The following is a 137,535-nucleotide window of genomic DNA, read 5'->3' as shown; positions in this document are numbered from 1 at the left end:
ACGTCAGCTCTCACTGCCCCCCTGCTCAGGTGGGCGAATGGTCTCCATGACGAGAAGCCATTGTCCGTGCCTCGAGATGCCCATCTCCAGCTGGAGACCTGTCCCCTCACCGCTGTGGATGCCCTAGGTAACACCCAGCCCAGTCCCCGCCCCAGCTGCTGGAGTCCCTATGCCCAGGGGAGGCTTGGGTGGGGCGAGCCTGGAGCAGGCGGCTGAGGCCCCTGCGCCTGCAGTGCTGCGCTTCTTCCTGGACTACCAGTGGTTCGTCGACTTCGCCGTCTACTCCGTGGGCGTGTACCTCTTCACAGAGGCCTACTATGTTGTGCTGGGCCCAGTCCAGGAGACCAACATCGCCGTGTTCTGGTGCCTGCTCACGCTGGCCTTCTCTCTGTATCCTTCCTCTGGCATTCTGCTTGCGGGCAGGTGGGACTCGGCCCCGCTTCCCTGTCCCTCTGACGTGCTGTCTACGGGATCACCCACTGCCATAGACCTGTCCCGGAGTCAGAGGACGCAGGCCATCCTGGTTCGGGACTCCTGGCTTACCCTCCAGCTCTTGGGTGACACATGCTCATTGCTATACTGTACACACAGTCTGGCTTTCTGGTAATTGCCCCACTGCATGGGTCCCTGTCCCCGGAGGTCTATAGACTCAGGAAACCAGGGACAGCTTCCTGGGGCTGCCTCATCTTTTGTTTGGTTTGTTTTTTCAAGACAGGCTTTCTTGCCAGGCGGTGGTGGCGCACACCTTTAATCCCAGCACTTGGGAGACAGAGGCGGGCGGATTTCTGAGTTCGAGGCCAGCCTGCTCTACAACGTGAGTTCCAGGACAGCCAGGGCTACACAGAGAAAGCCTGTCTCGAAAAAAACAAAAACAAAACAAAACAAAAGACAGGCTTTCTTTATGTAGCTGGCCTGGAACTCACTCTGTAGACCAGGCTGACCTTAAACTCAGAGATGTTCCTGCCTCTGCCTGCTGGGGTTAAAACTGCGAGCCACCATGTCTTTTTGCCCAAACCTTCTGGTATATACTTTGAATCAAAAAGCATGTCACCAGGCTAGCTTGGAGTTTGGAAAAACGGCCCTTCTCCATTGAGGGCACAGGCCCGGATATGGGGGGGGGACGACCCTAGTGTGAAAGCACAGACCCTTAGGGGATCACCCGGCCATCAAGTATCTGGGTATGAGTGTGGGGAACATGTCATAGTTGAACCTTAACCAGGCTAACTGCATCTTAGGAGTTTTGAGGTTAGTTGATGGACGCACTTGTGTGTCTTTGGCGCTTAAGTAGTTAACCCTAAAGCCACACACAGAGCTCTGTGCAGGTGAACTGGTGTGTGTGCCTGAACATGCGGGAAGAGGCCCCTGGATTCACAAGCCGAGGCTGGGGGTTCTACCTCAGTGTTGCCCCCTAAGGGGCAAGCCCTGGCGTCTGACTTCCCCGTAGCATCCCAGGGCGCCGTCTGATTGGGCTTTTCACTGCTGCACGTTGTGATTGCTGACTGGCCACAGGTCATTAGGCCTCTTCCAACCAAACACATCCCAGCTTTAAACTGCAGGCCCCCAAGGCCAGTCCCTGCAGTTGTCTGTGCCCTGGAGAGGGGGCTCTGAAGAGGCCCCAGCCTGTCCTTGGCTTTCTTAACCCCACCCTCAGGAAGATGTTCCTCATGGTGACCCGGCTGTACTTCAGCACCAAGGAGGGCGGCGAGCGCTCAGTGTGCCTCTCCTCTGCCTTCCTGTTCCTCCTCCTGGCCATGCTGGTGCAGGTGGTGCGTGAGGAGACCCTGGAGCTGGGCCTGGAGCCAGGTAGGTTGGCATCTCTGTGGAGACTCAGGTCATTTTCTGTTTCTTTTTCTCCTCCCCACCCCCGTTTGAGACTGTGGCTCTAGCTGATCTCAAACTCAGAGAGATCCTCCTTCCTCTGCCACCCGAGTACTGGGGTTAAGATTTATCTGTTGTTACTGTTTTTAAAGACTTATTTTTATTTCACGTGTATGGGCATCATGTGTGTCTGTGCACCACGATTGTGCAGTACCCATAAAGGCCAGCAGAGGGCACTAGAGTCACAGCGGCTTGTCAGCCCTAGTGTGGGTGGGGGCTGGGAATGTGGGCCCCTATGAAAGAGAGCTGAGCACAGGGTCCCCAATGGGGCAGCTAGAGAAAGGACCCAAGGAGCTGAAGGGCTTGGCAGCACCACAGAAGGAACAACAGTATGAGCCACCCAGGACTCCCTGAGCTCCCAGGGACAAAGCCATCAACCAAAGAGTACACATGGAGTTACCCATGGCCCCAGACACATAGGCAGCAGAGGATGGCCTTGTTAGACACCAAAGGGAGGAGAGGCACTTGGTCCTGGAAAGACTTGATGTCATAGTGTAGAGGAATACCAGGACAGGGAAGCGGGGGAGGGCTGATTGGGGAAGAGGAGATGGCTTATGGGATTTTCGGGGGAGGGAGGAACTAGGAAAGGGACAACATTTGAAGTATAAATAAAGAATCTATCTTAAAAAAAAAAAAAAGAGCAAGTCTCCTTACTGCGGAACCATCTCTGTAGCCTTGCTTTTGTTTGTTACTTTTAAGATTTAGTTATTTTCTGTGAGTGCTATAGCTTCATGCATACCACACGAGGGCATTGGATCCTACAGACGGTTGTGAGCCGCCATGTGGGTGCTGGGAATTGAACTCGGGTCCTCTGGAAGAGCAGCTAGTGTTCTTAATCGTTGAGCAATCTCTCCAGCACCCTCATATATTTTTTTTCAAGATTTATTTAAACTTTGTATTATGTGTATGTGTGTGTACATGAGTGCAGGTGCTGTTGGAGACTAAAAGAGGGTGTTGGGTACCCCAGAGCTAGAGTCGCACGTGGCTGTGAACAACCCTACACAGGGCTTGGGAACCGAGCTCGGGTCGTCTGGAAGAACGTCCAGTGCCTTCTCTGAGCTGTCTCCTCAGCCCTAGGCTGTCTGTTGAGCAGCCCTGCACAGTCCAGTCCTGGCGGGGCTCAGTATGGCTCAGAGACAGGCGGCTGCGCAGCGCATGTGGAAGCCCCAGGTTGTAGCCCAGCACAGGAAAATACAGGTACAGTTAGAATAGGCTGTCCGGCCTGGGGCTTGGGCCAGTGTGGCAGCCTCGGAAGCCTGAGGTCCTCAGGTTGGACCCATGTAAAAAGTAGAGATTGGCGGCCCGCACCTGTGAGCCCCGGCAGCGGGGAGGCAGACAGTGCATCTGGAAGCGGGAAGGCCGCCGGCCTGGCTGTGGAAACCTGAACGATCCGCAGCGCTTGCTCCTCTCCCCAGGCCTGGCCAGCATGACGCAGCACCTGGAGCCTGTTCTGAAGAAGCAGGATTGGGACTGGATGTAAGGCCTGGCACTGGATCGTGCGGGTGGGTGCAGGTAGGGGGAGATCCCGAGGCTGAGTTCTGACCAGTGTGGCTTTCCTGAGACCGTCCCTTCTCTCCAGACTCCCTGCCATCAAGCTGGCCGTCCGCCTCGGGCTGGCAGTGCTAGGGTCCCTGCTGGGCGCCTTCCTCGTTTTCCCGGGCCTGAGGCTGGCGCAGACCCACCAGGACGCGCTGATCCTGTCTGCGGACCGACCGCTGCTACAGTTAGGCGGGTCTCCCGGGGTGGGGTGGGAGTTGTGCCAGAGGCTGGGGGTCAGGAGCCTCATCCCATCGAGACGCTCGCCCCCAGGCTGCTCCTGCACGCCAGCTTCCTGTCGCCCCTGTGCATCTTGTGGCTCTGGACAAAGCCTGTCGCTCGGGACTTCCTGTACCAGGCACCCACGAGGAACATGACCTTCTCTGTGTGCGTTGAGGGGCCTGGGGTGTCTGAGGCCATGGGCTGAAAGATGTAGCCCGGGAAGGAGGGCTCACCCAGATTCCCTGCTTGCTTCACCTTGTTGCAGACCGGCAGAAGGGGCTTTCGACTCTCTGCGCCTCTGGGTGCTGGTGGCGCTGTGCCTGTTGCGGCTGGCAGTGACCCGGCCACACCTGCAGGCCTACCTGTGCCTGGCCAAGACTCGAGTGGAGCAGCTGCGCAAGGAGGCTGGCCGCATCGAGGCCCGCGAGATCCAGCAGCGGGTATGCACCCCGGGTGGGATGGTCCGCGCGCTGAGGGGCCTGGTCTCGGGATCTCTGCCCTGGGAAGGCACCCCCTCTCCAGCCCCCTGGCTCCCCCGTCAGGTGGTCCGGGTCTACTGCTACGTGACGGTGGTGAGCCTGCAGTACCTGACGCCGCTTATCCTCACCCTGCACTGCACACTGCTGCTCAAGACCCTGGGTGAGGCGGGGCCAGAGGGTGGGGACGGCTCTGATAAGGGTGGGATCTTCAGATAAAAACGGGGGTGTGGTGGTGGGGTCTCCGTGGAGGACAGGTTGTCAAGTAGAGGTGGGGACATGGCCTGGTAAAGGTGAGGGCAGGGTTTGGGAAAAGCTATAGCTAGGACCCCGGATGCAGGGAGGCTGGAGGCAGGGCCGACAGGGGAGGATGGAGCCCCGCCCCCTAAGGCCCTGGGGAATAACCTAGGTGTGGGCGGGGTGTGGGAGCATCTAGTCTCCACCTGTCCCTCACTCCTTCCCTCCGGCAGGCGGCTACTCTTGGACCCCGAGCGCTACTCCTCCCCCACTGGCCGCATCCCAGCCTTCAGAGGCCTTGATCCCCGGAGACCCTGCAGGAGATGAGGCCCAGCAGACTGCGGCCCAGGTGGCAGGGATCCTGGGTGGCCTGCTCACGCCCCTCTTCCTCCGCGGCCTGCTGGCCTACATCATCTGGTGGACCGCTGCCTGCCAGCTGCTCGCCAGCCTCTCCGGCCTCTATTTCCACCAGCACCTGGCAGCCTCTTAGCACGAAGGCACTGGGCATCTGGTTCCTGCCCACAAGGCCTGGCACTGCCCCCGCTGTGTGCCTCGGTGCCCCAGATGACCTAAGGGTTGGTGTGGGGAACTCTACCATGTCTCTCACCTCAGTGCCTAGATCATGAACCCCTTGAGGCAGTCTCCCCTGGGCCATGGCCCCCAAGTATGTGTGTGGGGGGCACTTTTTATCCCTTTTATATCCCAGACACTGGGGACTGAGCAGGGGAGACCTGGATAGTGAGGGTTCTAGGGAGTGGGAACCTGGAGGTCAGAGGTGGTTAGGCGAGAGAAAGCTAGGGGTGGGACTCTGGCCCAGCATCCACATAGCCCTGGTCTGTCACTGTCACCAGGAGGGAGACAACTCTCCATGCCTGTCTCCCCAGCACACTTGGGACGCTGAGGCAGGAGGGTTAGCCTAGACTAGTAAAAGACTGTGTCTGTAGAATGAGAAAAAGAAAAAAAGGGGAAGGTGTGAAAGGGGAGCGTGGGGGGAGCTTGTCACCCTCCAAAGCTGTGAGGGTGACTGCTGTCATGTCTTTTGAGGCCTTGGTGACTAAGGGACACCTCCAACTCCGAAGTTGTCCTTTCGCTATGACTTAGTGTATGTGCATGTGTATTTATGAGGTGTGGCGCCCCTGTACATATGAGCGCATACTGAGAATAAAAAGGGCTCCTGCGATTCTGCTGTGCCACGTCACCACTGTGGCCTGACCCAGTCCTGCTCAAGAGCTGGCGCCAGTCACAGCCTTGAGCCTCTGGGTCTCATTCTGTGGAGAAGACACCTGGTCTGTCCAAGAGGACGTAGGAGCGTGACTGCCTGTGAGCTGTAATGCAGCAGGTCCCGGTGTGAGAGCAGGGTCAGGACAGCGCAGCATGCAGACCCTCATCTTCTACCCTGAGACAGGCTCTCTTGTTTACCCCTGAATCCCGCAGGTTGGCCATCCAACAGGCTGCGGGGAGTCTCTGGTTCCCACTTCCCACCGTGCAGTAGGAGTGCTAGGATTATAGACTTGTGTTGTTGTCCCACTTTATCTGGGCTCTGGAGACTTGAACTCAGGTCTTCATGACTGCAGCAAGTATGGCTGACTTGTATGTGGTATGAATCAACGGGATTTCCTTGAAGGTCTATCTGGAGTTTCTCTGCCTCCCAAACTGACCCTGAGGAGCTGTAGGAGCTTGTGGGAGTCCCATGGGAGTCAGGGATGGGCAAGGATGGATGTGAGGCTCTGCAGTTGTAGGGCACACCCTCACAGGGCCGCCAGACACTTGGCTGAGGGCTGACAGATTGGGGCCTGGGCTTCTGGCCGATGCCGCTCGCAGAGCATGATGGAGCATAGCTGGTGAGGTATCCAGACGTAGGTGGGCCAGTCAGCGCTGTGCAGGAACTAGCGGCCAGCCTGGGTTATAGATCTCAGATATGTAAATAAACCTGAGGCTTGCTGGCAGATTTAGTTACATGATTACTGTATTCCTGGATCGTTGTCTTTTTTGTACTGGTAAAAGGACCCAGGGCCTTTTGTATAGTAAGTGCTCCACCCCTGAGCCCCAGCAGCAGCCCCAGCCCCTCACCGGGGGATTCTAGGCTGGGGCTCTACTGCCCCAGTCTAATTCTCCATCTCTGGCCTTCAGTTTCATCCCCAATAGCCTGTGCCACATTTACATCTATGAACAGAAAGATGCACAGAGCGCTGGGACCACACCTGCAATACTCTGCTCTCACAAGGATAGCCAGGGGCTGGAGAGATGGCCCAGCATTAAGTACCACAGAGTGGCCATGTGGGGTGGTGTACACCTGTAATCCCAGCACCCAGAGGGGCCAGCCTGTCTACAGAGCGAGTTCCAGGACAGCCAGGGCTACACTGAGAAACCCTGTCTAGAAAACTTAAAAGCAGAAGTGCTCAGTGGCTCAGTGGCTTCACCGTTTCGGGCTAACGTTCACAGATGCAGAGAGCCAGAGCTGAAGAAGTGAGAAGCAGGAGTTATTTAAATTTTTATTAAATATATTCTGTTGGCACAAATCTTCAAAATATATAAACATTATATATAAACAAAGTGTCTTCATGGCATCAAAATAGAACTCCAGACTGGACAATAGCCATGGAGGAGGGCAGCCACAGAGGCAGGAAGGCCCCGAGCCAGAGCTACAGGGGGGACATAGGGAAGATAAGGGACCCATGACACCTCACTTCTGCCCATCCGGCTGCCGGATGCAGGGCTCAAGCCAGCCGGCTGCATGGTGCAACCTGCTGGGCTGACCCAGGCGCCTCAGGCACCCGCAGCCTCCTGGTGTGGGATGCCCAGCCTCTCCATCCCAATGTGGGGCCACGTCAGGAAGAGTGGGCAGTACACAAGAGGACAGCCCCGCCCAGCCACCAGAGGCTGCCGGGACACGGTGGGACGAGCCATCATCCGCAGACAGAGATGGCCGAGCATCACAGGCACACAGTAAGAAGCACAGAGCACACAAAGGTGGCATCAACAACTGCAAATGCCCGGGGCCGAGCCGCCATGCTCAGGTCGGCGTGTGAGGTGGCTGCCATCCAGCTGTGGGATCCACACCCACATCACCTCTGAGCCAGAGCCGCATTGCACAGGGAGGGTAGGGGTTTTATGTGCAGACTTGGGACAGGATAAGTTGAAACTAGAAACCAGAGGCAGGAGGATTGCTGAAAGTTGAAGCTAGCCCAAATAACACTGAAGAGCAGGAGAGCCAGGGCTTCTGGCTGGGCCTGTCTCAAAGACCGTGAACCAAGAACCACAGACACCAGGAAAGGCAATAGTTTCCTGTGACAGCTGGGGAACCCCAGGGGTTCTCCTTGAGTTAGCTGGCTGGTGGTCCCTGAATACCTGGCCTTTCCCTACTCCCCAGGCCATGAATACATCTGTACTCATTCACACAGGAAAAGTCACCCATCTTGGGCTTCATGTGGCCTGGCTGACGGCTCCCATGGGTACTAGGACCCCTCAGAAGGCAGTTTCAAGAGCTTGAGCCCCACTTCCATGGGTGCTGTGCATATGAGAGGCTTTGGGCCTGCGTTCAGCCTGACTGGTGTGCTGTGGGAGACACCCCAGGACAATGACACCCACACGGGCGTTTCCAGTGGGGTCTGAACTTTACCCCCCTGCCTGGTGGCCATGGGCTCTCCTGGAAAGGTTTCAAGCCAGGTAGTTGGCAACGGTCAGGTGCAGCCCTCGGGAATGAGATGGGCACAGTGTTCTGGGGAGAAAGCTACGTGGGAAAGAGCAGCCATTTGTCACCTGGGAGAAGATGGGCAGGTGTGGTGGAGGACTGAGGAACACAGGTACAGCCATCACTGAGCAAGCAGTGACCCTCCAGTGTGTGGCTTTAAAGGCACAGCCATCACATCTGCAGGCCAGGCACAGTCAGCAAGAAGGGATGGGCTCTGAGCCCGGTGTGCCAATGGGCACTAGAATCAGCAGCAGGTCAGAGGACACAGGGCCAGGAAGTGCAATTGACCCACTAGGGGCCTTTGGGTAACTCCTCAGGAGACTCACCAGTCTAGCAAGGGACTGAAGGGCGGGGACACCAAGCTCCATCATCACAATGTCACACCCTGAGGCCCATCACTTCTGCCATGGACCCCACGGCCCCAAGCCAGGTCCCGCCCTCCTGCCCGGCTTCAAGGTACCACAGGGCTGCCAGCACACAGCTGCACACCCTTGTCTGACAGCTCACCATCCACTGTTGTGTTAGCCTAGCTCTGCAGCCGGCGCAGCAGGATCTGCATGAGGTCGAAAGTGGTGAAGCTGATTCCCACAGCAATGGGGCCCTTCAGCCAGTTCATGCTCAGGCCCTTGTAGAGGCCCCGCACTGCGCCCTCCTCACGTACAATGGAGCGTAGCGTGCTCAGGATGGAGCCGTGCTGGTGGCCTGTGACACCTGCTGTCTGCATGCGCCGCCGCACCACGTCCAGAGGGTAGGAAGCCGACTGCCCGATAAGGCCAGCACAGGCCCCGAAGACCATGCGCTCAAAGGGGTAGGGCTGCGGGCGGCCACTGTACTCTGCAGGGCAGAGGGCACGTGAGTGCCACACTTGGAGAAACCGAGGCCCCGCTTCCTGGCCACCCTGGCTTAGCTTTATGCTGGGAACGGGACCCAGGGGCTCGTGCATGTGAGATCAATGCTTTGACCATTGACCACACCCTAGGCTAACGTAACACACACTTTGTAACAGCGAGACTTATAAGGAGGCCCAGGCTACATGTGCAGTAGTTCCCCCTCACCTATGGGGGTACAGGTTCCCATCCTGCCCCATCATTTGTAGGGGTGAATCCCAAGATTCTCCATGGATGCCTGAACCCTTAGAGTATGTCCTCAATGGAGGGCACGCCTGCCTGACTTTGGTAAGCTAACGAGACTGTAGCGGTGTGCAGGGCATCTACCATGCCATCCAGAGCCCCCAGCCCAGCCCAGCCCACAGGGAAAGAGCGGACAAGCTGTTGCTCTCATTCATTCTCAGATCATGGCGGCCAGGGATCAACCACCACCTGGTGCAGGTACAGCACAGGCTCAAGGAACCTCGATGACAGGTTCAATTGTCAGTTGGTGTTCTGTGGCAAGAGCGTCACTGGCTAGCCCAGGCTGGCCTCTACCTCCTGCCCATCCTCCTGCCCTAGCCTCCTGAGGGGACGGCAGGCACGAGCCAGCAGCCCAGAGACTGGAAGGGTGTCAGCGTCCTGCACCCGTGCTGTGTGCACTCTTCTTGTCACTGTTACCAGCTGAACGCAGTGTGACAACTGTGTGCCCAGCATCCCCGCATCCAGGCGGCCTGCCTTCCTGCCGAGGGTGAGCTGTGGCAAGAGGTCAGGCTCTACGCCTGACTTGAGGCAAGCACTGTGCCAGCGCACAGAAGAACTGCAGCACCATGGACTAGGGATCCTTGAGGGTCCGAGACACGTCCACACAGATAGGCCACCATCTTTCCAGCCATTCGAGTGTTTGATACACGGTCTTGTTAGGTAGCATGGCTGGCCTTGAGCCTACAGCAGTCCTCCTGCCTCATTCTCCCTGAATGCTCAGATCACAGGTGCACCCACCACTCCTGGCTTTCAAAGCCACCTCTGGAGTGCTGCCCACAGTCCCAGTGAGAGGCCTCAACTTTTCTAGATCATTACTGTTAATAAAACACTGGGGGGCTGGGGCCCGGTTTCATCCCTAGCACCTAATGCATGTGAGAGGCAAGCCTGTGACCCCAGTGCTGGAGGTAGGAGAGTGAGGCAGTTTAAGGTCTTGCTTGGCTACAAGGCAAACCTGAGTCCTGCCCGTGTTCCAGTGCGACCCTGGCTAGCTAACTGAATGAAGGGGAGCGCACACCTCAGAGCTTACAGTCCATGCTCCTGGGTGGGTTCCACTGGACAGAGGGTGTCTTTGAATTGGGCTCTGGAGGGTGTAGGGTCCCATTTCTTCTCTCCACCCCTCCTTACCTCTGTGCAGGCTCTTCAGTGACTCGTACGTGAAGAAGCTAAGTCCCGCATAGGGAATGACGCCCAGTACGGTGGGCGTGAACCCGAAATAGAGGGTCTTCAGGCCTTCCTCCCTCGAGATGCGGATGAAGACATGAAAGATATTGCTGTACCTGCGAAGACCGTGTGACAGGGCTCGGTGCCTGTGCCCCATCACTCCTCCTGCCTAGGACACAGCGGGGGGATGGGGGGCGGGGGAGGGGGCTCCATGGATATAGTATGGATATAGTACCACCTGCCTGGCTTCCCACACTGCAGCCACTCGGCTCTCCCCAGTTGCCTGTGCATGTGCCAAGCAGATGTCCTACCCCTGAACTAAGTGCCCCAAACTCTTAAGAGATCCAACTGCCTCTGTCGCCTGAGTGCTGGATTAAAATCACACACCACTATGGCCTGGCTACCCTGACGTATTTTGTCTAGAACAAATGATGCTTTCTGGAACACACAGGACGAACCCCCAGCAAGCACCCCCACAGCAGCACGGCACGGACCCTGTGTAGACTCACATCTCCTTGGGCGTCACGGCCATCCTTGCTCTGACCAGGTCCAGAGGGTATGTGAGGGAAGCCGCAGTGGTCCCTGCCAAGGCGCCAGCCAAGAGGCGTGGCCATGGGGGCAGGGCTCTGTGGACAGGCAGAATAAGTTAGGACCTAGGTAGGGACAGTGGGTGCCCACACCTCAGGCTGGGGGACACATGGAGCAACAACTTATGGGGTCTCTTAGGATAATGCCAAATGTCACTTCATCTCCCTCCCCGTCTGCAACAGAGAGGTATCTTCCCTGAGACTGGGGCTACATGGTGCCCCGCACCCTTGGCAATCAGATCTTGGCAGAGGGATAAGTGAATGAGAGGAGGAGACAGCACAGGACAGTGACTGGGGGAAGGCACAGAGGAGGAGACAGCACAGGACAGTGACTGGGGGAAGGAACAGAGGAGGAGACAGCACAGGACAGTGACTGGGGGAAGGAACAGAGGAGGAGACAGCACAGGACAGTGACTGGGGGAAGGCACAGAGGAGGAGACAGCACAGGACAGTGACTGGGGGAAGGAACAGAGGAGGAGACAGCACAGGACAGTGACTGGGGGAAGGAACAGAGGAGGAGACAGCACAGGACAGTGACTGGGGGAAGGAACAGAGGAGGAGACAGCACAGGACAGTGACTGGGGGAAGGCACAGAGGAGGAGACAGCACAGGACAGTGACTGGGGGAAGGAACAGAGGAGGAGACAGCACAGGACAGTGACTGGGGGAAGGAACAGAGGAGGAGACAGCACAGGACAGTGACTGGGGGAAGGAACAGAGGAGGAGACAGCACAGGACAGTGACTGGGGGAAGGCACAGAGGAGGAGACAGCACAGGACAGTGACTGGGGGAAGGAACAGAGGAGGAGACAGCACAGGACAGTGACTGGGGGAAGGAACAGAGGAGGAGACAGCACAGGACAGTGACTGGGGGAAGGCACAGAGGAGGAGACCGCACAGGACAGTGACTGGGGGAAGGCACAGAGGAGGAGACCGCACAGGACAGTGACTGGGGGAAGGCACAGAGGAGGAGACAGCACAGGACAGTGACTGGGGGAAGGCACAGAGGAGGAGACAGCACAGGACAGTGACTGGGGGAAGGCACAGAGGAGGAGACAGCACAGGACAGTGACTGGGGGAAGGCACAGAGGAGGAGACAGCACAGGACAGTGACTGGGGGAAGGCACAGAGGAGGAGACAGCACAGGACAGTGACTGGGGGAAGGCACAGAGGAGGAGACAGCACAGGACAGTGACTGGGGGAAGGCACAGAGGGCGGGGTGAAGGAGTGGGTAACAGGGTGTGGTCCCTCCTGGAGGAAGGGTGAGTGAGGGCTGGAGCCTGGGTGAGGAGCCTGGGTGTGTAGGATGGGTGGGGCCCTGTGGGGAGGGGCAGGACCAGGTGGACAGGGAACCAGCAAGCCTCACTCTCCACGAAAGCCATAGTAGTGGCCCAGGATGCGCTTGTATTCCTCGTGTGCGCTGAACTGGATGGCTGCGTAAGGAATCACTCGCACCATGGTGGCCGAATTCCCGCGCCATAGGCTGAGGAAGCCCTCATTGAGGTAGGTGAAGTAGAGGAGCCGGAAGGCCTCCTGGGGAAGACAGCGAGTCAGCACTTCTTTACCTGCCCTGAGCACCATGCAGGCAGTGCCCTCAGCTCAGAGAGGGCGGGTAGTGGAGCACCTGCACCAGGCCTGCCCAGCTAGGAGCAGCCCTAGGCTGTGATGCGTCCTGCAGCCTGGATGCTGGGGATTGACAGGAATGGGGACGGGGCTGTAAGGCTGATACACACAGCACATGGCTGTTAGTCTAAGGATTCTAGTTTAAAGCACACAGAAAGGCAGACTGTGAAGGGCCACCCGACAGGTGTGTTAGGGTGGCAGGATTCAACTACCCCCGGGAAACCTGTGCACAAAGGGCTCCTTGGACGCCTGCTCCCCACGACCACCCGCTCCACTGCCCCCCCCCCCCCCGCCCCAGCAGCTCACCTTGGCGGAAAATCTTTTTGAAGACACTAGAACAAACAAAAGCAAAGCGAGCATGAGAAGTGGCTGTCAAGCCCCCGGTCTGCAACCCCAATACCCAGGGCTCTGGGGCCTGCCCTGTGCTAGGGGCTGGGTGTGAACAGTGGTCAGGGACGCACTACCGAGGCCTGCCCGTGTCCTTTCTATCCTGGGAAAAGCAGTGGGGCCAGCACCTGCCACCTTAGGACAGCCAGGGGCTTGGGCTGCGGGACTGCGGGGCTGAGTATTGCGGCCATCTGGCAGGGGCTCCAGTTCACTGACCCTGCATCTGGTGTGGCCAGTGGATAGCACCACCCCAACCCCGGCACGAAGCCTGAGTACTTCTCTAGCCCTCAGCAGGAAATCGCCACCCAGGGCCTGGCTCCACAACTGCGCTCGGTCAGCAGGCAACATGAGCTGTGGTTGCACACCAAGGCGCAGTAGCAGTGGATAGCCCCCTCTCCCAACAGCTGAAGAGGCTGCCACCAGTTGACCATCAACAGAAGGTCTAGCCTTCCTCCGCTTAGCTGGCCAGACACAGTTTAGCACCCAGGGAGGGACATGGGCTCTAGGCTCTGTCCCCCAAATACATCCGCCTCCTCAGGGGGTCTCCCGGAAGGTGACTGGGTTTGGGAATAAAGGCTTTGTGGGTGTAACAGACTCAAGGGGCTGGAAGTGCCCTACAGCAGTGACTAGTGTCTCTGAAGATCACAGGGTGTGGTAGCAGACACAAGTGACCCCGTGAAGAGACAGGAGGTATCCTGCCCACTTCTGCAGTAATCCTTGGCCTGCACTCCCTTGTCCCTGCTCCCAAGGCCGCAGATGTGGGCCTTGGGAGCAGAGGAAAGGCAGTCTACTCTAACCTCCGAGTCACCAAAACACCCTCCCTCCCCTGATTAACAACCAGCATTTCTCTGGTGCAGATGGTTCCGATCCCTTGAAGGAGGCAAGAACCAACATCCTTGAAGTGACAAAAGTCCACTCTTGGACTATGGGAAAGAGGCAATTAAGTGTTCCCAGACAGCTGTGACCATTTTGTAAAATACACTGGCTTCTGATAAGGGGGTGAGTTACCTCTGTCAGGTCAGGTTCCTTTCAAGCTGCACAGTTCTGCCCCACATCTAAACAAACCTTATCAGGTCAGCAGTACAGCACTCCTTTACCCTCTCCCCAGTCATGACTGGCAAAGCTCAAGAGTCCCAGCTTCTGCACACTCCTGAACTCAAGCAAGCATCGCATCCTAACCTGGAGCAGGGAAGGCTTTCGGTCTGGGTCAGATTTGTATAATAAAGACTTTCTTTGTTCTTGCATTGAACTCGTAATTCCTGGCAGTCTTCTGGGGTTCCTGAAAACTGGGCATAACACCCAGTACTTAAGAGGCTGAGGCAGGAGAATTGCTATAGAGTTAAGGCTGACCTAGACTACAAAGTGAATGTGAATTCTGTCTGGGCTACAACCTGCCTGGGCTACAGCCTGTCTGGGCTACATCCTGTCTGGGCTACAGTCTGCCTGGGCTATAGCCTGTCTGGGCTACAGTCTGCCTGGGGTACAGCCTGCCTGGGCTACAGCCTGTCTGGGCTACAGTCTGTCTGGGCTACAGCCTGCCTGGGCTACAGCCTGTCTGGGCTACAGCCTGTCTAGGCTACAGCCTGTCTGGGCTACAGTCTGCCTGGGGTACAGCCTACCTGGGCTACAGCCTGCCTGGGCTACAGCCTGCCTGGGCTACAGCCTGTCTGGGCTACAGTCTGTCTGGGCTACAGCCTGTCTGGGCTACAGCCTGTCTGGGCTACAGCCTGTCTAGGCTACAGCCTGTCTGGGCTACAGCCTGCCTGGGCTACAGCCTGCCTGGGGTACAGCCTGCCTGGGCTACAGCCTGCCTGGGCTACAGCCTGCCTGGGCTACAGCCTGTCTGGGCTACAGCCTGTCTGGGCTACAGTCTGTCTGGGCTACAGCCTGTCTGGGCTACAGCCTGTCTGGGCTACAGCCTGCCTGGGCTACAGCCTGTCTGGGCTACAGCCTGTCTGGGCTACAGCCTGTCTGGGCTACAGTCTGAGACTCTATTTGGGATTGAGGGACAAGGGGGAGGTGCTTCCTGGTCACCCCCACACTACACAAGGGCGGGCACACAGCTGTTACCTTGGAAGATGATCTTGGTCCGGTCCAGGGGGGCTACTGCGGTCTTGGCGAGTGCACCGGCCAGGGCTCCGGACAACAGGGAGCTGAGCACTTGCCTGTGGTCTCTCTGCAACAGAACTCCAGGTTAAGGTCTCAAAAAAAAGAGGGGTCAAGGCGTCACAGAGGCTGGAGGGGCTGCTCATCAGGGGGCCAAGACGAGAGATGCATCAAGTGCCTTTAATGTTTGTGTTCTCGTGTGCACCTGTGTGTGTGTGTGTGTGTGTGTGTGTGTGTGTGTGTAGGCCAGAGGCCAGTATCAAGTGTTCTCCTCCCCATTTTCGTCTCTCAGTGCACTCACTGATTGGGCTAGCCTGATGGTAAACAAACCCCAGGCTCCTCCCTTCTCTGCCTTCCTGCCCTAGCGTGGCTCACAGACACAGGCTATCACAGTTCTATTAGGTCCTGGGGCTCTGAACCCAGGTCTTCACACTTGACAAACACTGTTTTACTGACTGACCCATCTCCCGGCCCTTTTTCTCTTGATTTTGCGTGTTGGTTTGTTTGTTTGCTTGTTTTGAGACAGGGTCCCTCTATGCAGTCATGGCTGGTCTGGAATTTGTTTATTTAGAGCAGGCTGGCTTCATCTCAGAGATTCTCCTGCTTCTGCCTCATGAGCACTAAAGGCGTGTGCCACGTAACTGTCATGTGTGCCACTCCACGAACATAACCGTCATTTTCCCTGATTTGAGACAGGGTCTCATTCCATAGTCCAGACTGTCTTTAATCTTGCAATCCTCCTGCCTCAGCCACCCAAGTGCCAAGACAGTGAGTGAGCACTACTCTCCCTGACCCACCCACCTCTCTTACAGTCCTCAGCCTCAGTGTTGTTTGAAACAGTGCTTAGCCTCGTGCAGTCAGCTGGGGCGAGGGGACAGATACCCTGCAAGGTGTCCAAGCTGTCCTTGCAGTGTCCCGGTCTCCGTGCCTCCTATGCAATCTCTGGGTCCTCATCCCACCTTGTTTGCATGATTGTACTGTGGCATTTCAGAGCCATCGTAGGGGTGAGGGGACAGGGTTTCTCTGTGTGGCCCTGGCTGTCCCGGAACTCGCTCTGTAGACCAGGCTGGCCTCGAACTCAGAAAACTGCCTGCCTCTGCCTCCCAGAGTGCTAGGATTATAGGCGTGCGCCACCACCGCCCGGCCAGAGTGTTGGTTTTAAAGGCATGTGCCACCACTGTCCAGGTGAGATTTTGGAACTGGGTTAATAGGTGTGTGCACCGTGCCCAGCTGGTAGTTACCCCTGCATGGGGCCATAATGGCAGAACAGCGGGTCAGCAGGCAATACTGGGGCTCCTGTGGTCAGCAGGGGGTAATGTTAGGAAGTGGTGGAAGGTGATGGAGGGTGTTCATGGTAGTGGTGCCTTCAGTGGGTCCCTGGAGGAGCATTTGTCCTGGGGAATGCAGATGGTTGCATTCGAATTCTGTCACGCAGTCAGCTAGCCTCTGAAGGACTATGCCTAAGTACTCCATTAGTGGCCTCTAAGCTGGAACTGGTGAGTGCATCCTATCCCCTCCCACAGCCCGGCAGTCCCAGGTGCCTCCTGTAACTCAGGGAAAGGTCAGGATGATTGTAGGGTGCTGCCTGCTCCCTGACAGCATGGACTTTGAGACTGTTGGTGCAGCACCTGCCAGGACCTGGAGAGGCCCGTGGGCCATGCCAGCCTGTTTGGGTCCAGCAGGACATCCATTGGTGGCACAAGTCCACAGCGTGGGCTGAGCTGACTGCTGTGCTGTTGTTGAGGTTTTGGGGATGGGTTTGCTTACAGTGCAGGCTGACTTGGAACTTGGGATTCTCGGGCCTTAGACTCCTGAGTGCTAGGGTGGCAGTCTAGGGTGCCCAGCCCCGCTCTCCATTTCCAAGGGCCTTGGGAGGAGCCTGGCACCCACAGCTATGGGTAAGGTCTGGGCTGCTGCCAGACGCTGGGCCTGGCTGGATTTGGGTGACACCTCCCACAGTAGGCACACACCTGTGCCCCTTGCTCACAGTGAGCTCAGACAGCAATGGTACCTGCTGTGCATCAGGGAGAGGACGGCAGGACCTCTGACCTGGTGGGGGAGCCCAGAGATCCACCGTCCTACAGCAGTGGTTCCCAACCTGGGGTTGGAACGACCCTTCCACACGGGGTCCCATATCAGATCTCCTGCACGTCAGGTGTTTACATTATGATCCATAACAGCAGCAAAGCTACAGCTATCAAACAGCAACAACAAACTTTATGGCTGGGAGTCACAACATGAGAAACTGTACTAAAGGCCATGGCATTAGGAAGGGAGAGAGCCGCTGTCCCCAGGGAGATGACACTACTTACCTTTGAGGAGACGGCCCCGGCCAGCACGGCTTCGGCATCCTCTCGCAGGCGCACCGAGCCTTCCTGCACACCATTACCCATCCCAGGGGTGCTGGACAGCGGGAGGCTCAGTCCTGAGGAACAAGAAGGGCTGGGTGAGATGAGCTAGATTCAGCAAAATGGAGACTATCCAGCCAAGGGTAGATTGGACTTGTGAGGAATGAGGGCGCGTGAGTGCTGACCCAGCGTGTGTCTCCAGGACCCCAATCTGATCTGAACAGCTGAGGGGAGATGCTGGGAGAGGAGAGGACTCTCCTGGACACGGAGCCCTGAGAACACAGGCAACTCCATGGATCTTATATGGTGGATGGAAAGAGCGGCCTCTACAGATTGTCCCCGACCGCCACTGTGACGCATGTATTCCCTACAAGTAGATGTAGTAAAAATCTTAAAATAAAAAATAAAAATAAAAATAAATAAAAATAAAGGGCTAGAGAGATGGCTCAGCGGTTAAGAGCACTGACTGCTCTTCTGAAGGTCCTGAGTTCAAACCCCAGCAACCACATGGTGGCTTACAACCATCTGTAATGAGCTCTAATGTCTCTTCTGGGGTATCTGAAGACAGCTACAGTGTACTTATATATAAAAATAAATAAGTCTTTTTAAAAAAATCTTAAAATAAGCCGGGCAGTTGTGTCGCACGCCTTTAATCCCAGCACTTGGGAGGCAGAGGCAGGTGGATTTCTGAGTTCAAGACCAGTCTGGTCTACAGAGTGAGTTCCAGGACAGCCAGGCTGCACAGAGAAGCCCTGTCTTGAAAAAGACAAAACAAAACAACTATCTAACTAAATAAACAAATAAATGTCCCCAGGACGTGCAGGCTCTGAGCAGAAACTACATTTCTCAAAGGTGCTTGTGCATATGTGGATTTTTGGGGACTCTGGGGCATGGCTGCACTCCACTGTGTGCACCACCTCTAGTGTGGTATAACCAGAAGAGTCTTCCCCTTCTTCTGTGTCATACTGCCCAATGGACCTGTGAGAAACAGGACACACATGTTGGACACAAACACAAACATGTATCCTTGCCTAGTACACAAGACTGATCAATAGCACTTCTAGGAAAAAAAGAGTTATTTTAAAGTTCAAACATGAGCTTACATGAGACGGGTCTGGAGCCAGGCATGATCATGCACACCTCACCTGAGCACTCAGGAGGGGTTCGAGGCCAGCCTGACAGACAGTGTTTCCTGAAACAAGGGGAGGGAGGAGTTTGGGCAGAGATTCTCATTGGTGAGGAGCCAAGATGGGCGCCAAGGATGTGATGGAGTTCTGTGAGGATGGGGGAGGGGAGGGAGTCTGCAGCCAGTCTCCACCTACAGCACCAAGGGGCTGGAGATGCTGAAGCCTGCTGGCCGCCCGTGCAGAGGACCCAGGCTTGATTTCCAAGCAGCTACACGCTGGCTCACAAACATCTGTAACTCCAGTTCCAGCGGACTGGATACCCGTTTCTGGCCTCAGTGGGCACTGCACACATGTGATGCACAGACACCCATGCAGGCAAAACACCTACAGCATAAAAATAAGAATAAATAAAATTGGGGCTGGAGAGATGGCTCAGCGGTTAAGAGCACTGACTGCTCTTCCAAAGGTCCTGAGTTCAAATCCCAGCAACCACATGGTGGTTCACAACCATCCATAATGAGATCTGATGCCCTCTTCTGGGGTGTCTGAAGACAGCTACAGTGTACTTACATATAACAATAAATAAATCTTTAAAAAAAAAAAAAGAATAAATAAAATTGCCGGGTGTGGTGGCACATGCCTGTAATCCCAGCACTTGGGAGGCAGAGGCAGGCAGATTTCTGAGTTCAAGGCCAGCCTGGTCTACAGAGTGAGTTCCAGGATAGCCAGGGCTACACAGAGAAACCCTGTCTCGAAAAACAAAACAAAGCCAGGTGGTGGTGGCGCACGCCTGTAATCCCAGCACTCTGGGAGGCAGAGGCAGGCGGATTTCTGAGTTCGAGGCCAGCCTGGTCTACAGAGTGAGTTCCAGGACAGCCAGGACTATACAGAGAAACCCTGTCTCAAAAAAACCAAATCCAAAAAAAAAAAAAAAAAAAAAAAAACCAAAAAACCAAAAAACCAAAAAACAAACAAAACAAAACAAAACAAAAAAAGAATAAATAAAATAACTAGGATACTTCGGCAGCAGACAGTGCTGTAGCGAGGCCTGGGCTGCAGTTTTGCTGGAACGTGCTGGGCTGGCGGCAGGGAAGCTGTGGGCTCTGATGTCAGCACTACACAAGGACAGGAGCAGCCGGGCACCTGCCACCCCGACACTCACGAGGCTCACACATGGTCACCACGGTTCAGGGGCAACCTGGGCAGCAGAGTGGGAACTGCTTCACATGAATGAAGAAATGAAATGAACAAGTGGGTGAAGTAGAGCCTAAAAAAGTAAGTGAAGAGGGAGGTGGGGAGCACGCCAGAGACACTCGGGCTGAGTTTCAGATGTCTGTGGCTGTTGAGTGACCGGCCTGGTGACCCAGCTCCACCTGCCGCATCTTGCCAGCCTACCTTTGGGGCAGTAGGAGCCCACCAGGGCACATACAGAAGGCTAGAGGACTTCTCTGCAGGGCTTTGTGCTGGCTGGTTTTGGCAAGGCATGCACTTCCCCTCACCACGCCCTCTCCTCTAACTAGGCCTCTGAGGCCTTAGGTGAAAGGGCGCCCTCGGCGTCTATGCTGAGGATGAGGATGGGATCGGAACACACACACAGACGCTGAAAGAGCAGCTACTGTCTGTCAAACGCCAGACCCGCCCTTCCTCAGCTGAAGACTGTAGGTCTGTTTTACAGATGGAGAGTTGGGAATACAACTGATGAACATGAGCCTAAAATCTTTCAGTGGGGCTGTGAGCCTGGCTCAGGGGTGGAGTTCCTGTCTAAGATCTTCCAGTGTGGGGACATAGCTCAATTCTCCAGTCAAGGACTAGGGTGTGGGGCGGGATAACATCCTAGGCCGTGGATGGCTGACCTCCCCATCCCTAAAACCTACAAAAAAACAAAGGACGAAAAGCCCAAGCCTTCTGAATATGAGGAAACTTTGGCCTGTTGGGAGGAGGGCAACAGTGACGGAGACTCGGGTGGTTACTGGGGTCCGTGAGTGCCCACCTGCCTGCTACTGAGGTATCTTCCTCTCTTTCTAAGAAGCTCAGCCAAGCCTAGTCCTGGACTCCAAGGCAGCAGGAGATCTCTTACCTAGGGAGTCCAGCCCTGTCCTAGAAAACCACATGTTCCTTAATTAAGCCTTCCCTTGTCCCAGAGGAACAGCCACAGGGTGGGAGTTGGGGGTGCAAGACACGGACATCAATTCCCAAACAGCCAGCCAGAACATAACCCTGTCACAGGCAGTGTCTTGAGCAGGTCAGTGCCCCGGATGCAGGCCCTCCAGCGCGCCAGAAGCCCCTCCCCCAGCCCAGGTGGGGATGAGGACAGAAGTTAGTGTCTGGACCACCAGGCTGGGGACTGGATAAGCTGGCCCTGCTGTGGGCTCATGCCACTGACTGCCAGGCAGAGGAAAGAGGATGGGGAAACCACAGCTGAGGGAGTGTAGCCAGGATCCCTATCCTTGGCACGAGGGTACCAGAGCCTGTTGGCTTTCCCAAGCCTGGAGAAAGCCAGAGGAAGCCACCTCTGAGAGAGGATAAAGGACAAAGCTTGCAAGATTTTTAGAATCTTGGGGCAGACGATGGCACTTAGTGGGGAGCTAATTTCCTGGCCTATGTAATGTGCTGGCCCCCATCTCCTGGGGGGCAAATAAAAGGAGGGGCAAGTTCAAGGCTTGGGCTCTGTATAGCAAGACTTCTCAAGTAATAATAATCACTCTGCCCCCAGTGAGGCACAGACCAGGCCTTGCAGGCAAGGAAGAGAAACAGATGAGCCAGCTGCTGTTTCAGAGCTCTTGTCCCCAGACAAAGCTGGGCGGGGTTTGGCTAGACACCCAGGCCGGGACACGATGTGATTCCTTCACCCACACTGGGATGAGAGGACTCTGTAGAATGAGCCTCACCATCTGTGAGGCTCTGCTTCCCAGCACCAGTCACTTTATGTCAAGTAGACAGTGACCCATGGTGACTAGAAAAGCAAACATGGAAATTGTCTACAAGAGCTAAGGGTGTAGGCAGCTTGCTAGCAGGCACCAGGCCAAACACAAAGAGCACCCGCACTGAGCATGCTCACAATCTCCTAAACAACACCGGGCTTATTTCTGCACTGTCCCGTTTCCTGTCACTCAGGGAGGACACACTCAGGTTGTAAGCAAACAACGCTCCACTGTACAGAAGGGGCCTGAGCTGAGGGTTTGGTGACTGGGGGAGGGAAAAAGGGCAGATGACAGTGGCAGATGACCAAGGCTCACATATAACAGCAGATGGCAGTGTTGTCAGTCTGTCACTGTAGTCCAGCTGACAGGCTTTGTTGGGGATCCACTAGTCATTCCTTACGTTCCCCCCCCCCCCCTTAGTGAGCATTTAGCAGTTACACACGGCCACAAACCATTCCCATCCTGTCTTCCTGGATCTATGTTGCCTCCTGTCTCCTCAGCCTCTGTTGCTCAAGACCTGATGGCCATGGGGACACGGGCTGTGTCTGCCCTTCTCCCAGTGCTGGACAGGTCAGCTGGACTCTCACAGTGAGCTGGAGAGGACACAGCACAGGGTTTCTGTCAGTGCTTGGGCCTGGACCTCCCAGCTACGGTCAGGTCAGGTCAGCCCAGCGTCTCCTGGTCACGTGGCCCCTTCGCCACCTTTGTGCTCTGCTCTCGGGGTCACTGTGTTCTGGTAAGGCCAGATGGCCTACATGACCCACGCTGGTTTATAGGAAGACATAGATCTTCTATCCTGTTTTGTTTGTTTGTTTGTTTGCTTTTTGGTGTTTTGAGACAGGGTTTCTCTGTGTAGCCCTGGCTGTCCTGGAACTCACTCTGTAGACCAGGCTGGCCTCGAACTCAGAAATCCGCCTGCCTCCGCCTCCCAAGTGCTGGGATTACAGGCCTGCGCCACCATGCCCAGTTTCTACCCCGTTTTTTGTTTATTGGTTGGTTCCCCCCTCAACCCCCATGAGACAGGGTTTCTCTGTGTAGCCTGGTTGGCCTGGAACTCACTCTGTAGATCAGGCTGGCCTCGAACTCAGAGACCCTCCTGCCTCGTGGGTGCTCACAAACAGTCCAGCACTGAGCAACTGCATTCCCCCGCACTGCTCCATTCTGTAGGTGAAGGGTGGGGGACAACAATGTCGGGGTTCAGGTGAGGCGCACACGCTTACCACGTGGGAGGCCTTGGGCTCCATCCTCAGCACCCTTTACTGTCAGACCCTGGCTACTTACCTGCCAGGGTAGTGGAGGGCAGCCTGGCCTCAGCCACTGCTGAGGGCTGCAGACAGCCAACCTGGATGTGAAGAGGCACCTTCTCAGCGACAGTTCCCAAGCCTACCGTGCGTCCTACAGCCACAGCCATCAGAAGCCAATTACCATCTGCCTGCCAATGATAAGGGCTGTTTTCTTTTCTAGATCAGAGTTTGGTGCGTCTGGCGTGGTGGCTGTTGCTTGCCAGCCTCAAAGATACACAGGGGCTCCTCACTCCACGCTCTGAGGACTGTGACTGTCACCCTGGCTAGGAACTCTAAGTATGCCACTTAGTCACGCAGATTTCAAACGACTGAGAGGACCCTGGTCACAGCACACCTGCCAACACAGCACTTGCAATCCCAGGTGCAAGTTCAAGGACAGCCTGGGTGGGATGCATGGCAGGTCCCAGGCCAGCTTGGGCAACGTAGCAAGACACTGTGTCAGCGATGAAAAGTACAGAGAGGGGCGGGGAGACATATAGCTGTGGGGGATGGCGTGTCTCTGGGTTCCAGCTTTACTACTGAAAAGAAAGAAAGAGAGAGAGAAAGGAAGGAAGGAAGGGAAAAAAAGGAAAAGAGTAGTCCGTGAGAGACTTGCTGCCAAGCCTGATGCAGTCTCTGGGACCCACTGGAGGACGGAGAACTGACTCCTGCCAGTTGACCTCTGACCTTCAGAGGTATGCTGCAGCATATGCACACCTCCCCCACCCCAAGACAAATAAATAATTGTCCAAAGAGTCACTGTCCTCTGCTCTTGCCCACCCACAGTCACCAGGGACCCTTGGATATGCTATGATACAAGCCAGGGCACTCAAGCCCCCATGCTGGGTCCCCTTCAGGTACTGTTCCTCACCTCCAAAAGCCCACGTCCTCACCACACAGGGTGCAGGACAGTACTGCGCCTGCCCCTCAACAGCTACTCAACGGCCAGGCAGTTACGTTACCTGGACACACTCAGCTCCACACTTTCATGCTCTGCTCTGCTAGGAAAATTTTCTGTATCCTCTGAAGCTCATCCTAAAAATCCCATCCTCACTGCCCCCAGCATTACCTGTGCCCTGAGTGGTCAGCTGACTCCCCTACTCCTTTCTGCTTGATCCCCATGTAGGTGGGGGGTTCCTGGGAGGCCCCGGGCCCTGCAAGGGCCTAGCCTGCAACACCTGCATGGTACTTTAGCCTTCCCCGGCCCTGTTCCTTCCCTGTGCATGTCTCCAAGCTGTCCAATGCAGCTCTTCATCATGCCAACCCTTCCCCAAATGGGGGCAGATGTGCTGCTGCTGTGACAAAACAGAGGCCACATGTGACCCCTCTATTCTTGCTTCCCCATCTGTCACGATATTTCTCGGCAAGTGATGTGTGCTGCAACGATGTTCCCTAACAAGGAGGCGGGCAGGGCTCAGACACTTTCACAACCAATGGGCCTAATGGGCCATGCCCTCCCCAGCACAGTGCTCCCCAACCATCTTCCTCCTGCTTGTTTGTTTGTGAGACAGGTCATACTGTGTAGCCCTGGATAGTCTTGAACTGCAAGACCCTCCTGCCTCTGCCTCCCGAAGCACTGGGCCTGAGGGAATGTGCCTCTGGCCAACCTTGAGAAAGGGTCTTAGGTATGGCCTTCAATGTGACTATCTAATTGAGGATGACTGTGAACTCCTGATTCTCCTGCTTCACATCCTAAGTGCTGGGAGGACACTTTTAACTATTTAAGTGGTGTCTGCTCTGGAGAAAGGCCCAGGAGGCAGCAGATTGGGAGCTGGGAACTGGGACAGTTTCCCCAGGGTGAGATGAGGGGACCAGGAGTTGCAGAGGAGGATTCCGTGGCTAAGGGCCAGGGCCTTTATGGTCCATCCCTGCACGGAACCGCTGGGCATTTCCAAGGCCAATGGTCACAGGATCCAGGAACGCTCTGGGCAGGCTTCCTAACTCCAGCCTAGACTTCTGCTGAGAGCTTCGAGTCCGCTACACCCACCAACTCTGCAGAAAGGAAAGCGTGCCTGAGCAGACTGTGAGCGGTCATCTGCACTGTTTTTCTTGTCCTAGGTCCCAAAACAATACTATGTCCCACTGTGCACAGCACTTACACTGTTTCAGCTTCTAAATGACCTAAGAGACCTGTAGTCTCTGGACCTTGTGAGCCCGGCCTGACGCTACAGCTACTCAGAGGGCTACAGCAGGAGGATCAGGAACAACGCCAGGGGCTGGGCAGACCGCTCTAAGGTCAAGAGCACTAGCTGTCCTTGACATCTGGGGTGTGACTCCTAACACCCACACGGCCCCTCACAGCCATCTGCAGTTCCAGGATATCTGACACCAGGTTCCATGCTGGTGCCGTGTATTGTGGGAGCCGCACAAACATACATGTAAACAAAGGTCTGTACCCAGAAGAGAAGGAGCTCAAGGTCAGCCTGGGCTACAGTGTGAGGCTCACAGCGCATACAAAGCTCAATGGCGAGCACTTGCTGAACACATACAGTACCCTGGGTTCCACCCCCGAGCCACAGAAGCAAAGGCAAGAGGTCTATGGGGAAGCCCGGCATGGCAGCACACACCTGGGATCCCAGCTTTGGGAAGGTGGAGGCAGGAGGATATCAAATTCAATGGCAGCCTGGTCTAAATGGTAGAAACCTTGTCAGAAAGGAAAGAAAGAAGGAAGCAGGAGAGGAAGGGGGAAAGCGAGAGAGGAAGGGAAGGAGAGAGACAGAGACACCAAGGTTTGGGGAGCAGCACAGGACTGTGGAAGTCCTTGGCACAATGCAACTAGCTCATTCTTGGACTGGAGAATGTGTTTGTCTGTTTTGAGACAGGATCTCAAGTAGCCCAGGCTGGCCTCCAGCCAGGTACGGAGTAGAGGAAGACATTAAATTCCTGATCCTCATGCCTTAGCCTCCCAATGCTGAGATGCTGAGTGCTAGAGTCTCACACCCAGATGTTTTTGATAGATTTTTAAAAAACAAGGTCTTGCCATGTGGGCCAAGCTGACCTTGAATGTCTGGGCCCCTCCTGCCTACCCCTTGCCTGGCTGAGCCCAGTGTATCTGTCAGCAGGGCGGCTTGTGAGAGGACCAGCCACCACACCTCTGCTGTGGGCAGCTCTAGGAGGCCCTGCCCACACGCCTGCACTCACTCCCTGTAGCAGCCACCACAAACCATGTCTCAGGTGATGTGAGTGAAGACAAACAAGTGTCTTCTGTTTAGCTGGGAGGTCTGGTGGGCACGTTGGCAGGACCAGATCCCTCTGGGGCTCAGGATGGTCTGTCCCAGGACTGGTGGCTGCCAACAGCCCTGGAGGGTTTGGACTTACGGTTACGTCATATTCCTCTGGCCCTCTTCCTCACAGTTGTCTCTGTGACATCTTTTTCTCCCGAGGATGCCAGGCGCGAGGTTCTGGACATCCTTGGCTATACACCGAGCCCCTTGTGGGTACCCGCTGGCGATGCCAGTCCACAGCACTAACATTTTTCCTCTATGTACATAAACTTAGGCAAAGTCTCTATGTAAGTCAGAACAGTAAAATTTTCTTTTGTGCCTTTTGAGACAAGGTCTTGCTATACAGCCCAGGTTAGACTTGACCTCAGGGATGTACTAGCCTCTGCCTCCCAAGGGCTGGCTTGCAACACAGAGAAAGCTTAATAGCCGACAATGAGATACAGAACAATGGACTGTAGTGAAGTTGTGTCCTTCTCTGATGCTCCACAAAACAAAAGCCTGTGGGGTGTGAGCATGGCTGCAGACAGCCACAGCAAAGGTGCCTCAGTAAGAAAACAGATGTCCAACAGGCACACCTAAAAATAGCATAACGACCCGGGAGAATCAAGAGGGACAACATTCTACTTCTCCACCCTGTTACTTGTTACTTTTTAAAATATACTTTCTTTTTTCTCAAACCACATGATACTTTTATTTCCTTTTTATTTTATCTATCTATCTGTTCATCTATCTATTTATTATTTATCTATCTTTCAGACAGAAATCTTTTTTTTCTTTTTTGAGACAAAAGCTGTGTAGCCCTGGTTGTCTTGAAACTTACTCAATAGACTAGGCTGGCCTCAAAATCTTTTTCTTTTTTCTTTTTTTTTTTTTTCAAGACAGGGTTTCTCTTTGTAGCCCTGGCTGTACTGGAACTCAGTCTGTAGACCAGGCTGGCCTCAAACTCAGAAATCTACCTGCTTCTGCCTCCCAAGTGCTGGGATTAAAGGCGTGCGCCACCACTGCCCGGCTGGCTTCAAACTCATAGACACCCTCCTGCCTCTGCCTCCCCAGTGATGAGATTTAAGGTTTGTACCACCATGCCTGTTTTTCTTTTTCTTTCTTTCTTTCTTTCTTTCTTTCTTTCTTTCTTTCTTTTCTTTCGTTGTTGTTTTTTGTTTTGTGTTTGTTCTTGAGATACAGTCTTACAATGTAGCCTAGTCTAGTCTGGAATGTTCTATTCTCTTGCCACAGCATTCTGGAATTACAGACATATAGCACCACTATCAGAGTCTGTTACATCTTATGTATTTAATACTTAAAATTTAAAATGCATTTCTGGGGCTGGAGAACTGGTTTGGTGGTCAAGAGCACTGGCTGCTCTTTCAGAGGACACAGTTTCCATTCCCAGCACCCACAAGGCAGCACCCAGCCATCTGCAACTCCACTTCCAGGGGATCTAACACCTTCCTCTGGCCTCTCCTGGCACTGGGAACTTGAAGTGCATAGACACATGCAGGCAAAAACCTCACAGACAGCCGGGCGGTGGTGGCGCACACCTGTAATCCCAGCACTCTGGGAGGCAGAGGCAGGTGGATTTCAGAGTACAAGGCCAGCCTGGTCTACAGAGTGAGTTCCAGGACAGCCAGGGCTATACAGAGAAACCCTGTTTCAAAAAAACCAAATCCAAACAAACAAACAAACAAACAAACAAAAAACCAACCCCCCCAAAACAAAACAAACCCAACAACAACAACAACAACAAAAAAAAAAAAAACCTTTTGTCTGCATTTCTGAGTCCAGGAAGATGGCTGGGTGGGTACCAGAGTTGTAGGTATATGAGAGGGCTCAGCAGGTAAGGGGGGAGGGCAGCTGCCAGCTGTGATCCCCCGAGTTCCACCTCCAGAGCTCATGCAGTAAAAGAAAGAACCAACTCCCACAAGTTCTCTGGTCTTCATCAGCACCTGCTCTGTGTCACATGCATCCACTTACCCCTCCACCACAAATAAATACATGAATGTAATTTTAAAAATTTCAAGGAGGATTTGAGTTCAAATCCCAAGCACCTACAGGAAAACCGAGGCATGGCCCTGTATGTCTGTAACTCCAATATTGGGTTGCAAAGCCAGGAAAATCCCAGGAGCTTACTGGCCACCAGAAGCAGCAGAAGTCATGGATTCAGCTGGAGCTAGAGTTAGCCACCAGTGAGTGCTAACAGTGTAGCCCCAGTCTTCTGAAATCGTAGCTCTAGCCTGCATCTACTTGTCCTTTAGACAGAGTCTCACTACTCTGCCACAGCAGGCCTATACTCTCCATATAGACAAGGCTGGCCTCAAATGCATAGAGATCTGACTGCCTTTGTTTCCTGACAGCTGGGAATAAGGTTTGGCTGCAGACACTTCACCAGCTTTCAAAGAAATGGATGTTTTGTAGCTGGTTGGTAGTGGCACACTCCTTGATCCAGCACTCATGAGGTAGAGGCAGGCAGGTGAATATCTGTGAATTCTAGACTAGTATGGTTTAGGGGCAGCCAGGACTATGCAGAGAAACCCTGCCTCACAGACAGACAGACAGACAGACATAACAAATGGGGTTGGGCGCATAGCTCCCTGGTAAAATGCTTGTATGGTGGCTAGCAATCCCTGGCCTTCGTTCCAGCACCAAAACAACAGGTAAATAGTTCTTGTGTGTGTGCATGGGTATGCGCATAGTAGGCATGCATGTTTGTGTGGGGTGTGTGCACACATGCATTCATTTACACATGTGTGTCCTTATCAGGTGCTTCCCTCAGTCACTCTTCACCCAGAACTTGGCAGGTAGAGCAGGAGGAAGTAGACATTAAGGCCAATTTCAACTACATAGGTAGTTTGAGGTTGGCCTGAGCTATGTGAGACCCTGCCTCAGGCTGTCTCAATAATAAATCAATAAGGGCTTGGTGTGGTTAAGCATAACCTTATTCCCAGCTCCCAGGAAGCAGAGGCGGTCAGACGCTATGCATTTGAGGCCAGCCTTGTCTATATGGAGAGTTCCAGGTCAGCATGTTTGTGTGTCACTTGTACCTGAGGAAGTGAAAAGACAGTGTCAGATCTCCGAGGAACTGGAGTTAAAGACGCTTGTGAGCCACCATTTGGGTGCTGGGAATTGGACCTGGGTCCTCTGGAAGAGCAAGAGGTGTCTTAACAGCTCATCTCGCTCTAGTCCAGGGTTCTCAACTAGTGGATCATGACTCCTTTGGGGTTTACATATCAGATACCCTGCGTAACAGATATTACAATTCATAACAGTAGCAAAGTTATACTTATGAAGAACAACAAAATGGTATAGTTGAGGTCAGCACAACATGAGGGACTGCATTAAGGAGCCATAGCACGGGCAGGCTGAGGAGCGCCCACTCAGTGCTACCTGAGGAGCACTGCCCTAGCTTTATTTCCTGAACTGTTTCTCCCATTGGCTTACAGCTTGACTGGGTGTGGAGGCCAGCAAACCCCAGGGATTTACTGGTGTCCACCTCCTCACCCTGGGGTTCCAGACTTTTCTCTTAAATAGGTTCTATGGCTTGAACTAAGGTCCTCACATTTGCACAACAAACACTGTAGTCCATCTTCCCAGCCTCATTTTTGTTTAGCTTGTGCAGCCTTATCCTAAAGTATCAAGACCCAAGTGGAGTGGGGTTCAGGGACAGAGAACTTGGCAAACAGGTGCTTTTCATCTTCTGTGTTAGGGGGAAACCAATTCCAGCACCCAGACCCCAGGACAACAGGTCACACCCTGACTCCTCGCTAAGACTTTTCTTAGCAGTTTGCAGAGAGGGACTGTGAGATGCCCTGACCTTTCACCTCACTGTGAAAGAGGATCCAAAGTCTGTTGCGAGGCCTGCTTCCTGAGCTAGGACATTGAAGGGGACAGATCAAAGGCTTTTCAGCACTGCTACTAACCTGCCACAGGGGCAGGCCTGAGCCCTTAATCCTGTCTGAACTGGCTACAGGAGGAAGCAGGCCTTCCACCTTCTCCCTGAGAGAACAATGGCCGGTTAGTCTCTTCAGCCTGGGCCTGGCAGCTGAACCTAATCATGGAGACAGGGGGTGCTGAGGGGCTGCACAGCTGGGGCCTGCCACACCCATGCACATTCCCACTGTTCTAGAGGCAACAGCTTAAAGAGCCACCAATGAGGGACCTGCTACTCATCTGCCCTCACTGCAGCAGGAGCCTATGCAGATCCCATAGTTAGCTATAATCTTGCTATTTATTTATTTATTTATTTATTTATTTATTTATTTATACGAGTACACTGTAGCTGTCTTCAGACACATAAGGTGTCTTATGACGAACAACATTTAATTGGGTCCGGGTTACAGGTTCAGAGGTTCAGTCCATTATCATCAAGGCAGGATCATGGCAGCTTCCAGGCAGACATGAGAGTTCTACCTCTTCATCCAAAGGCAGACAGGAGAAAACTGGCTTCTGGGCACGTAGGATGAAGATCTTAAAGCTCACACCCACAATGACACACTTCTTCCAACAAGGTGACACCTCCAAATAGTACCACTCATTGAGCCAATCATATTTAAACTACCACAGCCACCACGTGGTTTCTGGGAATTGAACTCAGAACCTATGGATGAGCAGTCAGTGCTCTTAAATGCTGAGCCATCTGTCCAGCCTAATCTTGCTATTTTTAATATCTGGGGTTTTTATTTATTTGGTTTTTTTTTAACTTTGTTTGACACAGGGTCTCAAGTAACCTGAAAATACCTTGAACTTTCTGTGTAGCTAAAGATAACTTTGAACTCTTATATTCCTGTCTCCTCCTTCTAAATGGTAGTAGGTATAAAACAGGCACTTGTGGGGATTTTTGGTTGTTTCATTTTATTGAAACAAGGTCTTACTGTGGAGTCCAAGCCGACTTCAACACTCTCGGCTTCCCTCATCTGGGACTGCAGCCTCACCACTATACTCATGTGATTATAACTGGTTTTTTTATTGCTTTTTTCTAATAGGGTCTTGCTATGTATTACAGGCTGGCCTTGAACTCGTTACCCTCCAACCTCAATTTCCCTGGTACTAGGAACAAAGGAGTACACAGTATGTCTGAATATTGATTTATTGGAAATGGTCTTACTATGTAGCCTTGGTTTTTCTAAAACTCACTACATAGACTAGTGTGGCCTCAAAGTCACAAAGATCCTCCTGCATCCACCTTCCAAGGGCTAGAATTAAATACACCATTGCGAGCATATACTGACTTTTAAAACTGTCTGTAGCACTTAATATCATCAAAATCTAATTTTTATGTACACATGCTATATATGTGTGTATAAAAGAATGTGAATAGAGGGGATAAGCAGATGGCTCAGCAGGTAAGAGCTCTTGCTACAGGCAATCGTGAACACCAAAGGTCAAATCTCCAGCACCCATGTAAAATACCAGACATCCTCCCCCGGTCTCTCTGTGTTTGTGTGCCTTATTCATATACACTAAACTCATACACATACATATGCACACAGCTCATATAAACAGCCATATATATAAGTACATACTCTACATATATGTTATAATTTTCTTTTGCAAGGCTGGGATGAAATCCAAAGTTTTGAAAATACTAAAGAAGTATTCCACTGCTGAGCTGTGCCCCATGACCTTGCTTGAAATCACATGGAAAGTCCCAAAGGCTACAGTTTCCACAGGAGAGGCTGAAGGTGACATGACTAGGAGGAACATTCTGGCACTAGCCTCGGTGAAGGGGGAGACCACTGGGAGTGACAGCCCTGGGCCGGCCTCACAGGAAATAAGACCTTTCCTGACTTCCCACAGCAAAGGCACGGCCCTCCTTTATGCTACACACATGGAAGCTAGACTCAGGAGAACTAAACAACTGCCAGAAGAATCTTTCTTTCCCAACTGACCGCTTTGCACTGAAGCTTGGAGCAGTTGAAATATTAGCCCTCCCAACTCTGAAAAGTATTTCCTTACTGTTGAGTAGCAGCTTGGGCAGGTCACAGAGCCGGCCTGGTCTGACCGCAACCAACAGCGCCCCAGATGTTCAGCAGCCCCCGCCCCACCCTCCGCCCCCGCCAGCCTCCACACTCGCCAAAGCCCAAAGACACACAAGCTCAGGCAGCCACCTAGGGGCTGTCCCTTCCAGCTAAGCATTTCCGGATTCAATCAGTCACGACTCGACTCGGGAGAAATGCCTGGGAATTGGGGTGGAGTATGGTGCCCCCCCCTCCACTAACTCCACAGACAGAAACACCAGCAACCAGTCTTTGACAGGAGACGGCTGGCGGAGCCTGCTGCAGCATTTGAGGGCTTCAGGCGTCTGGTTGGTGAAACTGGCGTTGCTCTGAGCATCAGGCTGATGGGATTATTCTAAGTCCAGAAATGACTCGAAAGCTGCCCAGCCGTGGGTTTTTTGTTTATTTGTTATTGCAGGGTCTCTGTGTAGCTCAGGCTGGACATGAACTCCAGTGTCACACCGACCTCCAGATGCCCCTGCTTTCACTGCCAAGTGCTGAGATGACAAGTGGTATCCCCAGACCGGCTAGGAATGAAACCCCCAACTTCAAACAAGCACTCTACCAACTCAGCTCCAGTCTATACAGTTTGCTCATTAGTTTTCTTTTCTTTTCTTGTTGTGAAACAAGGTCTTAAAGAGCCCAGGCTAACTCAAATTCACTTTGTGTGTTGCCAAGGTAACCTTGAACTTCTGATCCTACCTCTACCTGTCCAGTGCTGGGATGATTCATAAATTCCATCATGCTGTGTCAACAAGTAATTTTATGTGTGTGTGTGTGTGTGTGTGTGTGAGAGAGAGAGAGAGAGAGAGAGAGAGAGAGAGAGTGTTTGAGCGCACAGCACAGAGACCATGTAGAGATCAGAGGACATCTTTTGGCAGTCAGAGAGAGAGAGAGAGAGAGAGAGAGAGAGAGAGAGAGAGAGAGAGAGAGTGTGTGTTTGAGCGCACAGCACAGAGGCCATGTAGAGATCAGAGGACATCTTTTGGCAGTCAGTTCCCCAAAACTCAGTTTGCTGAGCCATCTCACCTGCCCTCAAGCACTCTTTATAAGAGTTCAAGGACAACCTGGGTTACAGCGCAAAACCAATTGATTCCAAAACCAATCAATCAATAAATACAATAAAATGAAAAACCAGAAATAAAAAGTCCTGTTAAAACAATAAAGACCAGGTAGTAGCACACACTTTTAATCCTGGCACTTGGGAGGCAGAGGCAGGGAGGTCTCTGTGAGTTCCAGGCCAGCTGACTCTACAGAGTGAAACCCTGTCTCCAAAACAAGCCACCCCACGCACAATTACACAGGGACGAAAATAAAAAATTTAAAATCCACAAGTTAGGTGGACTTTGCTTTGGGAGTGAAGCGATGGTTGCGCGACCGGGACGGGAGAGCACGCAGGTGCACGTGTGTAGCAGAGAGCAGCCGCAGCCGGGTGGCACCCGAAGCGTCCACCCGGGTTCCCGAGGAGGGGCACGCAGTGGCCTGAGGAAGATCAGGTCAGGGAGGCACGCACGTTGGATGCGTGTGCGGCCACCTCGGCCCCAAAGGGGTTGCCACTCGCAGGGCAGCTCGGTGTGAAATCAGGGTTCGGCCTGGCCCTGGGGACCCCGAGGACGCGCGAAATACAGTGTGTGTGTGGATCTGTCACCTCTCCACGCTCGCGACACTGCTGTCACAACGAAACGGCCCCATGCCGCACTTCCTCCCAGCCCGAGCCGCGAGAACCCCGCCACCCCGCGTCGCCCCGTGGCGCCTGCGCTCCCTGGGTCGCGCTCACCTGCCCGGACCCGTCGCCGCCGCTGCCGCTACTGCCACAGCCGCCACAGCCGCCTCAGCCGCCGCAGCCCCGCCTCGCGCGGGCCCGAAGCTCGAGGTCCGGGAGGGGCCCATGCACTGCCGCCATTGGCCACACCCTGACCAATCAGAGCTGGAGACGGCAGGACTTGGCGAGCATGATGCAGACGGGCATCCTTTCTGACCAATCGCTAAAGGAAGGGGCGAGGCTACGTGAAGGGGCGAACCGGGTTCGCCGGGGTGTTCTACATCGGGTACCAGGCGGCAGGCCTGGTGGGGAGGCGTGCAAGAATTGGACCCGGCGGAAAATGGGCAGAGCTCCCGGCCAATTGCCACGGGGCATAGGCGGAGCTAAGAGGAGAGGCGGCTCTTGTTCTCTGAAAGTTCGGGACACAAGGACACAGAAGCGAGCATTGGATTATGCAGAAAACAAGCAACGCTTTTAGCCAATAACTGAAGGGAGGGGGCGGAGCCTGGAGACATCTTGGCCAATCGCTGAAGAGTAAGGTCAGAACTCCGAGTAAAGCTGGCGCGCTGGGCAAGGGCGGAGCTCTTGGAGCTCAAGGACCGGAGGGTGTAGCCCGAAGGGCGACGATGATTGACTGCGACAATAAAGATGTACAGGTCCTGGGACCAATCGCAGCAGCCGTCGGCAGTGCATCTTCCAGGGGTGGGCGCACCAGGTGCAAACCTTAAGATCTTGTGTGCACTGGAAGATCTAGTATTTTCGGAGCAGACTCCTCAGGTTCCCATGGAGAGCAGAAGTTTTACTCTTCCCTGAACTTAGACCTTGACAATTGAAGGACTCTTGGTTAATTCTCAGCCCGTCCCTCCCTTACTGTTCCCCTGCAGATGACACAAAGGGCAGAAACCCAGGTCACTCAGCCTTCCTCTGCTACTCGAGCTCGTGTGCAAAACGTGGGACGCAAAAGAGCAATCCTGCTGACGTGATCTATTTGACTTTCTGAAAGTGACGTCTCTAGGTTCAAGCTTTATCCTTCACGAGATCTTATGACATCCCTGTGGAACCTGTCCCTGCTAACTCTTTGGTGAATTAACTGAACAATAAACACAACCACAGATCAAAGGGAACACAGAAACTAACACAGAGAGGTCAAGCTCTTTGACCAAGGTTATAGAGCACTTTAGCTGTTCAGTTTGTATGTTGAAGCTCTGAACGCCTCAGGAAGGCGGTGGAGAACGAAGTGACTGACCCGAGTTACTCAGCCTGCTCAAGCCTCGGGCAAGGCAATCCTTTAAGTCAATGGGCACAGCAATCCTTAGGCTCAATCTTGTCTCCCCCACCCCTTGGTGGAAAACAGAACAAAGGAGCCAGCAAGATGGTAAATGTTAATCCCACAGATTCGAGGAGAAAGACCTGCTAACCCAAATCATGGCCAAGAAAATTAAAGCAAGCAATTAGTTAAAGCAAGCTTTTTAATTTGTGTACATGGGTTGTCTCTCCCTAAAGGCCGGGTTTAAGACATCAATCAGCATTGAACGTGGGGAAGATATGTTTGTTTTATTTTATTTTTGATTTTTGTTTTGAGACAGTGTCTCACTGTGTAGCCCTGGCTGTCCTGGAACTTACCATGTAGACTAGACAGGACTCAAACACACAGAGATCTACATGCCTCTGCTTCCTAAGTGCAGGGATTAAAGGAGAATGCTACTAGCTGGCTTCGAAGATTAGGTCTTTATAACTCAGGGTAGAGGGTTTTCCAAATGGAGGATTTGGCAGGCAAATGGGGTTACAGACACAGAACATAAGGGTAACAAGTTGGTAATAACACCCACTGGAAACAGAGACATGGTTGTCATTTCCTGGAACAGGTGTTTAGATAGAACCATTTGTAGTTAAGGTTACGAGTGAGACATAGCCCAAGCCCTGAGAAACAGAGATGTAATCATAAACAAGAATGAGCCTGGTTTGTCTTTACTATAAGATAGCTTTCAAGCACAAGACAGAAGCAGCCTGGTCCTTCATAAAGGCACAGACCTGGCCACCAGCCCCAATGAACTGAATTTAATATCCTAACCCATATGGTGGAAAGACAAAACATGCCCAAAAGTTGCCCTTTGACCTCTCAACACCCATGCTATGGCATGTCCATGACCAAGGCCCTGCCTCTCTGTGGAGCAGAGGATCATGAGCAGGCTTTGCAGTTGCCCACAGCTAAGGGACATACACCATCCTATGCTCCTTGTCCCCAGAACTATTTCCTCTCTGACTTCCCAATAACATTTAGTTAACCTTCCAGACATCAAGAAGACAGAAATGAACTCTTACTTCCTACATGTTTGGGTGGGGCCAGTAGAGATCAAGTTTAGCAGCAGAGGATCTTGGGAGAAAGCCAGGCTAAGTTAATACTACGGACTCGGGTTTCAGGGCTGTGTAAAGCCCTAAACTCTTCATCAGCAGTGTTAAAAAGAAAAGGCTCAAATCATGCAAGCCACTGTCTGCAGGCTACCGTGGGATTCCCCATAGACTAATTCACTGTCAACTTCCTGGCGAGAATGAAGATATTCTAAAGAGATGACCCAGAGGTTAAGACCACTCTGCTCTTGCAGAGAACGTGAGTTTAGTTCCCAGTACCCACATGGCAGCTCACAACTGTCTGAAACTCCAGTTCCAGAGGATCTAATGTCCTCTGCTGGCCACCACGGGTACCTGCACATACATGACGCACATAAATTCATGTGGGTGTACATACATACACAAAGGAGGCACCTTTGTCTCTTTCCTATCAGAATATTTAAACAAGGGCCTCCAAGACGTTAGAATTTCCCCAGGTTCCAGGTGGTAGCTCATGCCTTTATTCCCGGGACTCGGGAAGTAAAGGCAGATGTCTGTGAGTTCAAAGGTGGCCTGGTCTACAGGACATCCGAGGCTATACAGACACAGAGAAACCTTGCCCCTCCCCATGACACCCACACAAAAAGAATTTTCCCAGGGACCTAAACCTGGTGCAACTGACACTGAAACTTAACTTGCCTCTAGCAAAGATGCCACACAGTTCTAAGATCTGTCAGACTTCGGGAGAGACTGAAGCTGTGCCAACAATGGGGCAGTGACAGGCAAAGGACTATCGCCTGGAGAGGACCACTTAGCTGTTTACAGTTCTTGTCTTCTGTTCAGATATGAACCTTGGGCTTGTGAGAATATGGCTCAGTAAAGGAGCATTGCCTCAAAGACTGATAATCTGAGTTCAATCCCTGGGCGCCACATGGTGAAAGAAGTGACGCGTGAAAGTTGTCCTCTGACCCCCACACGTGTGTCATGTGAGGTGTATACTCACAATAAATTGAATACATACATAAGTGTGGTAAAAATGTAATCCTTCACCTTGTATCAGGAGCCTGAAACTGGACTTGGGAATCAGCAGACGTCTTGCTCCCCTTCACTCTGTCTGTTTGTCCGTGTGTGCACCCTGTGCAGAGGCTGGAGAAGGAAGCTCTCCACCTTTTCTTGAATCTGGATCTCCAGGCTGCTCTGACAGCCAGGGAGTCTCCAACACCCTCCTGTTTCTACTCACCTGGCCCAGCCTTACGATGGCAGCCATGTCAGGCGCAGCTTTTTCATGTGGGGGCTGGGGCTGGGGCTGGGGCTGGGGCTCCGGAGCCTTCTGCTTGCATAGCATAGCAAGCCATCTCTTAGCCACCAAACTATCCTTGCAGCTCGCACAGCCTTTGATGAGACAGGGTATCACTATGGAGCCCTAGCTGTCCTAGAGCTCATCCTATAGAGCAGGTTTGCCAGACAGTCATAGAAACCCACCTGCCTCTACCTCCCCAGGACTAAGATCGAAAGGCCTGCACTGCCATGCTATGCCTCCCATGTTTAAGTTCTGACACAGGATCTCATGCAGCTTACATTGGACTCAGCTTGTTGTATAGTCAAGGATGACCTTGAATTCCTGAGTCTCCTGCCTCCACCTCCTGAGCGCTGAGACGACAGGTATATGCCACTACGTGATGCTGGGGACGGAACCCAGGACGTCACGTCACACGTGCTAGGCGAGCACCAGCCCGACAGAGCCCCAGCCTAAGGCTTTGCATCCTCAATTGGCCCACTGGGGATGAACGGCTCAGCCTGACTTGTTATGGCCACCAGAGGCCAGGCTCTAACCCTAACGGCTCCAGCAACAATAGGATCAGATGGACAAGCAAAGAGGATTATGTCCCTATCCAGAGAACAGAGAGCCTCACTGCGGTCCTACCAAGCTTTGAGGCAGAGGGAGGGAAGAAGGAACGCTCCCAGAAGGCCTCATGGCTCCCTACGGATGCCAAGTGAGGCAAGGGTCAGGCAGAGGTCCAGCACTGAGCTGCCCCTGCCAATGGTGCCAGAGGCACCGTGGGGTCTGGGCATGGCGGCGGCAGCAACTGACTCCGTTACAGCCCCACAGTGTAGAGCACTTGGCAGGGCTCCCAGCCTCTCTGCATGCTTGGACCCAGGCAAGACACTGTCCCCACTTCCCCCGGTTTCCTCTCCCTCTGTGAATCACCCCGCCCCGGGGCCATGTCTTTAGTCCGCTGTTGGCCAGGGCCCAGGATCAACCGAAGCCAAAATGTAACCTGCCCAAGACTAGGGAAGGCAACCTTGGCAAAAGGAGAAGGTGGGGCAGGTGGGAAGCCAGGGCCTCAGCACACTGTGACCTTTGGAACGGGTGCAACTCTTTGGGTCATCTGGTAGATGGGGGGAGGGGTGTCTCATGGCGCTGGAGTCTCGGAGATTTGTCAACACTGAAAAGGCCCAAATGGCTGAGCATGGGGGTGGGGGTGAGGGTGCTTCCAGCACTTGGAAGGCAGAGGCAGGTAGATCTCTGAGTTTGAGGCCAACCTGGATACAGAGTTGAGTTCCAGGAAAGACAGGACTGACTATACAAAGAAACCCTATCTCAAACAAACAAACAAAAAACCAAACTTCAAACCAACCAAACAAAAATAAGGCCAGTGGCTGAGAGCTCACACAGCTCTCTCAGCAGCCTCCAGTTCAGTCCCAGCACACATCAGGTGGGTCACAGATGGTCTCCAACTACACAGGAGCTGGAGCCGTGGGCTGACACAAGTGTCTGCACACTGAATGAAAAGAGAAAGGAGGAAGGAAAGGAGGAAAGGAGGAAGGAAAGAAAGAAAGAAAGAAAGAAAGAAAGAAAGAAAGAAAGAAAGAAAGAAAGAAAGAAAGAAGAAAGAAAGAAGGAAAGAAAGAAGAAAGAAAGAAAGAAAGAAAGAAAGAAAGAAAGAAAGAAAGAAAGAAAGAAAGAAAGGAAGGAAGAAAGAAAGAAGGAAAGAAAGAAGGAAAGAAAGAAGGAAGGAAGGAAGGAAAGAAAGAAAGAAAGAAGAAAGAAAGAAAGAAAGAAAGAAGCAAAGAAAGAAAGAAGGAAAGAAAGAAGGAAAGGAGGGAGGGAGGGAGCAAGCGAGGGAGGGAGGGAGGGAGGAAAGAAAGACATGGTTGCTCCCAGGTATGGTGGAGAAGAAGGTTCGTAGGTCTGAGGAGAATGTAGCCAGCACAAGGGTGTCTGGGAAAGTCCAGAGTGCGCGTGACCCTAGGCCCGGCCACCCAAGCAGAGAGGGGTAAGGAAACAAGGAGCCCCTCCCCCAAGAGGGATGGCCAGTTACATAAAGGCTGAGTTATCCAGTGACCAGGAGCTTGGTGAAGAGGGAATCCCAGCCCAATGCCTAGGCTAGAGAGTTCAGGGTAGGGAGTGGGGTATACCAACTAGGAGGCCCCATACTGTAGGTAGGACTGAGGGATGCTGGGAGAATCTGGTGGCCAGTGTCTGCTTTGATATGTTAATGGGCTTGAAACCTAACATTCACATATACACATAATTAAAAATAATAAAAATACTACTTTAAAATGAAAATAAGTCCAAAGCTTGGGAGACAGAGGCAGGTACATCTCTGATTTTGGGCTATCCTGGTGTATATAGCAAGTCCCAGGCCAGCCAAGGCTACATAGTGAGACTCTGTCTCAATTTACAAAGAAAGGAAGGAAGGAAGGAAGGAAGGAAGGAAGGAAGGAAGCAAGTGTGCGTGTCAGTGCTATCCTATTCTCTGGCCCCTGCGTAGATCCCTGCTGTAGACACCCTGAGTACAGGCAGGGTGTTTGGATCCAGACTATGAGGCGATTTCATTCTTCTTTTGAGACTCAGAGGAGTCTCCAGATCACGGAGAGGTAGAAGACACAAACACAGGCTCTGCCGTAGCTCCCCCTTCAGCCCATCTCTCCATGTTATTAAGGACAGCGAGTATTAGAGAGCAGAAGGGACCCTCCTCAGAGGAGGGGGCACCTTGTGAGGGGAATCTTCTGAGTTAGGACTCGCTGGGAGCTGAGGCTGTGACACAGCTCGCTGAGGCAAGAGAGGAGTGGATCTGAGGTGGCCCAGTGCAGATGGCCCAGGCTGCTGAGTGAGCAAGGTGACATGGGAACGGTGCTTCCAGCCCTTAGCGAGGTCCCGCCAGGCCTGGCTCCACAGAGCGGCAGGCACGGTGCCCTACAGAGCTGGCCCAGAGGAGGCCGCTAGAGCTGAGCATGGCTTCCGTCCTCACAGAGGGACATAGAAACGCAGGAGGCTGTGAGCAGGGCGGCCTCGGAGCTGATCAGTCGTCTGTTTCTCCAGCTCCTTGAGATCCAATGCCCTCTTCTGACTTCCATGGCTCTCCATACACACACTCATAAATATTAAAACAAACACAAAACATCAACAACACCGGGCTGGCTGGTGAATAAGCAAAAGGCTGAGGGGGAAATGACGTGAGGTAGGAGTCTGTGGGGTACAAGGTGCAGTTTGGTTTTGAACAGTGGGCACAGGGAAGCCAGGGACAGGCTGGGAAGGTGATGGTGTGAAAACCACAGGGCCAGCCCTCCCTCGGCATCCCTGCAAGTGTCCCAGAAGCACCTATCCTCGGGACTGAGGAACAGGGTTGAAGCCTACCCACAGTCACACTGACCAATCATTGACCCAGATACCAAGTTATGCAATCCAGGCAGTATAGGACTAGGAGACCCTTCACCTACATCCTGTTGTGTCTGTCCCGAGAGTGGAGAAAGGGCGAGGTGACCCGGTCCAAGGTCCATGTCTGTCTTTGAGCTAGCAGGGCCTCTCCCTGTCCAGTGGGGAAAGCTCAGACATCTGAATGTCTGATGTCTGAGTTAGGCTAACTCTCCTGCCATACTCCCCCCTCTTTTCTCTACACACACACACACTTTGCAGAGCCACCAGAAGCAATGGCTGGTTCCCATGGAAACCAAGAGCCTTCTGGGAAAGGCATACCAGGTCCAGACCTATGAGAGGGGGAAGGGAATATGAAACAGAGGCAGGAGGTTGAGGCCACTCTGAACCCCACAGATCACACAGGCTCAGGAGCAGCTAGCTGCTTAGGGACCTGCAGGATGCTGGAGAGGTGGTATGGGCAACTGAATTGGTGACAATGGGGTGTTTCACATTGGGGAAACAGGCTCAGAGAGACACGGGCTGCCTAAAACGGTGAGGGATGAAAGGATGAGGCTGGTTTGGGGCAGCATTCCTGGGATGACAGGGCTGGAGCTAATGATGCCTGTTCTCCAAGCCCAACACACCCGTGTTTCAGAAGCACAGCAAGGTTCCCACAAGCCAGGCTCTCCTTGACCCTAGCCTCTATAGTGGCCTCTATAGACTAGGATCTGGCCCAAATATCCCTGGTGCCTATAACTACCTCAGGTGCCAGGTGCCCTGCTCTCGATGAGGCTGTGGCCAACAGAGCTATGAAGAGACCCGCTTACTGCAGGCGGCAGTATCAGGGACCAGGGCTGGGGCAGCTCCTGATGGATGAATCTGAAATCCCTGCCTCTACCAGCAGTGCCAGGAGTTCTAGACCTATTTTACAGGTAAGAAAAATGAGAGGCTTTAAAATTACACTCATTTACTTATTTATTTAGCTAGCATGTGTATGTGCACCACAACACACATCTCGAGTTCAGAGGACAATTGGGAGGAGTCTCCTGCCTCCTCCCAACACGTGGACCCTGGGGAATCAGCCTTGGCTGCAGTACCTCTACCCAGGGTGCTGCCCAAGGAGCAGGGCTATCAACTGCTTGGAGCGGTGCCTGGACTGCAGGCTGGCCCTTGGGGCAGCAGCTTGTGGAGGCCCCAGACTCCAGACAATGCTGCTGCTGCATGTGCCCTTTACCCCAAAGCTGCCGTGAACAGCTGTGGTGGAAAGGGCACTGGGAGCGGTGGGCCACCAGGTCAGCACTGCTTCTGCCCTCCCCCAGCACTGCCCTGCTAGCATACTCGTGCTCTGGGTAGCATGGGGTGGGGCAGGGACAGAGAGGCAGGGCCTGACAGCCACCCGCGTTCGAGTCAGAGCTCTCTGAGCCAGGGTCACGGTGCCAGATCACCCTTCTTTCCTGTCCACAGTTCACGAAGCTCCACGCGGCAGCCCAGGTCCCGCAATGCGGCCTTGGCTACATCTTCACAGTCTGGGTGGGCAGCTCGGGCTTGCAAAATGAGCTCCTCTGCCCCCAGGTCCAGGATGGGCTTGGAGAAGACCTGGCTTCGGGACACCAGGTTCCGGATGAGCATGCAAGCCTGTTTCTGGAAGACAAAGAGGCTGTGACTAGGGGAGGGGCCTGGGCTGGGTCCACTCTGACCTCCTTGTAGTCCTCAGAACATGATGAGACAGATATTCAGTAGACAGCTATACTGGACCTGGCCAGACCCATGGTCCCATGTGACCTTCTCAGTCCCATGTCCCACATCTCCTAAGTTAGCACTCAGCACAGAATCTGGGACCCAGACAGATGGTGCTCAGAGGACATGGGTAGAGGGTGCCAAGGTTTATTTCTCAATGAGTCACCCATCTGGGTTGGTTCCAGGACCCTTCATCTAGTTTTGGTTTTTCTTGTTTGTTTGATTTTTTGAGACAGGTTCTCTTGTATAGCCCTGGCTGTCTCAAAACTCACTATGAAGACCAGGCTGGCCTTGAACTCAGAGATCTGCCCTTCTCTGCTTCTCGTGTGCTGGGATTAAAGGTGTGCACTATTACATCCAGACCTCCCTTCGTGGATTTTAAAGTCACTGATGCACAGGCACCATCTTCCACAGCTGGTCTGCAGAGAACAGTTTTACATACTCCAGGGACTGTCCTCATGGCTGTGTGTCTCCGGACACCTGACACAACGGGGATGCCGTGTGCATGGTGATGGTGTGCGGTAGTGACAGGTGGCTATGGTGGCACACGCTGATGAGCCAGTGCCCAGAGGCTGAGGACGGGACCCTGACCTCCATGCCTGCAGGAGCTATAGATCTAGAGCTTGTTTCAAAAGAAAACTGGAGTGGGCTCAGAGTCAGGTCAGTTGGTGCGGAGTTTGCAGAGCATGTTCTAGACTGGGGTCAGTCTCAATCTGAGTGTGATGGCATAGGCCTGCCACTCCAGCACTCAGTAGGGAAGTCAAGAAGCCCAGACAGTGAAGGTTGTTCTTTTGGCAAAAAAGCTGGAGGCCAGTCCGAGCTACTGTGTCTCAGAGGGAGAGAAAGGAAGACGAGAAAGGGGTAACCATAGAAAGAAGACGACTTTAGGCAGTTGTGCTTGCTTGCGTGTGTGTGTGTGTGTGTGTGTGTGTGTACTAACGTCCTTGTGTATGAAAGTGCCCAGGCTGTCCTGTGGTGTAGGCTGATCCGTCTTGAATTCATGCCTCTGGTGGATTATAGCCACCATACCTGGCTTAGCATGCTTAGCTGATGGAAAGGAGGAAAGGGCCCGGCGGGCTCGGGCTGTGTGGAGAGCCGCTCACTCACCTGGACTCCGGCCTCCCGTGGATGCGCCTTCATGGCCTGCAGAGCAGCCAATGCCCCGCCGCCCTCGATAATGACCCGGCTGTTCTCTGGCTTGCGAAGGGCCAGAACGCAGAGTGCCGCACAGCTCTGCTCACACACCTGGAGTGCGGAACAAGCAACCAAGCCTGAGTGGACAGAGCCCTCCCCACGTCCGCATGGCTGACTACCCAGCCTGGATACCCTGCAGCTCCCCGCAGCGGGCCCTGCTGGCTTGTGGTCACAGCAGTGGTGGGCTGGGTGCCCAGGGGTGGAGAGACACTGACCTGTGAGGACCCGATGGGGTGTAGCCTACCAGGGGTAAGGAAACCCCAGCCCCTTCCCTCGCCTTACCGACAGTGAGGAGGCATTCCCTGTACATCCAGCCATTGTCCCGCCCTGTGTCTGGGGTGGATACCTGCGGGCTGGCCAGGTGCCGGGTCATCGCGGCCACAATGGACTCAGTTCCACCTGCCCGGACAATGGCATCCTTCACGTCGTCGTTGCCTGCGATGGCCCTCAGGGCACTGAGCACTTGTCTCACGAGGTCCTGTGTGGACGGCAAGGTGAAGTCACCCTGGCTTGAGTGTCATCTGCAGGCCTCCTACCTGCCTGATGGTGGGAGAGGGTGCTAAAAAAGTTCTCTGGCCGTTTCTCAGTTTGAACACATGTGGTCATCCCAGGGTCATAGGCCTGCCTGTGACAACAGGATCAGGACTCACCTACAGAGGAAGGGCAGACCAGAGGAGGGCAGGCGGGGCGGGGTCTAAGTGATTTGCCTAATCCACCTCACCTGAGCTGGGCTGAGCCATGGCCCAGAGAGCACTGAGCTGAGGACTTATCTCTACTTCTCACTCCTGCTCCCGGGGAGAATGCACAGGGGGGCCTGGAGGATCGTCTAGCAGGCAGAAGGCCCCAGGTTCTAGCACCCAGAGCCTGGGCAAGGTGGCACACAGGGTTAAATGAAGGCCAGCTGAGACCACGGGAGCCCTTGCGAGTCTCACTGTCTCTCTGACCGTTTGTCTGTCTCTCTCTCTCTTACACACACACACACACACACACACACACACACGCAGATGCACACACAGCCGGTGTGGTAGCTCATGCCCATCGTCCCAGTATTTGGAAGGCTGGAGCAGGAGGATTGCAGTAACAAGGCCAGCCTGGACTACAAAGACTAACAAGCTGCTATGGTGTGATTTGGTGGCGGTGTGTGTGTGTGTGTGTGCGCTTGTGGGAGGAGGGCATGCATGTGGGAGGCATAAGTCTCACCAACATAGGGAAACAAGAAAAGAAGAAAGAACCGGCAGAATGGAACCCGACCCTAAGAGTGTGGCAGGCCTTCGTCATCCAGACTTTCACCCTCGCCTCAGTGGGATCAGTCTGGCCAGCTGTGGCCTCAGGGGCCAGGAGCCCTGGGGAAGGAGGAAGACTTTGGGCTCCACCTGGTGGTCATTGCAGTCGGCCAGCAGGGTCACAAGGATGCCAAGGCCTCCGAGGTCTATCACCTCCTGGCAGAATTCATTCCGAACAGCCAGACGGGCCAGGGTGCTGCAGAGCTCGCTCAGGACCCCCGGGTTGTCAGAGAATGCTGTGCAGGGGCAGAAGCGAGAGTTAGAGCAGGGAGGGCCCGGGGAAAAGCAGCCGTGTAGACAGGAGCCTGTCAGTCTCGGCGGGACGTCCCACTTCACAGGCTGGCTGCGGTCATCTAACAAGACCAAGGAGAATTAGCCCCTGGCTGGGCCTGCCATGCCCGTGCCAGCAGCTACAGAAAGCGACACTACAGTGGCAAATAACTGCTGGTCGGACTTGCTCCTGGCGTCCCCTAGCAAAGAAGTGAAGGGCTGGGCATGGTGCACAACTTCTCCCTGCGCTCAGGAGGCAGAAGCAGGGGGAACTTTGTGACTCCCAGGATAGCCTGGACCACATAGCAAGTTGTAGACCCTCATCGTGAGACACAGTCTCACAGACAGGTACGAAGGAACCAAACACCCAGAGCAAGGCTTCCAACGTAACGTTGAGGATCCTGTCTGGGGAGGAGTTTTCTAAACACCACAGGAAGCTGGTGAGGAGTACATGCAGACCAACTGGACATGTATCGGCGATGGTCAACAGTCATCCATGGAGCGCTGGGGCACCTGCTAGCCTTGCGTACCTGCTGCCTTCATTTCCCTCCACAGGATGATCTCAACAGGCTGTGGATGTGCTTTAAGTAATGACAGGATGTGGTGGGTGATCATGGTTGGTCCAAGCAGGTAAGGGTAAGTGGGGCTGGGGTTTCTCGGTGGAGAGGGTGTGGGGGGGGAGGGGACTGCGGGGAGTCTCTGGTCTGCCCTAGGGCCTTCATACTACCAGAATGGGAGCCATCCTCCTAACTACTTAGGGCCTGGGTGCAGCACACAGTGGTTTGTGCTTAACATGAAGCACATTCTGTGCTGGGTTCTGCCGCAGCACTAGGAAGCAAAAGACAAGACAGACAAGGCTCCAACATCTCCACTTGCGCTCTATCTCAATTAGCCTAATCAAGCTGCCACAAACAAGCACAGAAGTGCAAATGATTCTTCAAGAAGCTGACCGCCCGGCTTTACAGATGGTCAGGCCTCATCCCTCAGCCACTCATGGGTGGGTGTGGAGCAGGGGCCGAGAAAGTCTTTCCTGTCTCTCAGATGGTGGAGAGCCCAGGCACAGGCCCACTGTGGTGCTGGCGCTGCGGGGCAGGCTGGGAACTCATCCCTCTAGCTGAGAAGCATGCCCACCCACCTTCCTTTTCCCATACTGCTCCTACCTCTGGCAGCCTCAATGAGCACCTTCAGGCCTTTGTTCTCCTGAACAATCATCTTGGCATGTTCATGGGCATGGCCAAAGGGCACTCGGATATCATCATCGAAGGTCATGACCCGCAAGGCCCAGCAGGCCTCCCTGACCACATCGGCGTGCTGGCCATGCTGTGTGATAGCAGCTGTGAGCAGGGGCAGCACCCCAGCTTTCACCAAGCCCTGCCGATTCTGTTCGTGCTTTAGGCAGACATGGCGTACGCAGCGAATCCCACAGCACGTGAGTTCAGCGTTGGCGGCATTCTGTGCCAGCGTGGCCACGAGAAGACGCAAGCCCTGGGCATCCAGGAGGTCAGGCTGGCCATCAGTCAGCACTGCCAGGGCATTCAGAGCCTGGAGCAGAAGGCCTTGGTGGCTGGTGGCAGCCAGCTGCCACGCAGCCAGGAGGATTGGGTAGGCCCCCTTCTGGGCGGCCAGGTAGCGGCTGGCCTGCTGCTGCTTGCACTGGTCACAGAAGCGGACAAGGTGGGCTGACACCTCCTGGAGCCGAGAGCCACTCAGGGACTCCTGCAGATCGCTGAGAGCCTGCGGAGAATGTCACAGTGTCGGTTGCTGCTGATAGGCTCAGTACCACAGGGAGTCTCAACCCAGCATCTGGGCCCAGGATGAAAGGTAGGGCTACATCCATCTGGACATTTCTATACCTATACTGCTATTTTAAGACAAGCTCTTGTGCGTGTGCGTGTGCGTGTGCGTGTGTGTGTGTGTGTACAATACCTCAGAGGCCAGAAGAGGAGGTAGGATCCAGTGGAGCTGGAGTCACAGGCTGTTGTGAGGTACCATGTGGATGCTAGGAATTGAACCTGGGTCCTCGGTAAGAACAGCACTCATAACTACTGAGCCATCTCTTCAACATGGGGCTTGATTTATAGCCCAGGCTAGTCTTGAGATTATATTGTCTAAGCTGGCCTTGAAGTCATAGGAAAACTCCTGCAAGAGCGTCCTGAGCGCAGGGACCCCAGCTATGAGCCACCGTATATGTATAATCACCCTTTTTAAAAAGGTCTTTGAGTGTTATTTTATGTGTAAGGGTGTTTTGCCTGCATGTCTATCCAAGAACTGAACCACTTAGGGTGCTTGACACCAGGCTGGAGAGCTGGCTCAGCAGTTAAGAGCACAGACTGCTCTTCTGGAGGTCCTGAGTTCAAACCCCAGCAAACACATGGTGGCTCACAACCATCTGTAATGAGATCCAATGTTCTCTTCTGGTGTGTCTGAAGACAGCTACAGTGTACTCATCATATATATAAAATAAATAAATAAATAAATAAATAAAATCTTAAAACAATAAAAAGGTGCTTGACACTGGAGGATGCCAAAAGTGGGGGTGACATCCCCTGGAACTGGAGTTATGATGGTTAATGAGCAGCTGTGTAGGTGCTGAGAACTGACCCCAGATCTCCTCTGGAAGAGCAGTCAGTCAGTGTTCTTACCTGCTGAGCCAGCTCTCCATATATATATATATATATATATGTATGTATATATATATATATGTATGTATGTATATATATATATATATATATCATCAGACTTTGTGGCAAACTCCCTTTCCTGCTGAGCCCTCTCGTCAGCCCCATTCTTTCTTTCTTTGTTCAACAGAACTGAGGCTGGGACCCAGGCTGGCCCACACCTGCAGTTTCAGAAGCCTCGACTATAAGGCCACTCATTACAGAGCTCGGCTACACTTAAGTGAGGAGAGAAAAGGTGAGCGTGCTTCCTTCAACTTTTAGTATTTGCTGTGTGAACAATCAGAAAGTAAGCTCCTTCCCGTGCCATCTATGGTGCCATGTAAAGAGGGACCAGCCAGCTCCGCAGCTCTGCTGCACAAGCGACTGCACGAGCGAGTAAAGACACGCTAGAGTCTAACTTTGACTGCACCAAGAAGCCCCAGGCAAGAACAGCAGACAAAGTGCCCTGCTGAGCCCAGTCGGAGGGCATTAGAAACACTTCAATGGCTGCTGCAGGGTTGTTCTATAGGATAACTGATCAGACTGCTTCTAAAGAAAGATGGCCTCTTCTTCAGACTTGCCCATTTGGACAGCTCCCTCTCATCCGCTCCCCAGATGTTTACCTGCACAGGGAAGCCCCATTACCCACAGGTTTCCCAGATGTAACTCCAAGCCATCAGGGGAAATTATATTAAATAATACTAAAAACAGGGCCAGCCAGTCTGGGTGGCATGACCTTAGGATGTACCCTATTGCGAACCAAAGTTAAGTCAATGTGCCCAGTGCTACTGAGGCAGCTGGCAACCAGTCCGCGAAAGGGAGGCTCAGCAGAAACCAGCAGCTTCGCCAGTGGGGTTGGTTCAAATTCAGCTACCAAAACAGGCAAAGACATCTTTGGCCAGCCCTGCCCAAACCGGCCTGCGGGGCCTGGCAGAGCATGTGACAATGGAATGGAACATTAAAGAAGCCCAGGGGCAGACTGGAGCGATGGCTCAGAGGTTAAGAGCACTGGTTGCTCTTCCAGAGGTCCTGAGTTCAATTCCCAGCAGCCACATGGTGGCTCACAACCATCTGTAATGGGATCTGATGTCCTCTTCTGGTGTGTCTGCACACAGCTACAGTGTACTCATGCATAAAATAAATCTTAAAAAAAAAAAAAAAGCCAAGGAGCAGGGAGGTTGCTCAGGTGCTTCCTATACAGGCCTAATGACCTCGGTTCACCCCCAAGGCCTACAAAGGAAGGCTACATCAGACTCCCGGAAGTTGCCCTCTGACCTCCATATGTGCGCCTCAGCACGCGTGCCACCCCACTCCCCCATTAGAAGTTTGCTGTTATTGAAACAGGATCATAGTGTGTGGCCCTGGCTAGCCTGGACTTAACATCCCTCCTGAAAGGGTGGGGGTGGGCATGTGTCATTGTTTCTATAAAACTCAAGGACTGGGAGGTGGCTGGGTGGGGGTGGTGCGCATTTGCTGTGTAAGCACAGACTTGTGCAAGTCCCTAGGACCCACACAGAGCTGGGCCGGAGCCCCTTGATGTGTGTGTGTCGTGACCTCAGCACTTGGGCAGTAAGAGAGATCATGTAGGTACTTGTGTGTCTCAAACACCCTCCAAGTGGCTCAGCTGCCCCCACAGCTGGGCTGCCCGCCCCCACAGCTGGGCTGCCCGCCCCCACAGCTGGGCTGCCCTCACATGAACTTGGGACACATGACTATAGACGTCCATTGGTCACACGATGGACAGACCACCGACATTCAGATACTGATTTCTGCCATATGGAAGATGGGGAAGTCACACACACACACACACACACACACACACACACGCACACACGCACACACGCACACACGCACACACGCACACACACACACACACACACACACACACACACACACACACACGCACACACACACCACTGACTGCTCCACCACGATGGCGGAAACTGAGGCTCCTACCCGCAGGACATCATGTGTGGGCTCCTGGAGGCCATCCAAGGATGCTCTGGGTGCTGTCTTGACGATGTTGCTGAGATCAACCCCTGCAGAGAGGAAGGGGGGACGAGTGCTGGAGTCAAGTGACACCTACCCCTCAAGTCCCTCTGCAGTAGGTATTTTGTGCGTGCATGTGTATGTATGGTTTAGGATCATTTTTTTTGTTGTTTTTGAGACAGAGTCAATGTAGCCCCATGCTAGCCTTGAACTCACTATGTAGTTCAGGCTACCTCAAACTTTTAGAGCTCCACCTTCTTCCGTCTCCCAATTCTGGGATGACAGCAGTATGGTTAAGGTATTTTCCAGGTAGTCTTGCTATGAAGCCCAGGCTGACTTCAAATTCACAGTCATCCTCCTACCTTAGTTTCCCAAGTACTGGGGTGAGCAGGTAGCATTGATGAACACTTACTATCCCAACATTGGGAAAGAGAGGCAGAAAGATCAGTATTCAAGCTAGCCTTAGCTACATAATGAGTTAAGAGGTTAGCCTAGGCTATATGAACCTGTCTTGAAACAAACAAACAAACCCAGGAACGAAGATAAAGGAGAGCTGGGAATCACAGGCTTTTGCCACTGAGATATGCCTTGTTGGGCACTATATGTGTTTGTGTGTGAATGTGTTTGGGTTGTTCATGTGTTAATGTGTGTTGATGGTCATGTGGGGCGATATTCATGTGTAGGTGTAATGGAGGCCCAGACTCAAACCCGCATACCATTCCTCAGAAGCTTGCTCTTTTCTGAGACCGTCTCAGTGGAACCTGAGGCTCATTAATTGAGTCAGTAATTAATCTGTAAACCCCATTAATCTATCTGTCTCCATCTCAGTGCTGGGATTACAGACACACCCCACCGCACATGTACTGGCTGGTTGTGTGTCAATCTGACACAAGCTAGAGTCGTCAGAGGAGTGAGTCTCAGTTGAGGAAATGCCTCCATGAGATCCAGCTGTAAGGCATTTTCTTATAAGTGATTAATGGGGGAGGGCCCAGCCCATGGTGGGTGGGGCCATTCCTGGACGGAAGATCCTGGATTCTCTAAGAAAGCAAGCTGAGTGGCACTTGGTCCTGGCTTCTGCATCAGCTCCTGCCTCTGGGTGTGTGTCCTTGCTTGAGGTCCTGTCCTGATGTCCCTCAGTGATGGATTGCAATGTGGAAGTGTGAGCCAGATAAACGCTTCCTCCCCAATGGCTTTTTGCTCACGGGATTCATCACAGCGACAGAATCCCCTAAGACACCTGACGGTGGCGGTGTGCACCTCTAACCCCAGCACTCAGCAGGCAGAGATAAGTGCATCTCTATGAGTTCCAGGCCAGCTTGGTCTACAGAGAAAGTTCCAGGATAGCCAGAGCCACATCGAGAAACCCTTTCTTGAAAAACCACAAAAAAGACACACACACACACACACCCCAAAAAACCAAACACACCTCATCACGGCTAGCTTTTTACATGGGTTCTGGATCAAACTTGAGGCTAACTCAGCAAGTTCTTTAGCAAGTGAGCCTCCTCTCCAGTCGTGTCCCAGTGCTGCTGGATTGCCCACCAGGGCACCCATTTGTGTGTCCTGGGGCGGGGCCTTGTCTCTCTTCCCTTCTGGTTGACTTCACTGGTCCCATGCACGGACAGCAGGATGCAGGGGAATGGGTTTGTTGATACCTAGCGCCCTGGCTCTAGGGGCCTGGTGCACATGTGATCACACTCATCTTGAGCCTCTGCTCACTGCCAAGTCCTCCAGGACTCTCGACTCACTCCTGAGCACGGCGTACGCCATATGGCTCTGTGGCTGAGGACCGCCATGCTTTTTTTATTTTGAGGTGAATTAGAATGCCGGTGACAAGATGGAGACGAGTGGTAGGGACAAGGTCAGCAGCGCCTCACTGTTGTGTCAGGCTGAGGGCTGAAGCCACTGCCCTACCTTGCGATTCAAACTGTTCCACAGCCTCTCGAATGGCCTCCTCGGTGCCCATCTCAAACTCCTCAATGTTCTCCCGCACTGCAGCGTCAAAGGTTTCCTGGGTGATGCGCTTGGAAGCCATTGCTTCCTGTTGAGTGGAAAGGAGCATTTGGTTAGGGGACAGCAGGCGACTGGGAATCTGCTACCTTAGTAATCCCAGCACTGGGGAGGGCAGAGACGAAAGGCTCCTGGCCAGGAGGAGGCCAGTCTGGACTACAGAGTGAGACACTATCTCAAAAAGCCAAAGAGATAAAAGAAAAAGGCTAGCTGCTGACATAGCTCTGTGGGTAAAGGCCCTTGCTACCAAGTCTCGGGGCCTAAGTTCAGTCCTAAGAACACACATGGTAGAGAATGACTCCTGAAGTTGTCGTCTGACTTTGTATGCAGGCTGTTGCATTTGCATGTCCACAAGTAGAAAACGAATAAAACTTAAAAGAAAGAAAGAAAGCAGAAACGGGCACTTAGAGTACTGCCTACCACACCCAGAACAACTATGAGAACACTCTTCCCACCCACTATACCTGATCTATCCAAGAGCTCAGGCCTGCCCTCCCAGCACTTGGGGAGCAGAGGCAGGTGGATATCTAGGAGTTCAAGGCCAGCCTCATCCACATACAGAGTTCTAATCAAGGCAAAGCTACATAATGAGACCCTAACCCAAAACAAACAAGACAAAGGCAAACAAAATCCAGGCTATGCGAACCCTGGTCTCAAGAAGCAATCCACCAAGCTGAGGGAAACAGGTGGTACTCGGTTAAACACCAAGGCACACACCGACACACAAAGCACAACAGATGACAGAGCTACTTAGCGGTGTGGAGATGGTACCCAGGAGCTCGTGCACGCTAACATGTTCCCCACCAAGTCTAACTGTTTTACAACACTATTTAATTTAATTTTTTTTTAATTGCATTTTATTGGAGAAAGGGCTCAGGGGTTAGGAGCACCTACTGCTCCTCCCAAGGTCTTGAGTTCAAATCCCAGGAACCACATGGTGGCTCCCAACCATTTGTCATGGGATCTGATGCCCTCTTCTGGTGTGTCTGAAGACAGCTGCAGTGAACTCACACACAAAATAACTAAATAAGTAAATCTTTTTAAAAAAATACAAAAAATTGCATTTTATCCACTTGTAAGTGTTGGCTTGCATTTGCCGTGCCGCAGGCAGAGGTCAGAACAGCCTGCAGCTCTCCACAGCATGGAGGTCAGTCCTGGGGGCTCAACTCGGATCCTTGGCTTGGCAGCAAGCCCCTTACCTGCTGAGCCAGCTCACCAGCTCACCAGCTCACCGGCTCACCGGCCTGAGTACTGTTTTCCTTTTTTTTTGGTTTTTCGAGGCAGGGTTTCTCTGTGTAGCCCTGGCTGTCCTGGAACTCACTCTGTAGACCAAGCTGGCATCAAACTCAGAAATCCGCCTACCTCTGCCCCCCAAGTGCTGGTCTACTGCTTTTCTTTACAACACTTCGTATTTGCCCATTCACTCTAGAGTCACGGATCAGTGTGGTGTGCAACTGTCACAACTGTCGTCTCAGCACCAGAGGGCTTGAGGCAGAGGATGGGGAATTCAGGTGTACAAGAGAATGTCCAGAACACAAAAAGAAAATCCTATCCCTGAAAGCTCACAAAGCCATAGGAAAAAACTGACTCCCACAAGTCCTCTAATCTCTACGTGAGGGCCACAGTACTTACACACACACACACACACACACACACACACACACACAGGACATACATACACAGTAAATGTATAAAGATCAAATTTGAAAAGCCACACTCTGGTTAGCTGGGCCTTATGGTACCAGCCTGTGAACTCCAGCCCCAAGCCAGCCTGGGCTACAGAATGACACCCTGTGTAGAAGGAAAGAGAGGGAAGGTTGAGGTGCTAGGGAGCTGGCTCAGCAGCGAGGGTGTCAGCAGCACATCCAGTGGCTCACAGCTTGTGAATGATGATGACGGTAAAAAATATTAATAACAAATAATTTATTAATAATAGTTACTAAAGCACGAATGAAGCAGAGGCGGGCTAACCTATGAATCGGAGGCCAGCATTGTCTACACTGCAAGTTCCAGGACAGCCAAGGCAACTCAGAGAAACCCTGTCTTGAAAAACAACAAAACAAAACACACCAATCCCAGAATACAGAAGGCAGAAACGGCAGACGTCTGTTCCGGGCCAGCCTGATCTACATACAGCAACCCTCCTGACCCCTTCCCCCGCCCATCCCTCGGGTAAACAACAGCAGTCTTGTTCAAGCAGCCCTACTCTCCCGTGAAATAATTCCCTCTATTTCTGTTTTTTGTAAGTTGGGGCTTCAGGTAGACCTGACTGTCCTTGAACTCCTGATCTTCCAGTCTCCAAACAACCCCCTGGCTTTGCTGTAGTTTTTTGAGGCGGTGTCTGGTTTTGTAGCTCAAACTGGTATGAAACTCGCAGCAATCCTTCTGCCTCCACTTTCTGAGTACACCACCTATTCTTTCTTCTTCTTCTTCTTCTTCTTCTTCTTCTTCTTCTTCTTCTTCTTCTTCTTCTTCTTTTTTTGGTTTTTGTTTTTGGATTTGGTTTTTGGAGACAGGGTTTCTCTGTATAGTCCTGGCTGTCCTGGAACTCACTCTGTAGAGCAGGCTGGCCTCAAACTCAGAAATCCACCTGCTTCTGCCTCCCAGAGTGCTGGGATTATAGGCTTGCACCACCGCCCGGCTCCAGCTATTCTTTCTTTTGGTTGTTTTTATTCTGAAATATGAGCTGGCTACGTAGCCGAGGTCGGTCTCGAAGTCATCAAACCTTCTGTTTCTGTCGCCCTAGAGCAGTCATGACAGGTGCAGCAACGCCCGCTCTATCACCACTACATGAACAGCAACACTTGCGTCCCCTGCACCCAGAGTCACACTGTCTTGACCCTCCTGTGCTCCTGGCTCCACTGCCTAGAATGCAGCCGAACACGTAGTAGGTGCTCAACACACAGGTGCAGCACAAAATGAATGAAAGAACCTGCACAAGAAAGCCGAAGCATTTGATCCCCAAGTGTCTTTGGTAAGATTCTCTCCTTCCTCCAAACCAAGTCCCCGAGAGTCGTGCACACACCACCACCCGACCCCGCGGCGCCCACTCCCCATTGCGCCAGCCACAGGCACTGGCGGCCGGTGCTCCTCACCAGGTCTACGCAGCCACGTGGGGAAAGGGTGGGGCTCGCAGCTGTCACCGGAGACTTCGCCTTTGGCTCCTTCGAGCCACCGTATACGCGCAAGCGCAGAGGCGCCGCCTCGCCTCGGTGTCCCTCCTTCAGCCCTGAGGCTCCCGCCCGGGGCAACAAGGGCGACCGCGAGCACAGGTAAAGCGAAGGGCGTCACAGAGTACGCGTGGGCCTGAAACCCTCGCCGTCTTTTCAATGCTGCTTCTAGGTGACGCTTCCTTTCAAAAGAGAGAGTTCTCACCTAGGTAGACTAGGCCCTGAGACGTGAGCAGCGCGCCTGCGCGAAAGAGCTACTATGGCTGCCTTCGACGCTTGCGCACGAAGGCCTAGGCGGTGGCAGCCAGCGCCTGCGCACCAAGGCAAGGCAGCGGCTTGCGCCTGCGCGACGCGGCTCTGCGGAAACCGTTGGCTCATTTGCATCTCCCCGCCTCGCCAGTTAGTGGATAAGGAGCCTGAGGCGGCGGCGGCGGCGGGGGCGGCACCGCGTGAGGCAGGCTCGGGGTGAGGTCCGGGCCCTGGCGACCTGGGAGGGCGGGCCCGAGGTGGGAAGGACGCTGGGTCTCCCTAGGGCGAGCGCGCTCCTGCGGCCTGTCTCGCGGGTCCATTCATTAAGCTGGAGCCCGCAGTCGGCCGGGCGGGCTGGGCGTAACGGCGACAGGGCTTCGGGCCTCCAGCTGCTGCGAACGGCTGCAGCCTCGGTGCGCGCCAGCCCCGCAGTCGGGGACACGGGGGTGCAGACGGATTCGGTGCCGTTGTTAGATTTCAGGACAGCCGAGCCGGAGGAGTGGCTGCTCTTGATGACGGAGAACAAGGGGCGTCCGATCGCTTTCCCAGGGCGTGGGGAACCGCGGTGATGGTTGTAGAAATGACCAGAAGGGAGGTTTGCCTCTGGAAGCTGCAAGTGTCATAGGGCAGGCTGTCGCTGATATAAATGCTGCCTAGGTTTTTGTTGTTGTTGTTGTTGTTTTTGTACATACAGAAAGTGCCCACACAATGAATGTCCTGTTGATCAGGCCCAAGATTAGAATGTGTCAACGTCTTTTTTTTTTTTTTAAAGGCAGGGTCTCAAACTGATTATGATGCTCACCCATGTAATCCCAGTTCCCAGGAGGCAGAGAAAGGGTGGATTGCACTTTCAATGCCAACCTTAATGTGTATGTATGTATATATGCATGTGTGTGCACACACACACAAAGTTTGAGGCCAACCAGAGATGTATAGGCATATCATTTGGAATCCCTCCTACTCGACTACGGTGGTACCAAAAAAAGAGTAAAAATAAAACTAAAAAAAAAAAAAAAAAAAAAAAAAAGGTCTACAGAACCTGGCAGTGCACACTGGCAGTCCTAATTCTTGGAAGGCAGAAGCAGGAGGATCAGAGGTTTAGTGCCTGTGCCAGTGTGGACTACTCTCACGTAGTTGCAAAAATGCAAACAACAATAGCAAACCAAAACCGTCAAGCACACACAAAACTGGGTGTTGCCATGTAGCCTAGGCTGGCCTGAAATAAACTGGGCAGCCCACAAAGGCTTTAAACGTGCAGACCGTTGCCCAGCCTTTCAAATAGCTGGGATTACACAGTTGTACCACAGGGTCCTATCCTATATGTGTGTGATTGTGTGTGTGTTTGTGAGAAAGGGGGGAGACAGGGAGTGAGTATGGGGGGGGAAAGAGGGGGGGGGGGACAGAAATTGATGTCTGGTCACTGATTGGCTAGTCTCGCTGACCACCAAGCTCTAGTGATCTTCCTTGTTCCTTGTCTTCATCGGAAATTACAGGCACATATATTGCCATACCCAGCTTTTTCCTGCTTAATTTTGTGTATTTCTGGGTACATGTATGCCATAGCATGTGGGTGGAAGTCAGAAGACAACTTGGCCAGTTTGAACTCAGGCCATCTTGTTTGGCCTCTTACTGAACCAGCTCAGCCCCCATCCCCCCTTTAAGATTTTATTTGTGTTGGTTTCCCTGTGTAGATGCTGGGAACTGAACTGGGGTTCTCTGCAATAGCAGCAAGCACTCTTAAACACTGAGTCACTTCTCCAGTTCTTATTCCTTTTTATAGGTTCTCACCATATTCTCTTGGCTGCCCTGGAACAGAAAATCCCATTGCTTCAGCTGGCATTACTGCCTGTAGCACCACACCCAGCTCCCTCTGTGCTGTAGGGACTCAGCTCTTGGGTGGGTTGAAAGAAGCAAAAGAGATCTTGCACTGAGACTAGCCCAGAGTATACAGATGCTAGTTTATTGTCCTCTTGTAAGAATGCCACTCACAGCCGGGCGGTGGTGGTGCAGGCCTGTAATCTCAGCACTCTGGGAGGCAGAGGCAGGTGGATTTCTGAGTTAGAGGCCAGCCTGGTTTACAGAGTGAGTTCCAGGACAGCCAGGGCGCTATACAGAGAAACCCTGTCTCCAAAAAACCAAATCCAAAAAACTAAAAAAAAACAAAACAAAAAAACAAAACCCAAAAACAAAAAGAACGCCACTCTTCCAGAGAATTCTCAGAGGTGAAGTGAGCTCTGGGAAGCCCTTCTCTACACTGTGAGTCAGAGCAGTCACACCTTTCCCAAATACTTTTTTTCTAGGGTCATTCTTCTAGTTCTGTTACCCTGTTTTGGGTGGTGATTTTTGACCAGAAGCAAGCTGTCTTGATTAGTGTGACTTCTCTCACTGTAGGAGAGAAAAACATGGCAGCAAGGCGGATGGCGCAGGACTCTTTGGACAGTGTATTACAGGAGAAATCTAAACGGTATGGGGATTCCGAGGCTGTTGGTGAAGCTCTTCATCTTAAAGCTCAAGGTAAGTTGAGTTGCTTGGCCTGTGCAGGAGGAGCTCTGTGGACTGTCATGCTTTGGGTACAAGCTGAGCTGCTATGATCCTTGCTGGATTTGTCAAGAGGAGATCATATTTTCTTGTGGCCAACTTGCCAGCTAAGCACGCAGAAGGTACTGTTGTCATTGAGTATGTCAGCCAAACCTCCTTGTCTTAGTCAGGGTTTCTATTCCTGCACAAACACCATGACCAAGAAGCAAGTTGGGGAGGAAAGGGTTTATTGAGCTTACACTTCCACATTGCAGTTCATCACTAAAGGAAGTCAGGATTGGACCTCAAGCAGGTCAGGAAGCAGGAGCTGATGCAGAGGCCATGGAGGAATGTTTCTTACTGGCTTGCTTCCACTGGCTTGCTCAGCCTGCTCTCTTATAGAACCCAAGAGCACCAGCCCAAAGGTGGTACCACCCACAAGGGGCCCTCCCCACTTGATCACTAATTGAGAAAATGCCCCACAGCTGGATCTCATGGAGGCACTTCCCCAACTGAAGCTCCTTTCTCTGTGATAACTCCAGCCTGTGTCAAGTTGATACACAAAACCAGCCAGTACACTCCTCCTTACTAAAGAATTTGAGCATGACCTTACTTGTGTTAAAGCATATACTCTGCCACTGACTATACCCCAGCCTGTACAGAAGGTTCCTTTGTGTGTGTGTGTGTGTGTGTACATGTACATGAAAGCAGAGGGCAGAGGACAACTGCAGGAGTTGATTCTCTCCTTTCACCATGTGGGTTCCAGGGTTGGACCAGTCAGGCTTGGGGCTTGTGCCTTTACTCACTGAGCCGTCTCAGCATCTGTCCTCTTCCCCCCCCCCCCCCCCCCCCCCCCGCCTCCCCACCCCCTTTTTTTTTTTTTTTTTTTTTTTTTGCAAGACAGGGTTTCTCAGTGTAACCAGACCTGGCTGTCCTGGACTGGACTTGTTTTGTAGACCAGGCTGGCCTTAAATTCACAGAGATCGAGATAGGGTTTCTCTGTGTAGCCCTGGCTGTCCTGGAACTCACTCTGTAGACCAGGCTGTTCTCGAACTCAGAGATTGTTTTGCCTCTGTTTTCCAAGTGCTGGGATTAAAGGTGTGCACCCTCACTGCCTGGCTCTGTTCTTACCTCTTAACTCTGCCACCTTGACTGCACCACGACCATAGTCAGGGTCCAGGAGTGATTTCAGTTTGTTTGTTGCGGGTGGAATTCTATGTCTGCCCTCAGCCCTGCTCTTCACAGGTGACGAGAGTGTCTTAGGATGTGTTTCCCACTGTATTCCTGCCCAGTGGATTGCCCTGCTTGGCACCCACCTTTCACCAGTGTGTGCATATGTGTGGGGATGGAGGGGGTTCTTTTCCGAGCTCAGGGTGCACTAGACACGGGCTCTGCCACTGAGCTGTCTCTTTCTCTTTGGTACTGGCAGTGCCTGCTGTGTACACATTAGTAAGTGCTTGCTTGTATTTGCCCAAGAGTGTGGGTTTTTTGTTTTCTTCAGTTACTTTAATACCTGGTACCTGTCCCTTTTCTTGCTTTTTCATTGGGGGGTTTACATATGCTCATGTTTTTGTACATTCATGTGGTGATGCACAGGTTGACATTTCCTTGATCGCTCCCCACTTTATTTTGCTTTTTAAAGATCTATTTTATTTTTAAATTGCATGTTGTGTGGGTATATGCCCCTGAGTGAAGGTGCCAGTACAGAGCATCAGCTCTCTTGAGCTGAAGTTATAGGCAGTTGTGAGGCTGTGTAATTTGGGAACCTGACCAGGTCCTCTGGAAAAGCAGCAAGTGCTCTTACCACTGAAGCATCTCTCCAGCACCACCTTATTTTCTGAGATACTAGGAGCTTGCTGATGTGGCTAGGTTGGCTAGACAGCGGGTCCTGAGGTCTCCTGTCTCCACCTTCCCATCACTGGGGTTACAGACTTGTGCTGATATGTTAATATAGGTTCTAAGATACCACACAGGTCTTCTTGCTTGTCCAGCCTAGCCTTGAAACTCAGTCCTGTCTCCCCTCATCTCCTAAATGTTGGCCTTCCAGGGGTTTGTTACCAGTATCTTTTTGTCAGATACTTTTTTCTGTTTTTACTTTGTTATAGATTTTGTTTTAAAATCCAAATGCAAGAAAGAGGCTTGGGTCCTGGGGGCAGCTTCTTGCAGCATTTCTTTCTGTGTGCAGAAAGAACTACAATGATATCTGTGTACCTCAACACCCCATCCCTGGATGACACTTCACCCTCCTTACTTAGTGTGACTTCTACTCCTTCCTGCCTCTGTCCGTATTTCAGCCCCAGAGAGAAGAGGGTTAATGCCAGGCAGGGTCAGGGGTCAGGCTGTTGCCTGCTCAGCTGTCCTGGGTGTGGGTTAGGGTTAGGCTACTGCTGCCTCCCAGTAGCAGTGTGGGACAGGAATGAGGCACAGGAGGCAATGAGATTGGCAGCCTCTATAAAACTTTTGAGACATAAGTGAAAACTCTGAAGTGGGCCAGGCATGGTGAAAGATCCAGGCTTCATGGACCAAGTCCCTTCTCTAAAGGGTGGGTAGATGATGTGGGGTAGGTGACTGTTGTGAGCTTGGGAGCCTGTGTCTCATGCTAATGTCTGCCTAAAGGATCACTCCCTGTCCTGTCTTGGCTAATGGCCACAGCAGGCAACAGGTAAGCACAAGCCTGGTGCTTACAGACATACATGGCTTCGTAAGCATGGCATGGGTTTTGATGCCATAGACAAGGCAGATGTGTTCTCATGGTTCGGCATAGAGATCAAGTGGGCAGGGTTCCACACTGTCAAGGATGACCTAAAACAAAATCTTTAACAAAGTAAAAGAAGATCAGCACAAGGTGCTCATCTTCCGTGTGTTTTGAATCCTCCCAAATACAGCCAGGAGCTGTGAGCAGCAGTGCTCCCTGCTGTTGGATAGGGAGAATGCTGGGAAAGACCACACTGAGCGCAGGTACAAGTTTCCCATATATTTTTACTCTGGCTTGGTTGAATGCATGGCTGCAGTTCTCAGTGGGTCAGTGCAGATTAGCCACTGGAGAGCTGGAGGTGGCACTATAGATACTTTATTATTGGGGTGTGTGCATTTATGCGTGTGTACGTGCGCACTTACGTGCCCATATGTCTGTACAACTGTGTGCTCAGTGTGTGCTGGTATCTTCCCCAGTCATTTTCCACTTTTTTATTGAAGCTGTGGCTCTTCCTGAACCTGGAGTCACAATTTTGGCCACTGTTGCTGCCCAGCTTGCCTTGGGATTCCTGTCTCTACTTCCTGAGAATGGGAGATTGCGGACAGCCATGCCTGCTTGGTTTACTGTGGCTTCTGGGGATCTGATCTCATGTCCTCACACTTGCATGGCAAGCACTAAGCCATCCTGATGCCTCTCTACCCTTTTTAAACAATGTTAGCACAAACTGCACCTCACACTTGTCTAGAGTGTGGGCCATTCCCTTGCAGTCTATGCTCTAAAGTGTCTTCTGTTTATTTGTGGCCATCTATTTCAGATCTCTTAAGGACAGGCTCAAGAGCCAGAGCAGATGTCTATGAGGACATTCATGGTGATAGCAGGTACTCAGCCAGTGGATCTGGAGTGTACTCACTAGACTTGGGAAGAGAGGGTCTGAGAGGTGACATGTTTGTGGGACCCTCCTTCAGATCTAGCAACCAATCGGTTGGCGAGGACAGCTATCTTCGCAAAGAATGTGGCCGGGATCTGGAACCAGCCCATACTGACTCCCGGGACCAGAGTTTTGGCCACCGGAATTTGGGACATTTTCCTTCTCAGGACTGGAAGCTTGCGCTCCGTGGTTCTTGGGAACACGACTTGGGCCATTCAGTTTCTCAAGAATCATCCTGGTCACAGGAATATGGTTTTGGTCCCTCATTGTTAGGAGACTTGGCCTCCTCCAGGCGGATGGAGAAGGAAAGTCGGGATTATGACCTGGACCATCCTGGGGAGGTGGACTCTGTGTCTAGAAGCAGCGGGCAAGTCCTGGCCAGAGGCCGGTCTCTAAACGTGGCTGACCAGGAAGGCACTCTACTAGGAAAGGGGGACACTCAGGGCCTGCTTGGAGCAAAGGGTGTTGGGAAGCTTATCACACTGAAAAGCATGAACACAAAGAAAATACCTGTTGTCAGTCGTATTACTTCTAAACCTCAGGGTACTAACCAAATCCAGAAAGCCACCCCAAGTCCTGATGTGACCGTTGGGACAAGTCCAATGCTGGATGAAATCCAGTTCGCTGCTCTGAAGATTCCCTTGGGGCTGGACCTTAGAACCCTCGGCTTCCCCAGAAGGAAGATAGGTTTTGATGCCATAGACAAGGCAGATGTGTTCTCACGGTTTGGCATAGAGATCATCAAGTGGGCAGGGTTCCACACTGTCAAGGATGACCTCAAGTTCTCCCAGCTCTTCCAGACTCTGTTTGAACTGGAAACCGAGACCTGTGCCAAGATGCTGGCCTCCTTCAAATGCTCCTTGAAGCCGGAGCATAGAGATTTCTGCTTTTTTACCATCAAGTTTCTAAAGCACTCTGCTCTGAAAACGCCCCGAGTTGATAATGAGTTTTTAAACATGCTTTTAGATAAAGGTGCTGTGAAGACCAAAAACTGCTTTTTTGAGATCATCAAGCCCTTCGACAAGTACATCATGCGGCTCCAGGACCGGCTGCTGAAGGGCGTTACGCCTTTACTCATGGCCTGTAATGCCTACGAGCTCAGTGTCAAGATGAAGACCCTCACTAGCCCACTGGACCTGGCTGTGGCCCTGGAGACCACCAACTCTCTTTGCAGGAAGTCCCTGGCACTCTTAGGCCAGACCTTCTCCTTGGCTTCTTCCTTCCGGCAGGAGAAGATCCTAGAGGCTGTGGGCCTCCAAGACATTGCCCCATCTCCGGCTTACTTCCCAAATTTTGAGGACTCCACTTTGTTCGGAAGGGAGTACATAGACCATCTGAAGGCCTGGCTCATGGCCAGCGGCTATCCCCTCCATGTCAAGAGGGCTGTGCCCCCAGAGCCCCGAGAGCAGAAAACCACAGCTCAGACCTGGACTGCAAGTACTCTGAGCCAAGGTAAGGGTTTTATTTTTTTAAACAATGTCATTACTACCAGTGCTACAGTATTTTTATTCACTGTGTGTGTAAGTGTGAATGCCAAAGCACATGTTTAGAGGTCATCAGAGGACAAATTGAAGGAATCAGTTCTTTCCTTCTGCCAGAGGGTTCCAGGGATCGAACTCCAGTCACAGGCTTAGCTTTAAGCACTTGACTCACTGAGGCATCTTGCTGTCCTGAGGTTTTGAAATAAGTGTGCAGGGTGCAGGCAAATGCATGTGTCTGAAGACTACAAGAGAGCCTCTAGTGTTGCTCTTCAGGAAGGCTGTCCACCACCTTTAAGACACAGTCTTTCACTGAACCTGAAGCTCAAGCTCACTAAGCAGGCTAGACAGCAGGGCAGGCCTCCTCTCTCCATCTCCCTGGTTCTTCCATATGCATGCATCACCCCACCGTGCATTTTTTATGTCAGACCTAAGAACAAATACAGGTCCTCACTGTTGCAAGGTAAGTGCTTTGCAACAGACATTGCCCTAGACCCGACCCTACCTTCTCTTTGAGATTATATGTGTGTGTGTGTGTGCGCGCGTGCATGCGCGTATGTATATAACATTTGCTTACTTACACATACGTGACTGCGTTTGTACACTGCATGCATGTAGGAACTGATGAAGATCAGAAAAACCTCCAGCTCCAGGTTCTGTAGAGTGTTTGTGTGCTGCATAACATAGGTATTGGGAATAGAACTTGATCCTTTGCAAGAGTAGCATGTGTGTGCTATTACCCGCCATCCCGAGATTTTTATACACCTTTTTAAAATGTTGAGACTAGAACTCAACGATCCAATTCTTTTTCCCTTTGTCTTGAAGCAGTCTTATGTAGACCAGGCTGGCCTCAAACTTCTGATCTTTCTGCCTCTACTTTTGAGTTCTGAGATGACAGCATGTACTACTTCCCTGGCCCCTACCTTCTGAGGCCCAAAGGATGGAGCCAAGGGCTTTGTACATTCTGCACAAGTGTTGTGCCCACTAAGCCCAGTTCTGCAGCTTCAAGATTCCTTTGGAAAGAGACCCATGTGGGAAAGAGGTACAAATTGGCTGGCCTTCATTATGAACAATGTATGTATGCAGACCCCTTCAACATGGGATGGAGGTTAAGATGCTATGTTCCAAAGTACTGTGTCCTAGGTGTCACCGAAGGCAGAGAAAGCAGGACACCAAAACCTAGTGGATCCTGTGCTCGGGTGGTGGGAGGGGTGGTTACTGGGGAGGCTGTGATTGGGTACTGAGGGGTGTCATTCCGGGTGGTATTGGTACCTGTCACCCAATTCCTTCTAGACAGCAATCAATGGCAGCTCTGGTGCTGGCCAGAAAGTAGGATAGAAAAGCTGCTTGGTTTCCCTCTCCTCTCCTGTGATCCCAGCATCCTGTCACACTCAGCCTTCCCAGGCATCAGAGGGCATGGTTGGTACCCATCTTTTCTCTCCTGTGACATTGCCTCTAGCCCAGAAGTGTCACTTTTGCCCTTGCCCTTCCTTTTATGGAGCCCTCATTGCACCAGGCAGCAGATAAGTGACCGCACTACTTGTAAAGAAAGGCTCTTTGGATGCATTTCCTCTCCCATCCTCAAGTGCAGGAAGGAATGAGGATAGCAAGCACCAGGTGCTGTGGGTGGCAGGGCTTGAGAGCCTTGGGCTTAGCCAGCTCTGCAGGCAGGGCCCAGCACTGCAGCCACGCACACACTGTCCTGAGGGTACAGCTGCCTCTCTTCTCTTTTTAGGATGATGATGATGATGATGATGATGATGATGATGATGATGATGTTGTTGTTGTTGATGTTGTTGATGTTGTTTTAGTTTTAAAGAGTCTTTCTGTGTAATAACTCCAACTGACCTAGAGTTCACTGTGTCTCTGAGTCTCAAATTCAGAGAGATCCACCTGCCTGTCTCTGTGTTAGGTTTAAAGATCTGTGCAGCCCCACTCAGAAAGATTAATTTTTTATTTGTGTGTATGTGTGTGTCCATTTATCCCTGAGTGTATGAGAACAGAAGCCTGAGATGGGTATCAGGTCCCTTGAAGTGGTGAAGAGATGGGCTTGTTGCTTGGGTGCTGGGCTCTGTACTCCACTCCTAGTGAGCTCCCACAAGCACTGCTAACCACGGGAGTCCTCCTTCCCTCCTTTATCTTTCTCAGTATGTAGCCTAGGCTAGTTAGCCTCAAGCTTTAAATCCCCGCCTCAGCTTCCCCGTATGCTGGGAGGACTGATATCTTAATCTGAGTTTCTTAACTTATCTTTTATTTTTATTAAGTTTATTTTTATAAACTTATCTGAGTTTCTGCAGCACTTGCTACGTTATGACACTGAGCACGCACGTGTAAGTGACCCCAACTTTCCCTCAGGGGCTTCCCCTGCCTGGTAGTACTAGAGGATTGGGCATTGCTGGGTCACCCAGCTGCTTCAGCTAGTATCATCTGTTCCTCTAGAAATACTCAGTGCTCGTTGAGTTTGGCATGCTGGCACAGGCCTGTCACCTAGTTTGGCCAAGAGAGACAGATTGCTGAAAGACCCTGACTTAGAAAGAAAAAGGGAGCTGGGTGGTGGTGGCGCACGCCTTTAATCCCAGCACTTGGGAGGCAGAGGCAGGCGGATTTCTGAGTTCAAGGCCAGCCTGGTCTACAGAGTGAGTTCCAGGGCAGCCAGGGCTACACAGAGAAACCCTATCTTGGGGGAAAAAAAAAGAAAGAAAGAGAGAGAGAGAGAGAGAGAGAGAGAGAGAGAGAGAGAGAGGAAAGAAAAGAAAGAAAGAAAGAAAGAAAGAAAGAAAAAAAGAAAGAAAGAAAGAAAGAAAGAAAGAAAGAAAGAAAGAAAGAAAGAAAGAAAAAGAAAAGCAAGCAAAAGGGATGCTGAAGAAATGATTCAACAGTTAAGAACACTAGCTGCTTTTCCAGAGGACTCAAATGTTAGCTCACAGCTCTCTGTAGTTCCAGTTCAGGGTGTCCAGTGTCCTGACCGCCACTGTCATCAGGCACATAAGTAGTACACAGACATGTAAACAAAGACCCATACACATAACATAAAATAAAAAACTGGGGGCTGGAGAGATGACTCAGCAGTTAAGAGCACTGACTGTTCTTTTGAAGGTCCTGAGTTCAAATCCCAGCAACCACATGGTGGCTCACAACCATCGGTAAAGAGATCTGATGCCCTCTTCTGGAGTGTCTGAAGACAGCTACAGTGTACTTAGATATAACAATAAATAAATCTTTTTTTTAAAAAAATTGAAAAAACTAAAAGAGGACCTGGTAAGATGGGTCTTCAATTAAAGACACTTGCTACCTATTATGACAACCTAAATTCAATCCCTGTGACCCGTGTTATAGAGGGAGATAACTGACTCACATTGTCACAGGTATATATATCATACCTGTAGGATATATATATATATATATATTTGCACATGTCCTTTCACACATTAATTAGTTATGTATATATATGTGTATATATATATATATATACACATATATATAAAGACAGAGGTAGAGAAATGACTCAGCAGGTAAGAGCATGAGGACCCAAGTCTAGACCCCAGCTACCATGTAAAACTGTAGCCATAGCCGGGTGGTGGTGGCGCACGCCTGTAATCCCAGCACTTGGGAGGCAGAGGCAGGTGGATTTCTGAGTTTGAGGCCAACCTGGTCTACAGAGTGAGTTCCAGGACAGCCAGGGCTACACAGAGAGACCCTGTCTCGGAAAAAAAAAAAAAGGAAAAAATTTTAAAAAACCAAAACTGTAGCCATACCCACAATTCCAATTCTGTAGGAGCAGAGACAGGAGTTTGGCTGTGGTTTGTTGTCCTCTGGAGCTTGCCAGCTGCCAGCCTAGCGCCATGTGCAGTAAGAGTCCCCATTTCAAGGAGTAAGGTATAGTGTGACAGGACACCCACATCCTCTGACTCCTACATCTGGACACCTGTACATATGCACCGCATACATTTACCTGTGCATAGATGGTACTAGGTAACAGGCATGCATGAGGGGTCCTCTGAGTTGTGCAGCAAGTGCTCTTGGTGTATGGGGTATCGTTGCCCCATCAATGATGTCTTAAGGATTTAAGGCTGTTTGGAAATTCTTGAGGTCAGACAGTCCTCCTGTTTGACCTCCTGAGCTGTGCCACAGGCACACGACACCACATCTATCTCTTGCTGCATCTCACCAACACCTGTTTTCTAGGTTAATACTGAAGCAGTTGGGCTTTGAGCAGCCTCTGTACAGTGGTAGTGGGTCCATGCTTAGCCACTCCTTTATGGAGTCTCCACCTGCCTCTCTGCAGCCCAGTGACTCTTAGTATTTACAGCTTAGGTGGGACATCTTTCAGCAGGACATTTTCTTCCTCAACCAGGCTTCCTCTTTTCAACACCAGTGTTCTATGATTGAAGGCTCCAGCTGCTGATGGCCCTGTGGATTTCTGCTGTGATCCCCGTTCTTTACAACCTCCATTCTGTGTATTGCAGCAGTTCCCCAGCGGGCGGACCACAGGGTGGTGGACACCATTGACCAGCTTGTCATGCGTGTCATCCAAGGAAGGCTGTCTCCCAGAGAGAGGACACTTCTCCTGCAGGACCCTGCTTACTGGTAGGCATGGTTATTTTGTCTTTCTTTTTTTTTTATGACATGTTCTTAATTAAGAAATAATTATATTATGTGTATGAGTGCTTTACCTGCATGTTTGTCTACGCACCACATTGATGCAGTGTCTGAAGAGACCAGAAATGTGTGTCACATCACATAGAGACAGTTTTCAGCTGACATTTAGGTGCTGGAAATTGAATTGAGGGCCCCTGGAAGAGCAGCAAGTACTCTTAAACAGCTGAGCCATCTCTCCAGCCCTATTTTAATTTTTACAAGATCACCACTTACCTTCTCTGCTAGATTGTTCTGGGGTGCAAAGAGATAGGTACCCCAGAAGCATATAGTAATGAAGGGAGTTGTACAACCCTGGGAGGCAAGAAGATGAGAACTGGCAGCCAGCCCAGACTACAGGATAGACTCTCTGTAGAAAACTTAAGGCTAAAGAGTGCTTTGTCTGCATGTGTACCTTATACCTCATGGCTGGCGAGGTCAGAGGTGGCATTGGATCTTCTGGGATTGGAGTCATGGATGGTTGTGGGCCACCATGTGATTGCTAGGAATCCAACCTAGATCTACGCAAGAATAGGAAGTGTTCTTAGTCACTGAGCTAACCCTCCAGACTCTCTGATTTTGTTGTTTTTGTTTTTTTTTTAAACTTTTTTTTAAGATGTATTTATTATATGTAGTTATGCTGTAGCTGTTTTTCAGACACACCTGTAGAGAGCATCTGATCTCATTACAGATGATTGTGAACCACAATGTGGTGACTGGGATTTGAACTCACTCGCTCCAGCCCCCCTCACTGTAGCTGTTGTCTTCAGACACCCAAGAAGAGGGCACCAGATCTTGTTTCAGATGGTTGTGAGCCACCATGTGGTTGCTGGGATTTGAACTTAGGACCGTCGGAAGAGCAGTCAGTGCTCTTAACCACTGAGCCATCTCGCCAGCCCCCCCCCCCTTTTTTTTAATTATAAGAGGTAGGATATTAAGTTGTGGCTCAAGCTATGCCCAGACTCTCTGGGCTGAAGGGCTCCTCCTGGCCCAGCCCTGGTTGCTGTTGACTCTACACTGGCTACCTGTGAATTGGTCTGTAGCTATCCTTGCTTTACAGATTGAGTCACTGTGCTTGCCGAATGCATAGCTAAGATGAGCTGGAGCAGAGATCAAAAGCAGGGGAGGGAGCTGGTGGCCTTAGATTGGTGAGGGAAGCTGATACCACTTGATAAGAAGGCATCCTGGTATAGAGGCCTAGGGGTGATGTCATCAGAGAGACCTGATCTAGAGAGGACTGCCTCTGCTACAAAGACGCTGGGCATAGCCTAGCAGCTGATGGGCACCACTAAAGGTGGCAGATAGAAGCCATACTTGGTAGTGTGTGGTGGAGGAGCTGGCTTAGAACTCTGGCATTCCTCTAGTGCTGGGGTGGTAGGTGAAACAAGTGAACACAAGTGCTTCTCTTTTTGCTGACTCTTGTAATTTGTACGGGAGGTAGGGCTGTGACTCTGCCAGTTGTTCCCTTGGCCTTTAGGGAACTCTCAATCACTGTCCCAGGGACTTTTCAATTATCACCTCCAGTATGAGCAAAGGGCTGGGCTCAAGACTATCGGGTCCTAAAGTCTGGGCGCCCAGTGTCCCATGCAGAACAGTGTCATGGCTGCATGAGGCACATCACCTCCAGCACATGGTTTGCTTTGAATTCTGAGAGTCTCTGGGCTGATCTGCAACTTGACATCCTCCTACCTCAGCCTTCCCAGGGCTGGGCTTGTGTCTGCCACTTCATACACTGTCTTGTATGCTTTCCCTAATCTCTAGCTGACTGGAAACACTGGCAGCAATGTGACTTGTCCATAGCATCATTGCTAAGGGCAAGCTCAGTTGACTCCCAAGCAACAACCTGGGTGTAGAGAGCCAACGGTGACAGTCATTTGGGTTTTCATTATTGCCATTTTGTTTTGTTTTTGTTTTATGAGCTGATGAATGCCAGGGTCCAAATAGAGGACACGGGCTCCCAGTGTTTCTGTTCTTTCACATCCAGCACAGATTTGACACCCTTGTACCTGAGGGAGGCGGTAGGTTGGCCACCTCAGCCTAGTTTATTCAGCTGTCCCTAGTACATTTGCCGGTGTCTCGGAGACCTTCAGTCTCACCACACTCCCTCAGTGGCATAGGGAAAGCTCACGAAGCACCTGCCCATGTGGCCATGTGAGAGGCACCCTCTGTGTCTGATGTGGCACTTCAGGACAGTATGAGCCTGCGGCTTCCGAGGCTCTGAGCTCCTACCTGGCTGCTCACCATGAAAGGAATCCAACAAATGTTGGATTGTGCACCTTTAATCCCAGCACTCTGGAGACAGATAGATAGATCTTGATGAGTTTGAGGACAGCTTGGTCTACATTGTGAGTTCCAGGCTGGCCAGGACTACATAGTAAAGCTATCTTAAAAACAAAACAAAACAAATAAAAGGATAATGTCTCACCAGGCAGTGGTGGTGCATACTTTTAATCCTAGCACTCAGGACAGAGGCAGAGGTGCGGAAATCTCTGGTGCACAGAACAAATTCCAGGACAGCCAAGACTACACAGAGAAACAGAGAGAGAATGGCTCATTTTGTAGTCCAGGCCAGCCTTGAATTCTCTGCAGTTCTCCTGCTTCAGCCTCCTCAATGTTAGGACTAAGAATAGGCCTCTCTGCACCCAGCTAGATCAGAGCGCCTCACGTTCTTAGGTTACCTGGGCGGCAGAGGGCAGCCGTGCCTTGCTGAGCACAGTACTGCTTTCATAGTGCTCTGCCCTGTGTCTGCTTGGCAGGTTTCTGTCTGATGAGAGCAGCCTGGAGTATAAGTACTACAAGCTGAAGTTGGCAGAGTCACAGCGACTGAACCACAGCTGGCCCATCGTGGAGCGGAGGCCAACGCCAGCACAGTGTGCAGTGCGTGCCATGCTCTATGCACAAGCTGTGCGAAGCCTCAAGCGCAGACTCCTCCCATGGCAGCGCAGGCGGCTGCTTCGTTCCCAGGGTCCTCGAGGCCTAAAGGCCAAGAAAGCCACCACTGCCCAGCAGACATCCCTGTCCTCAGGTACTCGGCAGAAACACCATGGCCGCCTGGCTTCTGGCTCCTTGAGGGTGAAGCCACCACCACGGGATTCCAGTGATGCTGCCCAGGACTGCCTACCAGAGCCTGCCAAACCCTGTCCTCAGCCCTCCAGCCCTGGAGCCTTGGGCCCATCTCCTCGGCCAACAACAGGGGATGACTCGGAAGCCCTGCCAGCCTCTTCTCGATGCCCCTCTACTAACAGTAGGTGTTCACCCCACCCCATCCTGGCCCACGCTCATCTGGGCAGATGGCAAGCTAGACTGGTCAGAAGAACCTGGGCCGGATAGGTACATGGCCACCCTATCCTTCCTATTCCTCCTGAGCCCTGGGCACGCCCCATAGGTGCTGATATTGGGGTAGCCAGGCCAGGCCTGAGTCTCCATCACACCACCATTACCCTCAAATATGCCAGAGTCCACTGAGGTGAAAGTCGTATGGAAAAGAACACAGTTTTCAGAGAACCTGCACACACCCTTATTGCTTTGCTTGGTTTTGGCTGTATTTATGTAAGTTTTGAGACAGGATCTCTCCATGTAATTCTGGAGCTCACTTTGTAGACCAGACTGGGCTCGAATTCACAGAGATCTATCTGTCTCTGCTTTCAAGTGCTGAGATTAAAGGCATGCACCACCACGGCCTGCAAGAGCTTGTTTTGTGTGAGACAGGGTCTCCGTAGCCCTGGTTGGCCTGGCATGTGCTGTAGCTGGGACTGGGCTGGAACTTACAGCCACTAACCTGCTACAGCCTTGTCTCCGTGGCTGCCTCTACTACATTTTCATCCTGCCTGGGTTGCTCACAGCATCTGTCAGCACCTACACTCCATGAAGCCGGCTGTTGTGGGCACACCTGTCATCCCAGCACTTGGAAGGTGGGACCCAGGAGGACCCAGACTTGCGTGGTTAGCCTCACCTATGTGAGACTTTGTCTCACATAATAGAAATAATTGTTCCTGAATTATGTGGGGTGGGTGAGAATGTGAAGTATGAACAGAGGCAGTTGCTTTCTCAGTGTCTTCATTAGTCTGGGTTTGGCAGTGCTAGCCACTGAGTGCAAGGCCACAGGCCTGCTGGGCAGACACCAAGACCATTGCAGGTATTTCCAGCCTGGCCTGCGGTCCATGGACCTCATACCCCCGTGGCATTTCCTTAGATGCCTCCTGCCACTCTGCCTCTGCAGAGCCGCTCTGCTGCTGATGCACCCCTTTGGTTACCACCAGCTTGCCTTTCCTCTGCCCAGCAATCCCGTCCAGCTTTAGGGGGGACATGCGCTGACTGCAGTGCCCAAGCCTCACCACAGACCACCCACGCTTCCCTGCTCCTGGCCTCACCAGTGTCCCGAGCTGTTGGCTGAGTGTCTGCTGACCTAAGCTTCGGGAGTTGGGCCATAGGTTGGCAGCCTGATGGCTAAGGTGATGAGGGTGATGGCCTGTTCCTACACAGCCAGCCAGATGCCCATGGGGCTGCTGATGCTTCTGCCACAATGTGCCTATCGGCTAATCGTGACAAAGAGGCTCCAGAGTCACATGGCACAGGGAAGGACCAGGGGTAGGCAGTTTGAGTCAGGCTAAAGAGCCACAACCACTGCTTTCTGTTTTGCAGTGGATGCAAAGACCATGGAGACTGCTGAGAAGCTGGCCAGATTTGTGGCTCAGGTCGGCCCTGAGATCGAGCAGTTCAGCATAGAGAACAGCACTGACAACCCTGACCTGTGGTACGTGCCCTGGACCCACCACACCCCATAGCCACGTGCTGTAGCAGGCAGGATGGGCTCCACCTGCAGCTGAGCCTGGCCCAGAGCGGGCATCTGTTAGGTCAACCTTTACCAGCTCATCAGGGAATGCCTGCCCTCACACAAAGACAGGGGCTGGGGACTCCAGCATTGTCTGTGCATGTGCCTCACACTTGTCTAAGAAAAATCCAGGAACCACCCCGAACAACCACAGATGCTAGAACCCTAGCCTGTGGTGGAAGGCCTCTCTGATGAAGATGCTCCTAGGCTCCTTAGAGGCCATATGAGACCTCCCACCTTCACTGTGCCTGTGCATTCCCTAGACTAAGCTTGGCACTATTGGGATTCCTCCTACTTGCTGGAGTCATGGTCTGACTAAAAATGTAGTTGAATGTTTTGCTGGGTGCAAGAGGCCTGGTGCTGCCACAGAATACAGTTGAAAACTTACAGGTTTGAGCCAGGGCTGGAATTAAGTTGTTGTACTTCTTGCCTGGCATGTACTGAGCCCCGTGTCTCCTGAGCACTGCATAAGCCACATAATGTTCCATACCTGTCTTGTTGGCACTTAGAAAGTAGAGGCAGGAAAATCAGTGCCATCTTTTCCAATGCAAACAGAGCCTGCTGCTCTGGCTGCCTGGGCCTGGTGTGTGCACGCTGTGTCCTGCACTCCTCAGCCCTGGCCCTTGATCCTCCTGCCCAGGAGACCAGCCACTGTACCACACTCAGAGAGCCACATCCTGCTTGCTGCGCACAGGTACTGTCAGGGCTGCTGTGCTGTCTCCTGGGTCTGAGCTAACAAATGCTTCATTTCCGGCTCTTAGTTGTGCTTTTGTTCCAATTCAGTAAAGATTACAGTTTGGAAGAAATCTTGCTGTTCTTTCTCTTCTACTTGGGCTCCTGCACAGCAAACATTTCTTTTTTTTTTTAAATAATTTTTTTAAAGATTTATTTATTATGTATAGTGTTCCTCCTGCTTGTATGCCTGCAGGCCAGAATAGAGCACCACATCTCACCATAGACGGTTGTGAGCCACCATGTGTTTGCTGGGATTTGAACTCAGGACCTCTGGAAGAGCAGCCAGTGCTCTTAACCGCTGAGCCATCTCTCCAGCCCAGCAGCAAACACTCAAGACCCCACTTGAATCTGTGTATGTTTACATGGTCTATTTACTTTGTGGAGGACATGTGCAAATGTAAAGGTCAGAGGACAACTTGCAGTAGTTACTGTCTCCTTTCACTGCAGAAGCCCAGGGTTGTCAAGCTTGGAAACAGGCAATGCCTTTATCCACTGAGCCAGTTGTTGGCCCTCCAGAGTGTTGGGATTAAAGGCATGTACCACTACATCCAGCTGGAATTTTTAATTGTTCTATGTTGTTCTAATGTAAAAATCACCTATAGAAGTCCCACTCACCCTACTCAGTAACAGGGAGCTGTCTTGTGTGTGCATGTTCCATTTCCCTTTGCATGTGCCCAGGTAGGCTAGCACTGCAAAAGCGTTCCCGGGCCTCTGTCCTTTCCACCCGCGCATCTGCCCTCCTGACTGGCTTTGGATCCCTACCAGCCTACAGTGTGTCATTCATAATACTCCTGTAACAGTGCTGTCCAGTGTGTTCATGAAGGGAACCCCAGGACCTTGGGTAGGAACCCAGGACCTCCCCCGTGTCAGAACAACTGCACAAACAACATAAAGGGGAAATAGTTGATTTGGGCTCATGGCTTCTGAGGTCTTAGTTTGTGGTTGGTGTGTGTATTAGTCAGGGTTCTCTAGAGTCACGGAACGTATGGGCAGTCTCTATATAGTTAGGGAATTTGTCGATGACTTACAGTCTGTAGTCCAACTCCCCAGCAATGGTCAGCAGTGGCTGTGGATGGAAGTCCAAGGATCTAGCAGTTGCTCAGTCCCATGAGGCAAGCAGGCAAGGAAGAGTGAGTCTTCCTTCTTCCAATGTCCTTATATAGATCTCCAGCAGAGGGTGTGGCCCAGATTAAAGGCTGTAGGTCTCCAGCAGCATGTGCCTCCATGCCTTTAGTCTCAGATGATCTTGAACTCGAAGATCTCCTTGTCTTAATCTTCTGGAATTCATAGCCACTATACTTCAAGATCTCCATGCCAAGATCCAGGTCAGAAACTTATATCTCTGAGCCTCCAGATTAGGAGGATCATAGGTGAGCCTTCCAATTCTGGATTGTAGTTCATTCCAGATATAGTCAAGTTGACAACCAGGAACAGCCACTACAGTCTGGCTTCATTTCTCCCAAGTAGACACAAGAGAGGTACAGCTGGGGCTGTGAGATGGCTCAGTGGTTAAGAGCACTGACTGCTCTTCCGAAGGTCCTGAGTTCAAATCCCGGCAACCACATTGTGGCTCACAACCATCTCATAATGAGATCAGACGCCCTCTTCTGGTGTGTCTGAAGACAGCTACAGTGTACTTATTTATAATAATAAATAAGTCCTTGGGCCCAAGCAAGCAGGGACTGAGCAAGCAGGGTTAACCAGAACGAGTGGGGTTGACTGGAGCGAGCAGAGGTCCTAAATTCAATTCCCAGCAACCACATGAAGGCTCACAACCATGTATATATACAGCTACAGTGTACTCATATAAATAAATATTGAGAGAGAGAGAGAGAGAGAGAGAGAGAGAGAGAGAGAGAGAGAGACAGGCAGGCACGCACAGCTGGCCTCTAGAGGCCAGGAATAGGACAGAGCATGTGTGTTCTCTTTTTTTTGTTTTGTTTTGTTTTTTTTGTTTGTTTGTTTTTTTGAGACAGGGTTTCTCTGTGTAGCCCTGGCTGACCTGGAACTCACTCTGTAGACCAGGCTGGCCTCGAACTTACAAATCTGCCTGCCTCTGCCTCCCAAGTACTGGGATTACAGGCGTGCGCCACCACCACCTGGCACATGTGTGTTTACTAGTGGGCTGCCCTCTCCTCCCGTCTGCTCCGTCTGACCTCCACTGGGTGGTCCTGCATGCTCTTGCAGTAGGCTTCTCCACACCTGCTGACCCCACAGCCACTCAGCTCTGCCCCCCCAAACCCTTTGTACCACCAGCTGACCATGACCCTGTGTGCTTTCCCACCCTTCTGTCACCTCTTCCCTCCCCTGGCCGCTGCCCATCACTGTCACACTCAGTCTGTCCTTGCTAGAACTACTGTGTACATGTGTGCCTGTGTGTGCTACCATGTGTCTGTCCATGAGTGTTGGTGCACTTGCTTCTATGGACATACAAGGAAGCCAGACACTGAATGTCTTCCCCAGTTGCCTTTTCTCCTTAGTTTTTGTTTTATTTGATGTGTGAAAATTTACCTTTTTAAAAGTAATATGTATATGTGTGTGTGTGTTTGTCAACCACATGTGTGCAAGTGCCCATGGAGGTCAAAAGAAAGTACTGGATCTGCTGAAATTGGAGTTACAGGGTCTTGTGAGCTGCCTGGTGTAGGTGCTGTACCTGGACTCCAGTCCCCTGTAAGAGCAATACACCAAAATATTAATGTTGGGACATTTACAAAGTGGCTGCTGTGAGGGGGGTTGCTCAGTAAGGTACTAGGTCCTGTGCTCCACCATCATTGAAGAAGGGGAGGCTTTTTGAGGTAACTTGTTGGTATCTTGGGGGACAAATCCTGAGGTCAAGAAAGGCTGGTTCTTGACACTGGAGAGATAACTCAGAGGTTAAGAGCACTGGCTGATTTTCCAAAGGACCCTGATTCAATTCCTAGGACCCCAAATGGCAGCTCACAAGTGTCTGTAACTCCTGGTTCCAGGGGATCTGACACCTTCACACATACATGCAATGGCATACATATAAAAAATAAAAAGTATCATCAAAAAAATTGTAAAGAAAAAGCAATGGCTGCAGTGGCTGCAGCTGGGAGAGCAGCAGCTCCCTTGGCCGCAGCTTCTGTGCTTCTGAGCCGTTGGGTCTGTGTGTGTAAATGTGTGGCCATTTCAGGTCCTTCTCCCATTTACTTTATTTACTGTGTGTTTGCTGTGGGCGTTTGTGGAGGTCAGAGGAGACAGCTCTGGGTCTGATCAGCTCTTAGTTCTATGTGGTAAGTGTTCTTATTGGCTGAACTGCCTCACAGACTTCTTTCTTTTCCTTTCTTTTACTTCTTTTTTCTTTTTTGCGTCTGGTAGGGATGGAATGGGGGTGCCTCTTAAAAGTTGCAGAAGCATCCTGTCTTGACAACTTCAGGATCATCTTGTCCCATCCAGAGATTATTAGATTCAGCATCCTAGTCCTGCAGGAGTCTGAACACTCTGTCTCCCATTAGCTGCTCTGGGAAACCATAGCAGGTTCATGGGGGGAGGCCTGGCCTCTGTCCCGGGCCAGGAAGTAGCTTCATGCTCAGCAGCTCAGCCATGCTTTCCCCTTAGGTTCCTGCACGACCAGAGCAGCTCAGCTTTCAAGTTCTACCGGGAGAAGGTGCTGGAACTGTGCCCATCCATCTCCTTCCAGTCCACTGCTGAGGGAGGGGACTCAGTACAGAGCCCCACCTCCGGCAAGGAGGGTAAGGGTGAGCCACGTGAGGGGCACCCTGAGCAGGAGGCTGCACTGGAGGACCCCGAGGTGCTGCCTGAGGAGGACGAGGAAGATGAGGAGAGCGAGGATGAGGGCGGAGAGGAGACCTGCACTCTCAGGCCACAGGCAGGACCTGCCAAGTGCCCAGGCTCTGAGGGCAGTTCCCCCACAGACAGCATCCCAGGAGAGGGGTCCAGGGAGGACCAGGCCGGCACCCCTGGCCTGGCACAGGCCTCCTCTGGCAGTTGCTTCCCCAGGAAGAGAATCAGCAGCAAGTCGCTGAAAGTTGGCATGATCCCTGCCCCAAAGAGGGTGTGTCTCATCCAGGAGTCAAAGGGTGAGTATCCCATATTCCTGTGAGGGACACACTCAGTAGCCATTCTGGCTGTGCCAGCCGCAGTCAGTCATCCTGCCTCCTGCTAGCACCGGCTGGCCTTGTGTGTGTGCAGATGGACCCAGTACCTGGCACAGTGCACAAGGTTCTCTGCTCTCAAGACTTAGGATTTAAGTGGATTTTGGGGGTTTGTGGTGGTTTTCTTTGAGACAGAATATACAGTACTGGTCTCATGCAATAATCTTCCTGGCCAGCTCCCACAGGGTGAAACTGTAGGTGTGCCGCCACAACCACAACTTAGTTCACAGTGCTGGCAGGGGGAACCCAGCCAGGCCAATGGTGTGTGCTCCTCCCCCCCCCCCCCCCCCCCCCCGCCTGTGCTTTGGCTTGAAAGTATTCTTAGCCATTGTGCACTGCACTCTAAGGTGTTAGCCTGAGACCTGCATGTCTAGTAAGCGGGCTTCTTTCCTTACAAGGAGCTCTGTCACCACTAGACTGTAGTAGGGGCTCAGCCTGCCATTTCCCGCACTTGACTTTGAGGCACACCCAGTTTCTCCCCATACCTGTAGTGAAGCTGGGAAGAGGGTAACTGTTGGGCCTTGCTGGCTCTGTGAAACTGACACTTTATAGTCAGTGACATCCACTTGGCACAGTCCTTAAAGATGTGTCCTTAGCACTGTAGTGGATGGCCAGTGGCCCACTGTAACCCGTGTGTCCTGTGTCTTGGGAGCTGAGCCATACCCCAGATACCTTGGTGCTTTGCACATCCGTGAGATAGGCCTGCCACTATCTTCCCTGGCTTCCATGATGAGAGTTTGGTGCTCTCCTGAGCTCTGTGTTCCCAAATTGGACAGCTGGGGGCTTGACTAGGGGGGGCCCAGTGCTGCCGTGGCCTGCCTGTAGCAGGAGAGTGTTTCTGTAGCCATGGAAAGCAACCCAAGCAACAGGTCCCTGTGAGGGCCAGCACTCTAGGGTTGAGTGGTGCCCTTGACACTGACAATGCTGCTGGCTTCATCACAGCCATTCACAGGTCAGCAGACATAGAATATTTGAGAGCTGGAGATGGGATGGGAGCCAGCATCAACATGTAGTGCAGTCACAGGTGTAGGCTGTGTTTACCAGGCAGCATTTCTGTTTGTCTCTAAGGGCATGGGGCAGATGTTCAGCTGAACAGATCTCTCCCTTTGTCTTCCAGTCCACGAACCAGTTCGAATTGCCTACGACAGACCTCGGGGTCGTCCCATAGCCAAAAAGAAGGTAGGTGTGTGGTGACTACATTGTGACACCTCCCTACCCCCCTGCAGGTTCAGGATCAGAATGGTTGACTTGCTGCTTGTGATGAGGCTTCAGGCACTTTGCAGAGCTGGGTGTGGAGCATGCGCCTGTGTCCAGGTGTTGAGAAGGCTGGGGCAGGATGATTACTTATACACAGAGGTTCCAGGCTGGCCCAGACATCACAGCAAGCTCCATCCTCCAGACCAGCTAGGCACAGGCACGCCTGTTAGCGCTTTGCTGCCTTCAGGAGGCTGGGCTGCAAATTGAGATTGCATTCAGGCCTACAATATAAACTGTGCAGTGCACAGGAGAGCAGTCCACTCAGAAGAGGCTGACTGCCAGAGGGTCATTTGTCCCTAGAGGTCTCTTGTTCAGTCACTTTTGCTTTGGCCTGGGCCCCACCCTCCTCACAGAGTTTCCCTCATAGTCTGTCTTAGGGTTTCTATTCCTGCACAAACATACCAAGAAGCAGGTTGGGGAGGAAAGGGTTTATTGAGCTTACACTTCCACATTGCTGTTAATCACCAAATGAAGTCAGGACTGGAACTCAAGCAGGTCAGGAAGCAGGAGTTGATGCAGAGGCCTTGGAGGGATGTTACTTACTGGCTTGCTTCCCCTGACTTGTTCAGCCTGCTCTCTTATAGAACCCAAGAACACCAGCCCAGGGATGGCACCACCCACAAGGGGCCCTCCCACCTTGATCACTAATTGAGAAAATGCCCCACAGCTGGATCTCAGGGAGGCACTTCTTCAAGTGAGGCTCCTTTCTCTGTGATAACTCCAGCCTGTGTCAAGTTGACACACAAAACTAGCCAGTACATAGTCTCAGTACAGGGCAGCAGCATGCCACCCCACAGCCAGTTGCCTGTTCTAATCCTGGGGTAAGGGACCTGGCCTCAAGAAGTCCCACCCACAGGGATGTTACCGGGAAGCTGGAGGTGAGTGGAGCTCACCATTCCAGGCGTCTGGGGTTAGAAGACCACTTGGAGATCCAGTATACACTGGAACAGACTGGTCTACCCACCCACCTCTCTCTCCTCAGAAACCCAAGGACCTGGAGTTTTCCCAGCAGAAACTGACAGACAAAAACGTGGGCTTCCAGATGCTGCAGAAGATGGGCTGGAAGGAAGGCCACGGCCTGGGCTCCCTCGGGAAGGGCATCCGAGAGCCCGTCAGCGTGTATGGCATGGATAGGGGAACCCTTGGGTGCCTTGGGTTGAGGCTATACCAGAGGCTACAGCCAGGTCATTTTTTATTAGCTGTTCACTCAGGTGCACAGGGGTAAGCAGCTCCTTCCTGTGCAGACCTCTGAACAGCTTCCTGACCCTTAAATCTAAGCAACATTTAGTAATGGCACAGGTGTTTCTGGAAGCCATTACAGGCTGCAAGGATGGAAGCACAACTCCTCAGTCCCTGCTCATATGTCCAGAGGGTATGTCCCTGGGCACCAGCACACCCCTAGGTGAGGTGGCCTGTTGGGATCAGGCTGCAGACCCACAGAGAGCTCCAGTCAGGCCTGGCTGGAGCTAGCTTGTCTGCGGTCCTGGAAGACTGAGGCTGGGGAATTGTGAGTTCCAGGCCAAAGAGACTGTCTCAAGCACAAAAGGCCATGCTCCCATGAGCTAGTGGCTTCTTTGTCTTGTTTAATTTTTTGCTGTGCTAGGGAGAGAACTCTGGGCCTCACAGCATAGCAAGCACTCGTTGAACCAGGCCCCAGCCCTGTGACTGTATTTCCTCTCTGGATATCTGTCTGTCCCATGTCCCTGTGCAGCCTAGTTGACTCCTGATCCTAGCTCTGACTGTCACCTCTGCTCTGCAGGGGGACTCTGTCAGAAGGAGAGGGCCTGGGAGCTGAAGGGCCTGAGCAGAAAGAAGACACCTTTGACGTCTTCCGCCAGCGCATGATGCAAATGTACAGACACAAGAGGGCCAGCAAATAGGTGTGTGCCCGGACCCAGAGCAGCAGCTGAGGCTCCCAGAGAGAAAATCTGAGTGAGGCAGAAGGGCCATTGCTGCCATGTGCCCACTTCCCGTCCAGGCATGCGGAGGAGGAAGCTCCCCAACAAAATGGCAGCTTACTGGTCCCAGCCTTCCCATCATCCCTCCAGAGCCTCTGCCTGGCTTTGAGCATGCTGTCATGGGAGCCGACTGCCCTTGGCCTTGCCTGTTCCGACTCCAGGTTTCTCTTGAAGATGACAGTCCCTTGCTGGGGCCAAACAGCTAGGACAGACCTGGTTAGTGGCCTCGCTCAGCCACCACACTCCTTCCTGAGGGTCTCAGGTGCTATTCTGTGAAGGGTCTACAGGCCTCGCCCTTCCCGCTCTTGGTTCTCTTTGTTTTTACTTGTATTGTGTGTGTGTGTAAGCAGGTGTGTCGAGGTGCTCGTAAGAAGGGCAAAGGACAACTTGTGAGTCAGTTCTCCTTCCACCATGTGGGACTCTGGGATTGAAACCAAGTCCTCAGGCTTGGGAGCAGCACCTGCCCTATTGAGCCCTGTGGCCGGCCTTCGTTCTTGGTTCTTGACCTTCTCTCCCATCATGCTCCACACACAGCTCTGAACAGCCGTTCTCTTCTCAACTAGATCAGAGCCACTGGCGACTGAGATAAGCCTCGAAGCAGCCTTGCCCTTCCCGTCACCCTGCCCTGGACGCCTGCAGCCTGAGCCTCGGTGTGTACTCGGCCAGCTCCACATCACTAGGTCCCTCTGCACAGTGCAGCGGCCACTCAGACACCTTGTCTGCCCTGCTTCTGACTCTGTCCTCCATTTTATTCCTCTCTGTAGGGTGCTCAGGGCCTGGCTCCTCTGTAAGTTCTCCACACGGCCCTGCCTTCCAGAGCCCTGTGCTGCTGTGTCTTCAGAGCTTCTGTGGAAACAGACAGGCTGCAGTGGAGAGGGAGCACTGGGTTCTTGCTTTTGAGCAGTGAGGTCTCAGCTCCTACAGAAGACTGAGAGCTTTGCAGGCTGAGGCGGGGATCTAGGGCAAGTTAAAGTCCTGCCTGCTATGAGGTCTTGAGAGACTTCAGAATCTTAGCCCCAATTTAATATGGTTGAGGCTTATGATATGCCTGTTTCTGTCTCTGGGAAGTGTGTTCTGAGGAAAACCCCAGGCCTTGCACCTCCAGCCTCCACAGTGTGGCTCTTGCAGGCCAGTACCATAGTGCTGCAGCGCAGTTTCCATGTACAGTATCTTTCTGAAGCCTCTGGAAGGACAGTGCAGCTCAGCTGCAATGGACGTCTGCTTTGGAGCCCAGTTCACCTATGCCTGCCGCCCCTATTTGGTACAGATATTCTTGCTGCATCCCAGCCTCCCCGGCACAGTGCTAGGCATTTGAAATCAGTCTGTGGAAGTCTGGAAAGCCTGAGGTTGGGGCTAGGGACATGGTGATCAGGCATCAGCCATGAACAGAGCTGGAGCATCTTGCTGTAGTGATCCTCAACTCTTCCAGGCGCTGTGCTTAGCTCTCCCTTCTGTTTCCCAGTGTGCCCTTCTTCACAGCTGCTGCAGCTCACACCTACCTCACTCTCTTCTGTTGTCTTGGCAACTAACAGGTCTTTGTAGCTATGGAGATGCTGCACTGCCAGTGGGTCACAGTCTGACCCTTGAACACTGTAATCTGCAGGGTGGGAGATGGTAGGTCAGGGACCCAGGCTGCAGCTTCATCTTCAGGTCTTTTCTTTCACCTTATAGCAGCTTCCATTGTTGGCTGTGGGTTGGAGTGGGACTCTTGTCCATGGTGGGCTTTTAAGAGGAGCTCCCACCCATAAGTGGGGCACACACCGGCGTGCTTCTCACTCCATATCTCTAGCTTCTCTCCAGACATCTGCATTTGCGCTGCTCCATTGGGTCTTCAAGATGATTAAGGAATTGTGGGTAGATGGCCCTGGTGCCAAGTCTCTGTCACTCTGGAAGCCGAGACTATCGGGCTGCCTCCCAAGTTGAGAATGAAATTCTTGGGCGCTCTTTGGGAGGCAGGATGGATGGTGGGGGGAGAGAGCACATACCTCATACCTCTAACGTGAGCTGCCGTGACCCTCCTCACACACACCCTGCCGTCCTTGCCCTTCTGGGGCACGTTGCTCTCCAGCCAAGTTGCTGGGGGGAGGTTTAGTGTGGGGGGGGGGGTAGGGTAGGGCTGTGGAGGACACCTGATGCATACTCATGTGACCTTGTCCCTGTCACAGTGTTTGTCCTGTCATTCTAGTTCCAGGGTCACATCTACAAGGACCATGGATTCCAAAAGTTGTGCTGGCCTGGCCTTCCCTGGCTGCAGTGTGTTCCTGTCCCTGGATGTGCGTTGTGCAAGTTGACTCTGTACCTGGTAAAACCTAGAACACACTTGTGATGTCACCTCTTGGACGTAGTTGTGTTTGTAAGGATCTAAGAAGTCATGGTGTTGTTGGTGTTGAGTGCTTGGAATAAATGAAGAGCAGACCCACTGCCCGGCTCCCGTCCTGCAGTCACTGAGGCCTCCGTGGGGGCGGAGGCATGAGGACTTTGAGGCCAGCCTGGCTCATATCATAGTCTGTACTGAAGAAGAGAAAATAAGTTGGATAGAGTAGCTCATATGAGCCTATAATCTTAGGACTGGGGAGACTGAGGCATGAGGATTGCTTTCAGTTCCAGGATATCCTGAGCTACAGGGTGAAACTGTCTCAAGCATGTGAGTCCTGTGAGGCGGGCATGAACAGTGGCAGTGCATACCTAGGCCTGACGGGTGTCTAACAGCCCAAACTGGGGGTCTGAGCCCTGACAACTGGTATCCCTGTCCAACAAGGTGTCCCCAGAGTCCAGCCCTGACTACAGATATCCCCAGGCCTGATCAGACAGCAGTCTGTCAACCCAGACCCAATGACTAGTGTCCCTAGACATCTCTAGCCTTCATGAGTCTCCCCAGGCCTGATGACAGTGTCACCAGTCCCCAAAATAGAGCTTCTCCAGGATACTGATGCCGTCCCCTTGACTTTGACAAATCTCTACCACACCTAATGATAGGCTCTCTCCATGTCCACTGTAGTTTGCAAGCCTCCAATAACTAGATTTGTCCAATAGGTGCCTTCTATGACTGAGGCTGGTCTTGAATTCAAGATCTTCTGCCTTGTCTTCTGGAGTCTTGGGATCATGTGTCTGTCACCAGACATAGTATCTGAGAGAATGGCTGTCCATGGTTTACCTGCCTTGTCCTTACCTGGGGCAAGAACACTGAATAGTGGGGCCTCAGGCATGATTTTGTTCCCTAAGGATCCCTTGACTCTGGTTTTTCTACCAATACTTCCCCTATCCCTAAGCAGGAAGGTGATTAGGAGACCAGGCTGGACATGGTTCCCAGGACACTCAGGAAAAACCCTGGGGGTGGCCTAGGGACCAACAGCACAGGGCCCCCCTAGAGGGATTCTGACCATGATGGTGTCTAGCCTAGCCCTGCCTGCCACCTGGCACCCTGTCTCCTGTTTCCACCCACCTGATTCTCCTCACCACAGCCATTGTAGGGCTGTGTGGGGGAAGCCAGGGCAGAGTCTCCAGCCATAGGACGGGTCCTCATCCAGTCTTTGACATCTGTCCTCAGTTTCCCTTGACAAATTGTAAAGAACCATCAGAAGGTAAAATGTCCCCTGTTTCTTAGGGTTTCTATTGTTACAATAAAGCACCATGAACTAAAAAGCAATTAGGGAGAAAAGGGTTTATTTGGTTTACACTTCCATATCACTGTTCATTATTGAAGGTCGTCAGAACAGGAACTCAACACAGGGCAGGAACCTGGAGGCAGGAGCTGATTCGGAGGCCATGGAGGGTTCCGCTTACTGGTTTGCTCCTTATAGATTACTCAGCCTGCTTTCTTATAGAGCCCAGAACCATCAGCCCAGGGTGGCACTACTCACAGTGGGCTGGGCCCTCCCCACCATGGAAACATGCCTACAGGCTTGCTTATAGCCCAATTTTAGGGAGGCGTTCCCTCCACTAAGGTGACCCCAGCCTTTGTCAAGTTGACATAAACTATCCAGAACACCCTTTGAATCCAGGGCTGTGGGGTAGTTAAATGTGCCTCATGCAGGAGACTGTTCCCTTCACTCAGCTTCCATGGTGCAGGGAGGCTGATGTGTCTGAGCGACAGACTGAAACACGGACAACAGAGCAAGCTGTGTGTAGTGGCCACACATGTGCTCATGACTGCTTGGGACACTGCAGCCGGAGGGGCATTTAGCATGGAAATTGTAGACCCTTCATGGAGGCCCCAATTCAGCACAAGCCAGACTCATGCAGAATAGAGCACAGGTCCCTGTCTACATCTGCAAAGTAAAATGACAGGCACATGTGAGCCCCAGCAACATAAAAGCAGCCAGGAGCTCCTGAGTCTATTTCCTTAGGAATATGTGGCCCGTGTGGGGTAGAACAGAAGCCTGTGCCCTTCAGGGTGCTCTGCATACGTAGCTGCAAAGAAAAGAGGTTTGACACAGTTGGATTTGGAAGTACGATCCATATTTTTCACAGCCATTTTGTTGTCACAAATATTTTTTTTTTAAATTACATTTATTGGGATTAACGAGATGACTCAGTAGCTAAGAGCATTGGGCCTTCCAGAGACTGGGGTTCAGTTCCCAGCACCTGCATGGCAACTTGCACCATCTGTAACTCCAGTTCCAGGGGATCTGTCACCACCTTCTGGCCTGAGGCTCTGCACACACACTGTGTACAGTGACACATGCAAGTGAGACACCCATGGTGGGCTGGAGCGGTGGCTGCTCTTCCAGAGGTCCTGAGTTCAATTCTCAGTAACCACATGGTGGCTCACAACCATCTGTAATAGGATCTGATACCCTCTTCTGGTGTGTTTGAAAACAAGGATGCGCGTATGCGTGCTAAATAAATAAATCTTTTTTTTTTCTTTGAGACAGGGTTTCTCTTTGTACCCCTGGCTGTCCTGGAACTCACTCTGTAGACCAGGCTGGCCTCAAACTCAGAAATCCGCCTGCCTCTGCCTCCCAAGTGCTGGGATTAAAGGGGTGCGCCACCACTACCCGGCTAAATAAATAAATCTTTAAAAAAATTGGTGTGGGTATGTATATATGGGGAATGAATGTGGTTGTGTATGCCATCGACCTGTGTGGAGGATGGAGTCAGTTCTCTCAGCCGTGTGGACTGGGCTTACACCCAGGTTATCAGCTTGGCAACACCATTACCCTCTCAGCCGTTCTGCTGCCCATCATTGAAAATACTGGATTGGGTTTTTTTTCTTCTTTTTAATATATTTAATTTTATATATGGGTAAACGTGTTTGCCTACGTGTATGTCTATACCATGTGTATGCCTGGTGCCTGCAGAGGTCAGAACAGGGCATCAGATCTCTTGGAACCATAGTTACAGATGGTTGTGAGTCACCAGTAATTGCTGGGAGTCAAATCCTGGTCTTCTGGAAGAGTGGCAGGGCTCTTAACAACTGAGTCCTTAGCCAGGGGTGGTGGCGCACGCCTGTAGTCCCAGCACTTGGGAGGCAGAGGCAGGCAGATTTCTGAGTTTGAGGCCAGCCTGGTCTACAAAGTTCGAGGACAGCCAGGGCTACACAGAGAAACCCCGTCTTGAAAAACAAAAAAAAAACAAACAAACCCAACTCTGGTCCCTTAGAATATTCTTGTGTTTGTGGTTTTTGTTGTTATGTTTGAGGCAGAGTCTCTATGGTCCTGGCTGTCCTGGAACTCCATATGAAGGCCAGACTGGCTTTGAACTCACAGAGCACTGGGATTGAAGGCATGCACCATCATGCTCAGCCCCTTAAAATATTCTTAAGGGAAACATTAACGTGTTGGGGCTGAGCAGTGGCCTAGCTGCAGGTGACAATTTTTTAAATTTTTTTGTTTTTCCAGACAGTTTCTCTGTGTTGCCTGGCTGTCCTGGAACTCACTCGGTAGATGAGCTGTCCAACCCAAAGATCTCCACTCACAGTGATCGCCTGTCCCTGCCTTTACTGGGATTAAAGATGTGTGCCACCACCATCTGACTTATTTTTATTGTATGTCTACACATATGTAAGTGTACCATGGCATGCCATGTCTCAGGACACTAGAAGTTGTCAGGCATCCAGCCCCACCCCTATCCCTACCCCCTACCCCACCCCCATATCTAGAATTATAGTTGATACCGAACTGCCAGGTGGGTACTGGGGATCAAATCCTGCTCCTCTGGAAAAGCAACCACTGCTCTTAAGTTACTGAGTCATCTCTCTAGACTCTTAGTTTAGTTTTTGAGACAAGGTTTTACTACACAAAGCCACTGGCCTGAAAGTCTCTGTTTATATCAGGCTAGCATCAAACTCATAGAAATCCACCTGCCTCCTAAGTGCTGGGGTTAAATGTGTGTCTCAGCACGCCGTAGACTGACTGGGAACTGCACGTGTGCACACTGTCCATTTGGCTCTGCCTGCCAGCTTCTGGCACTGTGTGCTAGCGCTGAGTCCCTGCCCCATGTCCAGCTCTCTGTCCCACCCCTAGCCCTCTACTATCTGAAGTGGGGCGTTGGGCAGAGGGAAAGGGGAAGCAGGCTCTCTCCTGCTCTTTCGTACAGTCCATACAGTCCTGCACTGACATCACTGACCTGTGTCCGGAGCCACTGGCTGACCCTGCAGGATCTCGAGCTCTGGTGGAGTAGTGCGGGGCCACACATGGTGGCCAATGAGGGCTGCCCGCAGTTACAAAGTTAACAGGACTGGGCTTCTGCTCACTACTGCTTCTTCCTTCAATCTTGAGGGCCCAGACTCAGGAACTGGGGCCATCGACCTGACAGCTGTCCACATTTCAGTCAAGGAAGCAGATCTAAGAAAGCTGAATTGCTCAACTCTTGAGGGCATATTTTCCTGTCTGGTCTTGACAGCAGGCAGCCATGCCTCCTACTCAGTGCGGGCTTCCGTCCTGGCCCAGAGGTCAGGAGCCTGGTTCTGCACGTGCATCGTGGACAGGGAGCGCCCTGCCCCCAGCCACTGTGCCTAGGCTGGGCTTCCTCCCACCCCCCACAGACCCAGTTCCAGTCCGCCTTCCATTGATATGAAAACAGAGCTGTCTCTCTGGAACCCAGGCTGGCCTGGACCTGTGGTCCTCTTGCTTCAGCCTCCCAAAGGCTGGGATGACCTGAATGTGCCATCACCCCATCTCACGTATTAGCACTGCATTTATAATAGTGGGAGTTTCAGCACCGGGTATAAACTGAGGGCATGGCCACTCTAAGCTATGGCTGTGGGGAGGGTTTGTATTGTAGGCAGGAGTCCAGCTAGAGGCATCTGGAAGAGTCCAGAGCAAGGACAGTAATAGAACGAACACAGCCAGCAGACTGAAGTGGGCGGGGAGAGGTGAGGAGAGTGTGGGCAAAGGTGACCCCCAGGGGTCATGGCTGAAATGGCAGGGTTATATAGGAATGAGAAGTAGGAGGAAGAGAAGTGATGTGCTTATAAAAAGATAAGGAAGTAGCAGATCTGTTCTGTGGAGGTGTGGGCCCGTGCCGAGACATCCCTTCCTCCTGAGGGACCAGCCAGGGCATGGGAGGGGAGTTAAAAGGGTAGTAGAGGCAGAGAAAGAGAGAAAGTAGACAAGTAGAGGCTGGCCATGGCCGTGAGCATGTGGAGAGAGGGAAGGGGAGGGGAGGGGAGAGCAGCCCCTTTCACAGTGGGTCAGGCTTGCCTGGTGTTGCCAGGTAACTGTGGGTGGAGTTAGAATGCTAGCAGGAAGCCCTTGAGCTGAGGAAGCCTAGGGTTGGAAAACCTAAGCAAGGAGCTGAGGGAACCTGGGAGCCAGCAGACGCTGTGACCGCTAGAAGGCACCTCGGTCAGCCGTTCCTGTAGAGGTAAGAACAGGCTGAGACGAGGATCAAGCGGCCAGGAATTCAGGCCTAGCTCTAGTGACCCCCAACAGTGTAGGAGGGTCAACACCTTCAATCTAGGTGTCTGAGTCCAGTCTAGGCAACACCCAGAGATGCTGGCCAGAAAAGAAGGGTGAAGGCTTATAAGGAGAGGAGGGAGTCCCATCCAAGTTACTCTCTGCTGTTTGGTGTCCAGAGGGACCGAGCTCGCCTCATTTGGTCTGTGGGATTTGTTGGTTTGCTCCTCAACAGATGAAGGCCGAGCAGGAATCTAGGAGACAAGGCTGAGGTACCTGGTCTCAGGATGGTTTTGACCAAAGACCTCTTGCCACAAGAGTCCCTGGGGCAATTAAACACCCGAGCCCTGGGATCAGGATGGTCTGGGCATGCTTTGCCTAGAGCCCGGAATCTCTCACATCCCAGGCACGTGCTGGTCACAGAGCCCCTTTGGCTTAGCCTTGAGCCCTGAGCCTGACCCTGCCTCCTCGGGGATGGCAGCCATGCACCACCACCTGGCTTCCAGGAGACTTTTTTGTTTGTTTGTTTTTTTCGAGACAGGGTTTCTCTGTGTAGTCCTGGCTGTCCTGGAACTCACTCTGTAGACCAGGCTGGCCTCCAACTCAGAAATCTCCCTGTCTCTGCCTCCCAAGTGCTGGGATGACAGGTGTGCGCCACCACCACCCAGCCTAGAGACTCAATAACATGGTTGCCCTTGGATCAAGATCCTCCAGGGGAGAGTGGGCGCTGTCCACTCCCAGCCCAGACCATGTGGGAAGGAGAGAGCCTGTGCAGCTCCAAAAGGAGCCCAGAAAGAAGGCAAACAGGAAGTGTGCTGACCTGCTGGGGGAGCTGCAACCGCCAGCTTTTGTTTGGGAAGCAGACACACTTGCGCTCAGCACGTGTTGAAGGAGCACACCAGTCCCTACCCCACTGCTGAGACCACAGTGAATTTAGAAGCTGCATGGTTTAGTTAAAGGATGCCACCACTGTACAAGAAGTAGGAGAGTGGGAGAAAAACAAGCCACTAAGGCCTGGAAGGAGGACCCGGAGCATGGCAGATGACGGGAACAGCTCATGCGACAGTCTTGCGATGAAAGTAATCATGGCTGTCAGGAACATGAATTCCTTCCCACAACACCTGAGTTTTTAAAAGATATATTTGTGTCTTAGTGTGCGAGTGAATCCAGTATCCGAGGAGGCCAGAAGAGGGCGTCAGATCCCCCGGAGCTAGCGTTACAAGTGCCTGTGTGTTCCGATTTCCTAGAGTTTCCAATTCCAGAAAAACTGAAAAACATTTGACCATGAATTGTTTCCCCACAGATCTGCAGGTTGAACATTTGTTTCTCAGTGAATGGTGTTTTCAAAAGTGTCTGGAAATGAGAGTTTCCAGGGGCCATCTCCTGAGTGGGACCACGGAGGGTCTTCAGGAATGGAAGTGGATGGAACAAGGGCTTTGTGTTCCTATGGGGCGGGGCCGGAGAAAGTGACAGAAGCCCAGCCGGGGTCAGAATTTTGCAAGTGTCTGTGGCAGAGAGTGGGGTGCCCCCTAAGGAGGGGTCGTGTCCCGTGCAGTTAAGTTGTAGGTGGCTTGGGTACTGAGAACCAAGCTCTGGTCCTCCACAAGAACGGCAAGTGCTCCGGGCCTCCGGACACTTCCAGACCCTAGGCTGCACTTTGTGTGTGTTCAGAGGACTCTGGGCGGTGCTGGCGCATGCCTTTAGTCCCAGCACTCAGGAAGCAGAGGCAGGAGAATCTCTGAGTTCGAGGCCAGCCTGGTCTACAGAGTGAATTCCAGAACAGCCAAGGCTACACAGAGAAACCCTGTCTCAAAAAAGCCCCAAAAGACACATTGGCCTGCAATGTTTTGTATTAATTTATAAATAAAATTTAGGGGGTTGGGGATTTAGCTCAGTGGTAGAGCGCTTGTCTAGCAAGCACAAGTCCCTGGGTTCAGTCCTCAGCTCTGTTAAAATAAAAAAAAAATTGGGGCTGGAGAGATGGCTCAGCAGTTAAGAGCACTGACTGCTTTTCTGAAGGTCCTGAGTTCAAATCCTAGCAACGACATGGTGGCTCACAACCATCTATAATGAAATCTGACGCCCTCTTCTGGTGTGTCGAAGACAGCTACAGTGTACTTACATATAATAAATGAGTAAATAAATAAATAAATCTCTAAAAAAAATTTAGGAACAAAAAATTTATTTCAATACTACTACAAGTAATTTTGCTACTGTTATGAATCATAATGTAAATATCTATAGTTTCCAGTGGCCCTTGGATGCTGTGAAGCACAGGTTGAGAACCCCTGGCCTAGAACATGCAAGAGCTAATGACAGTTGCTACACAAGCGACTGACTGGGAGCGGTCTCTCCATGCCGTGAGCGCTTTCAGCAGCAATGGCCTCTGGAGAGTCCATGCTTCCCTCTGACCTGTGACTCTCATCCTCGCCAGAGTGTGGAAAGACAAAGGCCACAGAGGAGGGGTGAAGACACACTCACTGCGCATTGGTGAGAGCTGCCTCCTTTCTGGAATGTTCAGACAGCCAGGCTCTCTGCTGGCTGGGGCTGACATGGCATAGTCGTGTGACACCCAGTCTCAGACACTGAGGTGCTAGAAAAGGGAGGGGGGGTGCTGAGCTGTGACAAGGCCTTGTGTCACCAGTAACCATCAATGAACTGGTGAACAAGTGAATGGGTGATAGTGACCGAGGAGCTAGTGAACTAGTGAATGAATGAGTAGATGAAGAAAGGAGTGTGGAGAATGCACGAATGAGGGAACGGTTGTACAACAGAGTGTAAACGAATGCCGATGGTCTCACTGCTGCGAAGAGACACTGACCACAGCAACTCTCTAAAGGGAAACGCTTAACTGGGGTTTCAGAGCTTCAGTCCGTTGTCCTCCTGGGGGAAGCAGTGCGGCACGTAGCGCACATGGTGCCGGAGAAGGGGCAGATAGCTCTCCTGACCTGCAGGTAGCAAGGAGGACTGAGCCACTAGGCCTAGCTGGAATTCTGAGATCCCAAAGCTGAACCAGTGACACACTTCCTCCAGCAAGGCCATGCGTCCTAACAGTGCCGCTCCATAAGGGCCTGTGAAGACCATTTGCTTTCAAACCATCACAAATAACTGGAGTAGATGAGTGAGGGAGCCGTGGGTGGGTGAAGGCTGAAACGATGGGTGGGAGGAGTGGGCAGGAGATGCTTGCAGAACGGCACTGCAGAATAGGACCTCCATGGCCTCCTCATCTGTGGACTCGTGGGCACGCCTCCATCTAGGAAGCTCCAGGTCCTCTAACAAGGCCACATTCCCTAAACCTTCCAATTCTTTCACATAGTGCGTGAGCCTGTGGGGGCTTCTTTTATCCAGAACACCATCCTTGGCTACCACTGTGAGTTGGAGCCATCCTGGCCACATGAAACCCTGACCAAGAAGGAAAGGGTAGTATTCTGACACGAGCTATGTCAGGGAGGGCCGCACCTCCACGCCCAGCTTCTTTTCAGTTTTGATTTGAAACACAAAAATAAAAGCAGAGAGGCTGGGGCCCAGTTAACCAAATGCTGCCCTAGCACACACTGACCTGGGTTCCATCTCTCTACAGAACAAACTTCTCTCCCCCTCTTCTGCCTTCACCCTGTGACCTGAGGATCATTTCCTAAGGACATCTCATGGATATGTGTGTGCAGGGGAGGTAGTGGCCCAGGCAAGGGTCCCTGGGTCCCAGGCAGTATCTAGTTGATCCAGAACAAGCCCCCAACCCCATCCCCCAAGGCAGCCAGAAACAGCCAGGTCTTGCTGATACAAAAGTACAACTGTCACCTCATAGGAGTTTGTTCTGGAGCCAAATGTGTGGCCAAGGCTCAGGAACACAGATTCAGGTTACCCCATATTTCATGTTCCAACGTGGTAACAGTATTGAAGTATTTATAGTAAGAGGACAGAGAAAATCATTAAGATACTTTTCAAGTGCATCAGTGGGTCACAGGCAGGTGGGTCACGGGCAGGTGGGTCACGGGCAGGTGGGTCACGGGCAGGTGGGTCACAGGCAGGTGGGTCACAGCAGAGGAAGAACCTCAGAACAAGCCTGGAGGCTTCGGAGGCTTTGATGAGTGGGACTTGGTGATCTAACTTAATTCATACCAAAAGGTTCCCCTGATAGTTGACACAGACATTAGACTAGACACAGACGTGGCCAAGTAATGGCTCATAAGGGACTAAACACATCCGAGGAAAACTGCAACTAGACACGGAACCTGCAGCACGGCAGGTCTCTACAACCGCTGAAAGTTCCAGTCAGGATGTCGGTCTTTCAGGAGGCTCTCTGTAAAGCGCAGCCTCCTTCCAGAACATGTCACCATGACTCTGCAGGCCCCACCTGTCCTGGGCATGCCCTCTAGGCAGGCTGTCTGAAGGAGCTTTCCCTAGTCAGCAACACAGCAAGGCTAGGAGGAAGTGGGTGTGGCTGCCAGTCCTCCCTCCAGAAACCCTGACCCAGCATTCCAGGGACAAGGCCATGTTGGCCCTGTGGGCACAAGACACAAATGCCTTGTCCAGCTGGAATGTTCCTGAGAAGGGAATCCGCTGGGCCAGGCCGTGAGTGTGCCCTAGTTCCCAGGCCTCACTGCAACTGGACCATCCCCAAGATCAGGCCTCAGAAAAGCCCATCTTTCCTAAACTGCCCCTCAGCCTCTAGAACATTCTTCCACTTCACCTACTCTCCATGCCCGCCCCTAAGCGAGCCGTCTCCCTCTGCAGACACTGCTCCAGCTCATGCTTAGCCTCCCTGAGAGCATCACCAGTACCCTGCTTTCTGCAGCAGCTGTGAGGAACATTCCAGAACTTCCAAACTCATCTTAGTCACTCCTCTGTTGCTGTGATGGGAAATTATGAGTAAGACAACTTACAAAAAGAAAGACTTTAATGTGGCTTACAGTCCAGAGGGTGAGCCCACGACCCTCACGGCAGGGAGCAGGCAGCAGACAGGTAGCCGTGGTGCTGGGGCAGCAGCTGAGGGTTGACGTCTAATTCTCTTACTGCCAAGTTGGATTTGGCCTGGGGAGACTGAGCCTGGCCTGGGCTTTTGAAACCCCAAATCCCACTGTGATAGTGATTCTTAAGGGGCAGTTGTACACCTTCTCTTGTTCTCAGATAACTGCTGGCTGTTTCTACACCCACCCTAGCCCATTTTAGCCCCTATAAAGACACAGAGATCTGATATATATATTTGGATTTTTTTTTTTTTTTTTGATATAGGGTTTCTCTGTGTTTCCCTGGCTGTCCTGGAACTCACTCTGTAGATCAGGCTGGCCTCGAATTCAGAAATATGCCTGCGTCTGCCTCCTAGAGTGCTGGGATTAAAGGTGTGCGCCACCGCCCGGCTGAGACCTGATTTTTATTAACAAGTTTTACGTCTAAACTGGGCAGGTTCTGAGCCATTCTGCCCATTTCCCAACCACGTGGTCCTTCACCTCCAAGCCGAGTCTCACGTCCTCACGTCGGCTGGCTCTGGTCCACGCAGACTCCCTTGGCAACCTGCTCCTGGCAACTCCTCATGCTCTCTACACACCTTTCTGTCCTCCTCCCCCCTCCCCTGGTTCCCCCTGTCTCCCTCTCCCTCTCTTCCCTCTCCTCTCTCCCCTTTTCCTCTTCTCCCCTCTCTGGGTTTCCCTGTGAGATCAGCAGTCAGGCCTTGATCCCTTCTGCCCAACTAATTGACTGAGTCAGCTCTTCGCTGATCAATCAGAAGGTGATGGAGAAGAATGGTAACAAAACACTAAGACCCGTCAGTGTTTCATAAAAATAACAATACCAAGATCCAACCTGTAATTCAACTCTCCTGGTTCAAAACTCAACGTTTGAATAACACAAAGACAACCTTTACACAAAGCACAAACCCACCACAGTGACTCACCTCCTCCAACAGGGCCACACCTCCTAATCCTTCCCAAGCAGTTCCCACTAACTGGAGAGCAAGCTCTCAAGTATATGAGCCTGCGGGGGCCATTCTCGGTCAAACCCCACAGTCTCCAAATTCACCTGTGGCTTCCAGAATAAAGAGCCAGCAACCTCACTTTAGGTAATACCCCCTCCCCAGTACTGTCATATGGGCTTCAACTCCGTCTCCTTCATTGTTATTCAAGCACTCAAAGCAGCTTCCTGCCTCAGGACCTTTGCACATACTATGCCCTCTACCTGGGATGTGCTTGGTTCCTGTGTGCCTGGCTTTTCCTCTGCTATCTCTCAGCTCCATGTCACTCCAGTGTCCAGGCCTGTCCCAGGCACAGCAGCTCCCACCTGAGTATTTCTTAACAGCACACTCACTTCCTGTTTGAATTCCTTCTCTGACATGCACCAGAAAACCTCTCCTAATTTTAATCTTTTTTTTTTTAAAAACAGTGGGTGCTCTTCTTTTAAAGATGTAATTATTTATGTATGTATATGAATGCTCTATCTGCATATACACCTGCATACCAGAAGAGGCCATTAGATCCCAGGATAGATGATTGTGAGCCACCATGTGGATGCTGGAATTTGAACTCAAGACCTCTGGAAGAACAGACAGTTCTCTTAACAGCTGAGCCATTTCTCTGGCCCCCTAATTTTAATTTTGAAAGTTTACATGTGTGTGCAGAGGTCACAGGTTGACATCAATCACTTCCACGTTGCTTTTGTTTGTTTCATTTTCCCTTTTTTTTTAGTTTATGTACGTTGATGTGTGTATTTCTGTGCAGCATATGCATGTAGTGCCCACAGCAGCAGAAGAAGGTGTTGGATCCCCCGGGACCGGAGTTACAATGCCTGGAATCTGCCGGGAAGGTGCTGGGAACCGAACTCAGGTTCTTTCTGAGGGCAGAGAATGCTCCTAAGGGCTGAGCTGCCACTCCAGCCCCGAACCCCTCATTCCTGGGGTCCTCAGGATATGACAGGGAGACTGAGCTTCCTCCTTCCACCAGAGCTCTGCCCTCTCTCAAGACCTAGAAGTCCCATTGGACCTTCTGCGGCCGCGCCCAGCCACACCTCCGTCCCAGCCTGCTTCGCCAGCCGTGAGAGGCTGAGGCAGAAGCTCTACCCTACGGCAGGCTGCCGGCCTCATTCCTGGTTGTTGTCTGTGGATGCCAGTTTACTCTTTTTTTTAATCCCTGGTTTTTCGAGACCGGGTTTCTCTGTGTAGCCCTGGCTGTCCTGGAACTCACTCTGTAGACCAGGCTGGCCTTGAACTCAGAGATCTGCCTGCCTCTGCCTCCCAGAGTGCTGGGATTACAGGCGTGCGCCACCACCTCCCGGCTTCAGTTTACTCTTAATATTTTTTCTGTTTAGTTGTTGGGATGGAACTTAGGCCAGCACATCCTCATGGAGTGCCCCACCTCTGAGCCAAGTCTCAAGGTCAACATTTATTCATTAATTCACGGAGACAGGTCTCACTATGTAGCCCTGGTTGGCCTGTAACTCCTATACCTTAAAGTAGCACAGATATGCTCTCCTCTGTGTCCCAAATGGTAGGATTAAAGGTCCCAGCTACTTAACTTTATATAGAGACAAGGTTTCATGTACTCCAGACTGACCTCAAATTTAGTAAGTACCCAAGGCTGGTCCTTGAACTCCTGACCCTCCTGTCCCGGTCTCCTTGGTGCTAGGATGCGTCCACTGCACCTAGAACCCTACTTCTAAAACACCCTGCTAAGTTCTCTGCCTTTCAGCAAGCCCGAGGCTCCGTGTGGAGCCCCTCTCAGGAAGCTCTCAGACTGGGAGAGCGTCCCCCAACCCTGACCAGACCACAGAGGAAGCTGCAAATCCAGACCCAGGGGTGTGTGCGTGTCCTTGTGCAAATAGTCGGTACCTCATGTGGGGCTCTTTGCCTCCTCCCTCAGTGACCCCTTTGCTGCAGCACAGAGCCTGGCCGCCGTGGACTGGACTGTCCCTTCTGCTCCGGAAACAGGTGTCCTTCCTGCTACTGTGGAAGGCAGAGGGCAGGAAGAGGGCTCCAGGGATGGGCTTCCTGTCAGGGTAGGAGGGAAGTGAAATCCAGAGCTCGTCCCTGAAGAACAAAATCCTCACATCCTCTGCCACAGTCCCTGCATTGTTCATCCCCAACCGTGGAACCGGAAGAACAGAAGCCGCATCTGCTGGGCCCTGTCCCTCCCTCCACAGGGATAACAGAGGCAGGGGGACCAGTTGATGCTTAGCCTGGCTACCCATAGAGTTCATGGCCAGCCTGGGCTACATGACACTCTGTCTCAAAACAGCTACTAGCCGGGCAGTGGTGGTGCACGCCTTTAATCCCAGCACTTGGGAGACATAGGCAGGCAGATGTCTGAGTTCAAGGCCAGCCTGGTCTACAGAGTGAGTTCCAGGACAGCCAGGGCTACACAGAGAAACCCTGTCTCAAAAAAACAGAAAAAAAACAAAAAAAAAAAAAAACAGCTACTAGCCTGGGTAGTTGTGACCTATGCCTTTAATTCCAGTACTCAGGAGGCAGAGGCAGGAGGATCTCTGTGAGTTCAAGGCCAGCCTGGGCTTTGTGAGGCCCTGTCTCCTCTAGGCACATGAAGCCTGTTCCTCAGGGCATGTGCTGCCCAGCTGCCGAGGACTTGATCTGAGCATGGAGAGGAAGATGGGAGTCCTCCTCTGTTCAGCCTCCGATGGCTCACCCAGAACCGCCTGAGCCGCACCGCTGCACCTGCTCACTCTGTGCTCCAGCACCTTCTACCTCAGGACACACACACACACACACACTCAGGACACACACACACAGTCACACACACACACACACACTCACACACACACTCAGGACACACTCACACACTCACATACGCACACACACTCAGGACACACTCACACACTCACATACGCACACACACTCAGGACACACACACTCACACACACACTCACATATGCACACACATATGCACACACACTCAGGACACACACACACAGTCACACACACATACACACACACTCAGGACACACACAGTCACACACACACACTCACACACACTCAGGACACACACACAGTCACACACATATACACACACACTCAGGACACACACACACAGTCACACACAGACACACACACTCAGGACACACACTCAGGACACACACACACACACTCATACACACACACTCACACACACACTCTCAGGACACACACACTCAGGACACACACACACACTCATACACACACACTCACACACACACTCTCAGGACACACACACAGCCCAGCACAGACACACACACAGCATAGCATAGCACACACACACACTCATACACACATAGCACAGACATACACACACAACACACACGTGCACAGCCACATACACTTTCCTCCCCATGTTCCTTTCCCTCCTCTCCCTTTTCCTTCTCTCTCCTCTTTCTCTTTCTGCCTTTGTAACCAACTTCAGCCATGCCTGGGGGCACCCCTGTCACCCCGCACTTTGGAGGCTGACACAGGAGCATCTTAAGTCCCGGGGGCGGGCAGACTGGAGCCGCTCCACCAAAGCCAGCCATGGCGTCGGCAGGGGCCGGGGCCCGACAACCTGAGTCCGAGTCCTGTGTGGTGGAAGGACAGAGCACTGCGGCCCGTCTGCTCTTCCCTGCGCCCCAGACCCTACGCAGCATGTCCGCAGTGCACACCCCACCCTCAAAGGAAATATTTTAAAATCTGTTTTAAAGGCAAACAGCAAAGAACGAACCACAAAAACAAAGGCCAGAAGAGGCCATGGAAAGAGCTGGGGGTGGGGAGGGGCACCTCGTGGGCGGGGCTGCGGTGGGGAGGGGCACCTCGTGGGCGGGGCTGCGGTGGGGAGGGGCACCTCGTGGGCGGGGCTGCGGTGGGGAGGGGAAACACTTCGTGGGAGGCCGAGCTTGGGCCACAGGCAAATTCTTCGGTCTCCTCTCCGAGGCCTGGGGAAGCCCCTGCAGGCTGCGGGTCACCGGCCCTGCTCGGGAGCAGCAGGCGCCGGGGCCCCCTCTGTCCCTCTGCAGACTGGCAGGAGGCTGCCAGGCTGAGTCACCAGGCTGCCGGGGAAACATTCGGCGCCCGGAGGCCCTGCGTGGGCCGTCACGCCGCGGGAACGCGGCCCCCGGAGCCCCTCCAAACCTCCTTCCCCACTCGCTGTTCCCACAGCTGCTCCGCAGAAGGCTCGTGGGAGGCGGGGGGCGGGCGAGAGCCCAGGCAAGGCCAGCAGCTCCGACCTGCAGCAAGGTGCAGCCTCTGCTCCGCGTGTCTGGGAGATTCTGCCAAGCAAGAGTGGGGAAACTGAGGCTCTGAGAACGGCAGGGTGTGGCCTGCCCAAGTCTGCATTCTCTGCGTGCAGAGTCGAAACCCTGCCTCGCTTGTACTCTGGTCGTGTCCCCCGCCGTCCCCGGCTCCAAAGACTCCCGTGGTTCCCCAGCACCCTCAGCACAAACCCACACACCTCGCGGCCCGCAAGGCCCTGCTCAGCCCCTGCAACTTCTCATCAGGGTTCACCCCCACCTCGTGGCTCTCTGGAAAATTCGCCTCTGGCCACCTCAGCTTCCATGTTGTTCTTCCAGGAAAACCAGGCCACCCCTATCTCGGGAACTTTGTACGAGCTGAATGCTCTGCTCCTGTCCGCCTCTCAGTGACGTGACATTTTAGGAATCATGGACGGCCATGCATCCCACCTGGGCAAACCCAGGCCCAGCGGACGCTCGCCCCTTTCCAGAGCGCCCTGCAAGGCAATGTCATGGTTTGGCTATTGTTTGCTTGTTTGTTGACAGGGTTCCTCTATGTATGTAGCTCAGGCTGGCTCTGAGCTCACAGCAATGGCCGGGCCTCAGCCTCCTGAGTGCTAGGATGAGGAGCGCGGGCAAAACCACGTAAGAAACTCTTCAGGTCCGCTGCTCAGTGGAGCTGGCTGCCCCGCAGCCTCCGCGGCCCCCTTGCCCGGCGCCGAAGATCCTCGGCCTCCTCCCACCCCTGCTCAGATCTCTTCCAGAGTCCCTCCCAGGGTGGCTGCCATCCCTCCGGCCCACTTTCTGCCCTTCACAGGCGCGGATGTCGGAGCCTACAAGGACATATTAGCCAAAAATAATCCTGCGACCTACTCCTGAAAGTGGGCCGGCCCCACCGGCCACCTGGCTCTCGGGAGGCAATCAGCGCGCACGGTAAATGAGGATAATTAGATCTGCGGGCGGGCGGCCGGGCGCGAGTTCGGGGCAGCAGCGCCTCTCCTTGCCCCTGCCCAGCAGGGCGGGCGGCCCCTCGGCTCCCTCTGGCTCCTCCCTGTGTGCGCAGGCTGGGCTCGCAGCTCAGCTTCACTCAACCAGACTTTGCCTGGGAGAGAAGTCCCAAGTTTGCAAAATCACTAAGACACTCCACCGTCCCCACAGCCGCCACGGGCCTGCCCTGTGCTATGAGAGGACACTCAGACCAGGCAGTTAGAACTGCACAGGGACACGTTCTGGGGTCAGACGACACAGAAGAGAAGGAACTCCTTGGAAATGAGGGTGTTGGAGGTAGGCTTCTGAGAGATGAATAGGAGTTTTCTAGGCGCGGGGGGTGGGGGAGGTTAGAGACAGGGTTTCTCTGTGTAGCCCTGGCTGTCCTGGAACTCACTCTGTAGACCAGGCTGGCCTCGAACTCAGAAATCTGCCTGCCTCTGCCTCCCAGAGTGCTGGGATTACAGGCGTGCGCCACCACCGCCCAGCAGGAGTTTTCAAGGGGGAAAGATCTGAAATCTGGCCTTTTGGACCAGAGGAGGGAAAGCTCCTGGGGTCCACAGCATGCTGCTCCCATTTCAAAATTTAAATAATTACATTTTGAGACAGGATCTTACTATGTAGTTCCTCTGACTGACCTAGAACTCACTCACTCTGTAGACCAGGCTAGCCTCAAACTCAAGAGATCCTACTGCCTCTGCCTCCCAACTCCCAAGTGCTGAGATTAAAGGCATGTAGCATCCTCATCTAACTAAGGAATTATTTTTTTATTTAAAAATTTAATTGTGCAGGCAGTGGTGGTGGCACACACCTTTAGTCCCAGCACTTGGGAGGCAGAGGCAGGCGGATATCTGAGTTTGAGGACAAGCCTGGTCTACAGAGAGAGTTCCAGGACAACCAGGCTATACAGAGAAACCCTGTCTCAAAAAAAAAAAAAAAAAAAAAAAAAAAGGAAAAAAGAAAAGTCATACTTTATGGCCTGGAGAGATGGCTCTGTGGGTAAGAGCACCGACACCTCTTCCAAAGGTCATGAGTTCAAATCCCAGCACCCACATGGCGGCTCACAACCATCTGTAAAGAGATCTGATGTCCTCTCCTGGTGTCTCTGAAGACAGCTACAGTGTACTTACATATAATAAATAAATCTTTAAAAAAAAATTAATTATGGTCAGGCGGTGGCACACACCTGCCGGGGAGACGGACTAACCCCCAGAAAGAGACAGTTTTGCTCTGGTCCAGTGGGGAGAAGCTGACTAGAAGCCACTGCAGGCTCTGCGGTGCTCAGGCTCCTGGCTGTTCCGGCTCCTGCTTGCTTCCTCCTGTGGGCAGGAGGCTCGCTCCCCACCGTTCCTCAGCTAGCAGGGCCAGAGGCCACACCAGCCAAGTGACACACCTGAGATCCTTGGAAGGCAGCCACTAGGGCCCAGGAGGAAGTTCTTACAGCAACTTACCCGTCACTCAGGGGTCAGAAGGACCGGGGCTCCTCCAGCCCCTTGCCTCAGTCCGTTGTCCAGGTGGAAGAAAAACCTGACAACAGAGGAAGCCACGCCCACCCTCCCTGCTGCAGCCTGGGCCCTGCTAGCCTGAGCTGAGAGGCCAGTGAAGTTCAGGTGAGGAACTCTTGCTTGTCTTTTCAGGCCTGGAACTTGCTATGTAGACCAGCCTGGCCTTGAAACTGACAGAGATCTACCTGCCTCTGCCTTTTGTGTGCCCAGCCCTGCTGTTTGATTTGATTTTGATTTGACTTAGTTTCGCGCGAATCCCAGGCTGACCCTGACCCCTCACTTTGTAGCTGAGGACGACCTTGACCTTTCTGTTGGACAGTCTCTACCTCCCGGGCCCTGGGAAGATGGGCGCCCGCCAAGCCTTGTTTCAGCTCTCAAGTTCTTCCCTGTACCCACACAGCACAAAGCCTGCCTAGGCCCTTGCCCCCCACACCCACCTTCTGCCCAGTAACCAAGTGTCTCTGCTCTGCAGCCAGCTCAGAGCCTGGCAGAGCAGGACCGGACCGGCTTCCAGCCTGCTGCCCTGAGCTCAGATACTTAAAAAATGTTGCTAATAAGGAGAAAGTCTGAACACAGCAGACGGTATTTTCTTTGTTCCCAGTGTTCACATGTTCTGTGGCTCCAGGCCTGAGAGTGAAGCCAAATAGTTTCCCTGTGCAGATGCCTCTCAAAGTTCAGAGCAGTTGGAGTGCCTTGTTTTCCCCGGCTGTGAGTATCAAAGAGGCTGGTGGTTCAGGGGCCCCAGAAATGAGTGGAAATATATCCACATATAATAACTCTATCAGAGCGTGAATGAGCGGAAGGCCAGGAGCCCCGGAATTCCTAGTTTGGGCTGTCGGAGGCAGGGAACAGAACCCCACATCTTGGAAGGCCAAGGACGGGCACACATCCTTTGAGAGGAGGGCATTCCTGGAGGGTGAGGGAGAGAAACTGGCCAGAGAACATCTCCACTGGAAGTTAGCACCTGCTCAGGTCCCAGCAGACCCCAGAGGGCTCCAGAAGAGACAAAAATGTCTGACACAGGAAATGCAGAACTGAGAACCACAGACTCCTCCAGAAGGCTCCTCCGCTGGCTGCTGTGGACAGAGGCAGGATTCAGCCTGCAGAGCTGCAGGGAAGAGCACACTAAGGAGACACTCGGATCCCGAGACCCTACCACAATAACCTAGTTACTCCCACAACTGACCTTTGAAAGTCAGGGTCTTGCTATGTGGCCGGGCATGGCTTAGAACGCTCTATACAGACCAGTCTAGCCTAGAATTCACAGACGTTCGCCTGCCTGTTCCTTTCATGTAGAGACTAAAGGTGTGGGCCCCCAAGTGGGTGCTGGATGGAGCCCAGGGAACTGTGAGGGTGGTGCCCACCGATTTGCAGTCCCCCCCACCCCCACCCTCGTTTGGGGAGCTGGGCTCAAGCGGTCTTTATGCTTCAGTTGCTGAGGGTCCAGGACATTGTTCTTTTCGGAGAAGTCACCTGAAGGCTCAGGGCCACCCTTGGTAGGGGGCAGGAAGGCGAAGGGTTGTTGTCCACTATTCCCCGTGTTTCTCCTTATCTCTGGGTCACTGGACCATACTCCAGGATGTCTGCTTCTGTCCCCACACCCTGGCCCCCTACCACCTACCCAACACCCACACTTTTGTCTTCTCAGCCTTCTGCCCATCAGCCCAGTGCTCTGCCCGAAGGCTGGGCGGGCGGGCGGGGCAGACCCTCCTTTGCCCACCTCCCCCGCCCCTCCCCACCCCAGGCCCTTGGCCCAGCCGCCTTCTGCCTCTCCCCGCTGCCCGCCCCATCCTTCCCCTCTGTCCTCGGCCCCTGGCCCTCATCCCTCTGGTGGTCCCAGCCCCTGACTTCATGGGCCCCTCCCCCTCCTTCAAGGGCCCCGCCCTCCCCACTTCCTTCAGTTGCCTCCCACTGGGTCCCCCCTTCAGGAGTTCCTCCTCTTGACCTCCTGCTGCCCTCCCCTTCCTCTGCCCTTTCACCCCGCCCAGCTCCCCGCTCCATGTTCGCCCTCCCCTTCTTTCCTCTCGGGGTCCCCTCCCTTCTCCCCGCCCTCGGTAGCTGGCCAGCAGGGGGCGCTGGGCAGAGGCGGGGCGGTGCGGGGACGGGCCGCGATGGGACCGGAGGCGGCGCAGACAAAGGCGCGGGCGGCGCGGGGCTCGCGGAGGGCGCGGGCCGGAGGCAGCAGCGACGACGACGACGACGCGGGGTGAGCCAGGCAGAGGGGACCCCAGCTTCCGAGGCACAATCAGGGAGCGGGGGGCGCAGGAGCCGCACAGGGTTTCCAAAGTTGCCAACTGTGAGGCGGAGCCCGGGTGCTGCGGGGTGCAGGCTGAGGGGTTGGGGTCCTGGGGTGCGGGCAGGTGTCGGTCGGCTGGGGTTCTGGGGCGCGGGGCGCGGCTTCACCGGGATCCCCAGCCCAGGTCCGGGTGTTGGGGACGCCTCATCGCGAGGCTCCGCCGCTTAGAAAGTTGCGGGTCAGCGGCTCCCTTGTTGGCCTCCCGAGCTGCCCTGGTGGGAGTGGGGGCCGTGCCAAGTGGGGACCCGGCGCGGGGCTCTTGGCAGGGTCCGCGCCGCGCGCGATCGCGACTCTCCGCCCCGCGCCGCTGCTCCGAGGCGCGTGACTACTCAGTGAGTAACTTTTCTCGATCGTGGCAAGTCCAGGCAGGAGTGGTTCGACCGGAAGGGCCTGGGTTCAGGGACCCCCTTTCCCCAGTCGCAATAGCCTCTCCGACTCAACAACCCCCCCTTCCGCATGGGGACAATGGTTTAAGACCCCGTGACAGCAGGTTCCCAAAACAGCTTGGAGGGGCCCTGACCTCAGACCCCGGGCCTTGACCCTCCTTCTCCTCCAATCCCCTTAGGTGTCGGGTTTCTTTTGGGGGGTTGCTTAGGAGAATGAGGGCTACAAGCATTCACAGGAGGCTGGGGAGCCCTCTTCTCCCAGTCCCGTTCTCTGTTCACATGGTCGGGACTGGGGTACAATGCGGGCGTGTCTGTGTGTGTGTGTGTGTGTGTGTGTGTGCTGAGATATGGTCCCAGATTGGCTTCAAAGTCTCACCTCATCCTCCCCAGCGCTGGTACCACCACACCAGGTTTTCATTTTTCCCTTTTAAATGGGCCTCGTAGACTCTCACTCAGAATTATTGGACCTAAGTGGTCTTTTTCTTTTTTTTCCTTTTTTTTCCTTTTCTTTTCTTTTTTCTTTTCTCTCTCTCTCTCTCTCTCTCTCTCTCTCTCTCTCTCTCTCTCTCTCTCTCTCTCAAGAGTCATTTATTTTATTTATATGAGTACACTGTAAGTGTCTTCAGACACATCAGAAGATGCCATCAGATCCCCTTACAGATGGTTGTGAGTCATCGTGTGGTTGCTGGGAATTGAACTCAGGACCTCTGGAAGAGCAGTCAGTGCTCTTCACTGCTGAGCCATCTCTCCAGCCCCTAGGTGGTCCTTTTGTGGGAGCAGAGAGGTCCTGATTTCCCTGTTAGGCCCCTGGAAGCACTCCGCTTTTACTCTCTGAGACGGGGTATGGCCATGATAACCAGGGTAGCCTTGAACTCCTGGGATGCATAATCTAACCAACTGCCTTGACTTCCTGATAGATAGATAGATAGATAGATAGATAGATAGATAGATGGACAGGACCATGGCCTCACCACTGATCCAGCGTCCTCACCACTGATGCAGCGTTGTCCCACATTTTGATGTAAGGCCCTTTGGGAGGAGGGAGGGATGTTGAGTGGGAGGGGGGTGACTAAGATGTCCCACTCAGTCCATCTTGACCTCATGCCCAGTGCCTGTGGGAGGACACATAATACCTTAGTATTATACTAACCTGGACGGTGAGTATAATACTGCGTGCCGACGGCCAGGCTATCTTCTACCCTGGCAGTTGGGTGACACTAGAGACCTAGAGATCACTCAGTCCAGTTGTGGGGTCTTCTCCGGAAAGCAGGGTCTCTGGGCTGCAGCTACAGCCCAGGTGGTAGAGAGCTTGCACGGCATGCAGGATGCCCTGGGCTCCACCCTCAGCACCACACCTTTCAAGAATGGTGGCCAAAGCTGCCATCCCAGCATTGGGAAGGTGGAGGCCAGAGGATCAGGAGCTAAAGGTCACTGTTGGCTGTTGACTGCAGGGTGATCTCAAGGCCTGTCCGGGCTGAGACTGAGGAAGTGGGTGTCTGACCAGCAACTGCTCACTGCCCCGGGCTGGTCCTTTCCTTTCTTACTGGTTTTGCAAAGTCACCTGGCGGACCCACTTGATCTGAATATCCCTGGAGCCTTACTCACAATCTTCTTCTTTCCCTAGGGGACAAACTAGTGACTCCTGTCACCCCTGTGGGTGCCCCTTAAAGGCCATCCAGTCCAGCCTAACCAATGTCCACAGCCAGGTGAATGCCCACCCACTCTGGTCTGGCCTTGACCCTGGGTGGCGTCAGACTCCTGCAAAGTTTCTGTCCGTGCCGCAGGGAACAGCCAATCTTCAGCACCCGGGCGCACGTGTTCCAGATCGACCCCACCACAAAGCGGAACTGGATCCCGGCTGGCAAGCATGCACTTACCGTGTCCTACTTCTATGATGCAACCCGAAATGTGTACCGTATCATCAGCATTGGGGGTGCCAAGGTCTGAGCAGGGGCTTGAGGGCAGGTGTGCAGCCACCAGCCAGGCTGGGTGACTTGGGAATCAGTGATCCTTTCCTAGACCTAACGTCTTCCAGAAATAACTCAGTGGTGGGATCTCCGAGAGGGGCCAGGAGTTCTACTGCAGCCCTTCAGGGGGGGATTCTAGGCAGGGGCTCCACCCGTAAGCCTTCTAATAGCTCCTCACTGGGTGATCCTAGGTAGGGATCTACTACTAAGACAGATGCCTAGAATTACTTTTTAATTTAATTTTAAACTCCAGTGTGTGGTCCCCGCTGGCCTTGGGCTTCCACGCTCCTTGTGCGTCTTCTGACCTGGAATCTTCCCCCCCTAGGCCATCATCAACAGCACAGTCACGCCCAACATGACCTTCACCAAAACCTCTCAGAAGTTCGGGCAGTGGGCGGACAGTCGTGCCAACACTGTGTATGGCCTCGGCTTTGCCTCTGAGCAGCAGCTGACGCAGGTGGGCAGAGCATGGGCGGGGACTGGCATCTGTTCCTCAGGGTGGGCTGACAGGTGACAGGACTTCTTGGGTGCCCTGGGTGGTGCAGTCCCCTGCCGCCTCGCTCCACCTCTGCACGCCCCTCGTACCTCTTAGCAGCGTGCAATGGGCTCTCCCTGTGTCCTGTGGGCTCTGAGCATGGAATTCATGACTTCAAGCTTGTCAGTCATGCCTTGGCTTCACTGGGCCACGATGTAGTCCCAGATTTGTTTTGCTTCGTTTTCCTTTTCAAGACAGGGTTTCTCTGTGTAGCCCTGACTGTCCTGGAACTCACTCTGTAGACCAAGCCGGCCTGGAACTCAGAAATCCACCTGCCTCTGCCTCCCAAGTGCTGGGACTGTGTGCTGCCATGGACAGTTTTTGATTTTTCTTGTTTAATATTTTTTTTCTTTTTTTTGGTTTTTTTTTTTAGATTTGGTTTTTTTAGAGACAGGGTTTCTCTGTGTAGCCCTGGCTGTCCTGGAACTCACTCTGTAGACCAGGCTGGCCTCGAACACAGAGATCTGTCTGCCTCTGCCTCCCAGAGTGCTGGGATTACAGGTGTGAGCCACCACCGCCTGGCGTTGTTTAATATTTTATTTTATGTATGTAAATCTTTTGCTCCATGTATCTATGTGTACTTGCATGTATATGTATATGCAGTGCCTATGGAAGCCAGTAGATTTTATTTTGGGGGGGGGGGGCGGAATGCTTCCAGACAGGGTTTTTCCCGTGTTTCTCTGGCTGCCCTGAAACTTGCTTTGTAGACCAGGATGGCTTTGAACTCAGAGACACACCTGCCTCTATCTCCTGAACACTGGGATTGAAGGCCTGTGCCATCACACCTGCCTGGTTTTTGTTTTGTCTTCGTTTTGTTTTTTAAGTTTTAGGCAGGGTCTCACTGTCGTCACTCTCACAGTCCTTCTGCCACTGCCGTGCTGGCTCACAGATGTGTGCCTCCACCCTTGCCTTAGTTGTTTATTTAAGGCCTCTCTGGTCTCAAGAAATCCTACTTCAGACTTCCTGGTGGCTAGAATTAGCCCTAGCCTGGTTAAAATGTAAAATGTTCTGGGCTTAGAGAGCTGGCTCTGTGATTAAGAGCACTGGCTGCTCTTGCAGAGGACCCAGGTTCAGTTCCCAGCACCCATCTGTAACCTCTGGCTTCTGGGACACCGGGCACGGATGCGGTGCCGGGACATACATGAGAGAAAGCACTGATGCACGGAAAACAAAAGGTTTTAAAAATTATTTTCTTGTGCTGGGCAGTAGTGGCTCAGGCCTTTAATCCCAGCACACGGGAGGCAGAGGCAGGCAGATTTCTGAGTTCGAGGCCAGCCTGGTCTACAGAGTGAGTTCCAGGACTGCCAGGGCTACACAGAGAAATTCAGTCTCAAGAAAAACAAAAAACAAACAAAAAAATTATTTTCTTCTATTTTTTTTTTTATTGGGTTCTCACTATGTAGCCCTGGCTGGTCTAGAACTTGCTATGTAGACAAGGCTGGTCTACATTATAACTCACATTATAGCTGAGGCTAACCTTGAATTTCTAATCTGCCTGTCTGTGCCTTAAGGGCTTAGAGGGCAGCAGCGCACCCCAGGGCGTGGCTTAAACATTTGGGGTGGGGAATGCCTCAGTTAAGAGCATATGCTGCCCTTGTGGATGATAGAGTTCAATTTCCAGCACCTACATGGTGGCTCACTATCTTCTGCAACTCCACGGAGGGGAATCTGATGCCTCTGGCTTCTAGGGGCACTAATACATATGCATACACTCACAATTAACAGTAATAAAATAAATTTAAAAACAAGTTTTCTTTTAAAAGTTTTTATTCTGTTGATTTCTTATTTCTGGGCTGTGCCTGTGTGGGTGCATGTGTGCCGTGGGAAGTCAGTTCTAGGGACCAGACTTCCATCATGAGGCTCGGGGCGAGCTTGCTGAGTCGGCTCACTAGCCAGCCCCCTGGGTTTTTGTTTAGATTTTTCATCTCACTGTGTAGCTCTGGCTGTCCTGGAATTTGCTGTATAGACCAGGCTGGCACCAAACTCAGAGATCCTCCCTCTTGCTTCTGCCTCCTGACTGCTGGCATTAAAGGTGTGCACACCACTGATGACTGGCTTTTTTGTTTTTAATTTACTTTTAAAAAGTGTTCTTATGTGTATACATGTCATGGCTGTGTGTGTGTGTGCAGAAGCCAGCAGGGGCCGTCGGATCCCTGGAGCTGAAGTCACAGGCAGTTGTGTGAGTTGTGTGAAGTCACAGGCAGCTGTGTGAGTTGCCTGAGGTGGCGTGTGACCTGACGCGGCTCTGCAGCAGCAGCCTGCTCTCCTAACCTTGGAGCACGCGTGCGACTCCAGTTCTCACATGTTCTCTACAATAGACAAAAGTTGTGTTAAAGTGAAAGGAAAACGCATTACCATAACCACCAAACCAGCATTAGCAGTCAGCTGACAGATTTAGGAGAGGGAATGCCAGGAGGCTGGCTGTGGATGTCTCCCTGCGTTAGGACAGACTGGCGGGTACAAAGGACAGATGGGCTACTAGCCTCAGGCTGGCCACAACCCAGCGGAACAGGGAGTCCCTTTCCGTGCGGCTCAGAACTCTTGAATATCACCTCTGTAATTCTCTGAAACCATCCATGTGTCATCCTGACCCCTGAGATGCCCACAGGGTTGGCTTCTCCCAGAGGGCCAGGGTGACAGGGCGACAGGGCGGGTGCAGGTTGGGAGTGGGATGGGAAATGCTGTCTGACGATCCCCCTGCCTCACCCCCAGTTTGCTGAGAAGTTTCAGGAGGTGAAAGAAGCGGCCAGGCTGGCTCGAGAGAAATCTCAGGATGGTGGAGAATTCACTAGCGCCGCCCTGGCCCTGGCCTCCCATCAGGTAGGTGACCTCATGCCCATCACACCGGAGGCAGCCATGTCTGCTTCTGCTATCAGGGCCATGCGCTGTGCTAGTGTCTGAGGGTGGCTGGTGGCCTTACTACATTTATGAATGTATGCACACACACGTGCATGTGCCTGGGTGCACAGTGGAGCACCAGGGACAACGTGTGGGAGTCAGTTCTCTTCTTTCAGTGGGGCGTCAGGCTCGGTGACCTTTACCTATGAGCCCTCCCGCTGGCTCGTGCCTCAAGTTTACCTGGGGAGAGCAATTCCAAGAGTTCAGATTCCTGTTTCTGTCGGCTGCTCCGATTTGGCCCTGAGGGGTTAGTGAAGACCCAGGCAGTGCGGGGACAGGATTCCCCATCCAGAGGCTCTGGGAGCTATGTGTGTGTGTGGGGGGGGGTGAGGGAGGAGACACACTGGTCATCATGGGTCAGGCACCCTGACCTCAGTACCCCACACTTCAGTCCTCACCCAATCACATTCTACGGCAACCTTGACTGAAGCTCACCATGATGAAACCCTGGCTCCCATGCACAGGTCCCTCCAAGCCCTCTGGTCAGCACCAATGGTCCAGGAGAGGAAAAGCTGTTCCGCAGCCAGAGTGCAGACGCCCCTGGTCCCACGGAGCGGGAGCGGTTGAAGAAGATGCTGTCCGAAGGGTGAGGGGCGTGGCTGGCAGAGCCTGCTTGAAGCCAGGATGGGTGTCTTGTATCCAGACCGAATTTCGGGTGGTGAGGCATGGTGTTTCTAGTGTCAGGGGTTATAGCTGGCACCAGGGGTGTGCTAGAGTGGGGCATCCCCAGGACTGACCATTAGGAGGATATTTCTGGAGTCAGGGTCCTCGAAGGGATTAAGGGGCGTGACCAGTGGGATGGGCGTGGTCATTGAGGTGAGACCAGTGAGGGGCTGGACGACTGCAGATGCAGCTGGATGGGCGGGGTAGGAATCTGGACTGCAAACCTGGGAGAGGGGGAAGCAATGGGTTCCCCACTCTCTGGAAAGGAGGCTGCACTTTCCTCATCCATGCCCCATGTCCTTTGATCCTGCCCCTGAACCCCCTCACCCCATTCTGTGACTTTCATGGCAATCTGGACGGCAGTGATAGGTTTCCCAAACTCTTTGGAGGTAGGGTCCCGCTATGTAGCCCAGAACTCATTATATATAGCTCAGGCTGACATCGTTCCTAAGGGGAGCCTCCTGTACCAGCCTGTCACAAGTCACAACTCTACATCATGGCCATGGTCCTACTGGCTTGGTGTTGCTTTGGCCCTGCTCCTAGCCCAGGATGCCTTCACCAGACCATGCACACCCCCAGCCCAGTGTCTTCCCTGCAGCTCTGTAGGGGAGGTCCAGTGGGAGGCCGAGTTCTTCGCGCTTCAGGACAGCAACCAGAGGCTGGCGGGGGCCCTTCGAGAAGCCAACGCGGCTGCCACTCAGTGGAGGCAGCAACTGGAGGTGCAGCGTGCAGAGGCTGAACACCTGCGGCAGCGGGTGAGGACCCCCGCACCCCCACATTCCTCTCCCCATCAGTCCTTCCATGTCCCAGAGGACGGGAGGACCACTGAGATGCACGTGTGTAGGTAGCAGAGCTGGAGGCCCAGGTGGGGGCAGAGCCAGGCCGGGCCGGAGAGAAAGAAGCCACCAGCCAGTCGGTGGGGCAGCTGGAGGCTCGGGTGCAGACCAAGGACCAGGTGAGCGGGGCGAGCTCGGGGTCCCTGCCATGCCCTCCCAGGGAGGCCAGGGCCTCTGACCACCCGAGGACACCTTCTTCTCTAGGAGATCCAGACGTTGAAGAATCAGAGCCCTGGCACCCGAGAGGCTCCCGACACTGCCGAGCCGGAGGAGACGCAGCAGCAGGTTCAGGTTGGCTGCAAGCCCTCGCCTGTAAGAGCAGCCCTGGGTGGGGCAGGCCGGTCTACTGAGATGCTAAGCACCCTCAGACCTACATGAGCAGTCTGATCCCAGGGAAACTTCCAGAAGCCTCAGTCAAGAGTGCCTGGAGCATCTCCAGGAATCTCCTGGGGGGAGGACCTTGTCCTTGAGGACAGGAGCAGACTGTGCCAAGGCCCGGGACCTCAGTGTGGGTGGCCCTCAGGGAGAGTCTACAGGAAGGCTGTCCTGTCTGCATGTCACCCAGGTACCATGGCTTTTCACGTGGTGTATGTGCATCCATCCATCCCATGTGGGAGCAGGTGTACACGCATGTGCGTGGAGGCCAGAGCTGGAGCCCGCCTCAGCTTTTCCCACCCCATCCTGAGACCATCGCACTGGGCTCAGAGGGGCCGGGTGCCGAGCCAGTTGGGCGGGCCCTGCTCTCCTACTGAGTTGCCGCTGCTAGCAGTGCCGGGCTGCGGGGAGGTGACTGAAGTCCAGGCCCCGGGCCCAGCTCTTCCCTGCCCCCGCTCACCTCATGGACAGTGCTTGGCTTGAGATCAGGAAGGTTTCCTTCCTTGGCTTGAGGATGCAGCTGCCACCTCCTACCACGTGGCTCCCGGGACTAAACCTTCATCTTGGGGGTTTTTGTTTTTCATACTGACCATGTCTCTAGCAGCAGCTGATCTGGGACTCGAGAGATCCTCCTGCCTTGGTGCTGGGGTTAAAGGCCTGTGAGACCACATCTGGTGCATCTAGTTTTACGATTTAGTTATGTGCGTGGTATTGTACACCAGTGCTGATCCAGAGGTGGGGCCCTGGAGCTATCTGAATTGCCTTCTGTGGGTGCTTGGAAGGGAACTCAGGTCTGGAGAAGGTCATCTCTTAACCCATCTCTCCAGTCCATCTTGTTTTTAGAAGCAGGGTCTCACTGGCCTGGGGACGCCTAGGCTGGCCGGTCTGCTCCAGGAACCCTGTCTCCCTAGCAGTGGGATCACAAATGCTTGCCAGCCATACTTTTTATGTCGCCATTGGGTTCCACACTTGGTACTTCACTTCCATGGCACTTTCCCGACCCCGTGAGAGCCATGGGACACAGGACTGGCGACCAGAGCGCCAACCCCGCCTGCCCCCTTGCTCCCCCGTAGGACCTGGAGACCCGGAATGCAGAGCTGGAGCAGCAGCTGAGGGCGATGGAGTGCAACCTGGAGGAGGCGCGGGCCGAGCGGGAGCGCGCACGGGCGGAGGTGGGCCGGGCCGCGCAGCTGCTGGATGTGCGGCTGTTTGAGCTGAGCGAGCTGCGCGAGGGCCTGGCTCGCCTGGCAGAGGCGGCACCCTAGTCTGCCCCGGACGGTCTGTGGCCTCAAGGCGACCTGGCAGGGACCAGGGGACCCCAGCTGTCTCTGAGCTTCGCACTGTGTAGAGTTTTCTAGAATTCTTGGGCAGTGCTTCTGCCCAGGTTACATTTCTACGTGTGGCATTGCTGGCACCTGCACCCCAGGGACGCTGTAGGGAGGCGGCACTAGTCACCCCATGAAGCAACAGAGGCTTTGGGGTCCTGAGACCTGAAGGCCCTGTACTCATCCTGCCCCATTCTCAAATCGGACTGACAGGTTCAAAGAGGGTTTACTGGAGTCGGGGAGGGGCCACCTGCAGCGGTCTACAGCTCAGTCCTGAGCCTTAGCCTGGGCTGGCTCTGGGGGCCGAGGTCCAGGAGGGCGTGACTGTCGCCCAGTGCTCCCTGCTTTCTGCCGCCGCCGAAGCGTTTGGCCCACTCTCTCCTTGAAGCGCCGGTTTTGCTGCTTGATCTTGGCCAGCTCAGCTTTGCGTTTGGCCTCCAGGTCCGGGTCCTACGGAAGGGAAGGGAGCTGAGATTGTAACTGCACAGCCTCCCAGAGACAGGCTACCCCGCCCCACCTGTGCCCCGCCCCACCCACCCTTACTGGCCACACTGCCCCTGCACACCCACCCCCCACACTAGCATCTACCTTCCCCTCCAGGATCATCTGTTTCCGCTTATTGATCTCCTTCTTTTCATCAAAATGCGAAGCCTCCAGTTTCTAGGGGTGGGGAGGGGAACAGGTCAGGTCGGCCCGGCGCAGGGAGCCCTGCCCCACCCAACAGGCTGCCCACACTTACGATTTCACACTCCCTGCGCACCACGTTGACCTGCGTGAGGATCTGCAGGACCTCAGCCTCCTGCACGGCCAGCTCCGTCAGCTGCTGCTCTGCAGGACAGGAAACACTGAGCAGGGCTGCGAGTGCAGATGGCCTCCCTCCCGCCCAGCCCCGGACGTCTGGGTGCAAGCAATTTTGGGCCGATGATATTCAAAAACATGCAAAATGCTGCAATATGTGAAAGCACATGCTTGTAATCCCAGCACTGGGAGGTGGAGGCAGGGGGATCACTCATTCCAGCTGAGTTCCAGGCCAGCTCTGTAGAGCAAGAATCTGTCTCAAATTAATGAATGAATAAACAAATGAACATGTAAATGAAGTGCATCTGAGTGCCCGTGAGCCCAGCTCCCTGAGAGGCTGAGACAGGATCCTCACTGTGAACACAGGGCTTCCAGGCCACTGTGGGTTAAACTCATTTAAGGTAGGCTGTAGGGCATGTCTGAGAACTCACGTCCTTGTCAAGCTCCAGGGTTAGCGTCCTGCATGCAGGGTGAGCACTAGGGAAGGGAATGTATCACCCAGGCCCGACAGACTCCACCCTGGACCCTGTCCACTTACTGATCTGCTCCTCGATGGCATGCAACAGGTGGATGTCATACTGTGTCACCAGTGTGATGGCCTGTCCCTGCCTCCCTGTGGGACACATCTGTTATAGCACCTGTACCCCATCAAGAGACTGTCCCAGCTGGACAGCTCTAGAAGCCTTCCCAGAGGCAAGAAGCCAGTGAGGAGAGGACTAGGCCCCCACCCAGGGGGGCATGTGACAGTGGAGGGGAGGAGAGGACTAGGGCCCCACCCAGGGGGGCATGTGACAGTGGAGGGGAGGAGAGGACTAGGGCCCCACCCAGGGGGGCATGTGACAGTGGAGGGGAGGAGGGGAGGGGGCCCCCACCCAGGGGGTGCTGCATGTGACAGCCAAGGGGAGCAGGGCCTCACCCAGGGGGGCATGTGACAGCTGAGGGGAGGAGGGCCCCACCCAGGGGGGGCTGCATGTGACAGCTGAGGGGTGCAGGATCCCACCCAGGGGGGCTGGGGGAGGCCTGCTGAGGGGCGGTTAAGGGGCTGGCAGCTGCTTCCCCTCTTGGCTGAGGCAGACTGTTGGCTGATGGGCCCTGACCTGCAGCAGCAAGCTTCTCAGAATTTGTTAAGGCAGGGTCCCTCTCAGACCCCGAAACCACAGACGGGGCAGGGTGGCAGGTCCGGTCTGCCACGCAAGCCTGTTTCTCCTGGTTGCATGAGGGAATGTCAAGCGACGCCTCCCTGGCCCCTGGTCGGCATCCCAGCGAGGCTTCAGGCTGGGGACGTGAGCCAGGGCACTGGGAAGGTGTCGCACGCACTGAGTCTCGCCTCACGGACCAGGCTCTGCTTACCTGCCCGGGCTGTGCGACCAACCCGGTGGATGTAGATCTTGGGAAGCCCAGGGGTGTTATGGTTGATGACCACCTGCACAGCGGGGATGTCCAGGCCCCTGGATGGACAGAGCACCCAGCTGGAGTCCGTGCAGAAAGCCACGGCTTCACTCAGCTTCCCTTCGCCCGGCTCCCTGCACTCACCACTTGGGCCATGGGAAGAAACGGCCTCCACGAGGCCTGCTCACCTCGAGGCCACATCAGTGGCAATAAGAATCCGATAGATGCTGGACTTGAACTTGGCCAGGGCCGCAAAGCGCTCTTTCTGTGCCACAGGTGAGGAAAGATCTGTGAGCAAACGGACCCAGCCTGGGGCAGGCAGGGCAGACCAGGGAGGAAGGTGTGCACAAACCAAAGGAGACAACAGGGTGACACGGGCTGGGGTGGGGTGTCAGGGACATCACAGGGCTGTGATGTCTTCTTTTGTGTGCTGGAGGTGCTAACTCACACCTTTACTCCCAGCACTTGGGAAGCAGAGTTAGGCAGATTTCTGTGAATACGAGGACAGCCTGGTCTACATAGAGAGCTCCAAGACAAACAGGGCTACATAGAGAGACCGTCTCAAAGAACCAAAGACAAAACAAAGCAAAACCAAACCAAATGAATAAACGAAAAACCCACAAATCAATAAAACTCTCCAAAACAAACCAAAACCAAACAAAAACATCCCACCAAAAGCAAAGTCAGGGTCTACATTATCCTAAACCGGTCTTGACTTTCCTATGTAGACAAGGCTGGCCTCACCTCCTGAGTGCAGTGTGTAGGCCACTACGCCCAGTTAATAGGGTGGGAACGGAACCAGGGTCGCATACATGCACAGCGAGCCCCCTCCCAATCCGACCCCGGCCCTCTAAAATTGGTCCACAGCACTACCGACTGCGCCACACCCTCAGCCTCTGAGTGGCGACCTGTGAGACGGAGGGAGGCTGTGGCCCCTCACCTGCTTCATCATGGAGTGCAGAGCCACTGTAGGGAAGTTGAACTTCCGAAGCATCATACAAAGGATCTGGCAGGTCCTGGTGGGAAGAGGGTGGGTGTGAGTGCCCAGCCTGCTACCCGAGTGGCTGGGGAGTTGTAGGGATGCTTGGTCTATGAGCCTCTCAAAGCCAAAAGCAACAAGCAGCAGTTCTGACCATGGTACTCTGACCTCCAAAATAGAGCTATGGAGTTGCTGATTCCTGCTGTGGCCGATGGCCACTCTGAGGCCAATTCTCCCTCTCCTTTGGGTGGGCAGAGGCCCTTTCGCCTGCCCTCTACCCTGACTCAAAGTGAGACAGCCAATAGCTCTCATTTTTGTTTTGTTTGAGTCGCTGTCTCACTATGTAGCCGGGGCTGGCCTGGAAGAGCTCGCATGCCTCCTGGGGACTGCAATCCCTCAGGAGCACCACTAGGCCCAGCAATCCCTCAGGAGCACCACCAGACCCAGCAATCCCTCAGGAGCACCACTAGGCCCAGCAATCCCTCAGGAGCACCACCAGGCCCAGCAATCCCTCAGGAGCACCACCAGGCCCAGCAATCCCTCAGGAGCACCACTAGGCCCAGCAATCCCTCAGGAGCACCACTAGGCCCAGCAATCCCGCAGGAGCACCACTAGGCCCAGCAATCCCTCAGGAGCACCACTAGGCCCAGCAATCCCTCAGGAGCACCACTAGGCCCAGCAATCCCGCAGGAGCACCACTAGGCCCAGCAATCCCGCAGGAGCACCACTAGGCCCAGCAATCCCTCAGGAGCACCACCAGGCCCAGCAATCCCTCAGGAGCACCACCAGGCCCAGCAATCCCTCAGGAGCACCACTAGGCCCAGCAATCCCTCAGGAGCACCACTAGGCCCAGCAATCCCTCAGGAGCACCACCAGGCCCAGCAATCCCTCAGGAGCACCACTAGGCCCAGCAATCCCTCAGGAGCACCACTAGGCCCAGCAATCCCTCAGGAGCACCACTAGGCCCAGCAATCCCTCAGGAGCACCACTAGGCCCAGCAATCCCTCAGGAGCACCACCAGGCCCAGCAATCCCGCAGGAGCACCACTAGGCCCAGCAATCCCTCAGGAGCACCACCAGGCCCAGCAATCCCGCAGGAGCACCACTAGGCCCAGCAATCCCTCAGGAGCACCACTAGGCCCAGCAATCCCTCAGGAGCACCACTAGGCCCAGCAATCCCTCAGGAGCACCACTAGGCCCAGCAATCCCGCAGGAGCACCACTAGGCCCAGCAATCCCTCAGGAGCACCACTAGGCCCAGCAATCCCTCAGGAGCACCACTAGGCCCAGCAATCCCGCAGGAGCACCACTAGGCCCAGCAATCCCTCAGGAGCACCACTAGGCCCAGCAATCCCTCAGGAGCACCACTAGGCCCAGCAATCCCTCAGGAGCACCACTAGGCCCAGCAATCCCTCAGGAGCACCACTAGGCCCAGCAATCCCTCAGGAGCACCACTAGGCCCAGCAATCCCTCAGGAGCACCACCAGGCCCAGCAATCCCTCAGGAGCACCACCAGGCCCAGCAATCCCTCAGGAGCACCACTAGGCCCAGCAATCCCTCAGGAGCACCACTAGGCCCAGCAATCCCTCAGGAGCACCACCAGGCCCAGCAATCCCTCAGGAGCACCACCAGGCCCAGCAATCCCTCAGGAGCACCACTAGGCCCAGCAATCCCGCAGGAGCACCACTAGGCCCAGCAATCCCGCAGGAGCACCACTAGGCCCAGCCCGTTTCACCTTCACACGAGCGAAGGCGGGCCAGAGCCTCCATGACAGACAGCAGGGCCTGCCACTCACTTGCAGGTGTTGGTGAAGATGATGATGGAGCAGTCTTCCAGCTGGTCCTGGAAGGTCTGCACCAGGTGAACCAGGTAAGCGTCCTTCACCTTCTCTGGCACCAACAGATAGCGCTGCTCCAGCTGCTCCACGGTGCGAACCCTGGAGGTGGCAGGACAGAGTACTCCCCTCAGTTCCTTCTGCCTGGACAATCTGGTGCAGTCCCCACCCACAGCTGTGGCACTCACGTGGCCTGTGCCTCCCAGAAGAAGGGCTGATTGGTAGCCAGGCCCTGCAGCTCTTTGAGTGTGTCAGTCAGCGTGGCACTGAACAGCAGCGTCTGCCTGCGGGCCGGAACGGCAGCCAGGATGGTCTCCAGGTCTGTGGTGAAGTCGGTGCAGCCCTGCTCCAGAAGCCTGTCGGCCTCATCCATCACCTGCACGGGAGCAGCAGGAAGAGGAGGCTGGACCACTGCAGATCTTCACAGCGGGAGCTGCGTGTTCTCCACAGAAGCCCCAAGCACAGCGCAGCTGCCTTCCCAGGTCTGTGAAATGGGTTCCCGAGCACTGTCCTCAGCCCCAGGTCCAGGTCACCTACTGACTCCAGCGAGCCACCAGGACAGCCCACCTCCTACCTGCCTTGTCTCTCCTGGGCTTTTTGTTTTGTATGACATGGGGTCTTGCTGTGTAGCACTGACTGTCCTGGAACTATGTAGACCAGGCTGGCTTCTGCCTCTATACTCCGAGTGCTGGGATGGAGTGAGTGGCAGCACACCCACATGGCCCTGTGTGCACACGCACGAACAGAGCTCCGGGACAGCCAGCGCTACACAGAGACCCTGTCTCACGCAGAAAAGCAGACGAGAAACAAGAGAGAACTGATACAAGGTGCTTCCCAGCCCAGTCTCTAGCACAGTTGGCTCACCAAGAATTGGATTTTCTTCATGTTGAAAGTGTTGGAACTGCGCAGGTGGTCAGCCAGGCGCCCAGGGGTGGCAATAACCACGTGTGGTTTCCGAGAGAGCTCCAGTGCTTGTGCCACCATGTCTGCAGTGGAGGGGGGGTGAGACTGAGTGGGCGGGTTGAGCAGGGACCCCAAGACCCACAGCAATCTCGCAGCCCCCGTACCCATTCCACCAACAATGATGCAGTCCTTCAGGCCCAGGGGCTTCCCCAGCACGCGGAACTGCTCAGCGATCTGGTAGGCCAGCTCTCTGTGGGGACAAGAGCCAGCGGGTCAGTGGGTGCCTGTGCCTACCTCCCACGCCATCCTTCCTCCAGGCTCCTCCTGGACTCCACTTCCCTAATGATGATGGCCTCCCCAAGCCAATTCTAGACAGACTGGCAACATGTCTCAGCAGGCAAGACACAAGCTCACACCAGGAGTTCCATCCCAGGACACACGTGGTGGAAGGAAGAGCCCGACTCCTTCAGCTGACCCTCTGACCATACAGACAGCACATACACATCTAAGGACAAGCCGCTCACTGCGGAGGCCAGCACCTCCGCAGCCCTCACTGCACAAGCAGCCGCATCTCTAACCTCAGTGGGGAGAGGAGGGGCCCTGAGGCAGGAGGATTACAAACATCCTACAATTAAGGAGACAGTGAGAGACCATGTCTCAAAAAAAATGATGGGGGTGGCTGGGTGCTGGTGGCGCACACCTTTACTCCCAGCACTTGGGAGGCAGACGGGCGGTTTATAAGAGTTCATCATCTGCTCTAATTGTCGTCTCCAAGGCTTACTTACTGCCTGTCTGCTGGCCTAGGCCAAGTCCTGGAGGCTTCTAGCCGCCATTCAGTCTTACCTAGGCCTCTGAGACTCCCTGCCTAGTTCTTTCTGACCTCTGACTGTTCTGACTCTAACTCCTCTCCACACTGACTGACTCAAACTGGCCTGCCTCTCTCTCTCTCTCTCTCTCTCTCTCTCTCTGCTTCTCCCTGCACCTGCCTCTGTCCAACTGTCCCGGGAAAACTGCCTCCTCCTCCCTGCACTGCCCCTCACAGAGCTTCCCTTTCCTCTTCTCCTGAGAGTTGGGCATGTGCTATTCTGTCAAAGCTTTCTCTGGTTGTCACTTTGTCTGCCACATCCCTTTCAAACATGGGTGCTTCCTTCTATGAACTAACTTTACCTTCATTGTTTGGGATTAAAGCTGTGTGCTAAGGCTGAGCCACACCACAGCTAGAGATAAATAAATAATACAATCGTAGAGTTAACAGTATGATCAGATATCCTGCAACAGCAGGTGGAGCTCTGTGAATCCGAGGCCAGCCTGGTCCACAGAGTGAGTTCTAGAAGAGCTATAACTACACATAGAAACCCAGTCTAGAAAATACAAAAGGATATGATCGTATACTTAAGTGACCCCCAAAAACTCCACCAGAGAACTCCTAAACCTGATAAACAACCAGCAAAGTGGCCGGATATAAAATTAACTCAAGCAAACCAGTAGCCTTCCTCTACTCAAAGGATAAACAGGCTGAGAAAGAAGTTAGGGAAATGACACCCTTCACAATAGCCACAAACAATATAAAGTATCTTGGTGTGACTCTAACCAAACATATAAAAGATCTGTATGAGAAGAACTTTAGGTCTCTGAAGAAGGAAATAGAAGAAGACCTCAGAAAATGGAAAAATCTGCCATGCTCTTGGATTGGCAGGATTAATATAGTTAAAATGGCCATCTTGCCAAAAGCAATATACAGATTTGATGCAATCCCCATCAAAATCCCAACTCAATTCTTCATAGAGTTAGAATGAGCAATTCTCAAATTCATCTGGAATAACAAAAAAACCCTCAAGCTGTACTACAGAGCAATAGTGATAAAAACTGCATGGTATTGGTATAAGCAGGTAGATCAATGGAATAGAATTGAAGACCCAGAAATGAACCCACACACCAATGGTCACTTGATATTTGACAAAGGAACTAAAACCATCCAGTGGAAAAAAGATAGCCTTTTCAACAAATGGTGCTCGTTCAACTAGCGGTCAGCATGCAGAGGAATGCAAATTACCTCACTCAGGATGATATTTTCTAGTTCCATCAATTTGCCTAAGTATTTCATAAATTCATTGTTTTCAATAGCTGAGTAGTATTCCATTGTGTAAATATACCACATTTTCTGTATCCATTCCTCTGTTGAGGGACATCTGGGTTCTTTCCAGCTTCTGGTTATTATAAATAAGGCTGCTATGAACACAGTGGAGTATGTGTTCTTATTGCTTGTTCGAGAATCTTCTGGGTATATGCCCAGGAGTGGACCCAGGAGCTGGGTCCTCAGGTCCAATTTTCTGAGGAACTGCCAAACTTATTTCCAGAGTGGTTGTACCAGCTTGCAATCCCACCAGCAGTGAAGGAGTAGTGTTCCTCTTTCTCTACATCCTTGCCAGCACCTGCAGTCGCCTGAGTTTTTTGTTTTTTTGTTTTTGTTTTTGTTTTTGTTTTTGTTTTGTTTTGTTTGAGACAGGGTTTCTGTGTATAGCCCTGGCTGTCCTGCAATTCACTCTGTAGACCAGGCTGGCCTCAAACTCAGAAATCTGCCTGCCTCTGCCTCCCAAGTGCTGGGATTTCAGGCATGAGCCACCATGCCCGGTAAATCGATCCATTCTTATCTCCTTGTACAAAGCTCAAATCCAAGTGGATCAAGGACCTCCACATAAAACCAGACACACTGAAACTAACAGAAAAGAAAGTGGAGAAGCCTTGAGCACATGGACACGGGGGAAAAATTCCTGAACAGAACCACCAATAGCTTATGTTCTATAATCAAGAATTGACAAATGGGACCTCATAAAATTACAAAGTTTCTGTAAGGCAAAAAACATTGTCAGTAGGACAAAACAGCAACCAACAAATCGGGAAAAGAGCTTCACCAACCCTACATCTGACAGAGGGCTAATATTCAATATATACAAAGAGCTCAAGAAGTTAGACTTTAGAGAATAAAATAATTCTATTAAAAAATAGGGTACAGAGCTAAACAAAGAATTCTCAACTGAGGAATACTGAATGGCTGAGAAGCATCTAGGGAAATGTTCAGCATCCTTAGTCATCAGGGAAATGCATATCAAAACAACCCTGAGATCTCATCTCATACCAGTCAGAATGGCTAAGATCAAAAACTCAGAGTGGGGCGGTGGTGGCACACGCCTTTAATCCCAGCACTCTGGGAGGCAGAGACAGGCAGGATTTCTGAGTTCAAGGCCAGCCTGGTCTACAGAGTGAATTCCAGGACAGCCAGAGCTATACATAGAAACCCTGTCTCGAAAAAATAAAAACACAAAAACAAAAAACTCAGGAGACTGCAGGTGCTGGCAAGGATGTAGAGAAAGAGGAACACTCTTCCACTGCTGGTGGAATTGCAAGCTGGTACAACCACTCTGGAAATAAGTTTGGCAGTTCCTCAAAAAATTGGACATAGTACTACCTGAGGACCCAGCTATACCACTCCTGGGCATATACCCAGAAGATTCTCGAGCAAGCAATAAGGACACATACTCCACTGTGTTCTTAGCAGCCTTATTTATAATAGCCAGAAGCTGGAAAGAACCCAGATGTCCCTCAACAGAGGAATGGATACAGAAAATGTGGTATATTTACACAATGGAATACTACTCAGCTATTAAAAACAATGAATTTATGAAATACTTACGCAAATTGATGGAACTAGAAAATATCATCCTGAGTGAGGTAACCCAATCACAAAAGAACACACATGGTATGCACTCACTGAGAAGTGGATATTAGCTTAGAAGCTCTGAATACCTCAGATACAACTCACAGACCAAACGAAGCTTAAGCAGAGGATGGCCTTGTTGGCCATCAAAGGGAGGAGAGGCCCTTGGTCCTGAGAATGCTGGATACCCCAATATAGGGGAAAGCCAGGGCAGGGGAGAGGGAGTGGGTGGGCTGGTGAGTAGGGGAAGGGGGAGAGGGGGAGGGTGTTTTTGGAAGAGAAACCAAGACTGGGGTTAACATTTGAAATGTAAATTTTAAAAAAATCTATTAAAAAACAAAAAGAAAAAAAAATAATCAAACCTTTGGCAGGGTGTGGGGGCATGCACCGTCATTAATCCCAGCACTCAGGAGGCTGAGGCAGGAGGATCTCTGTAAGTCAGTGTCGGCCCTGGTCTACAGAATGAGCTCCAGGACGGACAGGCTACACTGTGAGACCTTGGGGGGATGAATGCTGGGGGAAGGAGCTGGAAAAAAAGAGCCAATGGTTCAGAGCAAGTCACTGCTCAGTGTGTGTGTGTGTGTGTACATCATACATATATTAGACATATATATATGATCTTTAAATAGAATACAGTGGGGAGAAATGGAGGGTGCCTGATATTAAACCCTGGCCCACATAGAATCACAATCACAACCTCATTTATGTGTCTCATAATCACACAGAAGGTGTGATGTGTGAGACACATATTCAAGGTACTTTGGCAGTATCCTTTGTGTTCCCTGGCCTCTCCCATGAACAATGGAACCCTATACATGCTCAATATCTTTTAAACACATTTATTACATTTCTTTCTTTATGTGGGTGTGAGCATTAGTGCTGTGGTGCTCTAGTGGACGTCAGAGGCCAATCTCTGGAAGTCACTTCTTCCCTTCCGCCCTGTGCGTGAGTCCCTGGAGACTGAACTTAGGTCATCAGGCTTGTAGGCAAACACCTCTGTCTGCTAAGCAATCTTGCAGGCCCAAGGGTATCATTTTGTTTCCCTAGCTGTTAGATTTGGTAGGCTCTCTCCTGAGTGCTAGGAACGTTTCACACACACCATTAGCTCTGCCTGATTCTGCATCCCTGCAAGAGAGGAGTGATTCTTATCCCATTTTACACTCAGGAAAACTGCAGCTTGGAAGGTCAAGGCACTTACTTCCAGAGAGCATGTGTGGGCGGTGTACTGGAGGCTCACCTGGTGGGGGTCAGAACCAAACAGAAGATGCCATAAGGGTCCTCCGACAGCTTCTGCAGGATGGGAAGTACAAAGGCTGCTGTCTTGCCACTTCCTGTTTTTGCACAGCCCAAGCAGTCCCGACCTGGGTAGAGGGCAGAGCAGCATCAATGTGGAGCAAGGGCCATGATGGGGTATGCAGGGCGGGCAGTGGTGGGGTATGCAGGGCAGTAGTGGCACACGCCTTTAATCCCAGCACTCAGGAGGCAGATGCAGGCAGATTTCTGAGTTTGAGGCCAGCCTGGTCTACAGAGTGAGTTCAGGCCAGCCAGGGCTATATAGAGAAACCCTGTCTTGAAAAACCAAAAACCAAAACCCAAAAACAACCAACAAAAACAAAAACAAACCAAGCAGCAACAACAACAACAAAAGAAACCGATGGGATGGGTCTGGTCTGCTTTTAGTATGAGGTGCACTTACAGTTCATTAGAGTTACAGGTGGAGGAGGCTCTGGGCCCTTCTCTCCCCTGGTTGGTGCCACCCGCATGTCTTAGAATTCTAAGAACTTGGAGAGTTACAGGTTGTCTGCTATATGACTGAGCCCATGATTAGAAAAGGGGGCGGGTCAGCCTAAATGTCCAAACTATTCACTAGATAAGACTTGGGGCCCCAAAGGATCATGGGATAGGGAATTTGGGAAGGGGACAAGCCCTGCAGGTCTATGGAAGAAAAGGTCAGGAATGTTCCAGATTTGGGGAAAGACTTCAAAAACTTGCTTGAAATCACACCAGTTATTTTTGCCTTTTCTCAATCCTGGCACCCTTTTCTGCAGAATGGAATATTAAAAACGGTTTCATTTTCTTTTTTTGTTTGTTGGATTTGTTTTTTTTCGATACAGGGTTTCTCTGTGTAGCCCTGGCTGTCCTGGAACTCACTCTGTAGACCAGGCTGGCCTCGAACTCAGAAATCTGCCTGCCTCTGCCTCTCAGAGTGCTGGGATTACAGGCGTGCGACACCACCGCCCGGCTTCATTTTCTTTTTTAAATAAGATTTGTTTATTACTTATTATATGTAACTATACTGTAGTTATCTTCAGACACACCAGAAGAGGGAGGGCATCAGATCTCATTACGAATGGTTGTGAGTCACCATGTGGTTGCTGGGATTTGAACTCAGGACTTTTGGAAGAGTAGTCAATGCTCTTAACCGCTAAGCCATCTCTCCACCTGGAAACTGTTTCATTTTCACTAGTTCTATCTGATTTACAACAATTATTGGAAACAAATTTTCAAGTAGCCCAGGCTGGTCTGCAACTTGCTACATAGTTGACGATTACCCTGAACTCCAGATCCTCCCCTTCCATCTGCTCAGCATTGAGATGACTGAGAGTCACCACGTCCGGCTCCAAGGACGCCTCTTTAATGGCAAAAGTGAATTGGGCCGAAGAGCACCGACACAAACACGGAGCCTTGATTTTTACCTGCAGTTTGACGGCTTCTGTTTCTGTTCGCTACGTCAAAGCCAGCTCTACCTTTTTTTTTTCAGTGCTACGTTTCAGTCATTCACCGATCTCTCCCTACGCTCGGGTACTACGAAAATTTAAGAGGTGCCATCCATCACCTGTGTGACAATGCACACGAGCCAGTCGCAGCCTAAATGCCAATGCTGCGGGTCAGGGTCCCCGAAAAAAAACAATGCTGCTCGGATTCGTGGGACCCAAGTGGGGCTAAAGAGGAGGGGACCAAAAAACGGCATTAAAAGAAAGGCGAGAGCCGGGCGGTGGTGGCGCAGGCCTTTAATCCCAGCATTTGGGAGGCAGAGGCAGGCGGATTTCTGAGTTCGAAGTCAGCCTGGTCTACAGAGTGAGTTCCAGGACAGCCGGGGCTACACAGAGAAACCCTGTCTCGAAAAAACAAAAACAAAAAAAGAAAGGCAAGGACTCACCTTCCAGGATGGCCGGGATGCACCCGAGCTGCACCGGCGTGGGCTGCTTCAACCCCAGCTGTCCACACTGGTTTACCAGCCACGAAGAGAGCCCGAGCTCAGCGAACCCCGCCATGCTCCAGACCGGAGCAGACAACCTAGAAATGAATACTTCCGGCGCGCGAATACTACGTCACGTTCACCCTGTCTGACGTCTTGGAGAGCCACTGCGCAGCCACCCTCTCAACCAATCCCAGGAGGCTTCGCACGGTTTCTCTTTCAAGGCTTCCGATTGGTTCCATAGAACTACGTTTCCCATAGTTCCTGGTGGCGGGGCCTTGCTTCCGGCTACGTGTCTCCCAGGAAGAAGGCCGGTTAGAGGTGCGGTGACATGGCTCCTCCAGCTCCCGGCGCGGTTTCTGGCGGCTCTGGAGAGATAGACGAGCTGTTCGACGTGAAGAACGCTTTCTACATCGGCAGCTACCAGCAGTGCATCAACGAGGCGCAGCGCGTGAAGGTGGGCAGCGTACGGAGCAGCTTCCGGCGCGCTCTGAGGTTCTGGTCGGAGGACTCGGTTTCTCTTATAGTCATGGATGGTTTTGAACTTACGGTGTAACCGAGGCTGACCTTGAAGTCCTGCGCCTTCAGTCTCCACCCCTCCAGTGCGTACACTCCTACGCCCAACTTCCAACATTCTGTTGGTTGATTGATAGGGGCTCACTTTGTAGGTCAGGCTGACCTGAAGTCAGGGTGATGGTGAGGTGACAGGTGTGCGCCACTGGCTCCATTTTAAAACCTCTATTTCGTTTCTTCCCCCTCCCCGCCCCCCATTCTTTAAGTGTCTAAAGCCAGGCATCATGGTGCACACCTTCTATCCCAGCACTTGGGAGGTAGAGGCAGGCTGATCTTCATGAGGAATTCTAGGTCAGTCAGATAATACTGTTATCTGTCTTAATAACAGTCCTTAACTCGAGGTAGTGTGGTGTGCCTTAAATCCCAGCACCCAGAGGCAGAGGCAGTCAGATCTCTGAGTTTTGGGCCAGCCTCATTTACATTGCGACTTCCAGGTCAGCCAGAGTACCACAGAAAAACCCTGGCTTGAACTGTACTCTCCTCCCCACCCCACTCCCCCAAAAAGAGAAGTTTGGTTATAAAAGAAGACAGTCTTCTTTAGCCCAGGCTGGCCTCTATTTAAACTCCCCATGTTGCTGAAGAGCACTGAGTTCCTGATGTTTGAGCCTCTGCTCCGGAGTGCTGGAATCACAGTGTGTACGGCCATACAGTTCTGAGGGTGGGAAGCAGGGCTTCCATGCAAGCGCTCTTCTGATTAAACCCCATCCTGGCTTTGTTTTTGTTTAAAGCGGTCTCACGTCGCCTGGGCTGTCCCTAGATTCAGGAATCTTGCCTCAGCCTCCCAGATGCAGGGTGACAGGCCTGTGCCACAATGCTCAGCTTGTCTTTAGTACATTAAAGATGGGGGCAGTGTTTGCAAACAGCCTGTGTTGTTAACAGGATCACCCATTATTCATTCCTCACCGTGCACTCGTGGACGATACCAAGTTTTGGGCTCAGTGAGGGATGGAGCTGGTGGAACTCCAGGTGCAGTAGCCTTAGCAACAGGCAGAGCAGGCAGCCAGGAAATGGGAGGAGAACAGGTGTGGAAAGTGGTGGTCTTAGGCTTGGTTTTGAATGTGAAAACAGCCTAGCATTCCAGTGCCTGGGCTGTGACGGGCTGGGGCATGGCTAGGGTAGCGTATGTGGAGGCTTGGCCTTACCAGGTAAAGAACTCTGGGCAAGAAGAGGTAAGAAGATTCAACTTGTTCTCAGCTATGTAGTGAGGTTGAGGCCAGCCTAGTCTATGTGAAACCCTGTCTCCAAAACTCACAAAATAATAACATCAAAGCCAAATTTGTCGAGCCTGTCAAGCGCCCAGCGGGACTCAGGCATGCAGTGCTACACGCTGTGATGCTGGAGTGATGGCGGAGCCTCTTGAGATAAGATCAGGGTCTGCACACTGTGTGCCCTCTGTGGAGGCGCCTTTGGGGCTTCTGGGTCTCCTGGATTCTAGCTAAGGTCCTGAGCTATTAGCCTGAGTCCCAGCAGGGAAGCTACCCAGCAAGCTACCCAGCCTCACTCTGCACATCTCCTCACAGCTGTCCAGTCCTGAGAGAGAAGTAGAGAGGGACGTTTTCCTGTACAGAGCGTACCTCGCACAGGTGAGTGTGGGCGGCCAGGCCAGGGCACTGTCAGGATGCTTCATCGCGGGGAGGGTTGGGGTGTGGTCAGAGGGCAGCTTGTCGGACTCCATCCCATCCTTCCATTGCATAGCTCCTGAGAACTGAACTCAGGTCATCAGGCTTGGCGACCACCTCTTCTAGCCCAGGCTGGCCTCAAATTCACTATGTAGCCCAGGATGGCCCTTGCTTCTCCTGCCTTCATTTCCCTGTGCTACCTTGTCTGGCTTCATCATTGCCCACATGAGACAGTGAGGCGTATTTTCACATATTCTAAAACAGCCCCAAGCTGTGCAAGGTGGCACAGGCCTGCTGTCCCAGCACTGGGAGCCTGAGGCAGAAGGAACTCAAGTTTGAGGGTACCCTGGGCTACATAACAGAATCCTGCTCCAAAAGTTATACTTCTAGTGCCTTCTGAAAAGGTCTTCTTCACTCTGGGCTAAGGCAAGGGCTGAGGGTGCCCCAGGAGGAGCCTGACAAACAGCCTAATGTGCATCACCACCTGAGCCTAGGTCTCACGCTCTGGGTGGGTCCGGGAAAACTGGGTGTGACCTTCCCGACAGGGCAGGGTGACACACATGTAATTCCTAGCGCTTGGAGGGCTGAGGAAGGGGGATTGCTGCAATCCCCTGAGAGAGCAGCCTGAGAGAGAAAGGCACACTAAGGGACAGGTGGCTCCAGAAGTCACCATAGCTGTCAGGACTAAGTCTGCCAGGTTGGGGCCGCTGGGGCCCAGCAGACACCCTCTGCCCAGGCTGCTGACCTGCCCACAGCTACTGCAGCACATAAATGTGGCGACCTTCCTGCCTGCCACAGATGCCCATGCACAGGACACTGCTGTCCTGAGCTGTGGGTTGGGAACATGAAGCCTTCCGGTAGGAGGGACTGATATGTATGCACCTGTGACCGTAGAGGAAGTACGGTGTGGTCCTGGACGAGATCAAGCCCTCCTCAGCCCCAGAGCTCCAGGCTGTACGCATGTTTGCTGAGTACCTTGCCAGTGAGAACCGGAGGTAAGGCTTGGCAAAAGCAGGCAGCACTAGGCCCAAATAGCCTGGAGCCCAGGATCTTCTCCATCCTGCAGAGAGGGTAAGATGCCCTTACTTTTTACCCTCGCTGCTCAGTGGAGGTGGTGACAGACTCTGCTGCACAGGCTGTGCCCAGTTGGGGTGTGGCTCTATGTTGGGTGTACACATGGCCTTGGCTTCCTAGCACAGAAAAGAACATGAGGGAGGGCTCTGGCGCGCCCTGTCCTCGAGCTTCAGACCAGAACACTGTCCCTTCCTAGCAGCCGTGCTGGCCATACCTGGGGTAGAGTATGTCTCACCTGCCTCACCCGAACCCAGGCCATGGGCTCAGCACAGGCCATGGCACAGAGGCCTCTAGGCTTCCCAGCGCCAAGAAGTTGACAGCTTCTCAGCTGTCACGTGCAGCCGTCCAGCACGAGCACCTCCTGGCCTGGAGCCGGTTTCCCCCCACCCCCCAGCTTGTTTTGCCCTCTGCATGGGAATGGATGGCTGGAGGCATCAAAGGCTGGTCCCTGGTGCACCAATAGGGTCGCCTGGCCACTCTGTGCAGTTCCTCTGCACCCCGGGCTGACACCCCCTGCGCTCCTGAAGATGGGACCCCTCAGAGGTATGAGGCCAGCTCCTGCCTTAGCCTCCCGGTGAGCAGCCGCCTCTCACAGGGACAGCATCGTGCTGGAGCTGGATCGGGAGATGAGTAGGAGTGTGGATGTGACCAACACCACGTTCCTGCTCATGGCTGCCTCCATCTACCTCCACGACCAGAACCCGGATGCAGCCCTGCGCACCCTGCACCAGGGCGATGGCCTTGAGTGGTGAGTAGCCCGAAGCCTGCTTCCTCTGGCTCTACGACAGGGGCTCACTGGGGCCCAGCCTAGTCCCGACTCTCACAAGTTGTCCTTGGATCTCCACACTTGTTCTTGGACACCTGTGCAAACACACACACACACACACACACACACACACACACACACGAAAAGAGAACTTAGCTAAGTCTAAGCTGAAGGATCCCAGAGGGAGAATAAAAAGGGAATACAATCAGAATGTGTTATATACACGCATGAATTGTCAGAATATGTTATATACATGTATGAATTGTCAAAATATGTTATATACATGTATGAATTGTCAGAATATGTTATATACATGTATGAATTGTCAAAAAGTGAGTTTAAAATCTTTTTTTTTTTAATTTTTTGGTTTTTTTGAGACAGTTTCTCTGTGTAGCCCTGGCTGTCCCGGAACTTACTCTGTAGACCAGGCTGGTCTCGAGCTTAGAAATTCGCCTGCTTCTGCCTCCCAGAGTGCTGGGATTAAAGGCGTGAGCCACCACCACCCAGTGAGTTTAGAATTATTTAAAAAAGCAAAAACAGGAGGAAGGGATCAGCAGGTCAGGCAGACACCTATACATATACACATATACATACGTATATACATATACACACACACACACATATATATATACATACACACATATACATACACCTAATACATACACACATGTATACATACACGTATATACATATACACATATACATACGTATATACATATACACACACATGTAAGCACACATATACACATATACATACACGTACATATACATACACACATGTATACATACACATATGTACATATACACATACATACCTATACATATACACATACATGCATATTTACATGCACACATATACACACATGTATACATATACACACATATATATATACACATGCACACATACATATACACATACACGTATTTACGTACACATACATGTATACATATACACACATATACATATACACACATGTAAACATACATATACACATACATATATACATACACGTATACATATACACATACATACATGTTTTTTCCTCCTTAATTGGGGACAGACATGTACAGCAGTACGTGTGTGTGCTGCAGAGCAGAGGACCATCGTGGAGTCAGTTCTCTCCAGCATCTGGACTCTGGAGATCAAACTGGTAGCATCAGGCTTCAGAGCACGAGCTTACCCTCTGACCATCTCTCCGATGCCTTAGGATTTGGGGCTAGCCTGGGGAACTTAGCGGGAGAGCTTGTTTCGAGTGGGGCTGAGGAGGCGAGATCATTTGCCTGTCGTCTCAGGACTTGGAGGTAGAGGGAGGATGATCTGGGATTCAAGGTCATCCCCAGCTAATCTAAAATTTGAGTCTAGCCTAGGCTACATGGAATCCTGTCTGAAAGCAAAGCGCAGATGATCCCAGGTTTCGTCTTGGAACTGAAGGAAAGTAAATAGAAGAGTAGTAGATACGGCGTTGGCGGCTTCAGGCCTGAGGCTAGCCCATCTAGACAGGTGGCCACATGGGTCATCTGACTTCCCAGGAGCCGAGACGGCAGGCCAAGGTCCTCCAGGGCTGTGGCATCAAGCAGTGTGCTGTGTTGTCACCCCACATGGAGGCGGGGCCTGCAGAGGAGTACAGTCAGCAGGGTTCTACCGCAGGTCTCCCGACAGAGCCCAGGCCAGATGCCTGCCAACCGCTATCTCTACCCTTCCACAGCATGGCCATGACGATTCAGATCCTCCTCAAGCTGGACAGGCCCGACCTAGCCCGGTGAGCCACTGCCAGGACCACAGTGCCCACGTCAGCCTCAGCGTCCCCGAGGCTGCGTATGTCCTGTGCCCCGTACGAGTGACACTCCACCCTTTACCTAGCCTCTCCCTGGCGTCCTTTGGTGGGAACAAGGCGTGGGGACTCTGCCGGCTTCCCTCTGTAGTACTGTGGGTGGACACTGTCCTGTAGGGTGATTGAGGCTCTCACAGGACCTGGGAGAAGCCAGGTCCTGTCACAGTTGTTTAGGGGCCACGATGGGGTGGTTGTTGGGGGTGGGCTATCAGCTCCGTCGGCTGTGGCTTACCCGAGTTGGCACCACACAGCTGAGATCTGTCCGTGGGCAGCATCCCTCTGGATCTGTGCCATGTGGGGCGCAGGAGGGCCAGCCATGTCTTCTCCATAGCAGCTGCACACACACTAGTAGGAGAGTGTGCCAGGCCCACCGCAGGCTGCGGCCCCAGACTGCTCAGTGCCTGCCCTCCAATGTCCCAGGAAGGAGCTGAAGAGGATGCAGGACCATGACGAGGACGCCACCCTGACGCAGCTCGCCACTGCCTGGGTCAACCTGGCTGTGGTAAGCTCCCCAGGGGTTTGTGAGTGGGGACTAAGAAGTGTCACTGCTGTGGCTTCACCCTGTGTTCAACCAAGCCTCACCCACTGCAGAGCCCTGCAGACTGAAGAGACTGCTGGGGGGTGTGGTCCAAGCCAGCAGTTGGCCAGCTCTCGGGGCTCCAGTAACTAACGGGCTGGCGACGAGTGGGCGGGCTGGCGACGGGTGGGCGGGCGGGCGGGCAGGCAGGCGGCCTTAGCTCGCACTGCCTCCTGCCAGCCGCAGTGTCTGCCTCCCCGGCTTCGCCTCCTCTGAGCGCTGGTCCGCAAGCCTCTGCAGGAGAGCCCGGCTCTGGCCTCAAGTGCGTGTCCCCCTGGGTGGGAGTGGCCCTGGGCTTTCTGCAGGTTTACTTACTTTTTTTCAAGTTGTGTTTTTGTTTTTATTTTGTTGTTGTTGTTGTTGTTGTTGTTGTTGTTGTTTCTTTCTTTATGGGACTAGCTTGAACCCAAGGTCTTACTCCTGGCAAGCGCTACACACTAAACTACACCACGGCCATACTTTTACTCATTCTTATTTGAATTTAGCCTTGAGGGATTTTTTTCTTTTCTTTAAAGAGTAGCTGCTCACCCATCTTCAGCTCCCTGACCTTTTTAAAAAATTTTAATTTATGAGTCAGATGGTAGAGGTGCACACCTTCAATCCCAGCACTTCAGAGGGAGAGACAGGTAGATCTCTGTGAATAAAATACCAGAAGCCCTCTCTCTCTGTAGCCAAATAGAATGTTGATTTTTTTATTTTAGACAGAGCTTTATAAGGTTTCGTGCATGGTGGCTTCGAGTTTACTCTTAGGCGAGCAGGGCTTGGACTGTGCGTCCACGGGTTTCCTAGGATAGGACACGCATGGGCAGAGGGGCGGAGCTCTGCTGCTCAGTCTGGCAGCAGCACTGTTCCCGGCTGAGTCGTCTCACCAGCCAAGGCTCGAACCTCTGTCCTGCCTCCGCCCTCAGAGCAGCTGCAGTTCCAGGCCTGCCCTGACTGCCTCACTGCTTTACTGTTGTGAGACTCAGTGTCCCTGTGGTCCAGCACATGCACCACATCTCTGGAAGCCCTTTTCCACAGCGTCTCAACAGTGGTTACGCCGGGCAGTGTGGCAGGAGGGACGTGTGGCCCGTGCACATTTCCCACCCTTGTCAGGCCTCAGCTGCTCTAGAGAGGGACTCTCCGTGGGCTGCGTCATGGAGGGCGTCCGGTCAGCAGGTGACCAGCATTGACATAGGTGTCCCTACAGGGTGGTGAGAAGCTACAAGAAGCCTACTACATATTCCAGGAGCTGGCCGATAAGTGCTCGCCCACACTGCTGCTGCTCAACGGCCAGGCAGCCTGCCACTCGGCACAGGGCCGCTGGGAGACTGCGGAGGGCGTGCTGCAAGAAGCACTGGACAAGGTGGGTGGCCACACCCTGGCCATCTTGGGCATCCCAGCGTGCCGTTACTCTACGCCAAACAATTGGGGACTCATAGCTGGCCATGAAAACTGTTGGGGGCCTGACTAGGGAACACGTGTGCTCCCAGAGCCACGGCCGCCTCAGCTGCCCGCTGTGGGCTCACCCTGCAATCCTAGTTCCTTGGTGTCTGCAATACTGGGGTGATGGCCTGACTTGAAATTAAAGAGGCATAGCCAGGCATAGTGGTGCATGGCTTTGATCCCTATACTTGGGAGGTAGAGGCAGGTAGGTCTCTTGATTTGAGGCCAGCCTGGTCTACAGAGTGAGTTCCAGGACAGCCAGGGCTACGCAGAGAAACCCTGCCCTAGGAAAACAAAAACAAAAACCAGTTGAGTAAGGGCCTTGGACCGAGACGTGCGCTGGGCTGTCCTTAGACACGGGTGTTGCCCATGCACAGCCATATGTGCGAGGCTCTGACATGTCTTGAAGAAGGACTAGGGGGAAAGCCTGTCACCACTGCACTTCAGAATTTACCACAGGAGGATTATGAGTTTGCAGCCCAAAACCAAGAAAGGCATGTGTGGCGTAAACTCCCCACAGCCTGCAGTTACTGCTGGACTGCCACAGGCTCTTGCAGCACACGTGGGTGACTGGCTGCACCAGACCCAAGTCCATCATTAGGTCAGTGTCCATGCCCAGCAGGTGGTTAGCAAAAGCCATGGTGGTCACAGGCTTTGGGGATTTTTAAACACAAGGGCACTATTGTGGGGCTTGGCACAACTTGTTATTGCTCGTCTGCTTGTCCCCAACCCTCACCTAAAGCTGGTCTGCCGTCCCCGCCTCAATGGAGAAAGGCTGGTGATGTGTAACTTTTGGGGCAGGGGCGAGGGGGGTGACTTCACAATTAACCATCAGGTTAATATGGAGCAAGGGAACTTGGTGCTCCCCAAAGCTAGGGGGACAGACCCAGGCCAGGCTGAGCAGGAGGTACAGTGCCCTGGTCCCTCTACTTTGCAGAGTGCATGGTGAAAAATCCAGGACAGCCTGCTGCCACCCACCTTCTCTATGGTAGCTTAGCCTGGCTCTTCCTGGCCTCTGTCAGATGTTGGTCTGTGGGTTCAGGGCCTGGGTTTTGCTGACTGCCTGTTCTCCATCTTTTTCCAGGACAGTGGCCACCCTGAGACCCTCATCAACCTCATTGTACTGTCGCAGCACCTGGGCAAGCCCCCCGAGGTAAGCTGTGCAGTGGGGCTCAGGCCTCAGCCCTCCAGGGTGGCGGTGAGGACAGAAAGAGGGCAGCAGAGATGGAGCCCTAGGGGAAGAGGAAGTCGGGGCAGCGTTCTGCTTAGGTAGCCGATGCAGCTTGCTGAGTCGTCCCAGGCGAGGTCAGTCAGCCACCCTCAGCGCTGTGTAGACGCCACCCTCAGCGCTGTGTAGACAGGGCTTGGCTGATGCTGCCTTGCTTTTAAGCCTTGAACAGTGGCTCTCAACCTGAAGGTGAGCCGAGCCTTTCACATATCTGCATATCAGATGTCTACATTATAATCAGTAACAGCAAAATACACTTAGGAAGTAGCAAAGAAAATGTTATGGTTGGGGTCAACACAACATGAGGTCACAGCAGGAGGAAGGCCGAGAACTGCTGTCCTAGAACCTAGGACACGTCAGCTCATAAGGCCAGTCTCGCTGTCCTAGCCACTCCGTCCCTGGAGCCTTGCTACACACTTGAGGCTAGCTGTGGATGTGCTGCCCCGGTTCCTAAGCACCAGGCTCTGGGGTGGGGTGGGGTCAGGGCCCTCCCTGCTCCCACCCTGTCCTGTAGGATACAGTGGCTTTTGTGTCCCCATATCTGGCTAACTAATTCCAACCCACTCTCCTCAGGTGACAAACCGATACTTGTCACAGCTGAAGGATGCACACAGGACCCACCCCTTCATCAGGGAGTACCAGGCCAAGGTGAGCAGGGCAGTCGTTGCTGGGGCGGGTTCCTGATGGGAGGCGGGAGGCCGCGCTGCCTCACGCTCTGACCCTTCTCTCACCGTAGGAGAACGATTTCGATCGCCTGGCACTGCAGTACTCGCCCAGTGCCTGAAGTGGAGATGCCCTGGCGACCCCAGTTGTGTGCCACTGGATGCTGTCCTCCCTTTTTGTCTGTCAATAAAGTCTGTCCATCGTCTCTCTGCCTGATACCCACCAGGCGCTCACTCTGACAGGAGAAGGAATTGGAGGAGAGAGCCCCAGGCCCCCACCAATCCTGCACTCTAAGCTTCAGGGGACCCCGCTATGGTCTCCTAGCCTCCCCCAGTCTCAGTCCCCAGTCTACTCCACATGCACCCCCCAACCCCAGGTAGCCTCAATCAGCATCCAGGAAAACTGAGAAACTGACAGACAGACCCATCAAGGCAGCCATCGGTGAAGCTGCTGCTACTCAAATCTAGGACCTGGGACTTATTGTCTGCGCTGCCTCTGCACAGCACACTGGGTTGTAGCGTCACTGGCAGGATTAACTCCTGCTGGGCCTTGCCTACCAGACTTAGCTATAGTGATGAACTCCAAACGGGTAGGGGTCCCACTTGACAGAAGGAGGAGGGCTAATTAGTTCCCTGCTGGCTCTGGGGGCTGTGACCTCACCTTAACTGCTGGGATAGCCATCTGACACCAACTCAGATGCCCATGCAGTCCAGCCACTGACACTTGGCCGTGTGGCAGGACAGGACAGGGCACCCGGATTGGCCTAGCATGTGCTAGTTCCACCAGGGAGCCTTCGTCCTGGGCCTACACCCCACACCTCACTGGCAGGCATGCCAACTCTACTGCCAAGAGCCTCAGACTGAGCAGGCGTCTTCACTTACAGATGGGCACTGTGTGCCCGTTGGCACCAGGGTTTGCCAGGAGGGACTGGAAAGGGCCCCAGCCCCTAGCCTGACATCTAGCAACTCAGAAGCAAGTATAAGAACCCCTTGCCATGGGGGTTTCCAGTCAGGGACACTTGAGTAGTAGGCACACCTATCACGTGGGCACGCTAAGGGAGCCATCCTCAGCTGCAGCATGAGACACCCTGTGGCATGCTCAGTGGTGGGCCTTCCCAGAAACGTGGCAGTCCATGTTTGGGTCCCCAGTACTCATGTGGCAGCCAAGAGCCCAGGTGGCTTGTGTCTTTCCCCAGGGCTGGGGGCTGGTGGTGGGAGACAGGAGCTCCCTCTGGCTCACTGCCCACCTCGTCTAGCTGACCAGTGAGCCCTAGGTCACTGAGGGACCCTGCCTTAAAAACTAAACGGGCTGGAGTCATGCCTCAGAGGTTAGGAGCGCTTTCAGAGGTCCTGAGTTCAATTCCCAGCAACCACAGGGTGGCTCACGACCATCTGTAATGGGATCTGATGCCCTCTTCTGGTGTGCCTGAGGACAGCTACAGTGTATTCATACATAAAATAAGTAATTTTTTTTGAGACAGAGTTTCTCTGTGTAGCCCTGGCTGTCCTGGAACTCGCTCTGTAGACCAGGCTGGCCTCGAACTCAGAAATCCACCTGCCTCTGCCTCCCAAGTGCTGGGATTAAAGGCGTGTGCCACCACTGCCCAGCTAAATAAATCTTTAAAAGCAAAAAGCTGGGGCGGTGGTGGCACACACCTTTAATCCCAGAACTTGGGAGGCAGAGGCAGGCAGATTTCTGAGTTTGAGGCCAGCCAGGGCTATGCAGAGAAACCCTGTCTCGAAAAAATGAAAAAAAAAACAAAAAACAACTAAGCAGCGGGCCCGGGGAGGTGGGTCGGTAGTTCTGAGCGCTGGCTGCTCTTGCAGAGGTGTCAGGTTCAGTTATCCGTGTGTAACTAGTTCCAGGGGTTCTTCGCCCCTGGGCACCCAGCAGACACAATACACAATACACCAAATGACTACATAGTTTTAAATGGTGAGCATGGGAGGGCTGCAGAAATGGCTCAGTGGTTAGGGACGTGCACTGCTCCTGCAGAAGACTGGGGTTCTGGTCGCAGCAGCAATGTCTCCCCAGCCAACAGTTCCCTGTAGCTCCATCGCCATCCTTCAGACCCATGGGCACTGATGCTGTGGCACAGACACAGACACATCATAGGTTTTTAAGTGCAGTTTTCTAAGATTTATTATATGTGTATGAGTACCACTTCATGCACACCATGCATGAAGTCATGAAGAAGAGGGCGTCAGGTCCCATTACAGAGGGTTGCTGAGATGTGAACTCAGGGCCTCTGGAAGAGCAGTCCGTGCTCTTAACCACCGAGCCACCGCTCAGTCCCCACATGGAAGGATTTGAACACTGATGGAGGAAGACAGTGGACATCTCTCTGGCCCCATGCTCATCCTTGGCGTGCCCGAGTGAGTGCACAGTGCATCTGCGCTGCCCCTCATTCAGACCCGAGGTGCGGCTGCACTGGGAGAGTGCTTACCCAGCATGCACAGAGCCTGAGTGCCACTGCCAGCAGCAACTAAACCACGCTTGGCAGTACAAAGCGGCTTTCCAAGCACTCCGAAGGCAGAAAAGAGAATCAGGAGTTCGAGGCCATCCTCAGCTAGGCTGCACTCAGTTGGAAGATCAGCACAAGAGGCCATCTGCTGGAGGAGTCAGTAGAGGAGGCGGCTCAGGCTAACCTTTCTGGCTTTGGCTCACTGGTGATGGAACAGCGGGAGGCTGGTCTTTGGACAGTCCTCTGCCCACTAGCATTTGTCAGCTCAACCCTCACAGTGAACCGCTGTGGGGCTAGGCTAGGACACTCACAGGCTCCAAAGCTGGCTG

The 137,535-nt window shown here is 52.9% G+C and overlaps 7 protein-coding genes and 2 long non-coding RNA genes across 20 annotated transcripts in view; 5 read left to right on the top strand and 4 right to left on the bottom strand.

Moving 5' to 3' along the window:
- Nucleotides 1-5,529, top strand: part of Tmem161a (transmembrane protein 161A) — a 9,198-nt gene extending 3,669 nt beyond the window's left edge. For 3 of the 4 annotated variants that reach the window (XM_052161909.1, XM_052161911.1, XM_052161910.1), the window contains exons 4-12: nucleotides 30-127; nucleotides 234-390; nucleotides 1,652-1,803; nucleotides 3,294-3,354; nucleotides 3,458-3,601; nucleotides 3,688-3,801; nucleotides 3,902-4,076; nucleotides 4,179-4,275; nucleotides 4,583-5,529. In XM_052161909.1, coding sequence (XP_052017869.1) covers nucleotides 30-127; nucleotides 234-390; nucleotides 1,652-1,803; nucleotides 3,294-3,354; nucleotides 3,458-3,601; nucleotides 3,688-3,801; nucleotides 3,902-4,076; nucleotides 4,179-4,275; nucleotides 4,583-4,839 — 1,255 coding nt within the window. In that variant the 3' untranslated portion in view covers nucleotides 4,840-5,529. The remainder of the gene's footprint in view (nucleotides 1-29; nucleotides 128-233; nucleotides 391-1,651; nucleotides 1,804-3,293; nucleotides 3,355-3,457; nucleotides 3,602-3,687; nucleotides 3,802-3,901; nucleotides 4,077-4,178; nucleotides 4,276-4,582) is intronic. The other variant, XM_052161912.1, reaches the window with a different exon arrangement.
- Nucleotides 5,530-6,828: 1,299 nt separating this feature from the next.
- Nucleotides 6,829-33,814, bottom strand: Slc25a42 (solute carrier family 25 member 42). Its single transcript, XM_052161914.1, has 8 exons — nucleotides 33,703-33,814; nucleotides 17,345-17,457; nucleotides 14,997-15,102; nucleotides 12,846-12,871; nucleotides 12,283-12,449; nucleotides 10,841-10,957; nucleotides 10,296-10,447; nucleotides 6,829-8,874 (listed from the first exon to the last, which is right to left on the bottom strand). The coding sequence occupies exons 2-8, from the start codon at nucleotides 17,423-17,425 to the stop codon at nucleotides 8,567-8,569; spliced, it is 957 nt and encodes a 318-aa protein (XP_052017874.1). The 5' UTR covers nucleotides 17,426-17,457; nucleotides 33,703-33,814; the 3' UTR covers nucleotides 6,829-8,566.
- Nucleotides 33,815-41,614: 7,800 nt separating this feature from the next.
- Armc6 (armadillo repeat containing 6) lies at nucleotides 41,615-54,981 on the bottom strand. Its single transcript, XM_052161875.1, has 8 exons — nucleotides 54,893-54,981; nucleotides 51,702-51,828; nucleotides 49,755-49,837; nucleotides 46,302-46,875; nucleotides 44,962-45,107; nucleotides 43,935-44,066; nucleotides 43,502-43,639; nucleotides 41,615-42,298 (listed from the first exon to the last, which is right to left on the bottom strand). Exons 2-8 carry the CDS (start codon nucleotides 51,820-51,822, stop codon nucleotides 42,086-42,088), a joined length of 1,407 nt encoding a protein of 468 aa, XP_052017835.1. The 5' UTR covers nucleotides 51,823-51,828; nucleotides 54,893-54,981; the 3' UTR covers nucleotides 41,615-42,085.
- Nucleotides 54,982-55,001: 20 nt separating this feature from the next.
- Sugp2 (SURP and G-patch domain containing 2) lies at nucleotides 55,002-82,806 on the top strand. 7 transcript variants are annotated; one of them, XM_052161871.1, is made up of 13 exons: nucleotides 55,343-55,432; nucleotides 57,608-57,730; nucleotides 61,243-62,808; nucleotides 67,301-67,421; nucleotides 70,226-70,713; nucleotides 72,111-72,222; nucleotides 76,615-77,096; nucleotides 78,289-78,350; nucleotides 79,411-79,547; nucleotides 80,188-80,308; nucleotides 80,407-80,602; nucleotides 80,950-81,036; nucleotides 82,572-82,806. In XM_052161871.1, the coding sequence occupies exons 2-10, from the start codon at nucleotides 57,619-57,621 to the stop codon at nucleotides 80,306-80,308; spliced, it is 3,201 nt and encodes a 1,066-aa protein (XP_052017831.1). In that variant the 5' UTR covers nucleotides 55,343-55,432; nucleotides 57,608-57,618; the 3' UTR covers nucleotides 80,407-80,602; nucleotides 80,950-81,036; nucleotides 82,572-82,806. The 7 variants fall into 7 exon arrangements, with proteins under 7 accessions (XP_052017828.1, XP_052017831.1, XP_052017832.1 ...); XM_052161869.1 differs by lacking the exon at nucleotides 80,407-80,602 and adding an exon at nucleotides 55,989-56,085 and having other exon boundaries at nucleotides 55,351-55,432; XM_052161868.1 differs by lacking the exons at nucleotides 55,343-55,432; nucleotides 80,407-80,602 and adding an exon at nucleotides 55,002-55,069.
- Nucleotides 82,807-96,633: 13,827 nt separating this feature from the next.
- Nucleotides 96,634-99,488, bottom strand: LOC127668350 (uncharacterized). Its single transcript, XR_007974090.1, has 3 exons — nucleotides 99,271-99,488; nucleotides 98,678-98,894; nucleotides 96,634-98,436 (listed from the first exon to the last, which is right to left on the bottom strand). It is a non-coding gene; the product is annotated as an uncharacterized LOC127668350 (long non-coding RNA).
- An 833-nt stretch (nucleotides 99,489-100,321) lies between these two features.
- On the top strand, nucleotides 100,322-102,549 carry LOC127668351 (uncharacterized). The gene is made up of 3 exons (XR_007974091.1): nucleotides 100,322-100,994; nucleotides 101,491-101,597; nucleotides 101,913-102,549. It is a non-coding gene; the product is annotated as an uncharacterized LOC127668351 (long non-coding RNA).
- Nucleotides 102,550-103,014: 465 nt separating this feature from the next.
- Homer3 (homer scaffold protein 3) lies at nucleotides 103,015-112,275 on the top strand. 2 transcript variants are annotated; one of them, XM_052161877.1, is made up of 10 exons: nucleotides 103,015-103,095; nucleotides 105,196-105,277; nucleotides 105,356-105,512; nucleotides 105,864-105,995; nucleotides 108,786-108,893; nucleotides 109,436-109,557; nucleotides 110,233-110,389; nucleotides 110,479-110,589; nucleotides 110,675-110,761; nucleotides 111,919-112,275. In XM_052161877.1, exons 2-10 carry the CDS (start codon nucleotides 105,264-105,266, stop codon nucleotides 112,108-112,110), a joined length of 1,080 nt encoding a protein of 359 aa, XP_052017837.1. In that variant the 5' UTR covers nucleotides 103,015-103,095; nucleotides 105,196-105,263; the 3' UTR covers nucleotides 112,111-112,275. The 2 variants fall into 2 exon arrangements, with proteins under 2 accessions (XP_052017837.1, XP_052017836.1); XM_052161876.1 differs by having other exon boundaries at nucleotides 110,675-110,782.
- Nucleotides 112,276-112,377: 102 nt separating this feature from the next.
- Nucleotides 112,378-125,102, bottom strand: Ddx49 (DEAD-box helicase 49). The gene is made up of 13 exons (XM_052161874.1): nucleotides 124,947-125,102; nucleotides 123,024-123,147; nucleotides 118,236-118,321; nucleotides 118,033-118,154; nucleotides 117,357-117,544; nucleotides 117,130-117,270; nucleotides 115,298-115,373; nucleotides 114,546-114,622; nucleotides 114,319-114,416; nucleotides 113,507-113,581; nucleotides 112,910-112,998; nucleotides 112,759-112,830; nucleotides 112,378-112,620 (listed from the first exon to the last, which is right to left on the bottom strand). Exons 1-13 carry the CDS (start codon nucleotides 125,059-125,061, stop codon nucleotides 112,438-112,440), a joined length of 1,446 nt encoding a protein of 481 aa, XP_052017834.1. The 5' UTR covers nucleotides 125,062-125,102; the 3' UTR covers nucleotides 112,378-112,437.
- A 162-nt stretch (nucleotides 125,103-125,264) lies between these two features.
- Cope (COPI coat complex subunit epsilon) lies at nucleotides 125,265-134,947 on the top strand. 2 transcript variants are annotated; one of them, XM_052161881.1, is made up of 10 exons: nucleotides 125,265-125,442; nucleotides 127,079-127,141; nucleotides 128,072-128,172; nucleotides 128,847-128,999; nucleotides 130,724-130,777; nucleotides 131,270-131,351; nucleotides 132,616-132,771; nucleotides 133,936-134,004; nucleotides 134,653-134,727; nucleotides 134,816-134,947. In XM_052161881.1, the coding sequence occupies exons 1-10, from the start codon at nucleotides 125,317-125,319 to the stop codon at nucleotides 134,861-134,863; spliced, it is 927 nt and encodes a 308-aa protein (XP_052017841.1). In that variant the 5' UTR covers nucleotides 125,265-125,316; the 3' UTR covers nucleotides 134,864-134,947. The 2 variants fall into 2 exon arrangements, with proteins under 2 accessions (XP_052017841.1, XP_052017842.1); XM_052161882.1 differs by lacking the exon at nucleotides 132,616-132,771.
- The last annotated feature ends 2,588 nt before the right edge of the window (nucleotides 134,948-137,535 follow it).

The sequence above is a fragment of the Apodemus sylvaticus genome, chromosome 18 (genome assembly GCF_947179515.1).
Source record: "Apodemus sylvaticus chromosome 18, mApoSyl1.1, whole genome shotgun sequence".
Classification (NCBI taxonomy): Eukaryota; Metazoa; Chordata; class Mammalia; order Rodentia; family Muridae; genus Apodemus; species Apodemus sylvaticus.
This window is presented reverse-complemented; position numbering and strand designations above follow the sequence as displayed.

Bases quoted from the DNA above. Each gene is read 5' to 3' on its own strand.
- Slc25a42 (XM_052161914.1), bottom strand. From the start codon at position 17,425: ATGGGTAATGGTGTGCAGGAAGGCTCGGTGCGCCTGCGAGAGGATGCC. The intron at 12,450-12,845 runs GTGAGCTGCTGG...TGTCTTCCCCAG, and splicing joins CAAAAAGATTTTCCGCCAAG to GAGGCCTTCCGGCTCCTCTA. The intron at 10,958-12,282 runs GTGAGGCTTGCT...GCCTGTCCACAG, and splicing joins TACTATGGCTTTCGTGGAGA to AGCCCTGCCCCCATGGCCAC.
- Armc6 (XM_052161875.1), bottom strand. From the start codon at position 51,822: ATGGCTTCCAAGCGCATCACCCAGGAAACCTTTGACGCTGCAGTGCGG. The intron at 49,838-51,701 runs GTAGGGCAGTGG...TCCTCTCTGCAG, and splicing joins GGAACAGTTTGAATCGCAAG to GGGTTGATCTCAGCAACATC. The intron at 44,067-44,961 runs GTGGAGCCCAAA...CCGTCCACACAG, and splicing joins CCGACTGCAATGACCACCAG to GACCTCGTGAGACAAGTGCT.
- Sugp2 (XM_052161868.1), top strand. From the start codon at position 57,619: ATGGCAGCAAGGCGGATGGCGCAGGACTCTTTGGACAGTGTATTACAG. The intron at 62,809-67,300 runs GTAAGGGTTTTA...TGTGTATTGCAG, and splicing joins TGCAAGTACTCTGAGCCAAG to CAGTTCCCCAGCGGGCGGAC. The intron at 72,223-76,614 runs GTACGTGCCCTG...CTTTCCCCTTAG, and splicing joins ACTGACAACCCTGACCTGTG to GTTCCTGCACGACCAGAGCA.
- Homer3 (XM_052161876.1), top strand. The intron at 105,996-108,785 runs GTGGGCAGAGCA...CCTCACCCCCAG, and splicing joins CTGAGCAGCAGCTGACGCAG to TTTGCTGAGAAGTTTCAGGA. The intron at 109,558-110,232 runs GTGAGGGGCGTG...TCTTCCCTGCAG, and splicing joins AAGAAGATGCTGTCCGAAGG to CTCTGTAGGGGAGGTCCAGT.
- Ddx49 (XM_052161874.1), bottom strand. From the start codon at position 125,061: ATGGCGGGGTTCGCTGAGCTCGGGCTCTCTTCGTGGCTGGTAAACCAG. The intron at 114,623-115,297 runs GTGAGGGGCCAC...CCTGTGGCACAG, and splicing joins TGCACTCCATGATGAAGCAG to AAAGAGCGCTTTGCGGCCCT. The intron at 114,417-114,545 runs GTGAGCAGGCCT...CTGTCCATCCAG, and splicing joins GCCACTGATGTGGCCTCGAG to GGGCCTGGACATCCCCGCTG.
- Cope (XM_052161881.1), top strand. From the start codon at position 125,317: ATGGCTCCTCCAGCTCCCGGCGCGGTTTCTGGCGGCTCTGGAGAGATA. The intron at 128,173-128,846 runs GTAAGGCTTGGC...CGCCTCTCACAG, and splicing joins CTTGCCAGTGAGAACCGGAG to GGACAGCATCGTGCTGGAGC. The intron at 132,772-133,935 runs GTGGGTGGCCAC...ATCTTTTTCCAG, and splicing joins TGCAAGAAGCACTGGACAAG to GACAGTGGCCACCCTGAGAC.